Source organism: Spermophilus citellus (genome assembly GCF_964194105.1).
Source record: "Spermophilus citellus genome assembly, chromosome: 2".
Classification (NCBI taxonomy): Eukaryota; Metazoa; Chordata; class Mammalia; order Rodentia; family Sciuridae; genus Spermophilus; species Spermophilus citellus.
In genome coordinates this window covers 6287372-6422355 of record NC_138183.1, presented here as the reverse complement: position 1 = coordinate 6422355, position 134984 = coordinate 6287372, and the positions used below count along the sequence as shown (strand labels likewise).

Below are 134984 nucleotides of genomic sequence, written 5' to 3'. Positions count from 1 at the left end.
AGCCACCGATTTCTGAGCGGCCTGATGGAGTGTGGGCCATGCTGGATTAGGTTCCCCTCTTCCTGGGACACCGAGGCATGGGACAGCTGTCCCCCCACACCCATTCACAGACGATAACTGGAGGTGGCAGAGGACACACGTGCCACCAGTGACGCTGCTTAGGAGGGACCTGCATAATCTGGGTGGCCAGAGCGGACGGAGGCCGCCCCACCTCCTGCCGGCTCTTCGGGGTGCTCACCCTCCAGGGAGGTGCAGACCCCAGCCCAGCCCAGGGGCACTGGAGGATCTGCACCCGGGAGCCTCAGGTTCAGACCCCGGCCCTGGGGTGCGGACACAGCCCGTGATACCTGGACAGGGGGGGAACACGATGAGCAGATTTGCCATATTCTACCCCCGCTGCATGGCATCAGTGTCCCCAAAGTGCTAGCCGTGGGCCCCACCTTCTAGATGGCCTCAAGCAGGCAAAGCCTCGATGCTATTGCAGAACATGTCGGCCGCGTCCCCCTCAGCCGACACCCCACACACCTTTGTTTTGGTGCTAGGGACAGAACCCAGGGCCCCTCGAGTGCTCTGTAAGTGCTCTGCATTGAGCTACGCCTCCGGCCCTGAAGTCCTCGATTTTGTTTGAGAGGTCTGTAGCCACACTGAGGGACCTGGGGACCTCCCGTCCCTGCGGCCCCAACATACCCTTCATTTGCTCCCCATACTCCACCTGCAGTTGGGCCATGGGGACCTGGCTCCGGTGGCTTGAGCGTGGCCCCTTCAGAGGGGCAGGGTCAGTGGGCAGCTGCGGGGCTCCTCAGAGGCAGAAGAGCCTGGGCTCCAGGAGGGGCATTCTGCTGACCCGTGGAGCTGGCTCCGGTGGGCAGAGCCAGGCCAGAGCCAGGGGCTGGGGGTCGTCAGAGTCTCCTTCCTTGCTCCATGTGGTCTCCACCTGGGGTAAGGGCACTCTGGCCCCTGTTGGCCATCCGTTCACTGAATATTGCCACACACTTGACATCCGCTGGCCCAGGAGGAGATGGCTTGTCCTTTTATCCACCCTGGAGTGGAGGGCCACCCCGGCCAGAGCAGGGTCCTCCCTGCCCAGCTCGCTGCTCCCCCCACCTGGGGATTGGGGCCCAGAGCATGTCCCCATGGACAGCCAGGAACCGGGGCCTCTTTCATGCCTGGAAGCACTAAATTGGGAACAAGCAGAGGACAGTCCCTCCGGGCACCTGGCGAGGTCCAGAGCTCCATGGTGGCGCTTCCCGTCCTCCTGCCTTTCCGCCCCTCCTCACACGCTGAAGCTCCGTGAAGGAGTGGGGCTGGGGCTACTGGCCAGAGATGGGCTCCCATGGGTGAGGCCTGAAAGGTGGGTCCCAGGAGCGCCAGCCTTGGAGAGGGTCAGGGCCGGTTCCAGGGCAGCCCAGGGCCACTGGACCAGAGACGTCCACCCCGTGCCCTCCCCGGTGCTGCGGGAAGCAAGCTTGCCTTACCTGGAGGACGCGGAGGACAGAGCCTCACACCCTGCGGAGCTAGGTGGCACTCACTGCAGGTCCTGGGCACCCTTCCCGCGTCCCTTCCCATAAGGCCAGGGGCCCCAGGCCCCGTCCAGGCGGGCGGAACCCACACTCTGTCTGCCTGCCTTTGTCTGTTGGCCAGGTGAGGCTGGGAGGGGACCTTGTGTGTGTCCACTTTTATGTGTTATGTGAATACAGGAGGGAGGGGGAGAGGCACAGAGGGGAGGGTCACAGAGACAAAACTCTTGCAGAAACCCAAACCAGAGAAACCAAGGCCAGAGTTTCTGGCTCTGTGACCTTGAGCCACGCACTGTTCCAGGGCCTGGTTCCCTCCTCTGTGAAGTGGATGATCTCAGAGGCCACCGCCCAGGGTTGTGGGCCCCCACCTGGGCCATCTGTGGGCACAGCAGTTCCTTACAGTGGAGGACAGAGTGAGGGGTGGGGTTGAAGGGGGTCAAAATCTCCTGGAAACGGCACTCTCCGTGTCCAGGAAACCCTGCGCCGGGCCCAGGGCTGCTCCCGGTTCCCTCTGTCCCACCCCACTCCTGGGGAACCCAACAGAGGGACTAAAACCAGACGGGTCCCTCTGGCTCCTGCGCTCCTGGTGTCCACCACTGGAGGGCGCTGCGGGGCCGCGGAGCCGGGCTGGCCGCAGGCTCCTTCAAGGACACGGCCAACCCCAAGCCCGGGCAGGGCCGGCGTAGGAGCCCCACAGCATTTTGGAAACGTTGTAACAGCCGTGAAAATGTTCGCCCAGTCACTCCTCCTCTGAGCCCCCATCGAGCTGTAACCCAAAGCAGGGAAAAGCAACGCGCACAGGGCGTTTTCCACATACTTTACAAGTGCGAGGTAAAAAATCTGGGAAGCCACAAACCAAAACATAAATGGATTAAATTACATGGTGTTCACAGTCCACTCATCTGCACATTATTATAATGACTTCATAGAAAAACAAAACTACCCAAAATAATGCAGGTCACTGAGCTTTTTTTCTTTTTCTCTTCTTTTTCCGTTGACCTTGGTCTCCCGAGTTGCTGGGATCAGACAAACACCCCTGCGTCTGAGGGTGATCCCCCTTTTAAGCAGCAAATGCTGGAAAGAGTGTGTTGGAGAACCTCATAATTCTCAGCTCGCATCTTGGAAGGGGATTGGGTGGAAGTTGGAGTATGAGGAGGTGAGGAATGGGCACCTCAAGGTCAGAAAGGGGCCAGGGAAAGACTGTGTGTGTGGGCAAAGTGCTATGACCGTCCCGTGTTCCGCCCCCCCCCCCCCGTCACCCCATCTTAGGACCCCTGTCCTGGACTGTGAGTGGAGACCAAGGTTTGCTTCCACCTAACAGAGGGTGACAAGGGGAAGGGACCTTTCAGGTGTGATTAGGCTCCATCATCAGTCACCTTTGACTTAATCAAAAGGGAAATTGCCCTGGGTGGGCCTGTACTAATCAGGTGAGCCCTTTAGTAGATGATGTGGGTCCCTCCTGAAAGAGCGTGGGGCAGATATACCCTCCTGCTGACCTTGAAGAAGCAAGCAGCCATGCATGATCTCAGTTAGGATCCCAGGGCCTCACTCTCGCCACCACAAGGAACCCAGTCTGGCTACAACACAAATGCACTGGAGACCTTAGATGGAACCTCAGATGGGTGACGCTCTGAGGGCACCTTGAGAGACCCTGAGCAGAAAGACCCAGCTGAGCCCAGTCTCCTGGCTGCGACACTGAGAGACCCCACGTGTTGTTCACACTGATAAGTCTGTGACTCAGCAGTGGGAAGTGATCCTGAGCAGCCAAGGGCTTGTAAGCCCCATCAAGGTCACAGCCAGAAACTCTGGCCTTGGATTCTCTGGTTTGGGTGTTTGCAGGAGTTTTGTCTCTGGGACCCTCCCCTCCCTCCTTTACTTCACATAACACATAAAAGCGGACACACACAGGGTCCCCTCTCAGCCTCCCTGGCCCATCGTCCACAGCACCCACAGGGAGCCCCACAGCGTCAGCCTCCTGTCCCCCTGCAGAGCAGACAGTCCTAGATCTCAGCTTGACCGTGTCGCCCCCCTGCCTGGAGCCTGCCTTGGCTCCCCAGGTCACAATCCTGCTGCACCCACCCCAGCATCGCTGCCAGTCAGCCCTGGCGACTCAGTGCCCCTGCCCATCCACTGTGCCGGCTCCTCCCGGGCCTGTCCAGCAACGTCCTCCCACCAGCCGTCTCCAGCAAGAAGCCCTCCCTGTGAGCGCTCCAGTGTCATGATAACTTAAAACACCCAGGTCAATTCTAGATGTCAGCAGATCTAACTTAATGAGAGCTAGAATTTAATGTTATTATTTTCTATTTGGAAAATAGAAATACCTCCTGGTTTTCATAATCAAACTTTTCACAAAGGGAAGCGGATCAAAATCTCTTTGGTAGCTGGCGATACCCAGAGGTGCTGCCATCATCACGTGCATGGGTGACCGGGGACATGTCTCTGGGAAGCACCCAGCTACCAAAAAGAGAGCCTGGGAGAAGAAACAGGCTGCCCGCGGTCGCCGCTTCTGTGGGCACAGTGTGTGCACTTTATGTCACCTACATGTTTAATATGTCCAGTGAACAATCTGGGAAGTCATAAACCATAATGTGACCCCAGGTCACCCCATCTCTAGGATGGGCTTCTCGGGGAGGTCGGCCTGTGGGTGGCCTGTTCTTTATATGCACTTGTAAGTTTCTCCACTTGGGTAGAAAAATTGACAAAACTCTTTAAAATCTTATCCAAATTTGAATGATCCTTTTGGAGCACACAACATGTACTACAAGCCATGAAAAGTAAATATGCCATGGGCTGATGGCACGGGCCTGTCATCCCAGTGACTCAGGAGGCAGGGGCAGTAGGATCACAAGTTTGAGACCAGCCTCAGCAACTTAGCAAGGCCCTAAGCAACTTAGCGAGACTTGTGTCAAAATAAAAAGGGCCGGGAATGTGGCTAGTGGTCAAGCACCTCTGGGTTCAGCCCCTGGTACCAAAGAAAGAAAAAGAAACAGCCGGGCAGAGGGACGAGAGGCACAGGTGTCGGTGAGGTCTGGCTCGTGCACACAACCTGGGAAACGCACAGCCAAGGACAGGGGCCAGTTAATAACCGAGGAAGCCAGGGTGTGGCTAAGCTCCGGGTTTAGGACGACTGAGAGCCCCAGGAGGAGACCTCAGGCAGGACCAGGGCAGGCCCACGAGCCCCTGAGCACGGACATCCCCACATCTGAGATGTGCGTGGGGCTCCACGGTGCCCAGAAACCTGCAAAAATGGTGTCTTGTTGTGGAATTCCCTCCTGGACCAAAATGACTCTGAATCTGTCCCCGGGGTGTGTGGACGCAAGTGTTGACCACAGCATTCATTCCCTGAGGCATGCCCTAGAACCAGACCTGGGACATGGGCAGGAAGAGCAAGGACCAGCCAGACCCCATCTCTGTCCCCTGGGGACATGTCCTAGAAGGACACAGGAGGTCATGGAGAAGACAAGTCAGGAAGATGGGCTGGGGTGTGGCTCAGGGGGCCCCCCTCTGTCCCCAGCACCGCACACGCACAAAAGACCACGGGGTTGTGCCCACAGATCTGGGGACCTCACTGTCCTCATGAGGACAGGCCTCCTCTGCATGGGACGGTGCCACCAGAGGCTCTGCACAGTGACGGGCGCCCCTGGCTCTGGGTGGGGAGTAGGGACCAAGGTCAGGTGCAGGGACCCACCAGCCTGGCCCTCACCACGTCCCCGAGCATCCGGATCCCGGCGTGGGTGCCTCAGGGGGTCAGCAGTTTTCCACTTTGAGCTTTTCTGTGGTTCGTGACCCTTCGACTTTGACCCTCACTTGGGAGAACCTATATTTTTAAAATCCCTCCCACCTTTCAGGCTGCAATTCAAACTATGCTCTTGGGGAGCCTGCCTGGGTCCCATCAGTCCCCAGAGATGGGGTCCACCCTCCACGGCCATGGCCTCCGGAGGTACACACCCGGGGAATTGAGGGGTCCCCAGGCTCCGTCCCCACCTCACGAAGCACTGTCGAGGGCTGAAGAGCAGCACCTGTCTACCGGTACCTTTGCTGAACCCCAAGCCCTCATATTCCAGGGGTGCTCGTGGAAGCCTTGAGCCCAGAGAGCCATTATATTAGAGAGCCCCAGGGACCACCCCACATGGAGGAGCTCCTAGTCTGTGCATTGGATGTCCACACTTGAAATTCCCTGCTGGGCAGGCACAGTGGCCATACCTGTGATCCCAGCAGCTCGGGAGGCTGAGGGAAGGAGGATGAGAGTTCAAAGCCAGCCTCAGCCAGAGTGAGGTGCTAAGCAACTCATTGAGCCCCTGTCTCTAAATAAAACACAAAATAGGGCTGGGGGGAAAAGAGGGGGCTGGGGATGTGGCTCAGTGGTCAAGTGCCCTTGAGTCGAAGCCCCAGGACTCCCCCAAAATTAAAGTCCCTGCACCGACCAGACTTAGCCCCCCCACACACATCTAGGGGCAGTTGCCACCAGGAAGCGGACCCTCCCAGCAGGGTGCTCAGCACTTGGCGCTGTCTGTTCTGCCCTCCACCCCCGCCTTAGCACATCCTGGCTCAGGGAGATTGGCCAGGTCACCTCTCCACGTCCTCACCTAAAAGGCAGAAATGTCCTCTTGGAATCGTTAAGGAGGAGGCGAGGCGAGTGTGGGGAGGGCCAAGTCCAGCCCAGACCCGGGGCTTCTCTCCAGATGCGGCCCCGCAGCGCAGGAGCAGAGGCTCCGTCTCACCACCAGGGGTCAGTGCTGCCCACGCCCAGCTCCGCGGCACCAGGACCAGCCTGCCTTCTGTAGAGGCCAGGGTCCCCCAGCCACAGAGCCAGGCAGCGTGTCAGGGCAGGGAGGGGAGGGCTCCTGCATGGAGAGCGCAGCGCCAAAGCCTAGAGGTTCAGAACCTGGGTGGAGCAGACCTGGTCCCTCAAGGTGTCTGCCTCCCGGATCCTCAGTGTCCTGCAGCTAATGACATAGGGCCATGAGGTGGCAGGTGACCTGGTCAGGGCAGAAGTCAAGATTCCTGAACCCCAGACCAAGCGCCACCTCACCTGCCCTGGGCAGGGAGGAAGGACGCTGGCTTGGAGCGGCCCACTTGCTGTGTGACCCAGTCAGGGGGTCTCTGTGCCAAGATCATGTCCTGCCAGATTGGCCCCGGACACCCAGCAAGCTGCAGTCCCAGGCCAGGGGGACAGCAGCAGACGCCAAGAACAGCCAACAGGAAAGGGCAAGAGGCGGTGGCCACAGGGTCGGACAGTACTGTTTAATGATCAAAAACCACACAACCAAGACAGGAACCTGAGACAGACACACACACACACACACACACACACACACACACACACACACGGATCCCCACAGGGTTGGAGGCTCGCAGTGGAAGCACACCCGGCCAGGTCAACGGGGCCCTATCTCTGGAGGGGATGGATCCTTCCAGGCCTGGCCACCACAGGACCCTCTTGGCAGCTGTTGTAACACACAGAGGGCATGCCTTGCTCCAGACCACCTGGGCAGGGGCTCTTGCATGGCTCTGTAAAGTCCACACTGCAGCCCTGGACTGGACGATGGCAGGTGCAGGCACCCTGAAGGGAGGGGGCAGGAGCAGGTCACTGCTATTCCTGAACAGAAGGACTTTCTACCAATCCTGCCATGGGCCACCTCACCCAGGAGCCCACAGACACTCACACACTCACACGCAGGGCTCACAGGCCACCAGCTCAGGGGTCCACGCCCCCAGCAGGGGCCGTGGGAGCCAGGACCCGGAGCCCATCACCATCTGGAAGGGACACCGGGTCCCCAGGGACAGTCACAGCGGCTCTTGCTCATGGTCTGGTGGCCAAGGAGGACTCAGCTGCTGGTCACAGGTGGCGGGCTGCTTCCCAGAGGATCTGCAGGGCCATGGAGACGCAGGGCAGCTGGGCCAGGGTGTAGGACAGGGAGCGGATGGGTGCCCGCAGCTTGCCCAGGTAGGCCCAGGTGTGCACCAGGCGGCCGAGGAGGAAGACGAGGAAGTGTGCCCAGGCCACCACAGGGTGCGGCCCCAGGAAGGAGTAGACCAGGCCCAGGAAGAGGAAGGGGTAGATGGTCTCCATGTCGTTCCGGTGCGCTCTGGGGAGGCAAGCAGGGGTGGTCAGCCGGGCGTCAGCACGGGGGACACTGTCTTCTGAGATGGTCAAGGAGGGTGGGACTGTGCCCCTGAAGGGCCCATCCACTGGGGACTTTGAGGGGTTCCAGACACTCGGGCCACCCCAAGGCCAGGACAAGGCCGCGTGCAGAGTGAGAGGGACAGCGGCTGCTTGCTTCTGTCCGAGACAACCAAGCCCTGTGACAGGCCAGGGGGTGGCACACCGCAGCCTGGGGCTTGTGGGGACCTGGCCCCTGCCACTCGCCCATCATCTCTCTGGCCCTTGGACACCAGGCGGGAAAAGCAGGGTAAGAGCTGGTGAGGGTGGGGCTGGGGCCCTCTGGGTGCAGGCTGCATCCCTGCGCCTAGCTGTCTCCTGCTCTGAAACCTAAGTGCCACCTCCAGGCCCAGCCCAGGCCCCGTACGTGTGGCCGATGAGCTGCTCAGACCCTGCCATAAGTACATGGCCAAGAAAGAAGAGGCCCCCTGCCCGCCAGCCCTGGCTTACAATCTATGAACCCTGGTGACGGTCAGCTTTTCCCTGCGGAGGGTGGGGAGGCCGCTTAGATTCCAACCAAATGCCCAAAGCCATAGTGACCACGCGGGATGTTCAAATAAACAGGACCCCGGTGCCCTAGCTGTGACCCCCAAGACAGGCCGCGTGTACGTTTCATGGGGACTCTGCTGGAACAGAAGCCCCTTCCCAGCCCTGTCAGCTGGATGCACCTCACCAGCAACTCTGGGTCACCGGGCCAGGCCCAGCCCAGCAGCCCCTGCATGGTGATGGTACTTGGAGGCCACCTCTTCCCCACACTGGCAAGAGGAGTCTTAGGCAAAGGCCACAGCATGCTGCCTGACCAGAAGAAAAGCAGGCAGAGCAGGGGAGGGAAGAAGACATTTGCCTTGAGCCTTAAGGGTAGGAAGCTGGCCATGCAAGAGAAGAACATTTTGCCTAGCAAAGGCCCTGGGGTAGGAATAAGCAACATGCATTCACAGCACAGAAAAGTGACCCTGTGCTAGAGTGTGCTGCAGGGGACGGAGGGAGGCAGATGACAGTGGGTGATAGGCTTGCAGAGCAGGACTCTGAATTTTGTTCTGAGTGTATGGAGCCTTCCTGAGCCCAGCAGGGGCTGGGTCTTTCTCAGGATGCAGCGGCTGGCCTCTCTGTCTCCCTGAGACCAACACCAGCCTTCTTTCTCCTTTTATCCTGATCCTTGACCTTGCAACCCAGTCATGGGGAAAGCAAGTCTGCAGCTGGGTGGGTCAGGTATCCCTGACTATGGGGAGCCTGCTGCCCCCCCACAAAGGAGGGAGCTGGGGTGCATCCTGGGGGTGCAGAGGGAGGAGGCAGCCAAAGCCTGCAGCCATGGCTGGTTCCCAAACAAGTCCCTTACTTTGCTTGGGAGTCATGAAGGAAATGATGGGTTTTTCCCAAAAATCACTGCACCTGAATCTGCCACCGATGGGTTGGAGGGACACCGTTGGAAACCCCAGTGAGCTAAGCATGTCTCAAAACAAGGTCTGCTGCCACAGTGACCTCAGTCAGTGCCACCAAGAGACCCTTTGTGGGGCTGGGGATGTGGCTCAAGTGGTAGCGCGCTCGCCTGGGATGCGTGCGGCCCGGGTTCGATCCTCAGCACCACATACCAACAAAGATGTTGTGTCCGCCGAGAACTAAAAAAAATAAATATTAAAAATTCTCTCACTCTTACTCTCTCCTCTCTCTCTCTCTTTAAAAAAAAAAAAAGAGAGAGACCCTTCGTGAATTGCATATTCCTTTAGGAAAAGGATAACTAGGCCAGCGCACAGCTGGGGAGGCTGAGGCAGGAGGATCACAAGTCAGAGGTTAGCAAGGCCCCAGGCAACTCAGAAAGACCCTGTGTATATATATCACTGAGGATGTGGCTCGGTGGTTAAGCACCCCTGGGCTCAATCCCCGCCCTCCCTCCCCACCAGGGGAGACGCTTAATCCACCCAGAGGCCAGTTCTCCGGGCAGAAAAGCCTACAGGGCCAAGTGCAAGGGGCCCGCAGGGCCCTGCAGATCCCTGGGAACCCGAGCTGCCTCCCAGCCCAGCCACTGGGCACCCCCAGGAGGCAGGTCCTGGTGGGAGAGGGGGCGGGAGAGGAGGCTGCTCTGACTCCGGACCTCGGCAGCCTGCCCTCCCTCCCTGGCAGGCCTCAAACCGCAGCAGGGCCCCCGGGAGGCCACCGTGGAGCCAGGATAGGGAGCAAGGGGAGACCACGGCCCTCCACCTCCACCCGCAGGATCGCGGTGGAGACGCGGAGGGAGTCACGTAGGGAGACGCAGGCGGAATGTGTCATCCCAATAACAAGGCTTCTAAGCTAAGTCACCAAAGGCCACGAGACTGGACATGCAGGGCTCCACAGCACGGCCCGTCCCCGCCCTCCGCTGCAGCCGGGACACAGAACCCTTTACTGCGACAGGTGACTGCGGTGGGGAGCGGTCTGGCCAGTGCCACGGGCCACTCAAGAGTCCCCCTTCTGCTCCCCCAGCTCCGCTCCCAGCGCGGGGCCTTTCCTGGGTTCAGCTGCCTGGTAACCAGGGGGTCAGACCCGCTGAGCCCTGCCCAGGGCTTCTTCGTGGGGATACTGCTGGGCTGCATCTACCAGCAAACAAGAGGCGACACCACCTACGTGCACCTTAGGTTTGCTGCCAGGGTTGTCACCACCACCGCCGGCGCCCGGGCTGGACACAGCTGCCAACCCCCGTGCTGCTTTTGCCACACTCCTGATGGCCTGGGCCCCACCTACAAAGTGATCACCCTCAGTAACCTCTAGGGGACTTCCAGGCTGACATTTTGGGGTCCAATGCCCTGACAAACCTGTTCTCTTCAATTAAAACTACACATTCCTGCCGGGTGCAGTGGTGAACTCCTGTAATCCCAGTGGCTAGGGAGGCTGAGGCCCGAGGATCACAGGTTCAAAGCCAGCCTCAGCAATGTGGTGAGGCCCTAAGCAACTCAGTGAGAGGCTCAGTGGAAACTGCTCCCAGTTCCAATTCCCAGAAGACTCCCCGGTCCAAATTGTCCTAATACCCAAAAGCTTGGGTTAAATGCTCACCATTCTTCTCAGGGGCCACCTGGAAAGCCACATTGCACCAGGCACGGTGGCACACGCTGGTCATGCCCACAACTCAGGAGGCCAAGGCAAGAGGACCTCTACTTCATGGCCAGCCTGGGCGAGACCTTATCTCAAAATAATTAAAAGGAGCCGGGGCGGGGGTAGAGCCCAGTGGTTACTCACCTACCCCTCGCCAGAAAGTGTGGACCGTGTCCTGGGAAGACACTGGCCTGGTTCTGCCTTTTAAACCTGGTCCCTGCTGTCTCCCGGGGCCAGGCTGAGCTGTGGCTCCAGGTGAGCTACTCAGCAAAGCTGGTTTGAACCCCAAGAACCAGAAACCAGCGCTTTCCAGAGCGGGCGGTTGGAGGCCTCCTGCACACATCAGAACCCTCGGTCTAATGTGTAACTTCCCGCTGCCTCGGGCTCCTTCTTGGGCTCAGCCAGGAGTGGCAGACACGTGCTCTTAGTTCTGCACCCTCAAGTCCCCAGGCTGCTCCAGAAAGTCAGGTGGCAGAGGAGGAGCCCCGGGGACCCAGGTGCCACCTGTTCAGAGTAGCTCCCCAATACATCAGTGAATGGATATAAAGCATGATCAGAATCGGTCCTCATAAACCAGCTTGAATCTCAGCACTTAACATCAGCACTAGATGACAGGCCCTTTTGTTGAAAACACTCAGCCCACACAGGCCTCTTGTCTCTCCCAGACACGTCTTGCCACCCAGGACCAGCCACAACATGTCCTCATAAGCTGCCTAGACCTCTCATCTCTTCCCTCCCCAGGGCCCACAGAGTCCCCAGGGATGAGGGTGGCACAAGGGTCAGCAATGTGGGGCCAGGTATGGGGAAGGCGTGCAAAGTCTTCAGCATAGTAGGTGCTCACTAAATGGTGGAGGGATGGATGGGAGCTCAGATGGAAGGTTGTATACCATAGTTCTGTTAGAAAGGGTAGGACAGCAATGGACCTCACTTCCTATGACACATCTCTGTAATTTGTTAAAACCACAAGTGTGTATACTGTTGTCAATGGCTAAGAAAAACATAAGGAAAAAACCCACAGACTTTCTTTGCAGAAGAAAAGTTCCTATTATTAAAGTGATGGCATCCTGCCCATTTCCGCCTGTGACGCATGGGGACGTGCTGGGACCTGTGTGATGGTTTGTCTCCTGTCTCACCCCTGTCCAACTACTCCTCAGATACTCCCTCCGTCCCCCAGAGGTGTGACCACCTCTCTCTTGCCTGCTGGTGAGAAGTACCAGGCAGAAACTGCTACAGACTCCCATAGTCACCCTGCTTATGTGGACTTAAGTCACTGCAGGAATTTTACCCAGGTCCCATTTTTTTTTTTTTTTTTGAGCTAGAGATTGAACCCAGGGGCACTTAACCACTGAGCCATGTCCCCAGCCCTTTTTACTTTGAGACAGGGTCTCACTAAGTTGCTGAGGAAGATAGTGGCCTCTAACTTGCAATCCTCCTGCCTCAAAGCCTCCTAAACCACTGGGGCTACAAGCATGTGCCCCATGCCCAGCACACAGCCTCTTTTAAAGAATCATTTTGCAAATACTAGTTACTGACATGGAAAGTGCTCATGGTGTTGACAGAATTTCATGAACAATATTTGCACATAGAAGACAAAACGTCAACAGTGCTAGAATTGAGTGGTTTCCCTGTCTCTTTGTATTCTCAGTAATATCCAAATTTTCCACAATGAGTAGTTCTGAGTTTTATGATAAGAAAAAAACCTGTTTTTGTCTGGGGAATGTTAAGCATCCAAAAAAAAAAATGTTTACCTTCCTTCAGAATAAAAGAAATGCAAACTGAAGTGGCACCCCTTGTGTTGGCAAGGATCCACCATCAAGCAGGACGGCCCGCTGCGTGGGCAGGGGTTGCCAGGACGGGATTTATGCGCATGCACAACGCTTCCTACACCCACAGTTTTGCGCACAGGTGCTCATAGAGGAAGACAAGGTGCCCTCCGCTCTGTTCACCACGGAGGAGGACAGAGCCAGAGGCCCCTCGGAGGGGAGCTGGTCAGCCTTATCAGGGGCACACCTGGAGGTGGGGGCACACCTGGAGGCCAGGGCACACTTGGAGGCCAGGTGGGAGGGAGACTACATTTCTCTGAATATCCTTTGCTAACTTTGGAGTTGAGACATGAGCATGTATTTTTTCCAAGATTAATTAGAAATTAAATCGGCGAATGAATTAAAGCTGTGAGAGGGAGAAAGGAACGCAGAGAACCTCAGCCTCCCGGAATCGCGAGGTGCTGAGGGGACCTGAAGGATATAGGCTCTGTGGGGCCAGGCCAAGGTCAAGGGTACTTGCCTGAGACAGCGCTCCACATCAGGGTCACTTCGGCAGAACTGGAGGCCACCATGTCTCAGGGCATCTTCGGGGTTGGCAAAAGCCTGAAACACACCAGCCAAGAACCATCATCATGAGGGGACAGCCCGGCACCCGTCTGTTTGCTCATGGACAGAGTTCCCAGGGACACAGCAGTGGCAGTCACCCCACTCCCCAACTCAGCCAGCAACCATGAGCTCCTCCTCAGCAGAGAGGAAGGAGAGGAGGGGAAAGGAATGGAAAGGAAGAGAGAAGCAGACTTGGCCTTGGGAATGTTCACAGGGGACAGAGATGGGACAGTGGCGGTATTAAGGCTGAGGCTGGGTGGACACCCTGACACTAACCAGGTGCAGGGAGGGCTGGAGCAACAACATTCAAGGCAGAAGTCACAGTGTGTGCAAAGGGATCAGTACCAACACAGATTCCCTGGGGGCTGGGGACACATGGTAGCAGGTCAAGCCCTTTGCAATTTCTAAGTTGCAAAATAATTAAAAGTTAAATTTAAAAATTCCCCAAGCAGTTCAGGGGCTGGGTGTGGCTGGGGTGGGGGAGAGTCCTTGCCTGCCAGGGAGAGGCTGAGCCCAGTAAACAGCAGCGGGAGGCCTTGGGCAGGCTCCATCCTCCCTGTGCCTCAACTTCCTCCTCAGGAAGCTCAGAAGGAAACAGAGCTCCAGGTGGCGGGCGAGGGCAGAGGCTCGGAGAGGCCCCACAGGAGGAGGGCGCCCAGGGAAGGAGAGCAGAGACCTCCGACCACATACAGGTCATTGAAGGCCCTGTCACACTGTCCCCACTGGCCCCCAGGCAAACCAAGTCAACCCTGCAGATCTGACAGCACAAACAGCAGGCCCTGAATCTCAGCAGCAGGCTTCTAACTGCTCACCTGTACCAGACCCACCCTCTGGCTCAGGCTCCCCCCAGGGTGGGCTTGTCCTTCCCAGTGGGCCTGGCCCTGCCCTGCCCCTGCCCTGCCCTGCCCCAGGCAAATCAGGCTCATCAGGAGGATGACAGCTCCCCTGCTCTCTGCTGGTCCTTAAGTCAGTGTTTCATGGACTCTGAAAGCCCCAGGCAGAGTCCTGGGTCCCCGACACCTTTCTAAGGGTCTCTGCGTTCGGCAGGTGCGGGCCTCTGGAGCCCATGGCCACAGGTTGTTCTTCTGGCCAATGTGATTCAAAGACAAGTAGGCCTGGCCAGGGGCCAGCTGCCCTGCAGACCAGAAGCCCAGGGTGTCGGATGTCCCGGCTCTAGTGGAGCCAGAGGCCCGGCCTCTGGACACTCTCCCAGTGACCCCTGGCTGCTGGGGTTCTCAGAGTCACAGTTACTAGTAAATCACGAGGACCAATGTCTGGGAGGCTCTGCTGTGTTCAGGGAGCTGCCTCCCCAGCTTGCCCCGGGGCCCAGGCTGCCTCTGTCACCTCTGCTCCATGCCCTGCCCCAGGTCCTTCCTGACAAGTGCAGAAATGAGAGGGGCGCTTGGTCTTGAGGAGCTGCCACCCCAGCCCAGGCCGCCCCTTGGGTGGTTCCTCCTGCCTGGCTCTGCTGCTCACGAGAGGCCTGGAAGGGTGGTCACCTCCACCCTTCTCAGTTCACCTGTTTGAAAGGAGACTTCTGGGCCTGTATGGGGGCACAGGCCTGCAATCCCAGCCCAGGGAGGCTGAGGCAAGAGGGTAATGAGTTCAAAGCCAGCCTCAGCCACTCAGCAAGGCTGTGGTGGGGAGTCCCGTTCAGCTCTGCAACCCCGACCCCAGGAAGGACTCAGAGTGAGGCAGCACCCCTGCCCCATGCATGCCTGCACTCCAAGTCCTAGGCAGGTCAAGGTGGAGAACCAGTGGACTCCAGGTGGCCTGTGGCGGGCAGCACCTCTGCCTTTAATCTTGCCTGTGCTGCTCCAGGGGTTCACAGGACCCCCACCCCCAGGGCCCACCCACACACCAGCCAGACGCAGCCTCCCTTGCACTTCATGAAAGGAGTCCTCTATCAAAGTACCTGGGCCCCGAATGCACAGGTACCGGACCCCGGGGTCTAACAGGTTGCTGCAGACCCGCGGGGGCGGCAGGGGCCCTCCTGCCAGCCATTGCCTAGCTCCTCATCATTATTTTGAATCAGGGACTTGGGTTAAGGGGGATTTCCTCCCCAAACACCCCGGTGGCGGGGCGATCTGGCCTCCTGCGGCGGGCCTGGAGAGCTGCGGAGCGGGAATTTCCACTTGGCCTCCTATTTTGCGGGTCTCCACTCCACCCAGACACTGGGTCTCACTGCCGGGAAGCCACCAGATCCGACAGGAGCTTTGGGCTGTCAGAATCCCCAGCTGCGCCTTCCCGGACATGCCAAGTACCAACCAGGCAGCCAGGCAAGTCGGCGGGCTACTCGCCCCGGGATCCTCCAGGGCGGGAGGGCGCAGCTCCAGGGCGGGAGGGCGCAGCTCCAGGCCACTCACGCGCTGGCCCACGGCACACCTTGGCCACGACTCCCGGATGCCGCACTTTCCCCAGCGCAGCGAGAGGGACCGCCAGCGAGCCCAGGGCGGGGACCCGGGCTGCACGTACCTTCTTCCGCAGCCTCACTTGGCCTGTGATGACCGCCACTACGTACATCTTGATGACCAGCAGCGTGCTGCAGAGCAGGAAGGCCGGCAGGGTCGGCCCGCTCACCGTCGTCAGGCTTGGGGTAGGCATCGCGGCCAGCTGGCGGGAGATCCGGCTCGGGACAGTGCGACTGTGGTTCTGAGCGTCGGGACAGCGCAGCCTGCAGAAATAAGAAGGAGGCGGGCGGGTGAGGGGGCGGGCTGCCTCCCGCCCCGCCCGCCCCACCCAGCCCCGCCCCGCCCCTCGGCGGGCCCCCTCCTCCCAGGAGACCAAAGGCAACTTGAGCGCGCCGATGCTTCCAAAGCTGAGCGCAGGGCGCGCCCATCCCCAGTCCTGGCTCTGGACCATGCTCCCTGGTGAGCCCTCGAGCACTTTCCAATCGGCTTCACGTCTCCTCTGGGACATGGGCGTGCTGCACAGCCCACCTCTGGGGCTGCAGCAAGGCGACCCCCTGGCAGCGTCTGCACCTGTGGAGCCTGTTGCCGACCCGTTCCACCTGCCCAAGGGTCACGGCAGGCAGTGCGTGAGAACCAGGCCCCCACACTCGCACCAACGCTGGAACCACAGTCCCCAGACACGGACGTGACTGCGGGAAAAGGCCTTCCATAAACACCCCGTTCACATTCCCATACCCCAAACTGGCAAATATATCACCTGGCGTGGCAGAAGGGACTCTGTAGATGGGATTCCATAAGGATCTCAAGACTCTAGGGCTGTCTGGATGAGGACGGTGCCACCCGAGGCCCTTCTGGGAGGGGCGTTAGAATTGTCAGAAGCAAAGTGGGATGGACAGAGGAGGGGAAAGGGCAGATGGGCGCTGGGGAGGCCTGAGCTGCTGGCTTCCAAGCTGAAGGAGGGCCCCAGAGCCATCTTCCTCTGGAAGATGGAAAGGTTCTATTCATTTGTTTATTTATTTGGTATTGGGGATTTGAACCCAGGGATGCTCTACAACTCAGCCACATCCTCAACCTTTTTTATTTTTTATTTTGAGACAAGGTCTCACTAAGTTGCTGAGGCTGGCCTGCCGTAGTCTGGCTGGGCACAAATAACCGAGCTGCCACACAGCCTTTTAGGTTCAAACAGCAACTCTTTATTCCCAAACTCTCACCGGCACTCTTACACACACCGGGCTCCACCCGCCAATTCTCCCGGAACCCCTTGGAAACCCCTTGAGAACTCAACAGGGAACTCCAAAGTAGCAGGCGCCCAAGGCAGCAAGATCCACCCTAATCCCAGCAGGATCCGCCCTAATCCTGGAGCTGCCCTATTCCAGAGGATCCGCCCTAATCCCAGAGCCGCCCTAATCCCAGAGCAGGGTCACCTTTCAACCATTCCCTCTAGCAAAATGCCAGGCATCATTCCGACTAAACTGTGGCTCTCAACACTGGCCTCCAATTTGTGATCCTCCTGCCTCAGCCTCCTGAGTCGCTGAGACCGCAGGCATACATCACCACACCTGGCTTGGAATCTGCAAAGGTGAGGAGACAGATTGCTCCTCCCTGGAGCCCCTAGAAGGGACATGGCCCTGCCAGTGCCTTGATCTTAGCCCCGTGAGACTTATTTGGTGTGGTTTTCAGCCAGAATTCAGGACATACTTGGTGTGGTTTTCAGCCTGGTGACTTGTTACGGCAGCCATGTGAGCTGCATGTCACACCTGTCTTGTCAGAACCTAGTTTTCTAGGAGACTCTTTCCTGAAAAGCCTTCAGCTCCTCATTAGAAAGCATGGACAGTCGGTGACTAGGATTCTCTGAGTCCCTCACCTGCTGGTCCTGCTCCCTCCCCGGGGCCTAGGCAAGGGCCTTCTCCAGGTTCCCGCTCATGTCACTTTGCCGACACTTTAGGAGGTGCCCAGGGAAGAAGGAAAGAGAAAAATCAGTCCCTCATGCTGCTCCACTCTCCCTCCCAAGCCAGTCCTTGAGGACAGCACTGGCCAGCTGGCCAGCAGGACCAGTCTGCCCTGGGCCCTAAAGCAGCAGAGAGCAAGGGAATGGTGGGCCTGAGCCAAGCTCAGCTGGCACTAGATCCCAGAGCCAGCCCTTTGCCGCAACTGTGTGGTCTCAGGTGAGCAGATTCACTCTCTGATCTGGTTCTCTGGGTTGTAAAACGCAGATGAATGTCAGTTATTTCCGACAAACATTTTGGAAATTCAAAGGAATCGTCTACCCAGCCTCATTAATAAGTACCAGGCACACAGTAGATCCTGCTTCATTCTGAGCCTCTGAGCCTCCATTTCCTTCTCCTCAAACTAGGGACACTAGTCCCTGGCCGGCCAGCTTGTCCGGAGGAGGACTCTTGGAAAGCCCCATCCTGCGGCTGGGGGTGGGGTGCTGGCTGGGGGTGGGGTACTCCTCACCTGCTCACCAGGTGCCAAGGATTTCTTTCTCTGGACAAAAGATGCACTTGATAAACTGAAAGCCCAAAGCATGAATTGCCAGGCCAGGCTGTCCCACCCCACTAGATAAATGGGAGGTCACCTTCAGGGACAGGACAAGGCAAGCAGGGGATGTCCTGACACACAGTTCATTCCTGGCTGCATGTCACAGGGGTCATGTGAGCGTTCCTTGTCCCTGTTTTCTTCTGAGAACAGAGGGTGCCTGCCTTTCTTGGGCCCAGCAGGGGGGGCCCTGCTGAGGGTGGCCATCTCCTCATCTGAAAGCTTATTTGGTGGGGCACAGTGTCGCACACCTGCATTCCCAGCGGCTGTGGAGGCTGAGGCAGGAGGATGGCACATTTGAGGCGAACCTCAGCAAGACCCTGTCTCAAAATAAACAAAAGCTCTGGCATTGAGGCGCGGTGGTGCACACCGTAACCCCACTGGCCCAGGGGGCTGAGGCAGGAGGATCACAAGTTCAAAGCCAGCCTCAGCAACTTAGTGAGGCCCTAAGCAACTCAGTGAGAACCAGAACCTGTCTCCAAATAAAAAATGAAAAGGGCTGGGGATGTGGCTCAGTGGTACAACTGGGTTCAATCCCCAGAACCAAAAAAAAAAAAAAAAAAAAAAATGTCTCCGTTTTAGGGGCAGGGTGCAGCTCAAGGGTAGAGTACACACAGGCCCTGGGTTCCATCCTCAGCATCACACAAAAGGAAAATAAATAAAGAATAAAGAGCTCAATTGTGAGGTTACCTTGAGCCCAAAGCAAGAGGGATTTTTCAGGGAAATTCTCCTGACTGCGGTATGTGACTCTGGGGTAGACATGCTTCCTGTCCTCTGCTGAATGAACTGGCAAGCAGGGGCCTGGCAGGAAGGACAACCCTCCTCTGATCTCTGGCCAGGGATTTCAGTCAATGCAAGCAGCTCCCCATGTTTTGTGTTCTGGGAGGCGGCGGCGGCGGTGACAGAGAGGTTGCTTCTCTCAGTTTCGCTTTCTTTGCTTTTAGGAGGTCGGTGTCCCCTGCCAAGCTGGGAGATGGAGGCAGGGAAGTGAGGGCGAGAGAAGCTTCTGGAACCACTTCAGATGCTGGTGACGCAGGGGGACACGAACATAAAATCCCCCCGCGGTGTTTTCAGCTTGGCGCTGGGCCGCATCTTCTTCTAAACCCACGGGAAGTTCTCCCCCGTTGGGATCCTGCAGCCCTAAGCAAAGAAGGGTCCTTGTGTGGAAGCGACCTGTGGCCCCAGGGTCCATCCCAGCTCCCTGGGGGGCATTTCCTGAGGATCAGATGAGGGCTGAGGCTGAGCCTGGGGACACCAGAGGAGGAAGCGGCCCCGAGTCGGCCGCTGGCTCCTGATTTCTGGGCTGCTGTGCTTTCCGTGCCCAGTGATGAGAAACAGAAACTGACAGTGGCCAAAGTGACCTTTCAAGTGTGACCTGTGCTGGAGTGGACCCTGCCCCAACTCGTGGCCGCAGAGGAGAGCCAACAGCTCAGAGGGCGCTTCCCCAGGCTGCTCAGCCCTCCTGGGGGGAGGCCCGCCAGGAGAGGCCCTGGACTCCCTCAAGATGAAGGATTCAGGGAAAGGCCGGTGCTCCATGGGTCGGCTCCCCTCTCTCTTCCCTTCTTCTGTAAGAAAGTAGCCTCTTCAAGGAACTGTGGGCATTCTGGTGGGTTTCCAAACAGTGACCCCTCAGAAGGGCTTCCATTAACGGGTGGCCGTGGGACCCAGGCCCCTCACTCACTGCCTGGCCACAGTGGCTGGTCCAAGAAGGGCCAGTGGAGGCCCTGCCGGGAGGTCTCTGCTGACATGGGTGGAGAGGCCCTGGGCTCTGGAGCGGGCTGTGAATGCCTGTGGTCTGAAGGGAACCTGTGTCCAGGAGAAGAGGAGGCCCCGGCCTCTGACTCACCCAGGCCCAGAAGTCTAGGACTTTCCTTTTTTGCTTAAAAATAAATAAATAAGTAAAATCAGTCAAATTACATCCGATTTTCCCCCCCACTTTGCCATGGCTCCAGCTCGGGCAGTCCCAGTCCAAGTCTGGCCCTGGCCACGGGCCCATCCCATCTGGTCTCCGTTTTCTCTCTGCAGGCCGCCTCCACTGTCTCCCAGCCACACTGTCCTCTCAAGAAGGCCACAGTCCTGCCTCTGGGCCTTGGCTCCCTCCGATGGATCCCTGTGCCTGGCCTTCTGTTCCCCAGGGACCCTCTGGGCCGACCCCTGATCTCCTTCAAGTCTTTCCTTCAACCTGACCTTGTCCAGGGGCTCTGGTCACCTGATCAGTTCTGCAGGAGGCCCTGGGGCCTTTCCTGCCCTGGATTTGCTGGATTTCCATAGCTCTCAGCTCCAAGGCCAAGGCTTGAATTCTCTGGACCCTCCCTGCCCACCAGCTGCTTAGGGCAGGGTCCAGGTTCACTGATGAACCAGCAAGGACCAGGACCAAGCTGACCGGTGGCCACAGCTGAAGAAGCTGATTTGGTTTGGATTTCTGTCCCTCAGAACCAAAAGAATCTAGACTGAGATAGAGACACTTCCACTTTTCTTCTAGGAGACTGGCCCTGCCTACTTCCTGGAATGCCTGCGGGGCCTGGCTGCACCTCTGCAGGGGAGAGGGCAGGAAGAGGCCCGTGTGTCTCCAGTGGGCAGGGTGACGATCAGGCTGGCACGGAAGCCGGATAACGGGGGCCTGGCCCCAGAACACCTGCCCTTGGGATCCTTCAGTTAGGAATGAAAGCTGAGGTGCCCTGTGACGGCGCAAACACCCAGCCGTGCAGAATCAGAGGCGGACGCCCGTTGACAGGCACAAGTGGTTAGAGCAGGAAGCTGCCCATCAGTGAACCACCCGGTCCCTGGCACCCACTCCCAAGGTGGCACCCCACCTACAGACAGCAGCCACCAGGAGGAAGACTTCCCGATCCTGCCTCTAACAGATGAACCCCGAGAACACGGTGCTAAGGGAAGGAAGACAGACAGGAGGCCACGTAACATAGGATTCCATTGATATGGACTGTCCAGAGCGGGAGATCCACAGTCAGTGGGTGGGTGGGGGCAGGTGGGTGGGGGTGCCTTGCCGGGGTTTCTTCTGGGAAGATGGTAAGTTCTGGAAATGGACCGTGGTGCCGAGTGCACACTGGTGGGGCTGCACTAATAACACTGAGCTGTGCTATTGCTAATGTTGCAGTGCTGGGGATTGAACCCAGGGCCTTTCACATACTAGGCAAGCGCTCTACCATTGAGCTACACTGTCAGTCTCCAAATGGTACACTTTCAAGTGGTTAGTTTTATGTTACGGATAAAAGAGAACCGGTTACAGTGACACACACCTGTAATCCCAGCGACTCAGGAGGCTGAGGCAGGAGGATCACAAGTTTGAGGCCAGCCTCAGCAATTTAGTGAGATTCTCAGCATTTAGTGAGACCCTGTCTCAAAATGAAAACTAAAAGGGACTGGGAATGCGGCTCAGTGAGTGGTAAAGAGCCTCCACGTTCAATCCCCAGTACCTGTCCCCCATCCCCCAAAAAGAGAAGAGCGGGGCCCTGTCCTGTCCGCAGCTGTCCTGGCAGCGCCTGGCGTGGTGTGTGCGCCCAGCCGCACTCAGTCAGTATTTATGGAAGGCCGGCCACTTGAATGCGTGGGTGAAGTGCTGCTCAGTTCCTGGCTGACTGTCCTCCTCTCCTGTTTCAGGAGATACAAACACACTTGTGTCTGCGCCAGGCTCTGACCACAGCGGCCCTTGATGCAGGCCTTCTGCTGCTCCTGGCCTCCAGGCCTCTGCTCCTGCCACTGCTGATGCCTAGAGGGGCGGCCACAGCTCCCCCGCTCCCCGCAGGGCCCCGCTGACTGCAGAGGTGAATGGGAGCAGGGTGGAGACAGGTCCTCGCAGCACAGACTGCGGCCAAGACATTTCCAGGGCTGCTGCTGTCACCCTGAGAGGGGCTTTAGGCCAGCAGCTCAAGCCTCAAGGGGCACACGCAGTGGAGGCTCACACGTGCACTGCCCTCGGATGCCATTTCCCAGGGGCCCTGGCGCAGCTGGGCCATTCCTGTGTGCAGCTCTGGGACACATCAGGGACCCATTTCCTGGGAAGCCCTGCGGGGAGCCGCGCATTCCTCACATTGGGCTGGCCAGGCCGCTGGGACAGCTGGCCAGGGTTCTCAAACACTTGGAAGGCCAGGAGCCTCCTGCTTCCCCGGCAGGCTCCAAAGGCACCACCCCTCCCCCACGGGGACTCTGTCACGAGACTGTATTTTATGACTGTTTCTTACTAATCCCCCAAATATGCCAGATGTTGACATGTTTAGGGGGCGAGATGTGAGCTTCCTCGACTTCTGACTCAAGGGTCTTTTTATTTTTTGTACCAGGGATTAGCCCCAGGGGCACATAACCACTGAGCCACATCCCCAGGCTGTTTTTTATATTTTATTTAGAGACAGGGTCTCGCTGAGTTGCTGAGGCTGGCTTTAGACTCACAATCCTCCTGCCTCCGCCTCCAGAGCCACTGGGATTACAGGTGGGCACCACTGTGCCCAGTAACACAAGGGTCTTGTATGTAACTCACGGAGGGTCCAGCTCGGCCTCAGCCTTGCTGGGCACCGGGAGCTCCCTGTCAGTTATAGCAGGAGCAGCCACAGCCACCACCATCTGTCCTGTGAGCCAGTGCCCTGGACACCCAGCCCTGCAGGGTGTCCTCAGGCCATTTCACAGGTGGAGGAGACCCAGGGCTCCTAAACCACCACCTCCTAAGCCACACCTCATCTCCCAGGGCGGATAACCTCCTGTTAGGTCTCAGAGCCAGGCTGTCCCAAGCAGGAGCCCCCACCCTTACCCCCAGGCCGGCTGAGGTTGGAATTCCGGCCGGCCGTTCCCTTCTTGCACAACAGTTTAGTCGTTCACAATTCCTTCCTAGGCAGAGCTGGATCTACTTTTGAGGGCCAAGAACACACCCTCTCCCCCACCCCCATCGCCCTTCAGAACCGGAGGAGGCCACTGGGCCCACCCTCATCTCATCTGGCAGGACACACAGCCACCACCCCATCAGCTGAGATCTCATTTTCCGGCCTCACGACTGGATCATCTCAGTTCATAAAAGGCCCTTCTAGTGGGGCATACATACCCCATGTGCCACCGACCCATTTAGGACCAGAGGGGGACCAGCATCCCTTGCTGCTACAAGCAGGAAGAGTCGTGACTCCAAGCAGTTCTGGCCACAGGAAAAAATAAAAATGCAAAGCCCTTTGTGCAAAAGTCATTGAGAATTTCAGAACAGGGACAGTCACATGGGATCCCACAAAGTGTGATGATACATTCCCATAATCCCAGCAATTTGAGAGGCAGAGGCAGGAGGATCACAAGTTCAAGGCCTGGGCAATTTATGGAGACCCTTGCTGGGATTATAGATAGCCCACCGTGCCAGGCAATCCTTTTTAAATAGTGCTTACATAATGCCTACTATGTCCTGGAAATTATTGTGTGGACTGAGCTCGGTGTTATTATTTCCATTTTGCAGATGAGAAAACAGCTGTAGAGTCCTTGTGTACCTTACGCAGCTCCATACTTAATAACTGGGGGTTCTCGCTCCATGACAGTCCTCTGGAGGAAGAACTCCCAGCACTATTCATTGAGTCTTCAAAGAGGATTCCAGAGGCTGGGGGCAGAGCGGGGAGCCCACGTCATACAGTGATCGCAAGTGGAGGATTCAAATCCAGATCCGTAGGCCAGGCCCTGTGGTGCACGCCTGTAATCCCAGCCTCTCGGGAGGCAGAGGCAGGAGGATTGAGAGTTCAAAGCCAACCTCAGCAACTTAGTGAGGCCCTAAGCAACTCAATGAACCCGTCTCTAAGTAAAATACAAAACAGGGCTGGGGATGTAGCTCAGTGGTCTAGTGTCCCTAAATTCAATCCCCGGTACAAAAAAAAAAAAATCAAGATCCATTCATTGGCCCACCCCAAGCTGTGAGCCCTTTGCAATCCAGCCTTGCCAGTGAACCCAGATGACCTGCTTCTAGTAAGCTGGAAGTGTCTGCCGCAGTCTTGGCTGGGCACAGAATCACGAGCCACCACACACCTTGTGGATATAAACAGCAATTCTTTATTCCCAAACTCAAACCAGCCCTCTACACACATGTTCTGGGGAAATCCCAGTTCTGCCGCACCATTCACGTCCCAAATACTTTCTCAATTCCAGGAGAACTCAATGGGAACTCAGGCAGCAGGATATGCCCTATTCCCAGCAGCAATAACCTTAAACCTGGAACTGCCTTAAATCCAGATTGTCCTAAACCGGGAACGCCCTAAACCCAAATTATCCTAAACCGGGATACTTCCTAAAACCTGCAGGATACACCCTAAACCTGGATCCACCCTCGTCCTTGAGCAGGGTCACCTTTCTCAAACACACATGCAATGTCACAGCGAATTTCCAAGGCAAGTCCATTTAACATGGGGTACGCTGGCAAGGAAATTTCGATGCGTCATTCCTACTTGGCAATGGCCCTCAGCAAGTGTCTGTTGGGTGCAGAGCAGGCTGAACTGTGTTGTCTGCAGGGCAGGCTGAACAGATGCTGGCTGCAAGATAGCCCACACACTCAAACCCCCCTCTATCTGGTCCTTTATCACCTGTTTGTGTCAAGTCCCGCTCAAGGCTGAGCACTCAACCCCCCTTGGGCCAACAAGGCAGCTTGCAGACCCAGAGGCCCCATTAGATTTGGGCTATAAAAACTCCCTCCTGCCAGGCCCCTCTCTCTCTTGCTCTTTCTCTCTTGCTCTCTCTTGCTCTCTTTATCTTTCTTGCGCGCGCTCTCTGTCTCTCTCTTGCTCTTGCTCTCTCCCTGTTCATCTCTTCTTTCTCTCTCTCTCTCTCTCTCTCTCTCTCTCTCTTTCCTTCCTTCTTTTCAATTTGTTGCACTGCTGCAATAAAGATCTTTTGGTCACTCCAAGTGTTGTGGTCACTTTCCTTTCAGTGTCTCCTAAAGGGGTACATCCAAGCCCTAACCCCCACACCTGTGAATCCACCTCACTCGGAAACAGGGTGAAAAGCCAGCCTCTACCTCAGAGCAAAGCCTGTCCAAGGAAGCGGGTGGTTGTGACCCTTGTCCTTGGAAAGACCCACAGAGCACTCCGAGGCACATACCCACCCTCTGAGTTGTTTATCTATAAATAACAGGAGAGATCTGTGGAGTCAGGTGTCCCTGACTCAGTCAGGCTAGGTGAGGACCCACAGCAACCCCCTAGCAGCCACCAATCAGCATGAGACAGGGAAAATACCTGGGATGCCAGATGACCCTCCCAGTAGTTTATGGTGGTTGATAACATGTTGGGAAACCAGGTCGTTCACCAAAAATCCACCCGGGTCCCCCAGGCACAGGCCTCCTAACCTCCCCTCAGCTCCCAGGAAGGTGAAGGAGCAGCCCCACTAAGTGCCTAACCACCACCGTCCTGCTGGAGGCGGACACCCTGCCCCTCCCGGAAGAGGATGTGAGGCTGGAGTGACCTCCCTTTTCCCTCCACGTTGCTTAGCCTCAACCCTGTGACGTAGGATCAGAACAGGTTGCACCACGGGAGAACAGGAGGGGAGAGAACAAGGCCCCGCAGGGACAGGCACTCAGAGCCCTGGGAAGGGGCACTCACAACATTGGCCGTGTCTGTTTCCAACTGGTCACGGGCTGGAGCTGGTATTGAAGATACATAGCACATAAGTTTAGATACGTTCCATAAGTGTATAGATATATATATAAATTTTGGGGGGTACTGGGATTGAACCTAGGGATATTCTATCATCGAACTATAGGCACAACCCTATTTTTCTTTAAGAGAGGGTCTTGTAAGTTACTGAAGCTGACCTTGAACTTGTGGTCCTCCTGCTAGGTAGGATCATAGCCATGCACTATCATACTCAGTCACGGGTGATCACGGTGGGCCTCTTTTGGGTGGTGGTTCAGCCAACCAGTCCACCAAACAGCAAGAGCCCTTTCTAAGGCCCTGAGTTGAGCTGATGAACGCAGATCCCTGCCCTGAAAGCCCATGGGTGTGGGTGTGGGTGTGTTCCCTGGAATGCACATGTTGAAAAGGTAATCCCCAAAGCCAGATAATAATGACATTTGCAGGTGAGGCCTTTGGAGATGACTGGGTCGCAGGGTTCTTGTCCTGGTGAGTGGTTAATCCACTCATGGGTTAACGGGTTCCGGAGGGAGTGGCTTGCTTACAGAAGGAGCTTTCTCTGGCAGCTGCTTTCCTCTGGCCCTGTGATATCCAGCACCACCTCTGCAGAGTCTCCAACAGCACCAAGTCCCTCACCAGATGTGCCCTTTCCCTTGAACTTCCCCAGCCTCTACAACTCTAAGACATAAACTTCTTTTCTTCATAAATTACTCAGCCTCAGGGATTCTGTTATAGCACCTGAGAACAGATTAAGACCGAATCAATGTCAATATAGAACATCTGATCCTTTATGTTCCTTCAATGTTTTTACACATGTACCCAGAATTCTATCTATTTCTAAGTAGAAAACTCAAGGAATTCTTTTGGAGTATAACACACCTTCTCACCCTAAACCTGCTGAGGGTGTTGTGAGAACCTCTGATTTACAACCCAGAAGACTTTCAATGGACATCTGAAACAGAGGTTGTAGTCTCGTGAGCCTGGATCCTCTGGGGCTGTCCTAACTTCAGGAAGTTAGTGTCAAAATTTCTTGGTGTGGAAAATCCGTGTATTTGGTGTCAGAAGTGTTGAGCAGCAGTGGCAGTGGTGGGTGGTTCTTTTATCAATATATTATTTTCAAGTGCAATCAATGTTTTTAAATTGATGAGATATTTCACATGTCCTTCGTAGTAGGCCTTGAATCCAGCGTGGACTTTACACTCACAGCCTTTCTCAACTGGACTTGGGGGGCCAGTGCCCACATCTGACCTGCAGCGGCTTCATGAACAGCACAGTTGCACACAGAGGCAAGGATACTGTGGTCTGCCTTTCCCTGGCTAGCACAGTGCTCCAGGGCTTGTGCTTCTCTGGTTTCCTACTGTTTTCGGACACCTGACACAGAGTTCCCAGAGGCGACTGGACTCGGATGAAGCACCTGCTATTGGCTCATATCTCAAGACCAGGGAGTAGGACATTACTGTTGTCTGTGTTGTTGAGCTGGTGTTGACGAGCTGGCCTTAAAGACCTACCCCGGCAAATGCAAATTATTGTTGAAAAAACTCTTCTGGCCTGTGATCACAAAGCCAGACTAGAGGTTAAGCTTTACGGTCTGAAAAGTGCTTGTTTTCTGTGACTGCCTCACCGTGACATGTGGGGAGCCATTCTGACACGTGATTGGGTGACTCCCGTTAAGGGCCTGAGGCACTCTGGCTGTGTCGGAGTTATCCCGACCCTTTCCTGATGAGAGAGCCCATCCGTGTGGGGGTGTGCGTAACCACTGACCCTGGAGACCCAATCACTGACCCTGACCTTGGAGTACAGCCCCCCCTCAACCTTCATTGGATGGAGTTCTCCCCTGAGTCTCTTGTTTCCCCCAAATAAAAGGCTGATCCCCGGCGTGTTCGCTCTCTCTCTCTCCTGCTAGCCCAGAGTAATCCTCGCTGCCCTGCTGAGCGGCTGGAGGCAGGGAAACAGGGAGACCGAGCCGTCTCGGACCTAGCATTAAAATAAGGTACTGTCTGTGTGTTTTATTTTGATCTCTTCTAACTAACTGAATGCCAGAACCTCATTAATGAAACCACTGCGCAGGCCGCGTGGTAGAGTGACATCTTCTCACTACGTTTTTGGAGTAGGGGAAACTGAGCCTGGAGAGGCTGAGTAACCTGCCAGTGATGAGCTCATCAGCTGAGAAGCAGGAAGGAACCCAAGCCCCCAGCCACAGCGGGACAGTCAGGTACTATGGCCTCCCGCCTCCACCCAGCTTAGCTGGAAGCCATGGATGCCATGGATGTACTACTGGGATTTTTTATTTGCTTGCTTGCTTTGTTTTAGTGCTGGAGATTGAACCCAGGGATGCTTTCCCACTGAGCTACCTCCCTAGTCCTTTTTACTTTTTATTTTGAGACAGGGTCTCACTAAGTGGCTAAGGTTGGCTTTGAACTTGCCATCCTCCTACTTCAGCCTCCAGAGTAGCTGAGGTTACAGGCAAGTGCCATCACGCACGCGGGTGCTTATTGCTCTTTCAAGTGAGATCCAATCAGGTCAGTCTAATTCCTGAGGCAAAACTTTCATGCACAGGACAAGCTCTTAGCGGTTCCAACCAGCTCACAGGGGCAGGAAGTGAGTGTGCTGACGGCATTTACTCTGGGAGATTCAACAAATGCACAACAGCAGCCCCCTGGACACTCGGAAGTTAACTCATCTGTGAATGACCCTGAATCTGCCATCAGGCCAGCACAGCCTGCAGAGGACGCAGCTTTCCACGGAGTTACGCAACCCAAGCCCTCTGCCTGGGGGAGATTAGCGCCCACACTAATCTTTGCCACCATGCCCTGCAGACCTGACCTGAGGCCCGGCCGAGCACCGCCCAGCAGGGTGCCACTGGTACTAAGCGGTGCAACCAGGCGAGGAACTCGGAGGAGAGAGGGGGGCTTTGGGTGCTCCCCGGACCTGGTAGGTGGATGAAGTCAAGGGGTGTACTGGACACGGCCCTGAATTCGGACCCCTCCTGGGTCCCTGTGAGGGGTCCTCATCCACTATCCCCCAAAGAAGCAACCCCAGGCCCCCGTGGTGGCCCGGGGGCGCCTCATCCCTGTTGTCACCATGGCCACAGCTGATTGGACAGCATAGAGCACCTGACCACAGGCAGCCAATGACGAGGCTAGCCAGCAGCCAATGAAATCACGAGGCCGGTGACCACGCCCCCCAGGTCCCGGGGTGTGAATGGAAGATGCCCAGCGAGGTGCCCAGGCATGGAGAGGGGGCTGAGCTCGCGGTTGGGCACAGCTTCCGGCCGCAGGAGCTGCGCCAAGAACACAGACGCTTAGGGGTGACAAAATGCCTCTTGGGACATCGCTTCAGCTCCTAACCGAGCCTAGTCTCCTCGCCTGCCTGCGCTCCCCCCCCACCCCCCCACCCCCGCAAGGCCTTGGACCCTGAGCAAGCGTCCTCTGCACACCTCCGCCCCAGCCAGGGTGCACAAACCAGAGCTCCACAAACCAGGCCACTTCGCTGGGCTCAGTCACCTGCTCTGTTGGGTGCTTGGGTTCATGGGAAGGTGAGGACTCCCAAAGCCCACCCGGGACCTTACTTGTCCTCTGGGTATTGCAGGGTTTGAGAACATTCTCTGCACATGCAGTCGCCCCCATACCCCACTCCACCACCACGGACACCTCCTCGCTTTCCCCTCGCCCCAGGAGCCTGGTCATCCCTGGCACAGTGTCGCAGTATTGATCCCATGAACCCCTGGCCACCTGCAGCCCTCTCCTCACCACCTGTGTCCTGCCAGCCTGTCCTCCAGACATGACTCCGGCAACATGAATACCTCTGGGGCCACAGGTGGTCACATGTTGGTAGCAATAACTGAGAGAAGCAGCCAACCAGCACCCTGAGGGGGGGTCAGACCTAGAGGTGAGCAGACACAGGTGGCTTCCAGCCAAGCAGAAGGCCAGAGAGGATAAGCCTTACCCCCAGGACAGGGTGGCCAAGAGTCACAACTTCAGCTTGGGCTGGCACTGCAAGTTGGGCAAGAAAACCAAGGGTCCCGAATATCACCCCTCATAGACAGTGTTGTTGAGGGTGATGATAGCTACCTGGCAGACACCGTGCCCTGTGCCCTGTGGACTTTAGCTCATTGTCTCCTGGTAGCAGTTTTGGAGATGAGGAAACTGAGGTTGGGAGTGAGGAGACTAGCCCATGGCTGTGCCAGACTTCAGGGAGATTGAGACGTGTCCTCTGGGGCCAGTGAAAAGACTCTTGGGTCTTTTCCAGCGGAGGACTTGGCTGAGAAGGGGCTGGTGCCCAGTTCGGGGTGTGGGAGACCTGTCCAGCTGACCTCCTATGGGGGTCCCAGCTGGATGCTCTGACCTGGCCCAGCGTGTCTGGTTTCCAGTGGGGTCCCAGGCTGCTATCTCAGAACTGGTGCATTAGAATCGTCTTCTCAGGCCAGAGCACAGGTCGGGGAGGGGATCCCCCGTGAGATCTGAGGTCAGGGTCAGGAAGTGGACCCGATAGACTTGTCACTCGACCCACAGACCCAGGCACAAAGACGGCGGGAGGGGGGGTCCTAGCAGCCTGACCCTCCCATCTCCTCATCAGCAGCCCACCCGGGAATCTGGCATTCTGCCTGTGGATTGCGGCGATCCTAAAGGAAATGGTACTTCTCTGGCTGAGAGCTGGACTCCCAGCCCCACCAGGTTGAGGCGCACACCTGAAGCTCCTGGAAATAGCAGGTGCTGGCCAGGAAGGCAGGGCAAGTCCTTGGGAAGCCAGAGAGCAGGGGCCCGGAGAACAGGCACCAGGTGGGGGCTGGAGCTACCAGCAGAGGGTGCCCAGGGGGCAGTGGGACCCCCCTCTCTTCACCCTAGGCCAGCCTTGGCCCTCCCTCTTCCTCTCACCCTGTCCCCAGCTATCTCTGCCTGAGGTCATCAGGCTGTGACTTCAGCGATGTCACTGGCGCCCCGGCCAGCTTGAAATGAGGGGGCTCCGGGCTCCGGCTTTCTCCTCTCTCGGGCATGACTCAGCGGGGAGGACCCGGCTGCGGCCAGGCTCTCCGTTTTTACGAAATTGCTTTCCTCACTCCAACCACAGACCCTGGGGCAGGAGGTGCTGCTCTGCCTCTGAGCCCAAGGGAGGTCAGGGTTCAGACTAATGCCAAGGGGTGGCCACAGGGGAGGGAAGCGCCTCCAGACACCCCTGCGCAGCACACCGGTCCCCCCAGAGCTCCTGTCCTTCCTTCTCCTCCCCTTCTTGTCTCCTCCTCCTTTTCCTCTTCTCCAGCCACAACAGTGACCTCAGAACCAAATTCAGCTGGTCATGATGGCACACAGGAGCTTTCCAAACGCTAGCTACACTTCTGATACAGAGAGCCTGCAACAGGGCCTCCACTGTGGGGAGCAGGTCAAGTAGGCAAGAGTTGGGGTCCAGTGTCCCCACACCACCACATGTCACCTTTGCAACAAGGGACCAGGGATATCCCCATGGCTCTTCCACTCCTCCATCTGGGCTGTGGCTCAGGGTGCAGGTCAGGACCAGCCGGGGCCGGAGGGGAGCAGGCCCCGAGGGAACCTTCAGGGAGACTCAGGCAGGGCCCAGTCTCTGGGTGCTGGGAGGGTAGGGACAGTGGGACTCAGGAAGGAGGGGACAAGGAGGAGTCTGGCATTGTTATCCAGAGAGATGTGACAGAACCTGAGAAAGATCCAAAATGAAGAGCTGACAGTGACAGCCTCAGTGACAGAGGACGGTCGGGTGCTACGGACGGGAGTGAGAAGACCACACAGGGGACCCCTCTCTAGTACCCACCAGAGAGGCCGAGGAGGAAAGAAAGGCATCAACTGGGACAGGACATGAGGGAACTTCTGGGTGCTAGGAAATTACTGCGTCTCCATCTGGGTGTAGTTATAAGGATATCTACTTAGCTAAAAAGTGAATTTAAGGTTTGCAGAGTTTATTTTATTTTGTTTGTTTAGATTTGGTGCCAGGTACTGAACCCAGGGGCACTTAACCACTGAGCTACATCTCCAGGCCTTTCTACTTTTTATTTTAAGACCAGGCCTCATTAACTTACTGAGGCTAGCTTTGAACTTGGGATCTTCCTGCCTCAGCCTCCCAAGTCACTGGAATTACAGGTGTCCACCACCACACCAGGCAAGATTTCTGCACTTGAAACTGGATGTGAAGGTGCCTGTCAGTAATCTCAGCAACTTGGGAGGCTGAGGGAGGAGGACCACAAAGTTTGAGGTCAGCCTTGGCAACTTAATGAGATCCTGTGTCAAGACAAAAAAAAAAAAAAAGTGGTAGAATGCCCCTGGATTCAATTCCCAATACAGTTAAAAAATACTGCACATTTTACTGTATGTAAATGATGCCTCAAAAAATAACACCTCAGTGCCCAGGTCTCTCACTTAAACAAACCAGGGGCCATTAACTGTGACTGGGTATTTTGTTATTCCAACAACTGGGTAAGTTATAAAGAAGAGAGGTTTATTTAGCTCAGGTTCTGGAGGCAAGAAGTCCAGGAACATGGCGAGGCTGTCATCTGGGGAGGACTTCCTGCTGCCTCAGAGCATGATGGAGGACATTGCATGTGGCCAGACAGACAGCAAGCGTGGCTTTCATAACAAAGCCACTCCCACGCAACCCATCATTCCCTTAATCCCTGACCCTTTAATCCACTCGAGGATTAGTCCACTCAGGAGGGACCTCATGCCCCACAGCTTCCCCAAGTCTCATCTCTCAAATCCACTGGCAGGTGATTCTGGGGAAACACATCACACTTGGGAGACACATTCAGACCACAGAAGGAGGAAAGACGGAGAGTTCAGTTGGTGCTACTCAGCTGTTGGGTATCAAAGCGTCCCCAGGGCACAGCCCAGGACAAACATTGCTGAGATGATCCGCTTTGTGCAACCACAAGTAGACTCTCTGGATCAAATGATAAGCCTGTCTTTAAGACCTTTGATTGACATTGCCAACAAGGACTGGCCCATTTACACTCCTTTTTTTTTTTTTTTTTTTGGTATCCGGGATTGAACTCAGGGGCACTTAACCACTGAGCCCATTCCCCAGCCCTATTTTGTATTTTATTTAGAGACAGAGTCTCGCTGACTTCCTTAGTTGCTGAGGTTGGCTTTGACTTTGCGATCCTCGTGTCTCAGCCTCCCAAGCCCTGGGATTACAGTTGTGTGCCACCACGTCTGGTGTTATGCCAGATTCCTGGGACCCCAACAGACCTCCAGGAGCTGAATCCGATGCAATCACACAAGAGTCTTTATTGCAAGCTTGAGCCTGGACTCACAACCGTTCCCGACGCAGCGGTCCCAGGGAGTGAGTCGAGGTCCTTTGTCCAGTGAGGTTTTATAGGTTTTGGTGGGATACTCTATGGGTCACAACATCACACAGCAAATCATTCCATACCGCGGGAAAGTCAAACAACAACTCTTAACATCGATTAGCACATTCAATGGCGGGAACAATTTGGGTAGGGGTGATTGGTTAATATAAGAAGGGGGTTCGTTTGAACTGATTGGTTTAGGCCACGAGGGGTGTTCGTGCTGAACGACCTGGTTTCCCAACATGTTATCAACCACCATAAACTATTGGGGGGTCATCTGGCATCCCAGGTATTTTCCCTGTCTCATGCTGATTGGTGGTTGCTAGGGGGTTGCTATGGGTCCTCACCTAGCCTGACTGAGTCAGGGACACCTGGTGCTGCAGACCTCTCCTGTTATTTACAGACAAACAACTCAGAGGGTGGGTATGTGCCTAGGAGTGCTCTGTGGGTTTTTCCAAGGACAAGGGTCACGCCCCCTCTCTCTAGACAGGCCTCGAGGTAGAAGCTGCTGTTATTTATTTATTCTTAAAAATGGGGTCTCCTCAGTTTCTCACTGGCTCTATTTACACTTCCAATAGCACTCACCCATGAGTCCATCCACTCACTCTCTGCTGGCCTCGCCCAGGGCACTCAGGACAGGCAAGGAAGACAGGGGGCTGCTGCTGGTGTAAGGGTCCAGCGAAGCGTCGGAGAAGGAGAGACCACACGAGACTAGCTCCATGCAATGGCAAGGGGGTATTATTAGGGATCCGTTCCAGCGCGCTGGGGCTCCGTGCTCACTCAAGAAGGGAGAGCAGCCCAGAGCCCAGAGCAGAGGTCAAGCAGAGCTTAAGTACACATTTTGGAGAGGGTTGGGGGGCTTTGCATACATCAGAACAAATCATCATGAGGGGCGGGAAAATTGAACAACAACTCTGATACATGATTAGTCCATTCATTGGCGGGAACAGGCTGGGCAGGGGTGATTGGTCACTTCTAAACTGGGTACACATTCAAACTGATTGGTTCGGGCCCTGTGACAAACTGCACAGGGCCCTAGGCTGAATGGCCAGTAGGGCGTTGTCTTAACTATCTCAGGAATCTGGGTGTAACAGAGGAACTTAATAATACCTAATCTTTTACATTTCAATTCAAGCTTTCCAGCTTAGAAACTTTACCCTTTCACTGGGTCCTCCCCGGGAGCTTACCCTCTGGGTAGGAGGCAGTGGAGGAAGAGGGGCCTCTTCTTCAGAGGGGTCTTTCCAACCCTGAGAAGAGGCCCAGACTGAAAGCCTTGCCCACAACCACTGCTGGTGACAGAGGACCAGCCGCAGCTGCTCCCTCTTCTGATTTTGGTACTGGGGATTGAACCCAGGGCTTTACCATCAGCTGCACCCTGAGCCCGTTCAGTTTTTATTTTGGGACAGGGCCTTCCTAAATTGCGCAGGCTGGCCTTGAACTTGAGACCCACCTGCCTCCTGAAGCACTGGGCTCATAAGTGTGCACCCCCATGCCTGGCTCAACATATGGGTTTTCAAGATCTCTCTGGGGCTGTGGTAAGACAGGAATCAGGGGGCAAGACATGGGAAGTCCAGCGTGATTCCAGTGCTGTCTTCCCCAGGAATTCGCATTTCTCTCCTAAATCTGCACATGGGTTTTGACAGCTGCCCACAAACAAAAGAAGTGTGGCTTTAGTCTGTAAAAGCCAGTGTGGCCTCGGGTCCCGTGGACAGATTCACTCTCAAGAAGATAGGTGGTGAAGCCAGATTTAAAGTTAGGTAGTCAGTGTAGTTAGGTAAATCGGGTCTAATACTGAATGAAATCTAAAATGGAGGCCATGCTGGGAATGACTCAGGGAAAACACAGGACAACTCATGGAATGTTAATGAAGTCCCATAAAGGCCCTAGGCCAAAGTCCACCTCAAAGAAGTGTTAATGAACAGCCCCCAGCAAACTTAAAGATAGCCCATCACAAAGAAGTGTCCCACCCCTCGGGCCTTTCAACCTACATTTCATCACCAAACCTATAAAAAGGGGAGACAACAGCCCTTCCTCAGATTCCACCTCTTGGGTCCCCTTCTTCCTCCGGGAGAAGTCTTTTCTGCTGTCCTTTAATAAACTTCTACTTTCTACTCTGACCTTGCCTCGGCGTGCTTCTTTGGTGTTATTCTTCAACATCGGGGAAGCAAGGACTCGTCACCGGTCAACAGCGGTATCATATTGGAGGTCCCACCGAGATACCGAGGTAAGCGCCTCTCTACGCACCCCATGTCTGTTTGAGGTGCATCTTTTTCTCTCTTTCTTTCTGGAGGGTAAGGTGGGCACCCGACGGCTACTTAAACGCAATTAGTGCAGCCGCCACTCTACAAGACTCGGGTGAGAGGTTTCCCGGCCTAGGCAGCTCTCAATCACCTGTTCAATACAGAGCAGGCATGTTGGGTACTGCCAAAGCCGCTTCCAACTTTTCTGTCTGGGCCCGGAGAGCAATTGGCGTGAGTACACAGTGTCCCTAATCCCGATCTGCCTCGGATGCGTGGAGGTGGAGGAAGGAGTTTGGAACAACTGCAGAATTCCGGTCTGGGCTACTCTCAGAGGATTCTTAAGGTTCCTTTCTCTTGAGCCCCCTTCCGACAGCCCTCAGGGGTATCTAGGGTGATCGGTAGATGAATGGCACTGAGGGAAAGCCCCAATCACATTTGCCTCCGTATGGGCTACGCGCAACACCCCCAACTCCGCATCCATTCCTCCTGGATGCTTCCCTTCCTTCGCAGGTCAGAAATGTTAGCAATTCAGGTTGCAGGACTGAGAAAGGCATGAGATAATTAGTAAAATCTGCCCAGGTTCCCTAAGATGCATAGGTAACTTTTACTAGTCTGTTTTACCGCCCCAATGTTTAAAATGTTCTGTGTTCCTTAAGCTACTAGAGAGGCATTTTTTGAATCAACTCCTTAATTTTATCAACTCCTCCGGTAATCTGCTACCTTACAACCAGTAGATATCCCTTAACACTTAGGCGGCTCCTTTAGTCTACAGAGCAAAGACAACAACAAAAGAGCACACGATTCTCTTTTGCAATGGGTTTTTAGTGGTCGGGAGGAAAGCAGTAAGGCCCTTAAGTCTGAATCCTCCCAGGGTCTCTGGCACAGGGCAAACTGAGACCCTAGCAATTTGCTAAAGGGGACCAGAAACCCCTTGGCAAAGCAAGGTGAGAGACGGGTTTTCTGGACCGTTTAGGAAGCTCAAGCCTAGGGAGACGTCCCTCATGAGAACAGTTTTCTCTGGCGCAGCGTGGGCGCCTGAATCCTGTTTTCTTCTCACTCAGACGGGAGCTTCTCTCTCTCCAATACGCCAGGTGGACCACTAGCCTGCGTATTGAAAAATTGGGATAGATTTGAACCTCAGATGCTCAAGAAAAAGCGCCTCATTTTCTTGGCCTGGCCTCAATACAAACTCTCTGGAGAAAACTGGCCACCAGAGGAAAATATCAATTTTAATACAATTTTACAGTTTGATAAAATTTACAAAAAAGGAAATGATGTGAGGTGCCGTATGCTCAGATTTTCTTTGCTCTCAGGGAAAATCCTAAATTATGCCAACAGTGTAAAGTAGACTTAGCTATGATATCTGCCATGAAGAAAAAATCTTGGACTCACTGAGGAAAAAGAATCAAGAATCAAGAGAAAAATTTGGGCCGATCAAAGTACATACCCCCTTCCCCCTTCAAGACCTAAGGCAGATAAAAACTGACTCTACTGGAAAGTTAGGAGATATGCCAGATTGCCTAGGATTGGATCTATCCAAAGGAGCTAATCTTGCAAGTGAAAGGAAAACTGAGGAATTCCCAGCAGCTGCCAGAGCCATTTTCGCTTTGGGGAAAATTTCCTCATAATTTCCCTGCACTTAAGGATTGCTCCACCTAAATGCAGTAAAGTCAGTCACACTGAGACCCTTGATTTTACACCTATAGTTGCCCTTATGTGAGAACATCTGGTCCACTCATGGGGAAATCTAAGGTGCCACTGATAAGAGTCATAATTAAATGAAAGTTCAAAACCTGGAGAGATTTTTTTCTTATCTGGTTTGTTTTAAATGTTATTATAGATTGTTTCTTGGGGATAATCTAGGCTAAATGTGTGTCTAAAAGATGTTTCATTGTAACATCTGGTATCTAAGCATTGTGTAATCTTGCAGTTAAAAGTTGGGGTTAGTTAATTGTTTAGTTTGTGATTTCAGATACTTCATGCCAGAGAACTTAAATACTTAGGATAGAAAATTAAAAGAACTCTACTTCCAAGTTGGCAAGTAACTCCCAATCAGTTTTATTTTTTCATCAATTTTTGAACTGGGTAGCCTAAGGAGATTTCACTAGGTATACAGTGCATTAATTTGGGCAAGGATAATAAATTATGATTTGGTATGTTTCTCTCAGTGTGTAAGATTTAGGAAAAAGTGTTGAATTAAAACGTTGGTCTGGCTTATTGAAATGACATTAATTAGCAACAGTCTTGGGAATTTTCAGAGCTTAATTTTAGATATACATGGTAGTGTGTGGATTTTTTCCAGGTGATTTAATGTAACTTAATACCACTTTAGGAACTTCAGAACAAAGAAAGTAGCTTAATGATCCTGAAGGAACTTCTTCTGATGGTGGCTTTTATACTATCAAGAAAGATCCTATTTTCAGTTTTGTGTGAGCAAGTTTTTCTAGTGCAGGAAGATATAAAGATGATCTTAAACTTTTACCATATTTTCAACTTCCAAACCTGAAAATTGTGACTTATGGTTAAAATGCCTTAGACATGAAGTTTCTGCTCAAAATTCCAGTTTTCCCAGTTCCTTCCAGACCTCAGCCAGGACTTAAGTTGATATGCAAATAGAAGAAGCCTGGAGCACCAGTAGGAGACAGATCTGAGGCCCAAAGGAAAAAAAAGTAAAGGTGTCTTACCTGAACTCAAACTAGATTAAACCAAAGAGTAAATTGTATGGCATTTACTAATTACTGGCCGGTCAATTTTTTCTAGGACTTTTGCCTTTTCTTAGATTCTATGTTTTTATTTTTGAGCTCATGATTTTTATTCTACAGACAAGCTAATGTTTTTCTGATAAGTTCTATTTTTGATCAACTGGAGTTTTTTAAACATTGCAATGAGATCTCACCTGAGAAGGCTGCGAGGCCTTTTGTGTTATGCGTTACACTTGTGTTACGTGTTGTATGTCGGTATGTCTGTCTGTGTGTATGTCCATATATCATGCAGTGATATGACAATTGACAGATGAGGAGCGCTCATGAAAAATTAAAAATGGATCCAAATATCTTTGATTCACATGATTCAAATGGCTCAATTTAAGTTGGGTAAACAGATGAAAGTAAAGATGTCTTTAAAATTAAGCTTATAAGTTTTTCTAGGTGTTCAAAAAGGCCCTAATAAAATGTTGATGTCTATGAAATAATCTGCTTAAATTCAAATTTACAAGTATTGTTTCAAAATGTGAACAGAAGGAGGTTAACAGATAAAAAGAGAAACTAAAAGGTTCTAGATTTCTGGATAAGAGTCTATATGATTAAGTAATATAAAGAAGGTCTGTGCAAGTTGGTTATAAGTGTAAGTTTTTGAGCAAGTAATCTTAAAGACATTAAACAGCTGGTTAAACAAGTGCTGTCGTTTTAAAGAATTGTGCTGTTATTTCTTTAAAAGCTAAACTTGGTTAATATAAAAACATCAATGTAATTGGTGCCATTAATGTGTTCATATCTTCCAGGTATACAAGTCTGTAAGGTAGAAGCTTTAGAAAGAACATTATATCAAGCTGGTATTCTAAAAGTGTATGGTAATTTTAGGCTTAAAAGAAAAACATGTTGGAAATTTATTTATATCACTTGTGTTCTATAACTGTACTTATTATCAATAAGTTATGTAAAGTTCCATGTTACTTTTTACACTGAGATACAATTTAAATGTATTTTTAAGTCAATGAGAGCCTAATCTGGGTGAAGGTTTTATTGTGAGACACAGAAATACTTTGCTAATTTCCAACAAGAGGTTAGAAGCTTCCAGCCTTCCTTTAATTCATGTTTTAGATGTGATATTATGTTGTGTTAGCTAATATTCATGTGAACTTAAGCAACAATTTATGTAGGCTTTGTAAAATGATGTTTAAAAAAAAAACAAAGATCAGCTTCAGAACTATAGTATTTAAGATTTATGAAGAGCCCCACCTTACTTGAGATAAGGCTCTATGTCCCATCTCATGTGAAAGTGACTATGAAAAAAGTAGGCTAGATTTCAGTACACTTAAAGTTGTGTCCAAAAGTTGGTTTTTGTCACGATTGCCAGGATCTCAAACAGGGGATATACTCCACCAAAATTCAAGGTAGCTATTATATGAACTAAATGTTTTTTACTCTTGATAATTTTATCTTGTAGTTTTCTTATAAATGATTTAAGATTGCCTGTTAATGTTTTGCAGAGGTACTGATTTAAGAGCTCACTACCTGGGTTAATTTAAGACAAGAAGTTATCACCTACAGGATAGAGAGATAGACATTAAAGTCCAATACTCTTAGTATAAGGCTGTTGAAACTTATTTGCTGGATGTTTAAGATTAAGTTTTAAAATTAAAAATTTGGCTCTTGCCCTCTGAGTCAGTCTGAATCAGGGAATAGGGGACTTCTCCAAAGGGCTCTGCAACTCTAGGCCACATAACCTCCTGATCAGGGAGATTAATGAGACCAGTGGAGGACAGGAAGCCAGTCAGTGCATTTGCTGTGAAGAGGAGGGTCATCAAAAAGGGAGACATCCCTGATGCTTCTGAGGGAAGCCACATGGTCAAGCAAGGCCTGGACCCATCCTAGCGCAAATGGCACTAGCAGAACTGAGAAGCTGCTGTGAAGTTCCCGAGGACTCCCAGGAGACTCAGCTGACTGTTAACAATAGGTAGTACCAAAGTCAGTTTGACTTGCTTCATCTTAAACACTTAGCAAAGACAGTCAAAGCCAAAACACAGCTATTCCTGGACACTTTAATAATAATGATAGTTAAATGAAACTTCCATAAATAAGTAAACTGAAGGCTACAAAAGAGATTCTTAGACAGAAATGCCTGATAACTGTCAAAGGGACTGCTAGAGTAGTTTTAGTCTAAGGCCTTTATTTCTAACCAACGCAGGTAGGCTTGATGTTTGCTAGTATGGTTATCCAGCCCTGTGTAGCAGAATTAAAGATTTTTCTATTAGACACAGAGGTCGTACTAGTAAAAGGATTTTGCAGGATCAGATGGCATTAAATTATTAGACTATATCTTAAAGAAAAAGACATCTGTAAACCTAAATGTTAGTTGTTGTGTTGACATCCCTGACATTTCTGGCAATGTGGCAAATATCCTTAAAGATTTACATGCTCAGATAGAAGCCATGTCCTCAGCAACTTTGTCATGGAAACAGTATCTTAACTCTTAGTTCCTGGTACTGCCTGATAGAAAACATTGTTGATCTTTGTCTTGGCCATTATACTCATTGACATATTTCTGTGCTGTGGCATTTCTTGCTGTATCAATCTGGTTCCAGTACTAATGAACTCTTGTTTCTCTTATAGACCACCTATCACTCAAATGGCCCTCCAGCCTATTACTTCTCAATTGGACTTTTAGCATGGACCACTTGATAGACCCGATATTTTTAAAGGGGGACTCCAAACTGCTTGCCCCAACATCGCCCCTTTTGTCAGCCTGAAGAAGCCAGAAAGATCTTCTTCGCCCCCTTTCCTTACAGCAGTAAGGAGTTCCCAAATTAGAGGGGGGAATGAAGCCAGATTTAAAGTTAGGTAGTCAGTGTAGTTAGGTAAATCGGGTCTAATACCGAATGAAATCTAAAATGGAGGCCATGCTGGGAATGACTCAGGGAAAACACAGGACAACTCATGGAATGTTAATGAAGTCCCATAAAGGCCCTAGGCCAAAGTCCACCTCAAAGAAGTGTTAATGAACAGCCCCCAGCAAACTTAAAGATAGCCCATCACAAAGAAGTGTCCCACCCCTCGGGCCTTTCAACCTACATTTCATCACCAAACCTATAAAAAGGGGAGACAACAGCCCTTCCTCGGATTCCACCTCTTGGGTCCCCTTCTTCCTCCGGGAGAAGTCTTTTCTGCTGTCCTTTAATAAACTTCTACTTTCTACTCTGACCTTGCCTCGGCGTGCTTCTCTGGTGTTATTCTTCAACATCGGGGAAGCAAGGACTCGTCACCGGTCAACAGCGGTATCAGTGGCATTCTGCTCCCCAGAAAGGCAGTGCACCCCGGGCGTATGTGACCCACAGGGTGGCCCAGGGAAGGTGTGTGTGGCAAGAGACCCCCCACACACACACCGAACACACCCTAGGAAGCCCGGCAAGAAAAGAGAGAAGCCAGGCACCTTGGCTCACACCGGTAATCCAGCTACTTCAGGAGGCTGAGGCAGGAGGATCCCAAGTTCAAGGCCAGCCTTAGAAATTTATTTATTTATTTATTTATTTATTTATTTATTTATTTATTTATTTATTTTTTAAAGAGAGAGAGAATTTTTTAATATTTATTTTTCAGTACTTGGCGGACACAACATCTTTGTTTGTATGTGGTGCTGAGGATCCGAACCCGGGCCCCACGCATGCCAGGCGAGCGTGCTACTGCTTGAGCCACATCCCCAGCCCAGCCTTAGAAATTTAGCAAGGCCTTATGTGTTAGGTGCAGGACAGGCTGAGTAAGTTGTCTGCAGGGCATGCCAAACAAAGTTAGCTGCAGGATGACCTGGCCTCTCAAACCCTCTGTCTGGTTCTTTATCAACTATTTGCTTCAAGCCCAAACGCCCAAGCCCCCGCTCAAGGCTAAACACTCAACCCCCTGCTCAAGGCCGAACATGTAACCCCCCTTGTGCCAACAAGGCAGCTTGCAGACCCAGAGACCTCATTAGATTTGGGCTATAAAAACTCCCTCCTGCCGAGCCCCCCTCTCTCTTGCAATCTCTCTTGCTTTCTCTGTCTCTCTCTTGCGCTCTCTCTCTCTCTCTCTCTCTCTCTTCTCCTCTGTTGCACTGTCGAAATAAAGATCTCTTGGTTGCCCCTAGTGTTGTGGTCACTTTTCTTTCATTATGGAAGTTAGAACCTGTCTCAAAAAAATATAAAAAGGACTAGGGATGTGGCTCAAGGGTGGAGCTCTTGTCTGGCATGCACAGGGCCCTGGGCTCAATTCCCAGGGAGGGGAGGAAATGACAGAGGGGGAGGGGGAGAAGAGCAGGAATGTCCCCAGAGGGCTCTGTAAACCCAGAGACAGAGCCGCCCCAGGGGAAGTCAAGGTTGTGCACTCCTACTGAGTTCCAGGACCTGAAGGAGATTTCTAGCAAAATGGAGCCTCTGAGACAAGGGACGCACATCAAGGCCAGCCTCAGCAACTCAGAAAGGCCCCAAGCAACTTAGTGAGACCCTGTCTCAACCAATGAAAAGGCCTGGGATGTCACGGCATCCTGAGTTTAAAAAAAAAAGAGTCTAACCTGGAGTCTTGGAGGACAGAGCCCAGCCCACAGCAGGTGGAGGTGCGTCTGCCCTGCGGGTCCCCAGCCTCTCAGCGAGGGCCAAGCTCCACGTTGGCTTCCAAGCCTCATCTGGGAGTCACCCACTGCCGCATGGGCCAGACATGATGGCAGCTTGGGGCTCAGTGGGAACAGGCAGCTGGGGTCTCTGGCCTGGTAGTGCCGCCGGCTCCTGTCACGCCCTGTCACAGGAAGAGGGGAGGCACAAGGCAGAAGCCAGAGAGGCCCATCCTGCCCAGGACCAGCCCTGACGTCCTGCAGGCCCTGTTCCCAGACGGTCAGATGCCAGAACTCCAGCCCAGGGACTCTTACTTTCCCTATCGTGACACCTCTTAAGACTGGGATCAGTTAATAATTTTTGAGTTCACGACTTCTGCTCCCCCCAAGCCCTCCGCCTAGTGTTGGGGGAGCGAGGGGCCCTCATGACCCTCTGGGTGGGTCTGCCATCCCCATTCTAGCTGAGGCTGGCCTGTGGTCAAGGGGCTCATCTCCACGTGGTGACAAGGACCCACAACCCAAATCCACAGTTTCCTTCCTTCTTCCTTTCTTTCTTTTGAGGCACTGGAAATTGAACCCCTACCGCGGAGCCACACCCCAGCCCATTTTATTTTTTATTTTGAGACAGGGTTTCACTAACTTGCTGAGGCTGGCCTTGAATTTGAGATCCCCCTGCCTCAGCCTCCCGAGTTACTGAGATCACAGGTGTGCACTGCCACACCCAGGTCACTGTGTCACTTCCAAAAAACTACAGCTTCTCTCTCCCCCTCTCCCCCTCCCCTCCCTGCATCAGCTGAAGACTAAAGGAACCACCTCACCTGATGGCAGCTGCCCACTGTCAGAGGAAGAGCTGGGAGGAGGGACACCTGGCCAGTCAGAGCACCCTCTCAGGGGACAGGGCTGGGCAGAGCGGGACCCTTCTCTCCTTGATGGACGCAGGTCTGTACTGTTGCAATGTGAATCCTAGGCGTATCTCACATCCGCGGTGGCGCTTGTGTGAGGGTCTGCTAGAGAAAGGGAGCCAGTACACGCACACTCACACGCTCAAATTCAGACACACTCAAATCTGCTCACACTCACTCTCACACACACACTCACACCCACCCACTCACACACACACTCACCTCTGGGTTGGGATCTGACACTTGCCTGTCCGCTCAGGTGTGGATGGCTGGTCCCTAACGCAGCAGTGTTGGGAGGGAGGCCTTCCAGAGGTGACTGGGTCCCCGTGGATTCGTCACCTGGTGGCCTCTGGGAGCCGTACCGACTGTAGGGAGGGCCTGGGGTGGGGAGGCAGGCTGCTGGCAGGGCTTGGAAGCCCAGGACTCGTCAGGCTGACGTCCTCAGGCCCCTGTCACGGCTGGGCCACTGGGCCACCTGATTCTGGGCATTCTCCACGGGCAGGCCAGAGGCCCAGGAGGGCAGCACCCAGGGAGCTGACCAGAAGCTTCGGGCTGAGAACAGAGGCTGGTGACACAGCCCAGCCTTTGGCGAGCGTCCCTCCAGCTAGGCCCCGTCACTGGGAGGCCGCTGCTTTACGTGGCCCACTGACCCGGCCTGCCTCACAGACACACCCAGGATGGTGTCTCCCCGGCGTCCAGGCACCCGATGGCCAGTCCACTGCACAGGGAATCATCACCGAAAGCTCAGTCCTTGTCCCCGTGCCAATCCAATGGGAGGGCATGCTTTTGAGGAAAAGGAAAAAGAAGATTCATTGCTTTGCCAACAAAGGGGAAGCACAGGGGACCCCTGTCCCAGGGGCTGTGATTCTGCCCATCAGCAGGAACAGGGGGCTTTCAAAGAGGGGACTCAGAGGCCACATTCCCCATGTCCTCTGGGGTCCAGTTACAATTCACCTGTTAATTTGGGAGATGGTCATTTCTGAGATCTGGTGCCGTCCCCAAAATCTGGATGACTAGGTTCCTGTGGTGGGTGTGTGCCCCAGGCCCCGTCACCCTGCCTAGGATGGTCACGAAGGTGACCCTGTGTCCCCTGAGATCAGGGAGGGGGGGAGTTTGGGGAGGAGCAAGGGGAGAGGAGAGAAAGAAATGTGTCCTTATTAAAAATACGTCACAGTGGCAGAGCAGCAAGGGCTGTGTTCAAAGTCACAAAGTCACCCGCCACCGAGTCTCCAGTTCAGAGATGGCAGGGAACAAGCCGAACACCCCAGGCGACCAGAGACGGATTCAGGGGCCACCTTCCCTGGACATCTGGCCAGCCTCTTCAGCGGCTGGCTGTCACTCACAACACCTCAAGGGCCCGGCCACCAGACAGACACACGGCTGGCCTGGGGACCAGCATCCACAGCCCAGCTGGGGGGGACGGCACTGGCTTCCTGGGAGTCTTCACGAAGCCCCGTTTTATGCTTGTTGCCGGTCACCAGCTCCCGCTGCGTCCAGCTTTGCTTTAGATCCAGTGGACATCTTCGCAACGGAAAATGTGAAGCCACTGACTAAGTAGTTTATAAAACAGCACGTCCTGTCACCAAAATGATGTCCCCTTCGTTGGTGTAATCAGCATCTCCTGAGATAGCGCCCCTGAGGCCGCTGCACCCCACCCTCCAGCGACCCCCTGAGCAGGGAAAACTGAGCCACAGCAAACCTGACGAGCGCGGGCTCCGGTGCCCAGCTGGAAATGATGGCCATGGAGGACTCGATGTTTTTGTTCATTTTTGCTTGCTGGTTTCTATTTCCTAATTCTCTTCACTACATGTCCTATTTCTGCAATTAAATTAATTTTATTTATTTATTTATTTTTGGTACTGGGGATTGAACCCAGGGGCGCTCTACCACGGAGCCACACCCCCAGCCCTTTTTATTTTTTTTATTTTGAGACAAGGTCTTGCTAAATTGCTGAGGCTGGCCTCCAACTTGTGATCCTCCTGCCTCAGCCTCCCGAGTTGCTGGGATTACAGGCCTTGTGCCACCACACCTGGTCTGTTTCTGTAATTTTAAATATGTATTTTAAGGGCTGGGAGGTGACTCAGAGGGAGAACCTTGTGTAGCACAGGGGAAGCTCTGGGTTCAATGCCCACTAAGGCACAACTAATAGTCATCCTGATAACAAGGTAAGTGCCCAGAGGGTGCTTCCTCCCACCCCTAGCTCTGAGTCAGGCGTGGTCCGTGGTGGCCCCAGGCGCTCGCCCCTCTCACCCTCCTTCCCTCAGCGCCTTCCCAGACACCCGTGAGGTTGGAAGTGGGGCCAGGAAGGTGGCTGGGAGCGCTAGATGGCATAAGGTGCCAGGGCAGGTGGCCCAGGTGGGCACTGGGGGGCGGGGGGCGTTTGCTGGGCCCCGGAGACCGCCCTTGTCCCCCTCCTGGCCTCTGGCTCAGCTCCCCGCCCTGCCTGAGTCGGCCCACGGCAGGATCTGGGGTTGATGACCACCCGGGCCCCAGCCTGTGGGTGTGCAGGTGGCTCAGGGGAAGGTGGCGTTTAACAAGGGACAAGGGGACGACTTGGAGAATGTCGGGCCACAGCATAGGCCTGGAAAGAAAGCTGGGGACGTGGGGTCGCAAGACAGGGGCCTCGGCACCCCACGCTCACCCCAGAGGACTGGGGTTCAGGTCCCACTCTGCCACCCTCACGGGGCTTGTGGCCAGTGGCCAGTGGCGGGTGGCGGGCAGGGCAGGGCCTCTCGGGCTGCCACTCCTCGCTCTGCTCAGCCACAAAACAGTGCACTGGTGGCTGAGCTCCCTGACGAGGACCCTCTGTCCTGGATGACGTGGGGACAGGAGCCGGGGGACAGTTCTGAGGACCGAGGGAGAGTCTAGGCTTCCCCCAGGCACGGGCCTCTGCAGTTCCCAAGTGGGCAAGAAGTTTCCAGCCATTTGTTTCAATTCTGTCTGACCCACAAGGCACCAGAATTCAAGGCTCAATTCTTGATCAGATCTTTGATTTAATTAGCAATAATCGGATAAACCTCATTGGCTAGGATACGCAAAGCTGAGATCTTTGATTAAAAAAAAATTAAGGACATTATTGGGGTAACTGGAGAAATTTGAATATGGACTGCAGAGTCGATAATATTACTGCATTCGGGCTGGGGATGTGGCTCAAGCGGTAGCGCGCTCGCCTGGCATGCGTGCAGCCCGGGTTCGATCCTCAGCACCACATACCAACAAAGATGTTGTGTCCGCCGAGAACTAAAAAATAAATATTAAAAAAAAAATATTACTGCATTCAAATTAAAGAGGGCTCATACCTGTAATCCCAGCAACTGGGGAGGCTGAGGCCAGAGGATCACAAGTTGGAGGCCAGCTTCAGCAATTTAGCAAGACCTTGTCTTAAAATAAAAGATAAAAATGGCTGGGGGTGTGGCTCAGTGGTTAAGCACCCCTGGGTTCAATCCCAGGTACCAAAACAAAACAAAAGAACTTCATGTTTGAAGAACTAGCCCCACAGCTGGCAGGCACCTGGGACCCCAGGATTCCACTGGCAGAATCTGACCCCTGCGCTCATCTTGGTCTCTTGGTCCCGGGGTCCTTGCAGCACTTGTCCAGGGAGTGGAGAAAACAAAGTCCTGTGCCCCCTCCCTCTAGCAGTTCATTTTACAGGGTCTCAAACACCTAAGCACTTTTTTTTTTAAGTATAAATATTTTTAGTTGTCAATGGACCTTTATTTATTATTCACCTGTACTCGGTGCTGAGGACTGACTCTGCCACTGAGCCACAACCCCAGCCCTTCAGCACTTTTCTTGCTGCTGGATACCTGGGTGAAGGTCAACCCCTTGTGGCTGGAAGCTTTGTTCACTGTGCTGCTAGTTTGGAATCTTATTCTTGCTCCCTGGAGTTCCTTACATTGGGCATTAGGGAGCTGTTTCCATAATTTAACAAAGGCATACCATGTGCTGGGGGCTTCCCGTAGGGAATCTCGTCTAGTCCTTGCAATAAGCACTGGAATGGGGACTGCAATTATCCCTAGTTTGCAGATCAAAAAACAGGTCCAGGGAGGTTAAGACAGTTGCCCAGGGTCAAACAGCTGGCCAGGAACAGAGCCAGGGTGTGAACGTGGGGTTTTCATGCCGCAGGCCAGGTGTTTCAGACAAACCGTGGGTCACTCCAGCCTCCTGAAGTTGCACACACCCTGGGTTATCCAGTAGACAGGGGTGGAATAGCATCAGGAGTCAGGATAGGAACTGGAGTTCCCCGATCTGATCTCCTCATTGACATCAATCTTTCTTTTCTTTTCTTTTTTCCGGTCCCGGGGATAGGACCCAGCACCTGTGCACACAAGGCAAGCACCCTCCCACTGAGCTGCCAGTGGTGAGCCCCAGCATTATTTATTGGTTTTTATTTATTTATGACAGGGTCTTGCTAAATTGCCCAGATTGTCCTCGAACTTGTACTTGGGATCCTCCTACCTCAGCCTCTGGAGTAGCGGGGGTTACAGGGGCGCACCACTGACATCAATTTGAATGTCTAACAATTGCATCTTGGGGAAACAGATTAATGGTAGTTTATCAACACCTGTGCATGGCATTTCCACTTCAACCGGGGTCCTTCTGTTACCTGACTGCTTTTTTCTACCTCCATCTTCCAAGCACGTGCTGAAATTCTCTGCCTGAGCTTCTCTCTTGCAAAAATTGATTCTTCCCTGTGTCAGGTTGCTGGAGAGACCCGCAGACTCCCTGGAGCCGCCCCACTTGCAATCCTGCCTGCTGGCTCCATCTGGTGGTCAGAGTTGGGAAGCACACCTGCCTCCTTCTGACAAGCTCCAGAGACCCAGGGTTGGAGGGAGATGGATGGATACTTTCTAGTCCTTCTCTCATCAACAAAAATAGCAACACAAGGTACCAGAGGCCAGATTTTCCAGATTCTCCAAATGTCTTTAAGTTACTCTTCTGGATGCTGTCTTGACCTTTTCATTTAATTATACACTCTTAAAAGTTTAATCATAAACAATTTCATCAAAGATAGGAAACGCTGGGCATGGTGCTCAATACCTGTCATTCCAATCTACTTGGGAGGCTGAGCCAGGAGGATTGCAAAATTAAGGCCAGCCTCAGGAACTTAGACTCTGTTTCAAAATAAAAACAGCTGGCAATGGGTGTAGCTCAATGGTAAAGGACCCCAGGGTTCACCCCAAAATCTCCCCTCCAAAAAGAAAGGAATGAAATAACGCCCATTTATTCACCACTCAGATTTAGCATTTATGTAAAATGTTACATTTTGTTCTTTGCTTCAGATCTCTATATCTTTAATTAAACTTTTGTTTTGTTTTGTTCTGGTACCAGGATTGAACCCAGGGGTGCTTAACCACTGAGCCACATCCCAGCCCTTTCATTTTATTTTTATTTTGAAACAGGGTCTTGCTAAGTTGTTGAGGCTGGCTTTGAAATTGCTATCCTCCTGCCTCAGCCTCCTGAACCACTGGGATTACAGGCGTGTGTTATCAGGCCTGGCTTTTAATGAAACTATATAAAGCCTCAAGACTCATTTGGTCTTGCTCCCTAAAAGCCAACCCCCTGCCTAAGGGATCGACACACCAATTCCTTCTCATGTTGTACTTTACAAATGTTATGTATCCGTGGAAATGGGTAGCATAATGTGGTTTTGGTTTGTGAACTCAGAGGCGCTCTACCACTAAGCTATGCCCCCAGACCTTTGTATTTTTGGCACAGGGTCTTGCCAAGTTGAAGAGGCTGGCCTCAAATTTGGGATCCTCCTCAGCCTCCCCAGTAGTATAGATCACAGGCCTGCGTCCCTGGCCCGCGTGTTTTCAGTATGTGAGTGGAGGGTGCGCTCCTCCGTAGCCCCTCTGGCTTTTGCCTTATTCTCATTCCTGAGGTTCACAGACGTGATTCACACAGCTCAAGTGCACCCGATTTTCATTGCTATGTAATATTCTATCACAGGACTGAACACTGGTGTGTTATCCCTAGTGACGGACAGTAACGTTTGATTCCAGTTTTTCATATTATGGACAGTGCTGCGGTGAAGATGTTTGAATGTGTTTCCTGGTGTGCGTGAGTGGGTTCTATGGGAGAGGACCCGCACCCTCTTTGCCGTATGTGGGTGAGGAAGGGGCTGGGTGGCCAGACTTGTGGGCCCTGCCTCCTCCACAGCCTGCTCCACCACCCCATGGGCTCTACTAAGCTCCACCGTCTACCTGAGCCCTACTGTGTCAAGGCTCCGAGGGGACCTTCGGGGTTTTGCAGGACACGTGCACCCCACGCTTCACCAGAGGCCCCACAGTCTCCTGTCTCCCCCAGCTCTTCAGACTGCCCCAGGGCCTTTGCTTCTGCGGAAACCTGGGTGACTGCCGTTTCCTGGTCTGTAGTCAGGACGGGAGAGCCCCTAGCCATTGACCCATTTCACAGATATTTTTGACACTGCTTTTCTGGGGGTTGTAAAGTCCTGTGTCTTTGACCCGTTCCCAGCTGTCCTTCAAGACTGGAGGGTGCAAAAGAAAAGCCACCTGGGGGCCGGGCTGCGAGGCCCTGGGCTCCATCCTCAGCACCGCATAGAAATGAAGAAGTAAGATAAAGGCGTGTGTCCCTCTGCAACCGGAAACACGCGAAAGGAACGGAGCCTCTCCCTTGGCTCTGGGGAGGCCGGGCCGGGAGGCGATGGCCGCCCGCTGGCCTCTTCACTGCCGGCACCGCCATCTGCAGGGTCCACGGGCGGTTTGCTCTTGGGTTCCATGTGTATCTGCCACTGCCCTTGAGAGGGGGCCCCCGTGTGCCCTCGATCCTTCACGGTGCTGGCCCACGGAGGTGCTGGGAGGACCCGGTCGGGTGAGCGGTGGTGAACAGCTGGGTGCAGAGGCGGGCTGGGGTGTCCAGTGGGTGGGCGTCACCTGCAGGCCTGGGGACCAGGCCAGGAGAGCGGGAGGAAAGATGGTGACTGCACACTGAGCCTTGGCAGGAGGGTCCTCGCACAGGAGGGCACCTGGCTGCAGAAGCCAGTGGTCGAGGTGGGTACCCACGAGGGTGCCCAGTGGGAACTGCCTTCTGGGCCTTCACAGAGTGACATTCCCTGTGATGCTGCCCCAGCCCAGGCACAGATGACTGGGTCACTGGAGCACCTGACCCAAGCTGGCCAATCAGATCCCTTCCCTGGGACTGTGGCAGGGGGAGGGGGAGGGGAGGAGGGCAGGCCAGTGGTCTTCCCTAGTGTCTGGCTTTGGCTCAAATTTCCAGGCAGAAGCCAATGCCGCTAAGATGGAGAGAAAAATAAGAAAGGGGAGGGAGAAAGGTGAGCACCCTGGTCCTGGTTCAAGGTTTCCTTCTCCACACTCCAGCACGACCGGTGAGACTCCCCTGGGCGCAGGGCACACACTTGTAATCCAGAGACGCAGGAGGCTGAGACAGGAGGATCACAAGTTTGAGGCCAGCCTCAGCAATGTAGACCCTGTCTCAAATTTAAAAATAAAAAGGTCCAGGCGCAGTGGCACAGCCCTGTAATCCCAGCAGTTCAGGAGGCTGAGGCAGGAGGATGGAGGGTTCAAAGCCAGCCTCAGCAACTCAGCAAGACCCTATCTCTAAATAAAATTTTAAAAAGGTCTAAGAAAGGGTGGGGGTGCGGCTCAGTAGTTAAGGCCCCTGGGATCAAAACCCAGTACCCAAAACAAAAGAAAGAAAAAGGACTGGGGATATAGCTCAATGGTAAAGCACCCCCGGGTTCAATCCCCAGTTCCCCAGCACACCCGCAAAAAAAAAAAAAAAAAAAAAAAAAATCCCCTGGATGCAATCCATTAACTGCCTTCTCCAGGCCCAGACTTGGACCTTGGCAGTGAGGGTGGCATCAGTTTGAGCAGCAAATTTCCCTTCCCTGGTTCATGCCACTTAATAAGGGGGTGGCAGCCCTGAGTCACACTCCCCAGGAGGCCAGAGAAAGTGGGTGAGCGCCAGGAGAAGAAACCTGCCTTGGGTGAACCTGTTCTTCAGGGAATTCACAAGTGACAGCTGAGCCTCGACCAAAATATATGCTGCCAAGGTCACACAGCTGGAGTGTGTGGCTGAGCTTCTGCTCTTGGCCATCCAGCTGTGACCAGCTGGGGCTGGAGGAAGATCGCAGTCAGAGAGCAGAGTGGCATGGGTTAGCCGCAGGGCAGGACGCTCTGCGGGGCCTTCTACAGCAGCAGTGATGCCATCCTTGAGCTGCGCCGGAGCGCCCCGGGTTACCATGGCGGCGTCCAATGAACCCATGGTAAGCCAAAACCTGGGTAAGTCAAAACCCAGTTACCACCCCTGACCCACCCGACAGCCAGACAGCACCCACCCAGCAGCGGTGGGTTCCTCATGTGACCGAGAGGCTGCCTGGGAGCTGCCATGACGAAGAGTAGTGTGCCTTCTTGCTCATGTAGAATCCGGTGCCTGGCACAGGCGCTGTCCCAGATCAAGACTCAAATTTTGAAGTATGTTTTCTAATGAATGCGTGTTGCTTTTGCATGATTATAAAGTAAAAAAAAAAAAAATGTAAGGTGAACTACCATATGTCAGGAACCAAATGTATTTCAACAAAAGGGGCTTCATTAAGAATTCTCCACAGGGTGGGATAGTGTGAATTACTTGGGAGGCTGAGATAGTGTGAATTACTTGGGAGGCTGAGAAAGGAGGATCACAAGTTTGAGGTCAGCCTGGGCAACTAAGAGAGATCCTGTGTCAAAACAAAAAATAAAAAATAAAAAGAGCTGGTGTAGCTCAGTGGTAGAGCACCCCCAGGTTCAATCCCCAGTCCAAAAAAAAAAAAAATTCTCCAGGGTGGCAGTTCAGTCTCAGGTGGCATGGAGGTCAGTGGAACATGGAGGAAAGGAATTTGGAGGAACTGTGAACGTGACATGGAAGCAGAGGTACTATGATCTCCCCACCACAACGCCGACCACACTGGGACCTGCACCTCCACCCAGACAGGACCCCGCTGGGGGCACTGCTGAGGGCCATTGCCAAGTAGGAATGATGCATCGAAATTTCCTTGCCAGCGTACCCCATGTTAAATGGACTTGCCTTGGAAATTCGCTGTGACATTGCATGTGTGTTTGAGAAAGGTGACCCTGCTCAAGGACGAGGGTGGATCCAGGTTTAGGGTGTATCCTGCAGGTTTGAGGAAGTATCCCGGTTTAGGATAATTTGGGTTTAAGGTGTTCCCGGTTTAAGACTTGGGTTTAGGGAAGTTCCAGGTTTAAGGTGTACCCTGCGGGGGAATAGGGCGTATCCTGCTGCCTCAGGCACACCCGATCCTTGAGTTCCCATTGAGTTCTCGTGAGATTCAGAAAGGATTGGAAAAAAGCCTCGTGGAGTAGGTGAATTGGGCGGCAGCAGAACTGGGATTTCCCCAGAACGTGTGTGTAGAGGCCGGTGTGAGTTTGGGAATAAAGATTGCTGTTTGAATCTACAAAGCTGTGTGGTGGCTCGTGATTCTGTGCCAAGCCAAGACATTGGCAGGGCACCACGTCCTTCTTGCTCATGTAGAATCCGGTGCCTGGCACAGGCGGTGGTGGACCACAGGTGGAGAGGTGGATGCTTTTCCAACACCATTAGAACAGATTGCACTGGCTCAAGGAGGAATGTTCTGGAAAACTTGCCTCTGGCCCCAGCTCCTATGACCTCCCAAGACCCCCTGCCTGCACGTGCACACTGCTGCACTCATTCCCCACAGGTCACCTGCTTACTGCCTGTCCTGTGCTCAAGGGACCCTGAGGGCTGCGGGGCAGAGCGGGGAGGCTGAGCGGCCTAGGCAGGCAGAAGTCCTGCTGGAGGCACCACAGAGCCAGGGCGGGCCTGGCTCAGGCCCAGGGGTCCCTCGGCCCCACCCCTTTCTCCTCTGGAGTCATTTCCTGGGGCGACTCCCCTAGCCTGGCTACACTCACCCTCTCCACCTAGACAGAGGGGGTTGGCCCTGCCCCTGGAAGTGCTGCTTGGACCTCAGAGAGACACGGACTGTCCCCCGAACCCGGCGCTTGGCTCACTTGTCCAACAAAACGATGTGCAACATTTAAGAACAGTATTTCTTATTTATGGGTGCAATTATCTTTTGGTACCAGGGGTTGAACCCAGGAATGCTTCACCACTGAGCCTCATCCCCAGCCCTTTTCATTTTTCATTTTGAGACAGAGTCTCACTGACTTGTGTAGAGCCTCCCTAAATTGCTGAGGCTGGCCTCTAACTCACAATCCTCTTGCCTCAGCCTTCTGAGCCACTGGGATTACAGACATGTGCATAGCACCTGGCAAAATCTGGGCTTTTGAGCTTTTCCTAAATCATTGTTTTTTGCGGTCTTTGAAGGTTATATGTGGTAAGTGCAGGTGGGATTTGGACTCAGTGAGTCCTCAGACCTGCAGCTTACCTAAGTCCTTTGGTGTGAACCCTTGAAGTCTCCCAGTCTGGGCCATTTCCAAGTGAAGTGGCTAATTTTTTAAAATATTTATTTTTTAGGTGTAGATGGACACAACACAATGCCTTTATTTTAATGTGGTGCTGAGGATTGAACCCGGGCCCCACCGTGGTAGGCAAGAGCTCTACTGCTGAGCCACAATCCCAGCCCCTGAAGTGGCTAATATGAATTGTCAACTTGATTGAATTAAGAGATGCCCATGATTAAGAGGCTTATGGGTGGTCAATGAGGGTGTGTCTAGGAATGATTGGCATGTGGGATGGCCAACTGAAATTGAGACCCTCCCTAAATGTGGGCAGCACTGTCCAATAGGATGATGGCTTGGATGGAATAAAATTTGGAAGGACAAGGGGGCAGCAGATGCAAGCTCCATTCTTATTGAGTGGGTTCTTGATTGCTGCTGCCATCCTCTGAGGATATGGGACTCTTGCTTCTTCACTCTTCCAAAGTGGACTCTTGAAGGGAGCTGCCAGGAGTGAGCACAGGGTGTGTGGGACTGGCTTCTGCTCTCAGCAGAGAGCAGGTGGACCCCACCTCTGCTGGGCAGGGGAACGATGCTCTGGGATTGGGGGTCACCCAATGAGTCTGGGCTACACCCTGAAACCCCATCCCTTGCCTCATTTGGGTTACACTTTCTTGAATGTCTTTCTCCCCAATAAATAGAGGATTTTCAGGTGGCTCGCTCTCTCTTTCCAACAGACCCTTAAGGTCTAGAGCCGTCCCTGATTCCTGAAGGCAAAGGCATTTCTGGGTGTTGCGTGCTTCTTTTGCTGTTTTCTTAGTTATCGAGGTAGCCAGATTTGCTGAGCCCAGCACAGGGGGCCAGCTCGGCTAGTTGGCCATAGACTCTGCCAGTGATCCTCCAGAAGCCTGTGGTCTCCACTAGGGTAGCACCGTTGATCCTCTTGTTCTGGGGCTTCAGCCTCTTGGACGGCGCAGCTCCTGGTTCTCCCAGCTCTCAGCCTGCCGACGGCCACTGGGGACTCTCCAGCTTCTGGTTTCGAGAGCCAACCTGATAAATCCCTTTTCATAATTATGCTTTCTGCTGATTCAGTTCCTCTAGAGAACCCTGACTGGTATACCGTCTATCAGCCAGGGACACCTTTCCCTAAAGTCCCCAAGTCCAAAGCTCTGAGATACAGGTGAGGACCAGGGGGCGCTGTCTGTGGTTCTGAAAACTTCAGCCAAACTCAAAACCAAAGTGCAGAGCCCTCCCCATCTGCGGGGGTCCCGCTTCCGAGGGGCGCTGGACTGGCAGCCCAGTGGGACACTTTTGGATTAACAGTGTGAACGCGGGGGCAGTGCTGCCGTGACAGGACGAGTAGAGGAAGGATGTGCAGGGGCGAAGCGGGAGAAGCCACCACCCCTCCAGGGAGCCGCCACCAGCCCAGACAGTCTACGGAAACCAAACATACAGCCTCAAAATAGCCGGTGGGGGGCTGGGCTGCGGTCAGTGGTGGAGCACTTGCCGAGCAAGTGCACAGCCCTGGGTTCCATCTTCAGCTCCACATAAAAAAATTAATTAATTAATTAATTAAAGGTTTGAAATTAGACAGGGGACCTGGGTTGCTAGGCAAGGGCTCAGCCCTGGGCCTGGCTCTCTGATCTGCCATTTGTCACCTTGCAGAGTTTTGTAAAAATCCCTTGGGGGGAGACAGTAACTCTGGAAGTTGAACCCTCAGATACAATAGAAAATGTCAAGGCCAAGGTCCAGGGTCAGCAAAGGAGTCCTCCTGGTCAGCAAAGATGATCTGTGGGCTGGGGTTGTGGCTCAGTGGCAGAGTGCTTGCCTAGCATGCAGGAGGCCCTGGGTTCGATCCTCAGCACCACATAAAAATAAATAAAATAAAGGTATTGTGTCCAACTATAACTAAAAAATAAATATTAAAAAAATTTAAAAAGATGGATCTGTGCTGGACAGAACGATGACACTCCTCAGCTCCCGGGACTTCACGGTGGTGTCAAGATAAGGAAGAAGTCGTATGCCATGCTCCCAAGGAAGCCCAGGACAATAGAGGTCAGGTTGGCTGTCCCTGAATACTACAAGGCGGATGAGGACAGCGAGGTCAGCCACCGGTCAGCCACCGTCATCAGCAGTGCCCTCATGGACGTGGGCTGGAGTTGAGCGGCAGTCCCTTTGGCAGACGTCCCTGTGGCCACCATTGCTGACTTATTGCTCCAACAGCCAGATGACAGGAAATGGTGTTGACAAAAGACAGGAGATAAAAACAGGGTGACGACGAAAAATAGAACCTGGACCTGAACACCGTACTGTAAGTTGTCCTGTAAGAGCTTTGGCACCAACGATTTAAGGAAAAGGTAAGATCCCTCAGCCACCTGAGGAACGGCGTCACAGCATTCGATGAAGAAGACAGACTGCAGGCCTGTCTTCAATGTAGGCCCTGCACTGTCCACAGCGGAGAATGTTCTGGGTAAGTCCTGCAGACCTCAAAGTGCTGGACGGCAAGTTCTCATTTGAAGGCAACTTATCTTGTGATACTATAGACAATGCTGATCTTTGTTTGTTTCAACTATGTGTTGTTTTATCGTAAAATGTTTTAAAACTACTTTTTTTTTTAAAGAGAGAGTGAGGAGAGAGAGAGAGAGAGAGAGAGAGAGAGAGAGAGAGAGAGAGAGAGAGAGAGAGAGAGGGAATTTTAATATTTATTTATTTTTTTTAGTTCTCCGTGGACACAACATCTTTGTTGGTATGTGGTGCTGAGGATCGAACCCGGGCCGCACGCATGCCAGGCGAGCGCGCTACCGCTTGAGCCACATCCCCAGCCCCTAAAACTTCTTTTAAAAATGTTTTTAGTTGTAGACGAACAGAGCCCCTTCGTCTTATGTGTGCCTCACACGTGCTGGGCAAGTGCTCTACTGCTGAGCTACAGCCACAGCCCCACAACTCTAAAAAGAAGAAATGGGGCACAAAATGTGTGAGAGGATTCTGTAGTGGGAGGAGGGGCGGTTGCTGGGGCTCAGGTGTGTCCCGGCCCCTCCCCCTTGTGGCTCCCCCCCCCCACTGCAGTGGCAGCCTCAGGTGGGGGAGCAAATGGCAAACCAGGAAACGCCCTGGAGGGAGCCAAAGGTCCTGTGTTGTCAGTCGAACAGCACAAACCAGGGGGTGAGTGGGCCTCCCAGTCACATCAGCCCCTGCCCAGGGCCCCCGCTGTCCAGGGTCACCTGACTCAGGTCGGCCATCCAGATCCTCCTCCCCGTGAGTGGATCCCAACACATGGTACAGGAAGCTGCCTAACCTGATCCAGCCCGGGCAGAGCTCTTGCCAAGGCCCCTGAGCTCCTGCCATGGAATCCTGCACACCCCAACCCAGGCCCTGCCCCTCTCTGTGTGGTCATCCAGCACATCCACGTGTTTGTGAGTCACCCTGTGTTCTCTGACAAGCCCTGCAGAAGCCCAAGCCAGTCAGGGTCAGCTTCTGTTGCTCGGAAGCAAAAGACTTGAGCAGATGGGGCAACCGGAGCCTGGAGAGTGGAGATGGTGCCCTCCTGCCGCCTTCTCAGACTCAGGGATTTGGAATGAATGACTTTCCCCAGCCTCCATCTTCCAGGAGAGCAGGGTGTCAGGTCCCCCTGTGACCAAACCCATTAGCAAATACCACCTGGACTCCCCTGCGTACCCTGTGGCTACCAAAGATGAGCTCCAGGGCCCTGGGGGCGGCGGCCTCTGGCCAGTGCACTGCGGGGAGACAGGCCCAGACCCTGCTCCACTCTCACCCCATCAGGTCCGGCAGAGGCTCCTGAGGAAATGGGAAAGTTGAAAGCTCTGGAGAGATGCCTGTAGGTCTCGTATCCCCCCCAGAGACTCCTCACACCTTCTGTGAGAAACTGCCTGGAAAAACCTAGCGCATCCCAAAGGTTCAGGTGACTGGAAGACCAGGCCAGAGGCCGGCTCCACTTGTGCTGGCTCCATCTTGGTTTATCCACCTCCCAGACACTTGGCAGAGAAAGAGCAGGGTGCAGACAACTGGATGGGGGCATCTGGGGACCTCGAGGACTTGGCACATTCAGAAACCCAGACCTCATGGCTAGACTGGGATTCTGGGCTTCAAGGGGAAGGCCCACAGAGGCCGAGGGTGTCTTTGCATCAGATCCTGTAAGGTGCGTGCTGTCCATGCCGTAGATGTGGACCTTGACCCTGGGCTGCAGCATGCGCCCAGGTTTCTCCCCGTAAAGTTACTCCCTTCTTGCTGCTTTCCACACTGTCCTTCCCTGAGGAAGGTGGGCGCTAGGAGCAGCTCATATTTTGCGGGTAGGATGTTCTGGTCAACATCCTGGAGGGCACAGTGTCTGTGTAAATGATTTGGAATTCTTCTGAGAGACAAGGACAGTTCCTCCTAACCATAAAATCTGTAGGAATATATGGCTAAGAACACACTTAGAACCAGTCAGCAAGGGCCATGGTGACCTGGAGTTGCCATGGCAGTGGGGATTTGAAAGCTGATGTCACCCTGCTGTCAGCCAAAGAGGTAGACCTAGGAGGGACTCTGGAAATTTCTCTGGGATCACCAATAACACTGGAGTGCAGGAGAGGCACACTGTCACTCTCCTAAGAGGACCCACTTTCTCCCTTGAGAGATCCCTGTCGTGAGGTGGCCAACGCTTCCCCAGGGTAATCTTTCCTGTGCAGGAGGGGATAAGCTACCTGAGAAATCAGAGCCTGAAATAATTGAGAGGAAATAAGACAAAGTCAGAATCATAGTTTTAAAAGTATGGAGCGCCCGATAGATTCTTCCAGTCCTGGCAGGAGCTGGAGCAGAACAAATAGAAAACGGCTTTGGTGGCTTAATTTAAGGGGGTACATCAAGGGCAGGAATACGGGTTCAGGGGTGGAGTCTTGCTTCATGATGTCTTGCAGTCAACAGGTTGATTGGCATCTTGGCAATCACACCCATCTCTGAGAGGTGGTATAGCTACAGCAGTCACCCCATCTCCTGAGCCTGTGGGAACTTTTTGAGCAGAGCTGAGCAGGAGTTCACTTGCAGTAGGTGATCTTAATAGTAGGATGGCCACTGTAAGTTCCCAAATACCAGCTCTACTCTCCAATGGCTCCAATGCTGAAAAGGTCCTCACACATAGTCCACGGATGGCTCTCGACATACCTCCTTCCCATTTCCTATCTCTTCAATAAACTCATTCCTATTACTCTGAGCCACAGGTCTGAAATCTTTCAACAGCCTTTGCACTGGCCTCTGCCATCTGTCTCTGGTGAACCCAGCAGCCAGAAGGATGTATGAGCTAATCATGTTGTTCCCTCTGTAAAATCTTCTCTGGCTCCCTGTTACCCCCAAGAACAGAAGCTAAGTTCTTATAGCACTTCCAGAATCTGTCTGGTTTATTTTTCTCTCTCTCCCCGTCCTCGTCCTCCCTCTCTCCTCCCCACCCCCTCAGTGGTTCTTTTTAGTCATATTTGACAGTAGGATCCATTTTCTGCCCAGTTCTCTATCTGTATCTCTCACTTGACCACAAGAATCAAGGGGGTCTTCGAGTTGCCTCCATTTCTGGGAGGACCCAGCTCAATAACACCACCACATGAAATACTATCAGATCCCCTAACTAACCCTCTGCACAGTCTGTCTCTGTGTACAACTCCTCACTTTTTGCTTGGCTAACTCTAGTTTGAGCTTGACTACCTTCTTCAATGCCCCCCCCCCCACAGTTGGACAACAAAAGTCTCCCCTGCCACAGGGTCCTCTTATTTTGACTTCACTATGGGTCCTTGCCTCTGGCCTGGAAGACCCCAGTCCACAGGTTGGAAGGGCACCACCCCCACTCTGTCTCCTCCCCTTCTAGTAGATATGGAAAAATGACAAACCCCAAAATAATGAGGCCCAGGAAAAGGGAATGAAAAAGCCATACACTGATAGCACTAATCCTTTTCCAATGACAAGACAGGCCCCAGGGAGGAGGCATCCATCAAGTCTGGAATGACAGTCTCTGCTAAGAGGCCACAGCAGAGATCCTTTCCTAAACAAACCCTTCCAGATACCAACCACTGGCCCCAGGCCCTCCATCCAGTCCAGTGAGATAAATCCCAGATATTTACTGATGACCCCGACCCCCTCCCATTTCACCCAGTAAAACAGACCCCAAATTCCTGAGTGCCCGAACTGACACATTAATTCACCTTCTGACACATTCATTAAGTCAGTCATCTCGTCATAAGCTGTTCGTGAGATGCATGTAGGTCATGTGCATGGAAGCTTTATGGATAGAGACATCTGGAGTCTGGGAATGGCAGTGGACATTTCCTCTGGTTGATTGCCCAGGGACAATGTGAATCTCTTTCCTGCTCTGCCATGGCCCACACATCACCTGAGAGGGGTGACTTGCTGGGATGTCAATCAACCTGTTGATTGCAACACATCAGGAAGCAAGACTCCGCCCCTCAAACCTTATCCCATCTTTGATGTACCCCCTTAACTAAAGGACTGGAGCCATTTTCTCTTTGTCTAGTTCAAAAACCCATGTCGACTAGATCTATCAGGGACTTCGCTGTCTGTAAATATATTTGTTTGTGTTTTTTTTTAATATTTATTTTTTTTAGTTGTAGTTGGACACAATACCTTTGTTTTATTTATTTTTTAAAATATTTTTTAGTTGTCAATGGAACTTTATTTTATTTATAAATAAAAAAAGTATATGCTGAGAAACGAACCCCGTGCCTCACATATACTAGGCAAGTGCTCTACCACTGAGGCACCACCCCAGCCCAAGTGTTTGTTTTATTACTTGTTAATTATTTGAGATATTAAGATTTAGGGTGGCTTGGACTCTTCTGGGCAGAAGAACCTCTCTATGACACACTGGCCTTCTTCCCTCTGGAAAATCTTTCATGACTTAATTAAGCCCAGTCCTCTCCTTTGTTCAGTGGCTCATTTTCTACCAGGAAAGTGGGTCCAGCAGCATCACCCCATTCCTGCCCACCCTGTTCCTGCATGAAACTTCTTTCCTGGATAAAAGTGAAGTTTGAGTCTGGCCAGGTCCTTTTGTGCTAACAACTTCTGTAATGGGAAGCTGGAGTCCTGGGCCTCCATGCCAATCCAATAACCAAGACAAGATCTTGAGAAAAAGGAAAAAGGTTTATTGCTTTGCTATCAAAGGTGAAACACAGGGGACTCCAGTCCCAAAGGCTGTGATTCTGCTCATCCCCAGGGGCTTTTATAGAGGTGGCTCAGAGAAAATAAGGGGGAGTGGAGATCAGCAAGGAGAAGGCCAAGGAAAAGAAAATCAGGCAGCAGGCTCGGTGGCACTCGCCTGTAATCTCAGATGCTCTGAAGTTCAAAGCCAGCCTCAGCAAAGGGAGGTGCTCAGCAACTCAGAGAGACCCTGTCTCTAAATAAAACACAAAATAGGGCTGGGGATGGGCCTCAGTGGTCCTGTGACCCTGATACTCAAGCCCTGGTACCCCCCGCCAAAAAAAAAAAAAAAAAAAAAAAAAAACAAAACTGATCAGGGAGGAGATGGGGAAGAAGTTGTTTAGGGAAAGGATGATCAGGGAGAAGTTTAGGAAAAAGATGATCAGGGAGGAGAATTTAGGGAAAAGATGATCAGGGAGGAGAAGTTTAGGGAAGGGGAAAAAGAAAAAAAAAAAAAAACATGTAAGTTTCAAAGCCACAAGGGACACAGTCAAACCATCAAGGGAACCTGCTGGCATCCCACTGAAGCCAGATTTAAAGATACGTAGGTAAATCGGGTCCAATATCGAGTAAAATCGAAAATGAAGGCCACGATGAAAATGGAGCCCGGGAAAAGCAAAGAAGCACTTGGGAAATTGAAATGTTAATATTCCCAAGGCCCAGAGCCCATTCTAAAGAAATGTTAATGAAACAGCTCCCAGCAAACAGGGAGATGCTAATCAAAAGCAGCCCCAGGCCCATCTGCCCCTCACCTTTTGGGTCTCCCACCTATATTCTATAACTGCAAGATAATAGGACAAAGGACAGAACTCCGTCAGAAAGCTAAATGAAGACCTTAGTATAAAAGAGAGAAGAACTCCCCCTTCCATGGATCCCACCTCTTGGGTCCCCTTCCTGCTGTCCTTAATAAAGCTTCTACTTTCCACTCTAAACCTGCCTCGGGTGCTTCTCTGCTGTTATACTGCAGCACTGGGGAAGCAAGGCCTCGTCACCGGTAAAGAGCGGTAACAGCATAAGGAGGTGCCAGGTGGCACGGCCTGAGTGGGTGCTGCAGGACGAAGGCCTGCGATCTGGCCCATCAGGGAAGCGCTCATCCGCGCTCTGGGTAGAGGGGCGACAAGGGGTCGGCGAGGTGGCAAGTGGTAAGACACTGGCCTAGCATGCGCAAGGCCCGGGGCTCCATCCCCAGCACCGGAAAAGGGAAGGGAAAAGAAGAGAAAATGAAAAAGAAAGGAAAACGCCGAAAGGTCGGTCGTAAGTAGGGCTCTCCAGGAAGTCACGCGCCCCGGAACGCACTCTCGCGGCGGACACGGCCGGCGTCGCACCCACCTCCCCGCCCCTCATCAACTTGGCGCCAGAGCGCGGGGCTGCGGGCGGAAGTGGCGCGCACGCCGGAAGTGCGCCTGCGGTGGGCCGGCCGAGCCCAGCACGGCGGCCGAGCCCAGCACGGCGGCTGAGGCTCGAGGCTGGTGATGCGACTGGCGGGGCGGCTTGCGGGCGCCGCGGCGCTGTGGCTGCTGCTGTCCGCCCACGCGGTGTCGGCGTTCGAGCCCCTCAGCGTGGGCCTGGCCATCGGGGCCGTGTCGGCCCTCACGGGCTACCTCTCCTACCAGGACCTGTATTGCCGCTTCGCCGAGTGCTGCCGCGACGAGCAGCCGCTCAACGCCTCGGGTACGTGCTTCGGCGGGGCGGGCGATGGCCCTGCTGGAAGCGGCCTGCGACGGCGCGCCGCGGCCCCCGGACCTGCCGCGGCCCCTCACCTGCCGCGGCCCACTGGCCCGGCTCCGAGCGGCGCGCGAGGCGCGGCCGCGCCGTCTGGAAGCCCGCGGGGATGGCGGAAGAGTAGCCTGCAGCTCGGCCGGGAGGTGGTCCGACCTTGGATGAAAGAGGCCATCTAGCTTCCTGGTCAGACGCGTAGGGTTAAGCAGAACCGCCACCTAATGCACTTCCTCGGCGGTGGCATCACTTGGCTCCAGCCCCTGCGGGTCAGCCTCAGCCTTGGCTCCCGGTGGGCAGAGTCGCTGCCGGATCGCTCGCTGAGCCTGCCTCTCGCTTTGGTCAGCTGGGAAAGTGCCGCTTCTCTGATGCATTTTTAACGTGTGTTTTTCTCTTCTGTCCGGGGCCTGGCTCCCGCAGCCCTCAAGTTGGATTTGGAGCAGAAGCTGTTTGGACAGCATCTGGCCACGGAAGTGATTCTCAAGGCGCTGACTGGCTTCAAGAACAACAAAAACCCCAAGAAACCACTGACCCTGTCCTTGCACGGCTGGGCTGGCACAGGCAAGAATTTTGTCAGTCAAATTGTGGCTGAAAATCTTCACCCAAAAGGCCTGAAGAGCAACTTTGTCCACCTGTTTGTATCAACTCTGCACTTCCCTCATGAGCAGAAGATTAAACTGTACCAAGTAAGAGAGCCCACCCTTACCTCCTCGCAGGGTGCTCAGAGTGGCCTGGGTGACCTGCCTGCTAACTCTGGCCTGCGCTTGTCTTTGCATCGCAACAGCCCCAGAGTTAAGGCTCCATGTAGTCCAGGGGGTTAGGAAGATCTCCTGTAAATCTCTCCTTAGAAGTCCAGCAGAGTAGGTGATGTAAATCCCATTAAAAGATGGAGCCAAGAGAGGCAAGGTGACTTGCTCCTCAAAATATTTGTGGCCTTTGGGCCCCAAAAAGCTTAAACTCAAACCTCCCAGCTCCCACTTTACCTGCTAGCTACCCTCTACAGTGAGTGCACAGTCTCAATGGCTAGCATGGTGCCGGCCTCCTTTAATGCTCCCTGTCCCCCCAGGGGCCTCAGCTGTACACCTGCATTTTGCAAGGTAGACTAGAGGATTTTTTTTTTCCCTCTTAAATGGTTTTTATACCTTGTTTCCCCCGACCTTCAAGTCCTTGTCTTGGCTCAAAGAAAGCCTCATGAGTGTTTCTCTGAGATATTCTTTCCATATTTCAGGTGTTAAATGTTTTCTAAATGAATGTGTCATTATTAAGGTTAATATTCCTGCTGTTAGGTGCCAACTAAAATGGGAAATAGAAACTTAACTGAACTAGGAAGTGAAAATATTTTCCACTCAAGCTCTAAGACAGGGAAGATTGCCAAAAGGAAAAAATAATTGTCTTGTTTTCAAATTGTATTCTAAATCTCTTGAAACGTGGCAAAATAGATGAAGGGGTATCTGGGGGGCGTTCATGGTCAAGTTCTTTCACGTTTTGGGTTTGAGAACTTGTTGCTGGGGTGTTTTTGTTTCAAGAAAAGCCTCGAGGCTGGGGGTGAGGAGCAGTGGTAGGGCACTTGCCTAGTGTGCCAGGAGCCTTGGGCTTTATCCTTAGCACCACAAGAAAAAAAAAAAAAAGCCAGTAGCATAGGGACAGACTTTTCATGAAATGTCATCTAGGTCAGTTCTTTGCTTTTGTGTGGGGTCTTGGTCTTAATCTAAGACTAAACAGCCTTAATCTAGTACCTTATTCCTCAGTGTATGTGGCAATATTGACTGGAGGTTTTGTTCAAATGTGAGGTGAAAACTATGGGGTGGTCAGCAGGAAGTATAAATATTCCTATGTCTTCTACCTCTTAGACCCTTAAGAAGTCAAAGCATGACATTTGAGGTAGGAAAAATGTCTTTGCAATTCAGCATTTATTTTTGTGCCCGTTTACACTTTTTTTTAACATAAATAATTTATTTTTTATTTAAATATTTTTTTAGTTGTAAATGAACATAGTATCTTTTATTTATTTTTTGTATGTGGTGCCGAGGATTGAACTCAGTGCCTCACACATGGGAGGCAAGTGCTCAACCACTGAGCCACAGCCCTGGCCCAATAGTTTATTTATTTTTTTTTAATATTTATTTTTTAGTTGTAGTTGGACACGATACCTTTATTTTATTTATTTCTTGTAGTGCTGAGATCGATCCCAAGGCCTTGCATGTGCTAGGCGAGCGCTCAACTGAGCCACAACCCCAGGCGCCCCCTACCCTTTACACTTCTGATGGTTTGAAAAAGGTGACAGAGCCCCCAGGAACCCCTTCCTTGGTCCTTTAGAGCACAGGAACAGGGTAGTGCTTGGACTCCCTGGGTATGGCCTTTGAGCCTCTGCCACCTCTTTCATGGTCTGTCTAGGAGCAGCTACAGAAGTGGATCCGTGGAAACGTGAGTGCCTGTGCCAGCTCGGTTTTCATATTTGACGAGATGGATAAGTTGCACCCCGGGATCATCGATGCCATCAAGCCTTTCCTAGACTACTATGAGCAGGTGGACGGGGTGTCCTACTGCAAAGCCATCTTCATCTTTCTCAGGTCAGCCAGCAGTGGTTTCTCAGGGACACAGAGTCCTCCATTCTCCCAGTGCTAGAATGAGGTCCTTGTGACCACCTGCATTTTCTTTATCAGGGACAGAAGTGCCAGCCTGGTAAAAGTTACTTTTACTTTTTGGTTACCAGTAATCAGCATGGCATAGAATGGGCAGGGGTAAATGAGCTGAGGAAATAATTGCTGATAACAGACAATTTGGAACTGTGTGTGGTCTCGGAGGGTTATAAAACCACAGCATGATCCCAGAAAGCTATGAAGACATAGATGGTGTTGGGCAGTGGTGCACGCCTTTGGTCCTGGCAACTCGGGTGGCTGAGGCAGGTGGGTCACAAGTTAAAGGCCAGCAGCAGTAAATCAGCAAGGCTCTAAGCAACTTAGCAAAACTGTCTCAAAATAAAAAAGAAGACTGCATATGATCCCAGGGCTTCCGCTGCTCCCGTCCCTGTCCTTGCTGCCCTCCTGGGAGGCAGAGTCGCTATCCTCCCCATGGTGCCCAGGATATACTTGGCCCTGCCATAGTGGCCACTGGGCTTCCACAGCTCTTCTGGTGGCCTTCATGGACTGTTTTCCCCTGGTGCCCCAGCCTGGAGCAGTGAGGTGGGGAAGCCAGTGTGCAGGGGTGGTCTGTAGGTGGGTGCCCTGGCTGGAGAGGCGATAGGGGACCACTGGGTGGGGCAGTGCATGGGGGAGGGGGAGGAGGAGGTGTAGGTGTGCCCATGGATGTGGGTGGAGAGTCTTGTGGGGCCCTTGGCCCGAATAGGGGAGGGGTGTACTGAGAAGAGCAAGGCATCAGGATCCTAGAGGAGCTTCCTAAATGTGTGGAGGTATTTATTATTAAAATTATATTCTGAAAATAATTAACCATAAAAATAGAAAGATAAGAAAAAGGGCTGGGGATGGCCTGGCTCGGGAGGATAAGCAGGAGGATTATGGATTCAAAGCCAGTGTCAGCAACTTAGTGAGGCTCTGAGCAACTCAGTGAGACCCTGTCTTTAAGTAAAATATTTAAAAAACAGAGCTGGGGATGTGGCTAGGTGCTTAAGTGCCCCTGGGTTAAATCCCCAGTACCAAGAAAAGTGGGGAGTGGGGGGGATGCTAGGGATGTAGATCAGTGACAAAATGCTTCTAGGTTCAATCCCCATACCAAAATAAATAAATTAATTACTAATAATAGTAATAAAAAGGAAACAAATGGTGCATGCCTATAATCCCAGTGACTGCAGGCTGAAGCAGGAGGATTGAAAGTTTGAGGTGAGCCTCAGCAACTTTGCAAGACCCCATCTCAAAATAAAATTTAAAAAGGGCTGGGAGTGTAGCTCAGAACATCCCTGGGTTTAATCTTCAATATGCAAAACAAAATAGAAACAAATTTTAAGTTCCTTGAGGGCAGTTTCTTTTGTGTATAGTAGCATTTAGTAAATTTGGTCTAAGAAGAAAGCTTCAGGGACTAGATGTGTAGGTTGGTGGTAGAGTACTTCCCAAGCATGCATGAGACCCTGAGTTCAACTGCCAGCACCCCAAGAAAGGCTGAAGCTTAGGACTGGGGCGGAGTTCAGTGGCATAGCATGCTTAGCATGCTTGAGGCCTATATTCCATTCCTAGCACCAGAAAAAAATAAACCCTGGAGCAGGTTCATTTCCTGATGAAACATAGAAGTCTTGATATGTGATTTCATCTATTCCCTGGCCAACCCAGCAATGCAGGTGGGGACCTCATAACTAAGACAGCTCTGGACTTCTGGAGGGCAGGAAGAAAGAGGGAAGATATCCAGCTGAAGGACCTGGAACCTGTGCTGTCCGTCGGAGTCTTCAACAATAAACACAGTGAGTCCCCAGGGCGAGGAGCCGGCAGGTGCTGTCTGTTCTGCTGAGTCTTTACAGAGCCCCAGAGCCTACCTGCTAGGGGCTCTGCTGCCGTGGGGTTCCCTAGGGCCTTAGCAGGGGTTGCACACCTGACAGACTCTTGCCAGGAGTCAAGATGTGAAGAACATGCTGCAGGCTGAGATCAGGTGTGGAGTTCGACCAGGTGGCAATGACAGGCAGGAGACAGCTCTGTGTTGTTCTGCAGGTGGCCTGTGGCGCAGTGGGCTGATAGACAGAAACCTCATCGACTACTTCGTCCCCTTCCTGCCCTTGGAGTACAGACACGTGAAGATGTGTGTGAGGGCAGAGATGCGGGCCCGTGGTGCTGCTGTAGATGAAGACATCGTCACCAGGGTGGCAGAGGAAATGACGTTTTTCCCCAAAGATGAGAAAATCTATTCAGACAAGGGCTGCAAGACCGTTCAATCCCGACTAGATTTCCACTGAGTGCTTACCCACACCCGGACCTTGCCCTTCAGAAGCACTTTGAAGACCTCTTCAGGGTTCTGCATATTTGCACCTGTGAACTTGGGATCTAGAAGTTTCTAAGAGTTAACTATTGAAAAGACACTAATCTGTCCTATGTGCGACATGATGGCAATTCAGCTGTTCCTTGCAATTGAATGTGAGCTTTTAGAATCCTTCATATGCACAGTTATTAACCTTCACAGAAGTGCCTGCAAACAGCTGTGCGTGAGGTGGAGGGTCATTGGTGACCCACAGCCCGGCCTCTCAAGCCAGAGCTTTGACCAAGGGCACAGGGACCTTGCTACAGTTGGAAGCATCAGGTTTTCACATGCCAAAGTCATCTTGCTCTGCTTTTTCTTTGCACAGAGCGCATTCACTGGCTGGTAGCATTTTTAGTTAAAGTCAGTTGGCCCTGCAGGTGCAGATGGTGTTGGCGAGGAGGATGTGGCCCTGCACACCGGCTACTCTTGTCCTGGGCTGGACTGTCATCCTAAGGGTGAAGGTGCACCCAGGCCCTGTAAGCAGACCAGGATCCAGACAGAGTCCCTCGGGTCTGGCCCTGGCCTTGGAATTCCCACTGTCTGCTTGGTGAGCCTGCCAGCTCCTTATACCATGTCCTCCAGACACGCCACTACCAGGTTTCCCCAGCCCCATCATGCTACATTTGCCTGTTACACTTCACATGTGAGTCATGTGCAGCTCAGCAGGACCCGTGGGTGCTCTGGGCTGAGCAGGCCTGCAGAGCCTGATTGCGGAGGGAGCAAAATGCTTAAGTGCCTCCTTAAACATAAGTGTATTTTGCCGGGCTCCCTGGTGCACGTCTATAATCCCAGCGGTTTGGGAGGCTGAGGCTGGAGGATCACAAGTTCAAAACCAGCCTTGGCAATGCTGAGGCGCTAAGCAATTCAGTGAGATCCTGTCTCTAAATAAAACACAAAATAGGGCTGGGTATGTGGCTCAGTGGTCGAGTGCCCCTGAGTTCAATCCCTGTACCCACCCCAGAAAAAGATAGGTGTATTTTTAAAACCTGGGAACGACATAAAATGGAATAATTGCTTATTCTCAGGTACTTTTAAGTAGTATGGGGTTTTTTATTTTTATATTTTGTGCTAGGGAAGTAGTATGAGTTTTTATTGTTAAGTACAAGGTACGATATGGTCACAATTGAAGATCAAAGAAGGTCATCTGAGTGGTGGCTGGTCTGGATGTCATCTGATGCTGACCCCTGCATGGCAGTGCCAGGCTGGATGGCCCTGATCACTGGGAAATAAGAGTCAGATTCCAGCCAGCAGGATCCTTCTGCCTGACCCACAGCTGTGATATAACTAGACACATGATTGAAACACTGGGTAACATTTTTATATGTATGAAATGTGCAAGAATGAAGAGTCTGCAATGTGGAAATGCCTTCTGGGGTATCACATTTAGTCTTTAAAAAACACCACAGTGGGAGCTGGGGTCGTGGCTCAGCAGTAGAGTGCCCTCGCCTAGCACGAGGGAGGTGCTGGTTTCAATCCTCAGCACCACATAAGAGATAAAATGACAACTAAAAAAATATGTAAAAACACCCCCAAACACCTCTGTGGGCTGGGGACGTGGCTTGGGTAGAGTGCTGACCTCGCATGCATGAGGCCCTGAGTCCCCTCCCCAGCACCACCCAATAAATGAAGATGCCAAGGTGAGGCTCCTGAGTTTCAGGACGTGTTCTTACATTGGAGCTAAGTTACCTTTCTTTTATAACCTTTTGGGCCTGTGGTCTGGAGGAGACAAGGTTTCCTGTTTACAGTGACGCAATAAATTCCACACATGTGGGCCACCTTTGGACTGAGATATGGACAAGAACTTGAATTGACTACTGAATAGAAAATAATAAAACCTAAATACTATGTTGTGAGATGTCACTTTTTCTTCTTACCCGTAGTTTATGTGGAGGCAAAGTCATCGCAGAATAAAGGCTTTTCAACATCTCGGGTTAGACACACCTTACCCCAGGTGTGGGGGTTGGCAGCCTGCATCTCACAGCCAAGATTTGTCTCAAAGGTGGCTATCCCCAGAGTTAGCTCCCTGGGACCCAGGTGGGCTTCACTCTAGAAAATACATCCTCCCGAGGCTGATGCAGGAAGGAAAAGTTGAAGCCCCAGGACCCCAACTCAGGTGAGGAAACTCCTCTGCTGGCTCTTCCCACCCAGAACCAGGACACTATGAGAGCCTGGTTGTCACTCAGACCTTAACCACGTTTAACCTGGCAGTGATCTTGTCACTGAGGTCATAACATGGACTCTTTTTTTTTTTTTTTTTTTTTAGAGAGAGGAGAGAGAATTTTTAATATTTATTTTTTAGTTCTCGGCGGACACAACATCTTTGTTGGTATGTGGTGCTGAGGATCGAACCCGGGCCGCACACATTCGAGGCGAGCGTGCTACCGCTTGAGCCACATCCCCAGCCCATAACATGGACTCTTCACAGGACTGGAAAGTTTCTAGAAAGTTCACACCCCTCTTTTTTTTTTAAAGAGGTGAGAGGCTGGGGATGTGGCTCAAGTGGTAGTGCGCTCGCCTGGCATGCGTGCGGCCCGGGTTCGATCCTCAGCACCACATACCAACAAAGATGTTGTGTCTGCAGAGAACTAAAATATAAATGTTAAAAAAAATAAAAGGTGAGAGAATTTTTAATTTTTTTTTTTTGGCGAACACATCTTTGTATGTGGTCTGAGGATCGAACCCAGGCCGCACACATGCCAGGCGAGCACGCTACAGCTTGAGCCACATCCCCAGCCCTCACACCCCTCTTCATCACCCTGCCCCCTCCCCTCCATTTCTCAGTTGAAGGTGCTCAACTGGCAGGAGACTTATTTCCTTGGTCTGGCCTAAGGCAGTCTCTGTTCTACCCCAAACTGCTTCCTCTACCGAGACTGAACTTTGCAAAATGATGTCAGAGGACCTCTTTTTCCTATTTGCAGCCTTACAGGTGCCAGGGCTGCCATCTTCAGAGAGATGATCAGAGCTCATCTGTGACTGCTAGGGACACTTGAACCATGTTAGGGAGACTGGGCCACCCTAGAAACAGGCGAGGTAACTGTAAGGCAGGGGCTCCCACAGTAGCCCAGCAGCCAGGCCAGCATCGTTTTTATGCCGGGAACTCAACACAGGGCTTGAACATGAGCACGGCTTTGCTGTTGAGCACCTCGGCCCCTCCAGCCATCTTCTAAGCCTGCTGGACCCTTCCTGGGGAGCCCTGCCCCTCTGTAGGCATGTGAGCTGCGTGGCACAATATGGCTCGTCTCCTGGAGCCCTGCGCTCCTGCCTGACACCTCAGCTGGACCGGAGCACCACGGCTGGGTGCCAGGAGCTCTGAGTCCTGCCCTTGAAGTGCACTGCCCTGGCAGCTTGGTGAGGGTCAGACTGCACTTCCTTCCCACCAGAACTGCCTTGCTACGTCTTTACTCAGCCTACACGCACAGGCCTCTGGTGAAGGGTTTTCCTTTATAAACCATACTCAAAAGGCTGCGGGTGTGGCTCAGTGGTGAGCACATGTGAGCTCCAGTCTCCAGCACACTCGCATGTATCCGCAAACTATGTGAGGCTGGGACATGGCACAGTCAGAGAACCCTCGCCTCGGACATGTGAGGCACTGCGCTCCGTCCCCAGCACCCCCCCCCGGAGAAAAAGAAACCAAAAGTTCAAAATTCTGTTGTAAAATGGTAGCATTTATAGATAACACTATTCTTGGCCTTCTCAGAGGGGCAGCTAAGCTCTCCTAGATGTGGGGAGTTCTTAAAAAGAACATGGCAAAATCCATCACAACTGAAGAACCAGCAGAGGAAGCGCGGCTCGTTTGGAGACGTCGCGGGGCTGGCAAGTGGGGAGCTGGAGGGTCCTTTTCTTCCCTTTTTTGAGGTGGGATGGTACTGGGGATCACACCAGCACGATTGCCATGGGTGCTTTGCCGCACTGAGCTGCATCCCAGCTCTCTTCCCGCGGCGGGTCTCACTACTGTCCTCACTAAGTCTCCTCTGGCCTCACTCTCCTGCTGAGGCTGGCCTCAGACTTTTGATCCTCCCTCTTCAACCTGGGATGGAGGGCGGGTGTGCCAGGCTCTGGATGTTTCTTTCAAAAGATTCAAGTTCTGACGAGTGCACACAGTATGACCAAGCTCGTCCCCATAGCGCCCACTGTCCCACTGCTCCCAGCTGAAAGCCCCAGGAGGACTTTGGGCTTACGGCGGGCCGGCCTGGGTCCTCTGCCGTACTCCTCCTTCTGTCTGCACACTTCCTGGCCCTGGCGGGGCTGGTTCTGGTCATCCCGGGATAGCGCTGGTGTCCCCTGTACTGCCATCCCACAGAACAGATGCCAAGGACCGTGCTCAGCCTGTTTTCTTAATGCGGTAGACATGACAGTATGTAATGATGAGGATTTGAAAAAAATCACACAAAGCCAAAAACTTAGAATCTGAAAAAAGTTTCTCATAATGTTAAAAACCATCTTAAATATAAGTTAATCACATTTTCAGTAAAACTTATTTATCGTTCCTTGAAACAGAAATAAGTGAAATTAAAACATAATTTTAAAAAAATCACAAGCCCCAGAATGGGTGGGCTGGGAGCTGCAGTTTTCTCCTCTGAAGGCTCCAGACACCTCCTGTCCATATCTGGGTCCTTAAGGTAGGGCACTGTGGCCTTCCAGGGAGGGAACAGGCCCAGATTTCCTGATGCACCCTGGAAATATCCATTTGATTCCTCTTCCCTGGAAAGGAGCAGGGGCAGACTGAGTGTTGAGTTCCTCTCAAAGCCTGGCGTGGGCTGTCAGTCATCGAGGTAATAGTCCAGCTTGGTGTGCACCGTCTTGCAGCCCTTGTCAGAGAAAACGCGCTCCTCCTTGGGGAAAAAGGTCATCTCTTCAGCCACTCTGCTGATGACGTCCTCGTCAACCTCATAGCCACGGGCCTGCATCTCGACCCTGATGCACATCTTCAGGTGTTTGTATTCCAGGGGCAGGAAGGGGACAAAATAATCAATGAGGTTTCGGTCAATCAGACTGCTGTGCCAGAAACCACCTGGGAAACAGGAAAAGATGCTGTTTGCCACCAGCCACCTGCTAGTCCGTCCACCCAGCACACACCCACTGGGGGGTCGCCCGAACACCCACAAGCTGTGACTCTTCTACGACAGCAGGGGCAGGGTGACAATGCAGAGCACCTCAGCCTGGCAACACAAGGTCAGTGTCCCAGGGACCCTGGGACCAGCAGAGGTGGTGCAGGAGCAGGTAAGTCCTGGAAACCTGGACTCTGCTGGAGCTTTGGCATCTGGACTAGCAGAGGGCAGAAACTCACTGCCGCTGCAGTGCAGCCCAAGTGTGCAGAGCATCCCGGAGCCAAAAGCCGGACCCCTTCAAGCACCCAAATGCGAATGTGACATGGCACACCCAGGGGCATGGCTCTGCCAGGCATTCTCCCAGAGGGTCTCCCTACCCCTGCCTAGCCCTCCCGGGTCCTGGGACCTTTTATTTATTTATTTATTTATTTTTTGGTAGCAGGGATTGAACCCAGGGGTGCTTAACCACTGATCCACATCCCAGTCCTTTTTAAGACAGGGTCTTTCTAAGTTGCTTAGGATCTAAATTGTTGAGGCTGGCCTCTGACTTGCAATCCTCCTGCCTCAACCTCCTGAGTCCCTGGGATTACAGGTGCACACCACCACACCTGGCTTCGTGGGACTCTTGATCCAGGGGATACTCCCTCCCACACGACACAGCACCCACTGCTCACCACTCCCACGATCCTCCACACCCCGCTGCTTGGCTGGTTATTCCTTGTGACTCTGCCCCTAATGCCAGCTCCGCCAAGACTGGAGTGTAAGCTTTCCATTCCCAACAGTGCCTCGCACACCACTGGTTCTCAGTAGATCTGCCTGGCTGGCTGGGGAGGAGAACGTGGCCACAGAAAGTAACCACACTAACAAGTGGAATGGCTCACCCAGCAGGTGTGTGCTGGGTCCTGAGGACAGCAGAGCCAGCCAGCCAGCCAGCCAGAGACGCTGCTGGCACAGGGCTTTCCACCAGGGGTGAGGAGACACTCGACCAACCAGGAGAGACACACTTTCCCACAGGGCCAATCCCTAGGCACCATGAAGTGACCCAGGCAGCTGGGGTGGTTGGGCAGGGCCCAGAGAAAAAGGGGACCTCTGAGCACAGCAATGATGACAAGGACCTGGCCACACAGGCCCAGAAGGTGTCCAGCAGAACCAGTGATTTAAAAACCACCTACTGGGCCAGGTGCAGTGGTGCACACCTGTAACCCTAGCTCTTCAGGAGGCTGAGGCAGGAGGATTGCAAGTTTGGGGTCAGTTTGGGCAATTTAGAGAGACCTGTCACAAAAAATAAAAAGGGCTGGGGTTGCAGCAAGTGGTGGAGCCCTTGCCTAGCATGAGCGAGGCCCTGGGTTCCAGCCCCAGCAGCAGCACCCGACAATAATAAAATGTCTACGGGCCGGGGCTGTTCAACCCCCAGCTCCAGAGGAACAAAGGACACGTACTGTTGACTCCCAAAGCTATCTTCCCAACCAGATAGCTCCCTGGAGTGTCCCTAGGACGGGCCACATCTGTTCCACATCCCTGCTGGGACACCAACAAGTCAGGACGCACTGATCATGTGGTCCCCACAAGCCTGCTCCTCCTGCTCCACCCAGTGGCAGGACCCACCCTCCTTCTGCTCAAGCCTCATACTTCTCTCACGCCCACAAGCAATCCTGTGGGAAATCTGGCTTTTACCTTCAAACTGCACCCAGAATCTGACCGGGCCTTAGCACCTCCATGGCTACCACATCAGAGAATCTGTTGTCCACAGCAGCCAGGATCCCTTGAGAACAGGGGGCATGTCATCACCTGCCAAAACCCTCCGGGTCCTCTCCTCATTTGGGGTAAGTGGCCAGGCCTCACTACTGTCCTTCCTGCCATGACCCCAACCCCTGCCTACCTCAGAGACCTGTACCTGCAGACCCAAGGGAATATTGTCCCTTAGCTGTCCACATGGCTCAGTCCCACGGGTCAGCTCAAATGCTGCCTGAAACCTCTGGGCTCTCTAAGTATGGCTTGAACTTATCCCAGCAGCACAAACCAGTTCTTATTTTTTTTTTCCCCAAGCGGCGGAGGATGTGGGTGTCTGTGTGTGCGTGTTTACTGAGTGAGCACACACACATGCACACATCCCGCCATCTTTATCATCATCACAGCACAAGGTCTGAGGGCAAGAATGCCTGTCCACTTGCTGTGCAGTGAGCGTTCAGCTCCCGCCAAGGCCCGTCCACAGCGGCCGAGCCAGGTCTGCCCAGTGGCCACGCTTGTCCTGCAGCCACTGTGCAGCCTACCAGTGTGGTCTCAGCACTGCCTTGTCATGACCACCGGAGGCCACAGTTCCCGTGGTGCCCGCTCGCGTCTTCTGGCATGAAAGAGACTTCTTAACGTTCTACACAATATTTGTCTTTCCTCAGTAATATTACACTTCCATAAGTTCACATAAAATGCCCCATGCTATTCCTGAAATTCCAGTTTGAATTTCTTAGCAACCATGTTTCAAACAAGGCTTTCTGGGCCAGGCGTGGTGGCGCATGCCTGTAATCCCAGCAACTTGGGAGGCCAAGGCAGCAGGATGGCGAGTTCAAAAGCCAGCGAGGCCCTAAGAAACTCAGTAAGACCCTGTCTCTCATAAAAGACCCAAAAGGGTTTGGAGATGTGGCTCAGTGGTTAGGTGCCCCTAGGTTCAATTCCTGGTACCAAAAAAACCCCAAAAAACTCAAGGCCAAGGCCCTCTGTTTTGTCTCTTCAAGAACCCTAGTAAAGATGTGACCAGGCAAAGGGCACTGCAAAAGTCTGCAGCCAGTGAGTCAGCCCCGACATGGCCTGACCCCCCCAGGGTTCAAGGTCAAAGGTCTGTGTGACACTGGCAGGACAGGTAGCTGAGCCAGAAGTCAAAAGCTCAGGTTCTGGAAGCAAAGATACATAATGGGCTGTGCTTCACGGTCCTCATCTGCAAATAGGGAAAACAGCCACCTCCTCACCAAGGGGATTGTGAGACTGCAGGCTATGTGCAGGTGGGAACAGGGCCTATGGCTGGACAGGGCGAGGGCCTGCCCTGGCACCGTGTTCTCAGACATAGGACCTGAGTTCTATGCGAGGTTGACAAAGGAAGGGGCCTCCTGGGGCCCCGTCCCCACCAGTCCCCACCAGCCACCCACAGTGGTCTCCTCTTCTTTTCCACTATAGAGAAAATACTTAGCTGAAGAAAACTAATTTTCAAAATTTCAACAATTTTCCTCTTTGTTGAAAATGGTACTGCTCAAACTTTAGTGTTCATAAAAGTCACCTGGAGTTTGTCACCAGATTCCCCTTAGGAATTCTGACTTGGAAGGGAATGAAAAGTGGATTTCTACCCAGCTCCTGGGGATGGAGGCGCTCATGCTTCCTAACTTAAGGGTGCAGGATTCTGAAGGTTGGCGCAGACAGCCCACTTACTGTTCCTGTTGTTGAAGACAGACACAGACAAGGCGTGCTCCATGTCCTTAAGCTTGATTTCCTCCCTCTGCTTCCCTCTTCTCCAGAAATCCAAAGCCACATCTGTGATCCTCTCTGCTCCAGCATTGCTGTAAGACAGCTGCAGTGAGGGGGGACTGGGCTTCCCGGTGCCCACGGGTGCACGCCCAGCCCTTCAGCCATGTCCCAGCCGGGACCTCACCTGAGGAATATGAAGATGGCCTTCTGGTAGGAGACCTCATCCACCACATCGTAATAGTCCAGGAAAGGCTTGATGGCATCTATGAGGCCAGCGTGCATCTTGTCCATCTCATCAAAGATGAAGATGGACCTCGCACAGGCACTCACGTTGCCTCGGATCCACAGCTGTAACTGGTCCTGGATTGCAAGGGGAAAGCCAATTCAGAGCCCTCAGCAAGCGCAACGGAAACAACCATTTCTTTGCAGTGCTACGAAAGGAACATGTTAGGCCTGTGATCAACCACTGAGCCACACCCTAGCCCTGTGGGACAACTTCCACCACTGAGAACACTGGATGCATTCTGGGAGGTCTGCACCAAGAACCTGACATGCACTTTCTTCCTCACGATCACCCCAGGGAGGGGGCACCATCATACCTGGCTTACAGATGAGGACGTGGAAGCAGAGGGAGCTTAACCTACATGCCCAAGATTATACAGTATGTAGCAGAGCAGGATCTGAACCCAGCCCTGCCTGACTCCAAGCCCCTCACCCCAGTGATGACTCCTGCTGGGAGACCAGGCCAACACAGTGAGGTACTGGTTCTTGGTCCCCAAACAGCAGTGAGTTACACACGCCGTGTAGTGTACTCCAATCTTTCTGGAAGAGAGATCTCTACCCTTACTAAGTGACCTCTACCCTTACTCGGCAGCATGGCCAGCGCCAGTGCTCCAACTTATAGATGGAAATGTAGTGATCTGGCTCCCTCAGGAGAGGCAGCTGAACCCCAGGGCCGCACTTAGAGGACAGCCTGGTGAGGCAGCACATCGGAGTTTCTGGAACAGTTCCTGAAATAAATCTGCCTCACCATATACCCTGTGAACACATTTGGGCACTTATTTTTGTGTGTGCTGGGAATGGAACCCAGGCTCTAGAGCACGCTAGGCAAGGGTTCTACCACAGAGCCACACCCCAGTCCAGGGTATTCCAGGTAAGGAACAAGACACCTTGAAGCTTTTTTATCAGAAAATTAGGCTATGATTCTATAAAATCCACAGATATTTTTCCCCCTCCAGGTGAGGTAGGAAAATAAGCTATTTGTTTTCTAAGGAAGACTCTGGAAGTTACACTGTAGGTCTTATTATTATTCCGGGGTTATCCTTGGCTACTGTGACTGTGGTTACAATGTTCCCTGTGTGTATCTAATCTAAGCAGCAATCCTGCCCTGTAGGTCTGAACTAGCTTTCACTTACACAGGAACCTCTGGAGACCTGAAGTGGCTTGAGCTCACTGTGTCACTATTTACACAGGACTCCCTGCTCTGTTGGCCCCTATCAGCCAAGGTGTTCTCACTAGGCTACGCCAATATAGTCAGTTGATCACAGGCCTAACATGCTCGGGGCCCTGGGTTCCTTTTGTAGCACTGCAAAAAAACATTGCAAGACACTATTCAAAGCACCATTTGCACAACATGTTACCGTTCCACCCAAAGCCATCAGGACAACACTACCCCATTCTCTTTCAGACAGATAAGAAAATGCAGGCATGGAGAGGTCAACCTGCCCAAAGTCATTTGTTAAAATGGAGGTGCCTCAATCCTAACTATGACAACCAACTCATCCCAATTGGCCTAGAACTTGTCCAGTTTCAATGCTGGAAGTCCAGAATCTCAGGAGCCCTAGGCAGTTGTGTTCAGGTGGTGAGGGCTAAGTACCTGACTGTTCTGCCTACTTTGCAGGTCTGTCACATGGATCCTAAAAGGTAACAGCACTTATTTAAAGCTCAAGTGCCAGGCACCATGCTACATAACTGACAGCTCACTGAATTCTCCCAAGCACCATTATGTAATGAAGACCCTGTTTCTCAGAGAGGTCAGGTGACTTTCCCAAGGCTACACAGCTGGTAGGAGAGAGTGTCAACATTTGAGTCTAGGGCTGGGGATGTGGCTCAAGCGATAGCACGCTCGCCTGGCATGCGTGCTGCCCGGGGTTCGATCCTCAGCACCACATACAAACAAAAGATGTTGTGTCCACCGATAACTAAAAAATAATAAATATTAAAATTCTCTCTTTAAAAAAAAAAAAAAGATTTGAGTCTAGGTGTCACTGCCAGAGCCTGGGTGGTTGGTTATTCAGTGAATTAAACTGTAAAAGCACTTAGCAGCAGGGAAGTTCAAGCAAACTTAGGCCTCTCTAGACATGCTTCCCTTTGCACAAAATGAATGACATGTGACAACCTTCAAACTGGATTTAATCATTTCCATTTCTAAAAACCTATGTCTATGCTTACTATCACTGGGCCTAGTTTCAGAAACCACCACAAAGCTTTGATGTGTAATGACCAAGAATTTCAACTCTCTAACTTCCATACCTTTCAAAGGGGAACTGACACGTGGTGCCGTGTTCAGGCTCACTTATTACAACAGGGAACCCCCAAAGCTCACAGTAGAGACCCCACACCCAGCTTCATCCAGGAAGGATTCCAAATTTCTGCCCTTGCCTTATACAGGGTGATGTTTGAAGCGTGGGGGAAATGCAGCGTGGCCACAAACAGGTGGACATAGTCACTGTTCAGACCGCCCTCGTAAATATTCTCGGCGATGATCTTGCTGACAAAATTTTTCCCCGTGCCGGTCCACCCGTGCAAGGAGAGCGTGAGAGGTTTCTTGGGCCTCGGGTTGCTCAGGAAACCAGACACAGCGTTTAAAATCACTTTCTTTGCAAGATGCTGTCCAAAGAGTTTCTTATCCAGATCCTTCTGCAGTGCTGGGAAAAAGAAAGCCAGTCAGGGGAGGGCAGGAGAGGTGGCTCAGTCCGCCAGGGCGGGCCGGCGGGCTCCGCCGAGCACCGACCCGCCGGCTCCTCCCACCTGAGGCCGCGGCCGGGGACGCCCGGGCCGCGCTCCAGCCTCCCGGCGGGCTCCTCCGGACCCGGTCCCTGGCCCGCGAGCAGAGTGCGGCCGGCCGCCGCGGCGGTGCCACCTGCAGCCCCCCGCAGCCCCGGCCCCCGCCCGGCGCGCCTACCCTCCCGGCTCAGGCTCCGCTTCTGGCCGCAGCACTCGGCGAAGAGGCAGTAGAGGCGCGGGTAGGAGATGTAGCCGGTGAGCACGCCGGCCAGGGCCAGCCCCAGGCTGATGGGCTCCACCGCCCGCACCACCCACGGCGCCAGGAGCAGCAGGGCCAGCACGGCCCGGCCCAGCTTCATGCCCGGACCCGCGCCGCCCTGCGCGAGCCTGCGCCGACCCTGCACCCGCGCGACCCGCCAGCCGCACGCTTCCGCTTCCGCCCCGCGGTGGCCGCCCTCTTTGTTTGGGGCAGTCCCGCCCCTGGCGCGTGAGGCCGCCATATTTGTTAGGGGCAGCCCCCGACATCGCACCTCCTCTTCTGAAATGTTTTTTGTAGACATCCGCTGATAGTTACGTGTTTTTTTTTTTTTTTTTAAGAACAGTTTTAGGTTTACAGAAAAATTGAGAAGGTCAGAGGGTTCCCACATACCATCACCCCTAGTTTCCATTATTAATTTTTTTAAAAGTTGTGGTGTTAAGAATCGAACCCAGGGCCTCACACATGCTAGGCAAGCGCTCTTCCATTAAGCTACGACCCCAGCCCATCCATTATTAAAATCTTTTTTTTTTTTTTTCAGAGAGGTTTTTTTAATATTTATTTTTTAGTTCTCGGCGGACACAACATCTTTGTTGGTATGTGGTGCTGAGGATCGAACCCGGGCCGCACGCATGCCAGGCGAGCGCGCTACCGCTTGAGCCACATCCCCAGCCCAAAATCTTATATTATTAAAATCTTATATGCTACATTTGTTACAATTAATGAACTAAAGTCTGTAGTTTATTCACATTCCCTTACTTTTACTTAATTCTTTCTTGCACACCACATTTAGTTGTAATGTCTCAGACTTTTTTTTTGAAAGATACATATTATTATTTTTTTTTAAAGAGAGAGAGATGAGAGAGAGAATTTTTTAATATTTATTTTTTAGTTTTCGGCGGACACAACATCTTTGTATGCGGTGCTGAGGATCCAACCGGGCTGCGCTTGAGCCACATCCCCAGCCCCTCAGACTCTTCTTAATTGTGACTTCTGCAGAATTAACTTTTTTTTTTTTTTTTTTTTTTTTAAGATCTTGCCTTGATAGTTTTGAGAAGTACTGGTCTGGCCTGAATTTTTTTTGTTTGTTTTGTTGTGGTGGTGATAAGGATGAAACCCAGGTCCTCATGTATTCAAACAAAAAAAATGAGGCACATGTGGTTCCTGCCTCTGTGACCTTGCATGCTACTAGAGCTGGGTATTCTCCACTTTATAGATGAGAAAAGATTTAGAGGGAAAGGGATTTGTCCAAGGACACAATTAACCAGGAGCAGGGCTCAGATCTGACCTAGATCTGACCTCGGAGCCAAATTCCTGTAGCCACAGCACCCACCCTACATCAGCTCTGGAGTCAACAGACTGCTCCTTCCCTGTTGTGGTGCCTGTGTCAATGCCTCAGGGAAAATAGCAGCAAGTTTGGGAAGGTACTTGACAGGCTGGGGCATGTCCATGTCTTTTGAATTAAAGGAGAAAAATCTATTTTAGTAATTCAGTTTTACATTTGAGTTACTCCACCCCAGGCTTTGAAAACATTATCTGATGTTAAGGTAAAGAAATATAATACAAACAATAAGGTGGGTTTCATTTTCAATTCCATCACTGTTTTAAGAGTGATAAGAAATGCAGTTTTTCTTTTTTAGTGGTATTAGTGATACAACCTAGGAGCACACCACTGAACTATATCTCTACCCCATTTTATTTTTTTGAAACAGGGTCTACGTGGGAGACCAACCTTACACATGACTGAGTCACACTCCCCGGCTGGGTGCTGAGGTGCTCAGTCACAGAAATGTGACGGTTTTCCCCACCCTTCTTGGGTTCAGGGTCAGTGTCTCCTGCATGGGTGTGTCTTGTTACAGCCCCATGGGTGAAGCTATGCTCACTGTTCCTTTGTAATATAACCCCTTGCCCTGTTTAGGATAGAATCTTCCATGGAAGTGCCTTGTGTGTCCCCTTGTCTTACTGTGCCCTTGGGTGTGGCCTACCCAGGTGTCAGTCAACCTGCTGACAGTGGACATCATGAAGATACTCAGCCCCCTGAAGGTCTAAGTTGCCCAGGCTGGTCTCCAACCTGCAATCCTCCTGCCTCAGCCTCCATAGTAGCTGGAATTATAGATGTGTACCACTGTCTCAGCTTAATTTTTCTTTTTCTTTTTCATTTAGAGAGAGGGTCTCACTAAGTTGGTTAGTCCCGTGCTAAGTTGCTGAGACTGGCTTTGAACTTGTGATGGATCCTCCTGCCTCAGTCTCCCAAGTCACTGGAATTACAGGTGTGTGCAACTGCACCCAAATCAATTTTTCTTTTTTTTTAAATATTTTTTAGTTTTAGGTGGACACAATATCTTTATTTTTACGTGGTGCTGAGAATCGAACCCAGTGTCTCATGCATATTAGGCGAGTGCGCTACCACTTGAGCCACATCCCCAGCCCCTCAGTTTTTCTTTTTTAATGAAGAGAAACAGGTAACTTTGTATAAGTCAGAAATACTAATATCTCTGATCCCATCCCATGTTTTCTGCTGTCTGCTGGACCTACTCTAAGCAAAAAAGGATGCAGACTCAAACCCTATTCCAAATGCACAAAAGCAGAAGACCTGATCATGTGTGCTCTTGGAAGCACAGTATGAAGGATGTCAACCCACCACCAGCAACACACAGCTATGCCCTCCGACTCAGAACAGCACTAAGAGAAGTCAGGGGGCTGGGCCGGGGGCTCAGCAGTAGCACACTTGCCTAGATGTGTGAGGCACTGGGGTCGATTCTCAGCACTGCATATAAATAAATGAAATAAAGGTCTGTCAACAACTAAAAAATATATTTTTTTTAAAAAAAGAGAAAGTCAACATATTTACAAACAAGATTTAATGATGCTCATAGGAACAGTTTGCCCCCAAATAGGAAAACTACCCAGTTTTGTTTCAAAAAGTCACAAATTCAGTGCTTGAAAGCCAGCAGGAAGCAGTGGCACCAAGCCTGCCCAGCAGGGACAGCCTAGGCCTTCTGCAGCAGGGCGGGTGAGGCCCCGTGTGCTAGCCACCCCCTCCACGACGTCTCAGTACCGCCTGTTCATCTTCTTGAACTTCTCATAGTGGTAGTCATCAGTGGCCTTCTCATTAGCAGGACGTTTGCGGTTAGGAGGGGACCCTGAGGAGAAGAGGAGACAGTCTGCCACACTGGAACCCACCACGAGACCCTGCTGCTCACAGGCCAGGGCCACACCGTCTGGTTCCCTGTGGCTAGGCCAGTGCATACAGCATGGGAGGGCCTGGGGTGAGTATGTTTTATTTTTGCTGTCTGAACTTTCCCAGCTTGTCTCTCCTGTGCTTGGTCATAGAGTGAATCCTTAGAACAGCCCCAAGAGGTGAGTTCTGTTACCATCCCCATCATATAAATGAAGATGCTGAGGCTTGGAAAGGGATGGGCCAGAGCATGGATGAGAACCAGGATGCCCTGGCCCAAAGCCAGAGCTCCGCCCTCCCCCATCTGCCCTGACCTGCACAGGCCTCCTGGGAACCGGGGCCTCAGCTGTACTCACGCTCAGGCTCTGGCTTCTCCGTGTCACCCACTCGCAATGGCCGGGCTTTGGGCTCCTCTTTGTTTCTCCGGATGGGAGCATTGAGCTCCTCATGATAAACTGGACCACAAGAGAGCAGAGTACACGTCAGACAGACTGCGGGGCTCCTGGGCACCTAGCCCAATGTGGGGGACGGCAGGGCTGCTTGCCAGAGCGCTTACATCGGTTGTGTTGCACGTAATTCACAGCCATGTTCGTGGGCACGAAGGATGTCTCACTATCTTTCTTCTTGTTCTGCTGCTCTGCCAGCAGGCGAGCCTTGGCATCCTCCGTGGAAATGATATTTTTGATTTTTGCACTATGGGGAGAGAGGAATCAGAGCCCACGTTAGATCACAGCCCCTCTGGTATGCAGGTGGAATTCACTGGCGAGGCTGGCAGCCCACCCCTGTGTGGGGAAATGGTCTGTCCTAGGCAGGGCTCTCTACAGTTCACCAAGCGCCTTTACAGTCATGTTCTTGTGGACCATTTGTAGTCATGGGAGATCAGGAGCTGTTCCTCTCTTCTGATCAACAGGAAATCAAGCCTATAGTTCAAAGCCAGCAAGGCCAGGAAAGAGGTGAGAACCCAAGGTCTCCTGTCCACTCTCCCCAGTGAGGGTGTGGGTCATTGTATTTCTTTTGTGATACTCCCCCTCTAAGCAGGTATTTTGTAGTTAAAGTGAAAGGAGGATCATCGGGGAGCCTGGGGGAGCCTTTAACAGCTCCTGCTGGAGAACCCAGCGTAAAAGCCCAAGCTGGGAGCAGGAGGCGAGGAAGCACTTGTGCTCTCAGCGGTCAGGCCCTCAGGTCTCTGACCACTCTGACCAAGCCTCCAGAAAACTCCTGCAACAGCCTTCCAGAGAGAATGGAATTTATGCTTGTGGGTTTCCAAGGTCACAAGGAAAAAATGGTCCCCACGACTTTTGACTGGCAAACAGCTCTCCCGAGTGCCCAGGGCAGGGAGAGACAAGAAGGGTCTAACACGCACTCGATGCCCAGGTCCACCTCGGGGATGCCACTCAGCATCTGGTTGGAAAGCATCTCCTCAGTCTTCTTTGCAGAGGAGACACGGATGTTTTCAGGAAGTTCATACAGACAGTCCTCTGCGTTCTTTGGCTTGATTTTCTGTTCCTCATGTTCCACAATCCCTTTCCTCTTCTTTAGCTCTGTCTCAATGTACTTCATCCTGAAAAGAGAAACCCACAGGCATCAGAGAGGGCAAGAGCTCATGTTGGACATCTTCTGAATTAGGAGTCCCCAACACTGGCCCACAGATCCATGATGGTCCACGAGGAAATACTCTTCAGTTCCTGGAGAACTGAGAAAAAAAATAACTTGTGATTTTTCAAGTTAGAAAATTTCAATTTAAACTGGGCACAGTGGTGCACACCTGTAATCCCAGTGGCTTGGGAGGCTAAAGCAGGAGGATCGAAAGTTCAAAGCCAGCCTCAGCAACAGTGAGGTGCTTAACAACTCAGTGAGAGCCTGTCTCTAATAAAACACAAAATAGGACTGGGATGGGGCTCAGTGGCCAAGTGCCCCTGAGTTCAATTCCTGGTACCCCCCCCAAAAAAAAAAAAAGAAAATTTCAACTAAAGTACCAACCTATATCATGTCTTACCAATCTACTGATGTTAAGCTTCTTTGAAGACAAAAAGCACAATATTCTGTGTATGGTTAGGCAAAAAACATGACATGGTATGTATGATATACAAACTAAAATTAATGCCAACTGTTGATCCTGAAAGAAAGAGCAGTGAGGCAGAGACTCCAAGTCACCATTCAGTGTGGCCAGCTTGTATGATATAAGAATGAAACAAGGACACAACAGAAAGCACAATATGTAGTTATTTTTGTTTTTTACTACACTGGGGAGTGAATCCAGGGGAATTCTACCATTGAGCTACAGCCTCAGTCCCACCTTAAATTTTTTTTAAATTTTGAGACAGAATCCCACTAAGTTGCCCAGTCTGGTCTTTTTTTTTTTTTTAACATTTTTTTTTTGAGAGAGAGAGAGAGAGAGAGAAGTTTTTTAATATTTATTTTTTAGTATCGGCAGACACAACATCTTTGTTTGTAATGTGGTGCTGAGGATCGAACCCAGGCCGCACGCATGCCAGGCGAGCGCGCTACCGCTTGAGCCACATCCCCAGCCCAGTCCAGTCTGGTCTTGAACTGGACATCCTCCAGCCTCAGCCTATTGCTGGGATTAGAAGTAGTATTTGTTTTTAAAAGGATTTAGCAAAAAAATATGGGTAAGTTCATGCTTATTCCTGTAATATTTTGGGGAAATATCACTAGTCAAGGAATCTAAAATCCCAAGAACCACCCTTTAAAGAACTTTTAAAACGTTTTCTTCCTTCCTTTTTATTTCTTTTTTTAAAAAATATATTTAGTTGTAGATGGACATAATACCTTTATTTTATTTTTATGCGGTGCTGAGGATGGAACCCAGTACCTTCCACATGTAAGGCAAGTGCTCTACCATTGAGCTACAACCCCAGTCCCCTCCCTCCCTCCCTCCCTCCCTCCCTTCCTTCCTTCCTTCCTTCCTTTCTTTCTACCAGGATTGAACCCAGAGGCACTTAACCACTGAGCCACATTCCCAGCCCTTTTTGCTTTTTTTTTTTTTTTTTTTTTGAGATAAGGTGAGGCTGGCCACAAACTTAGGATCCTCCCTCCTCAGTCTCCCAAGTCTCTAGGATTACAGGTGCATGCCACCATGCCCAGCTTTTTAAGAGGTTTTCAAAGTTCTCAAGCCTGAGAGGCAGGGAGAGAGAGAGGTCAACTTTGGTGTCTTCTAGAGAACTCTAGAAATGTCAAATGTGACTAAGTATCATCTTAGACTTGTCTGACTTCAGCCCAGCTCCAGGTGCTCACAGCCAAACAGACTGGCACCTACATGTCTGCATCTTCATCCCTCCGGTTGGTTTCTGCAGAAAATGATGTCCCCAGATGAAGGTCCTCCTCTTCACTGATCCTGAAAGAGCAGTGAGGCAAAGACTCCAAGTCACCATTCAGTGTGGCCAGCTTGTATGATATAAGAATGAAACAAGGACACAACAGAAAGCACAATATTCTGTTTATGGCTGGGCAAAAAACATGACATGGTATGTATGATATACAAACTAAAATTAATGCCAACTATCTGTTGGCTTCTGGTGATACCTCTGGGAAATTTATTTTTTAAGCTTTGTAATATTTGAATGTATTATTTTTAGAATGGTTTCGTGTTTGAAAGGTAATGAACAAAGCACTTTTACAAAGGGAGTCTACCTACTTGGCTCTGAGCTAAGTTCTAAAGTTTTGTTTCTTTTGAGTTGGGGGCAGGGGTTGGTGGGGACCAAACCTAGGGCCTGAGCATGCTAGGCAAGTGCCCTTCTTTTGTTTTTAAATAACATGCCCTTTGCAAAGCACAAAGGATACTTCTAGATGTTTCATGAAAAGTACCACTGCAGACCACCCTCCAACCCGTCTCTGAAGGTGCTTGGCCTGAGGCAGAGGCTGGCATTAATCTGCATCTGTCTACCCTCCACTTACTTATCTTTCCCCCTTTCCTTCAGTTTCTTCATGTCCACCATACCACCTGTCTTCATCTGAAAGGGATCATCCTGCAGAGAGCAAGCACAGTTAGAGGGAGCACCACAGCAACAGCATGGCGATCACCATCATCATCATTATTTTTTTTTTCTCTAAAACACCAGGGATTGAACCCAGGGGTGCTTAATCACAGAGCTACATCCCTAAGCCTTTTTATTTTTTGAATAAAGGTCTTGCTAAGTTGCTGAGGCTGACCCCAAACTTGTGATCCTCCTGCCTCATCCTCCAAGTGGCTGGGATTACAGGTGTGCATCACCATGACCAGCAGTCATCACTGATTTTAAAAACAGTCCCCTACAAAAGAGAAGCCACTGAGAGGACCCCATAACTTACTACTAGTGTGGTCTCTTCTTGTACCTTCTCTCCCACCAGCAGGGCAGCAGCACTGTGCAAAACAAAAGAAGAAATCACAATTCAGCAATAAGGAGGAACAGTCAGAAGTTTGTAGGATGCAACATAAGTATAAAGGGCAAGATCCGAGGGACAGACAAGAAAGCCAGGTGCAAAGTCCCACAATTAAATTAAAATGAAATGGCTTTCTGTGGATGCTGAGGGCGAGGGGAAAGTAGTACACTTTCCTATAAAACCATTCATCATTGGACTGGGGATGTGGCTCAAGCGGTAGCGCGCTCGCCTGGTATGTGTGCAGCCCGGGTTCGATCCTCAGCACCACATACAAAGATGTTGTGTCCGCCGAAAACTAAAAAATAAATATTAAAAAAAATTCTCTTTCTCTTAAAAAAAAAAAAAAACAAAAACCATTCATCATGTCTTGGCCTGAAAATCTCATTTCGAAGATTTTGTCATCAAGGAAAGTGCAGTAAAAAAAGACAAATGCAAGAGAATATCTGCTTCAGCCATCTTCAATGGTGAAAATTTATAAATGACCTACATAGATTTGTTAATAAATTACAGCGCATAGTTCTGTTGGAATATTATACAGCCATTTTCTGAAAAGTATTCCACAATATGAGTGTATGCCCACAATGTTGTAATGAGTTGAAAAAAGCAAGAGAAAAAGTATGTATATCACACTGCTGAAAATCTTCACAAAAGAGAAAGAGGAAACAGACTGGAAAGAACCTTAAATGTTAACCTTAGTTACTTCTGGATCAGCAAATTATGAGTGCAGAGAGCAAGCATAAACATTATTTATCTATCTTTTGGTGCTGGGGATTGAAGCCAAGGGTTTTTAATCTATAAGCAACATCCCCAATTCTTTATTTTTTTTTATGTAAGTAAGTGTTTATTAGATAAAATTGTTAGCAGCAGAAAAGCAGGTCATAATCATTAATCACACTCAGTAGTCTCCTTGTTTGTTCCTCCTGATGCTTCAACCACACCTTCCACAGAATGCTCTCTTCGTGCAGAGCAACAATACCCTGAAGGCATAACTAAGAGTCACCAGGCCAACTGATCCTCCAAGGGCAACTCCAGGCCTGACCCTGACCCTGAGCACCCTTCTGAAAGGCAGAGGGTGCAGAGCTCCCTGGATCTTCTGCCTTGGTCACAGGGAGGGGGCTACTTCACACAGTTCACATCTGCCAAATCCGTGATCTTTCTGATGAAATACGCGCTGAGCACCCCAGACCAATAAAATAATTGGATTTAAATAACAATGAGATTTGAGTTTAATACCAATTAGATTTTTTAAAAGACGGAACAATCTCTACAAAGGAAAGAATTTTTGTCTGGCCTACAACTATGTTTAAAATGCTGCAGCCAAAGATGAGGGCTCTGTAGGATGAGTAAATACCACACTGCCAGCGGAGGTATTCAAATAAGTTACAGGCATGAGGAAAGCAAATGTTTGGACACAAGCATACCTAATACAATGATTAAAAAAAACAGGCTTGAAACATTCCCGTTTCAGGGTGCTCGGTTTCAGGGTGCTCGGTGCTCAGACCCAACCGGCATTTCAAAGGTCATGAAAAGACCATTTAAAAACTAAGTACATGTAGAGCCAATAGATTGTGGACTCTATTGTGTTAGTGACAGGCTCTACACAATCTCAGAACACCAGTCCTTTTCTCTCTCCTGAATAACTTTGGAATTTACAACTCCCTCACCTCACCTAGTTACACACCCCATTATGTGACTGAATTAAACCCAGACCAACCCATACAACAGTAAAGACATGACTGTCTTCTAGGTGAATATGCTAAGCTTTGAAGTACAAATTTTACTTCTACACCAGCCCCTATAAAGACATTAGGTGTTTGAAAAGAGTTTAAATGTGAAACACTGCATTTAGTTTTAGGAACTTGGCTATGAATGAGATCACTATTCATTTAGTAATTCCCCAAATGAGTTAGAATATGTAAAAAGAAAGGACGGTCCCTTAGAGACTTGAAATTCTGCAGTAGCACAATCCCATCTTCTTTGTTCAAGAAAACTGTAGTTCATTTTCAGAATTCACTCCAGAATCCAGTGATCTTGGGATATCAGCAAACCCATCAGGGCAGGAGGTACACGAAGAGGAAGAGCACCACGTCCAGGAGCACGAGGAGCCACAGGTCCAGCCAGTACGAGTGCTTCGGCAGCCCGTTGGTCCGGGCCTGCGGGGCCCCGGCCCCGCGCCGTCCCCGGCCGCCGTTCGCCGCGCGCGCCTCCATCCTGCCGCGAGCCCCGGGACCGTCACTGCCTCGCGCCACCGCTCAGGAAGCCCGACGCGGGCGGAACGCGGCACCGCGCCTCCGCCCAGGGAGGCGAACCCCGGCGCCCTGCCCCGCGCCGGCGCCCAGTCGGCTGCCTCCGTGACGGCCGGCAGGCGCCGCGGCCACGCTCTTTATATTTTTTGAGATAGAGCCTCCCTAAGCTGCTGAGGGTTTAACCAAGTTGCTGAGACTGACTTTGAGCTTGTGATCCTCCTGCCTCAACCTCCCCAGTCACTGGAAGGTACTCTTTATTTGGACTATATTTTTCCAAATTTCCTAAACTCTTAATAATCAATGTGTATTTCACAAAATTAATCGGGTGAATTAAAGTGCAAGTTCATGACCTGTTTCTGTACCTCTGGAGCGTTCCCAGAGACCACTGTTCTCTGGACATGTGGTTAAGCGTCTACAAGCAACATTGGTCCCCTCTCCAAGCAGCAGAAGGTGTACGATGTGTTAATAAGAGCCATTTCTGAAATGTCTGGATGACAACCCAGGCAGGGGCGTGTCTGTCTTTACCGCCGGCCAAGCACCCGGCTGTCCCCGTGGTACCCACCTCACCCCATTAGGCCTTTTTCTCAAGTTCTGCACTTCTCGGGTCTCTTCCAGTTTTAGCCTGGAAAAAAAAAAAAGCAATGCCCAAGCTGAGAGATCCTCCGTGGAACCCAGAGCCAACAGGCTGCTTGGAGGGCACCCTGACCCCAAGCAGAGCCGCCAGCACAGTGGTCAAGAGGGTGACCCTGCTGCGCCTCGGACCCCTGGGAGTCAGATCCAGGCATATCCCGGGGCACCACCCCCATCTGTGCGGCCTGGGGCGACGGCCTCATACCCAGGAGCCTCAATTTCTTTGTCCAGAAGGAACAACAGCCCCAGCTCACAGTTAACTCAGTCTAGGAAGCGCCCGGTCAGCGGTCAGTCTCCCGTGCCAGTTTCTCTTTTCTAGGTCGGTGGAAGCCCCGCCCCAAACGCACCGAACCTCCTCCGAATCCTGCTCATCTTCCTCCGACTCAGAGTCGGCCCGGCGCCGGCGAAACATCTTCCCGGTGACCGGCATGGTGGTACCGGCCCCGGGTCCGGCAGCCGCGCCGCCGCACCAAGTTCCGGGCCGCTTCCGGCGCGCGGCGTTGCTGTCAGAGCGCCGATCACGCCCCCTGGACGCCCCGCCCCGGGGCCCGCTCTCAACGTGGCGTCGTCCTCTTCCGATTGGGCGGCCGAGGTGGGGGAGGCGGGGCGAGTTCTGCCTGGCCCCACGGCCCGGAGCGGCGCTGCCGAGGGCGCGCTTGACTGACAGGCGGCGGCGGCGCGGTGGCGACGGCAGGTGAGTTCCGGGCCGCCGCCGGCTGCTTCGGGGGCTGGGTCTCTCCCAGCAGGGAAGACCCCCAGTCCCTCTCTGGGCCGTGGGGCCTGGCGCTGCTAGATGCGCGGAACGCCCAGCCAGGTGAGCGGAGCCCGGGATGCCCTGGTCGCCGCCGCCCCTCTCCCCGCCTCCGGCCGGCGCCTGGGGGGCCTCCCGGGCGCCCCGCATCGAGCCCCCGAGGGCCCGTGGCTTCCTCCAGACGGGAGCCGCCCTTGTCTCTGGCTTCTGCAGAGGCCTGACCCAGCGCTGAAAGCGTGCGCGTGGCGTCCTGAGGCGCTGACTTTTATTTCCTCCGGCTTTGGGCCCTGACGTGCATTTTTTCCCCTTTAGGGACAAAAGATGACCACTCTCCCACGGTGGTGAATTTCAGTCGCAGCGCCCACTGCCTGAGTAGTAATGGCCTGAGGCCGCCTCTCCCGAGAGATGCCTCACCTCGGCTGACAGCCACTCGGAGGGTTGGAGACCAGGGCGCTCCTCCTCGGGCGCTTGCTGGCCTCCTTCCTACCTGACACAGGCCTTGTCTTCCTCCTGCCAGGAGGACAGTCGCTCTGCCCTCCACACCTTCCACCCCGCAGATGCTGTGAGGATAAACTTTATATGAAAACGGGTGTCAGCAAATACTTAGGAAATAGAAAAATGCACAAAATGCAAAAAAAAAAAAATGCTCATGGGACTTTAGGAACCCCTTAGTAATAGTTTTTCTCCTCTCTATTCTCCTTTGAAAGAAGACTCGATTGTTAGTGCTTACTGGGGCAGGCACTGGTGAAGCCTTACCTCCTTGATTTCTCCCAGCAGTCCTGGGAAGCAGGTTCAGTTGTTTTCCACTTCATGAAGGAGGGTGCACAGCCTGATGGTGGAGCAGGGGTCAGTGCAGGTGTCGATCTGCTCGAGGGGTTGTGCAGTACCTGGCACAGTTGGCTTCTGTGGGTGTCTACGGCTGCAGCTGCTGCGGCTCCCATTGGCTGTGGGAGCGGCTGATGGAGCCTCTTTTTTTCTGGAAGATCATTCTAAAGCAGGGCAACATTTCTGGAATTCCTTACTTTTCTCTGGATCAGTCTTCTCTGAGATTGTTGTTCTCTTTCTTGGACTGGGACAAATAAGATTCAGGGCTTCTTGAAACAGCCTTTTGGCTTCAGTCGAAAGCCATACATCAAAAGTCTTAAGTCTTGCCCTCTGCATTCTGGTTCAGCCAAACCCAGATGTACATGGCACTCACTGGACACCGTGTCCTTGTCAACAGAAGGAGAGGCTTCTTGGGAATTGCTGCAGGAAGCCAGGAACTCAGGGTCTTCAGCTCTCACACTTTTAGAGGTGGCTCTGTTTGCCTGCTTAGCCCCCCTCCCATCTGGGGGTACTGGATACCATTTAGAAGCTGGGGTGTGGCTCAGTAGAAGAGCACTTGCCTAGTATGCATGAGGCCCTGGGTTCCAACCCCAGCACCACAAAAGAGTAATGCCCAAAAGTGGCAGTTGTCAGTCTGACAGTGGGTGGCAGGTCTGAGGGACTGCAGTCCCTCTGTCTTGTCAGGCCGGTTTGAAGAATGAGACTGCTTCTCAGAAGGGGCCTCCAGGAAATTTAGGTTCTCTTATGTTTTAATTTTATTTGGGAGTTTGGTTGTTCAAAAAGCCTGGGTTTTGATTGGTTCACTAGCTTTTTGTAGCAATAGATGAAATCGTGACATGGTTCAGGGAACATGATGTCTGGATGGATTGGGATTCAGTAGAGTGATACAGTTCATAGCTCAGCCATAGTAGGTATTTAATAAATGCTTGTTGGACCAATTTATTTATTCAGGAGATATTTACTGTGGAGCATGCCTGTGAACTCCAGCTACTTGGGAGGCTGAGGCAAAAGAATTACAAATTCAAGGCCAGTTCAGCAACTTAGCTCCTGTCTTAAAAAAAAAAAAAAAAGATTAAAAAGAACAGGGCCATAGCTCAGTGGTAGAGCACCCATGGGTTCAATTCCAAGTTTGAAGGAAAAAAAAATAAAGAAAAAGGGATATTTACTGAGCATTTACTACGTGAGTCAGACACTGCTTAAAATACATCAGTGAGCAAAAGAGACATAAGATCCCAATTGTAGTGGAATTTTTTATTCTGATAACTTAGTAAACAAAGTATGTAAGTGTGTTAGGTAATAAATACTTTGGAAAAGAGAAAAAAAATGGAAAACTGCAAAGAAATCAGCCGTGGAGGGGACCAAGTGGAAGATTTAAATTATTGTAATCTGGTTCATGCTCTAGTTGGCAATGTGCCAGGATGCAGTGAACTGAGCTACAGGCCCCAGGTTCAAGTCCCACTTCAGCCGGCTTGTGAGTCTGGAGGAGCCTTCCCTGCTGGGAGTCTGCTTCCTCCTTGGAGAACCTGCTTTGCCATATACTAACTCTGTGACCTCTGGCATGAGTCTCTGACCTTCAGCTGTTTTGTGGCTTTAGGGTTTTTTTTAATTTAATTTTTTAGTTGTAGATGGACACAATACCTTTGTTTTTTATTTCTTTATTTTTATGTGGTGCTGAGAATTGAACCCAGTGCCTCACACATGCTAGGCAAGCTCTCTACCACTGAGCCACATCCCCAGCACCGGCTTAAGGCTTACGTTCTAAGCTCAGGTTGTATAATGGCGGTGGAAGAATCAAGCCTTTCTTAGTTTTTCAAGTTGGCAGGATAATACACTAAACCAAACACAGCTGGTTCACATTAGCATGAAAAGAGGGCACTTGGAGAAAATTTGAAAGTTGACAACAGATGCTTAAAGACAGAATTGTGACAGTTCTCTTTGCTGTGAACAGAAATGAATTTGTATGTAGAAATTTCAGGGAAGCCAATTTTCATTTATTGTTAGGACTGAAACAACCAGAGTCACCTTCTGGGAAAAGGGTGATTTTATTGTCAATGACTGGGCTCCAAGCGAGTTTGGACAGCCAGCCAACAGGGATTTTGTGGAGTACAGTCCCATCCTAAGAGGAGGATGCAGGCCAAGCTTGGTGGCCCATGCCTGTCATTCAAGCTACTCTGGAGGCTGAGGCAGGAGGATCACAAATTCAAGGCCAATCTGGGCAATTTAGTGAGACCCTGTCTCAATTTTTTAAAAAAATATAAATAAAATAAAAAAAAAGAGTTGAGGATGTAGCTTAGAGGTGGAGTGCCCCTTGGCCAATCTCCAGTGGGGGGTGGGGGCGGGAGAGATGTAGCGGGGCAGCACACCCGGCGGTAGAACGCCTGCCTTGCCTATGTTAGGCCCAAAGGATGATGAATGCTTCCTCAATCCCTTTAAATCTCGATATGGCTTGGCAGAAGCAGGGTGCAGATCTCACCACCTGAATAAAGAGAATCTCATTTCAAATCCCAGAAGTCAAGATCTTCCTGGCTCTTCGTTTCCATTGCCCATAATTGGGAGTGTAGCTTAGTTACCTCTAGGGTTTGTAGGTCTGAATTTCTGAGTTTCTGCTTACACTAGTGCACCTACCCCAGTGCTGGAGGTTTCCTGTGAGCTGGGCCTGTAGTTTCCCCTAGCCAGACAACCCCCAGGGACTACCAGCCTGGGATAGCCCCAAACCTGTGTCAATTAGTGACTCTCCTGGAACCCATGTTGGGCTTTGAGCTGTGCAAAGATACAGTCCTAGACTTGTGGACACTGAGCTGAGCGAAGATGCACTTTGTGACCATGACTCTGGAGAGGCCCCGGGAGACTGTGCTTGGAGCGTAAGTGTGTGGACCTGGGAGGTGGAGACCCCCCTTGCCAGGCTGGCCAGGCCTTCAGGACACGGTGGAGTAGTGGTTCAGAGCATGGGCTTCAGGTCACTTTGCCCTGAGTTTGGACCCTGGCTCTGCGGCTCAGTGGCTGAGTGACCTCAGAGGGTTTCCTCGGCCTCTCTCAGCCTGGTGCCTCACCTTGAGTGATGGAGATGGATTCAGCTTGCCTCGTTGCTGCCCCCAGCACGGTGGTGAGGGTCCGCTGAGGTCACTGTGGGAGAACTCTGGGCCTGGAGCTGTTGGAGTCAGACCTGGTACTGGGGCCCTGCAGGGCAGGGGCAAGGAGGGTCAGGCTGGGCAGAGTAGGAGGCCTGAAGATGTGGGGAGTGGGGTTGGTCGGTGTAGGAGGAGCCAGGGATTCTGCCTCAGAGTCAGGGTGGAAGACTCTTCAGAAGGAAAGACAGTGTTTGGGGCTGGGAAGGAGAGGCAGGCAGGAGGGAGGGAAAGGGTGCAGGTCCTGAGGGGCCAAGGCTGTCATGGAGAGTTGCGCGGAGGGGACAGGTGCTGGGACAGGGCTGTGACTGGCCAATGTGGGGACCAGGCTAGGAGGACTGCAGGGGTATCTCCACAGGGCCATCTTCCCCACTCTGAGGGACTAGCTCCTCCCTGGTTGGCCTCTGGGAAAATGATGGGCCTTCCCTAGGTGGCCGCTGAGGCCCCGCCCAGCCCTGCCCTGGTGGAGGGGGAAGCGCCTCCCTTTCATCTTGACAGTCTCAACCAGAGCCCAGAGTGGTGGGCTCTTGCCAGAGGAACCAGCCCTGCTCATCCCCCTTACTCTCCTGCCCCAAGAGATGGGGGATAGTGGGTACCAGGGCAAGGTGCAGCCCTACCAGCTGCCCAGGGCCCAGCGGCTCTGAAGGGGGCCTGTACACAAACCCGGTTCTTTCAGCAGCGTGGCTGGCCTCCCCTTTAGCCTTTCTTAAGTGCCTGCTGTGTGCACCCATTTATTGGCACCGAGGCACAGGAGGGAGGGCAGTGAAGGCGGCAGCTGCTGGCTCCCAGCCATCAATCACTTCCTTGCTGTGTGATCTGGGCAAGTGAATTGTTCTTCCTCTCTGAGCTGTGCCTCAGCCCCCTCCTGAGAGGGCGGTGTTGGGGGAGGTATGATCCTCAGTGAGTTGCTGCCCCCCTCCCATGAGACTCGGCCCTGCTCCCACCTCAGTGAGAGGAAGGGAATCTTTTAGACTTTCTTTCTTCCTCTCATTACAGTACTGGGAATTGAACCCAGGATGCTCTGCCACATCCCCAGCCCTTTCCATTTTTTATTCTGAGGCAGGGCCTCACTAGGTTGCTGAGTCTGGCCTGAAACTTCCGATCCTCCTGCCTCAGCCTCCTGAATTCCTGCGATTGCAGGGCTCTACCACGCGGCCTGCGCAGTGGTTTCATTAATGAGGTTCTGGCATTCAGTTAGTTAGAAGAGATCAAAATAAAACACACAGACAGTACCTTATTTTAATGCTAGGTCCAAGACGGCTCGCCTCTCTGTTTCCCTCCTCAAGCCGCTCAGCAGGGCAGCGAGGATTACTCTGGGCTAGCAGGAGAGAGAGAGCGCACACGCCGGGGAGTAGCCTTTTATTTGGGGGGACAAGAGATTCAGGGGAGAATTCCATCCAATGAAGGTTGAGGGGGGTGCTGCACTCCAAGGTCAGGGTCAGTGATTGGGTCTCCGGGGTCAGTGGTTACGCACACCCCCACACGGATGGGCTCTCTCATCAGGAAAGGGTCGGGATAACTCCGACACAGCCAGAGTGCCTCAGGCCCTTAACGGGAGTCACCCAATCACGTGTCAGAATGGCTCCCCACACAGGGCAGTGCTGGCATGCTGGGCTTTTACAAATCTTTACATTTTGAAAAAACAGCAAGCTTACAGAAAGGTTGCAGAAATAATATGTTGAACCCCCATCTCCCGTTTACCTAGATTCACTATTAAATGTTTTAGCCTTATTTAGTATAACCATGTATTTACAGACTTATTGTCATAATTATTATTGCTGATTCACATAAGAGTAAGCTGCAGACATCAGGATGCTTCACCCTTCAGTTCTTCAGGGAATCATCTGAGCATAAAGGTATTCTCTATAACCAGAGAATGATTTTCATCCTCAGCCACTTTTATTATTTTAATTTAATTTTATTTTTGGTACCAGGGATTGAACCCAGAGTCACTTAACCACTGAGCCACATCCCTTAGCCCTTATTTTTTGAGGGGGCCGGGTATTGGGGCTTGAACTCAGGGGCATTTGACCACTGAGACACATCCCCAGCCCTATTTTATTTAGCGACACGGTCTCACTATGTTGCCTAGCACCTTGCTGATGCTGAGGCTGGCTTTGACCTCAGGATCCTCCTGCCTCAGTCTCCTGAGCTGCTGGGATTTCAGGTGTGTGACAACACTCCTGGCCCTTTTTTTTTTTTTTTTTTTTTTCAATCAGAGACCCTTGGTTTATTTATGCACGGTGCTGGGGATGGAACCCAGGGCCTTGTGCATGCGAGGCAAGCACTCTCAGCCCCATCCTCAGAAACTTAATGTTGATCAGGACTGTAAGCACTTCCCAGAGCTGCCATGACCAAGTACCAGAGCCTGGGTGGCCTAAACAGAGGTTTATTTTCTCACAGTTCTGGAGGCTGGAAGCCCAAGATTAAAAGATTAAAGTGTTGATGGGTTTGGTTTCCTCTAAGGCCTCTCTTTGTGGCCTGAAGATGGCCACCATCACACTGTGCTTACCTGGTCTTCCTCGGTGTGCATGCACCCCGGTGCCTCTTTGTAGAGGTTTTTCCTCCCTCCATAAAGATACCAGTCTGATTAGATTAGGGCCTACAGTAAAGATCTCATGAGCTGTACCCCCAGCCCTTATTTATTTATTTATTTATTTATTTATTTATTTATTTATTTTTTGTTTTAATTAGTTATACATGATAGTACAATGATCTTGACATATCATACATTTGAATCAGATAGGATATAATTTCTCATTTTTCTGAATGTACAGGTTGCAGAATCACATTGGTCATGCAGTCAAGTATATACATTCAGCAATAATAAAGTCTGTTTTATTCTGCTGTCTTTCCTTTCCCCCCTTTCCCCTCCTCTCCCCTCCCCTCCCATCACTTCTCTCTACCCAATCCTTTTTTAATTTTAGGCCCTAGGAATTGAACCCAAGAGGTACTTTATCACTGAGCTCCATCCTCAGTTATTTTTATTTTAATTTTGGACAGGGTCTTATTAAGTTGCTGAGGGTGGCCTCAAACTTGTGATCCTCCTGCCTCAGCCTCCCAGGTCACTGGGATTAGAAGCAAGTGCCACCATGTGCACATAAAGATCTTATTTTAACCTAATGACCTCTTTAAAGACCTGATCTCCAAATGCTATTGCATTCTGGGGTACTGGTGGTTAGAACTTCGGCATATGAGTTTGGATTGGGGGGGTACCTTTCAGTCTGTAATAAATGCTGTCATCTAATAATGTAGTCCATATTCACATTTTCCAATTGTCCCAATACTGTTCTGTTGTTTTTGTTTTTTTTCCGGTTATGCGTGACAGTAGAACTTATTTTGGCAGAGTATACATACATAAGGTAAAACTTATTCTAGTGGGTCCCACTCCTGTGGTCGTGTATGATGTGGAGCTATCCTGTCGTGTATACAGACACAAAGTGAGGAGAGTTATGACCAATTACCTCTAACCCACGCAGTTCTTAACGGCATTTGCCCCTTGACCCAGGTCCAGTTTGTCCTGTCTCGGTAGTGTCTTCTGTCTGGAACTCTTTCTCAGCCTTTGTTGAGAAAGTGAACTATCCAGGCGCAGGGAAGCTGAGGTGCACAGAGGAGTTGGGGTATTTTTGTCAGTTTTGTTTTGCTGTGACCAAAAAACTGACAAGAGCAATTAGAAGAAGAGAAGTTTATTTGGGGCTCCTGGGTTCAGAGATTCCATCTATGGTCAGCTGACTCCATAGCTGTGGGCCCGAGATAAAGCTGAGCATCATGTGGAAAGTTCTGGCAAAGGAAAGCAGCTTAGGATATGACAGTCAGGAAGCAGAAAGAGAGCTCTGTTCACCAAGGACAAAATATGCACCCCAAAGGCAGTGTGCCCCAGTGACCTGCCTCCTCCAGTGACTCTACTGCCTACGGTTACTGCTCAGTTGATCCAGAGCCGAGGATTAATCCACTGATCAGGTCACATCTCATAATCTAAGCACTTCACCTCTGAAATTTCCTGCCTTGTTTCACATGAGCTTGGGGCCAGGAACACTCACATCTACCCATAACATAGGGATGGAGGTGATGGCCCCTCAGGGCAAGAAAGCTGTCCAAAGGTTGATTCCAGTCCCTGGGGTCACCTTTCCTGGCTTTTTCTTTGATGTCAAAATGCTGTGGTGAGATTGCAGTAGATCACTTTGTTGATTTTGAAGCAGGAGATGGCAGCCCAGGGCAGACTGCAGGTCTGCACTCCTGGACCCCCTCCAGGGTTAGAGCACACCTTGTGCAGTTCAAAACCACAAGTAAAATATGTCAGTACATTCACCATAAGTGGCTGTTGCTAGGTTCCAAAACCACAAACAAAAACCGGGAGATCTAAAATCATGAGATGTAAAATCATCAGCAGAGGGGAAGTGGGTCAAAACGACCCTAGTTGAGTACAATTTAAAGAGTGGTTACTAACATCTAAACAAACATTCTCTGACATTCTGTGCATTCAGGGTACATTGTACAAGTACAGTGCAGGAAAATTGCCATTTTGTGTTGCCCAAGATATACTAAGGCAGGCAGCTGTTGGTGGGTCCAGAGGCAGGGCTTTCCCATGGGAGAAGCATTTCTTACTCGACATGGAGAGTCAGGGTAAAATGGAGTGTGTTTGGTCATTGCCCGAATAGCTTGGCCCATAACACAAACATCAGGAGGTGAGCTTGGATCTTAAAAAGTAGCTCCAAGAATCAGAGCTACCACATTGTCAGTCACTGCTCATATCCAACTTGATCAACGTGCAAGTTTTCTTTGCTGGGCTGGCTGGTAGGCTTGCGGAGCCCCGAGTGAAGTCTGCTGGAGAGGGCCCGTGATTCCATTCCTGCAGTCTCAAGAGTCCTGATCTCACACAACCAGCAACACAATCTATAATGGTAAACATCTTCTGAGCATTCCTGCCATGCCAATCAATAGGAAATCTGAGCCACTCTGAGAGTCTGTGTGGTCAGAAGTCATTATGCTAAATGCTTCCTGTGCATTAGCTTACTTCATCTTCTCAGCGATCTAGTTGCTGTCATTGTCCCCATTTTATGGATGAAGAAACAGGACTGAGTGATTTCTCTAAAGTCATAAACTTGCAAGGCACTAGGTAGAGACACAAGAGAGCCACTCATGAGGAATTCTCGCCTTTTCCTGCCAGCTTCTGCCAGTTCCCAGGGTCCTATCCACAGGCTCCAGAACAAGTGGGTCGTGCCAGAAATCCTGGCTGGCTTGGCAAACACTTGTCAGGGAGGAAATATAAGTTCCTTTTTTCGTTTTCTTTGCCGTCCTGGAAATTGAACCCAGGGTGCTCCACCACTGAGCTATACCCCCGTCCCGTCCCTATTTTATTCTTACACAGGGTCTTGCTAAGTTAAGCTGCCCAGGTGGGCCTGGGACTTGCAATCCTCCTGCCTCAGCCTCCCGAGATGTGGGATTACAGGTGTGCACTACCACACCTGGCAGGATTTATAATTTTTTTCTCAACACTCCCGAATTCATAATAAACAGTGTAACGAAAGATTGACAAGAGAAAAGCAAGCTCATTTATCAACACGGGCGGCGCTCATCATGTGGGAGAAAAGCCCTGTGAAAGGCCACTCAGAGCAGGGGCTGAACTCGGCTTATGTAACAGCCTCAACAAGGAACATTCACTTTGAGAGAAGTGACAGGAGAAAGGACAGCAGCCCTGTGCTTTCAGAGGTGGGGACCTGGGCCAGGACCGGCATGGAAGGGACTCAGGCCTGAGGTTGGTTTGCAGACTCCCCCTGTTGCTTGTTGGTCTGAAGAGCTGTGCCCAGTGGTTAGCTTCTGTCCTTCCTGGGCCACGTGGGAGGGGACTGCTTTCCAAACTTATGTCCTGGTTTTAGGTAAGTGGGGAGGGCAGGGAGGCACATGCTGGGGGGCACATCCTGGTTTCCTTCAGCCCTGTGTGAGGAGCTGGCAGGAACCCGTACAGGCCTTCACGGAGACAAGTGTTTCATTTCTCCTAAGAGTGGGATTGCAAGGTCATGACAGGTGTGTGCTTGACTTTGTAGGAAACTGCCAAACCTTTCCAAAGCTCTTTGTACCGTTTTACTTTTCCATCAGAATATATGTGACTTCCATCCCATCTTTAGCAACACTGGGTATCGTGTTTCAGAAGTCTTATTTTCATATCTTCTAGGGGGTGAGATGTTAACCTCTGGTTTTAACTTGAATTTCTCTGAAACTGGGCTTTTTTTTTTTTTTTTAATCTTTTTTAAACAGGGTCTTGCTCATGGCCTAGGCTGACCTCAAACTTCTGGACTCAAGGGATCTTCCTGCCTCAGCCTCCCAAGTAGCTGGGATGACGGGCATGTCCTGTTGCACCTGGCTTACTGGCCATTCTTAACCAAGAACTGTTAATCATTTTCCCATTTTAAAATTGGGCTGTTTAGCTGGGTGTGGTGGCACACACTAGTAATCCCAGCGGCTCAGGAGGATCAAAAGTTCAAAGCCAGCCTCAGCAAGTTAGGGAGGCCCTAAGGAACTCAGTGAGACCCTGTCTCTAAATAAAATATAAACTGGGGATATGGCTTGGAGGTTAAGCGCCCCTGGGTTCAATCCTTTCTCATTTTTTTGGGTTATGAACCTTTGGAATCCTCTCTGGTGGCCAGTGTCAGGTAGCATACTGTAGAAGAGCAGAAACGATTCCTCTTGTCCACCTGCACCTCGCACCTTGCCACCCTCCTGCCTCCAGCCCATCCTTCCCAGCATCTGGTAACCCTGTTCTACTTTCTACTTTTATAGCCTCCACATATGAGGACACTTAGTGCTTATATTGGTTTTGTTGTTGTTGTTTGGTTTTGGTTTGTGTGGGGGCAGGGGTGGGACCCAGGGCCCGCGCATGCCACATCCTCAGCCCCAGCGCTTGTGTTTTTATGCTGACTCATTTCACTTAACATAACTGTCTTCTGCTTCCATCCGCATTGCCATAAATGACAGGATCTCATTTTCTTTCTGTGGCTGAGTTATTCCAGTGTGTGTAGTGCCATACTTTCTTATCCGTTCATGTGCAGTGGGCACCCAGGCCGGTCCGTGTCTTCGCTACTGTGAACAGCGCTGCAGTAGACACGGGTGCAGGTGTCTCTTTGACATGCTGATTTCTTTGGATATATACCCTGTGGTGGAGTTACTGGATCTTTTTGGAGGTTTATAGCCAGGCATGGTTCTAGACTCTGCTCTGCTCATAACACTCATGTCTGTGTTTGAGCCAGTGCCATATGGTCCTGATACACAGTCTTGTCAGGCAGTGTGAGTCCCCAACTTTGTTCTTTTGCAGAAGTGTTTTGGCTGTTCTAGGACTCTTGTTTCCACGTCCATCTTAACAGTATTGAGCCTGCTAGTCCATGAACATGGTGTCTCTCCATTTATTCAGATCTGATTTCTCGGTTTGGAGGATTCGATACCACGTGTCTGTAAGGGCTGTGTAGCACAGCAGTGTGTCGTTGTGTTGTGCATACTCAGCTGCCTCTTGCTGCTCATGTAGGTCACATCTGTTGCCCTGTCAATCATTAGCAGTGCCAGAGAGTGTGTGTGTGTTGTCTTCCTGTGCACCTGAGTTTTACCTTGGAATAACCCTGGAGCTAAGTTACCTTCGTGTCGTCTTTGCTGTTTGCCTTGTTTAGCTGTTGAGTTGGGTGCAGTTGGATGTGGAGGGCCTGTGCTTCCTGCTTGTTCTCAGGAGGCCCAGCAGCATGGATCCTGGGAAGGGTGTCGCAGACAGTAGCAGTGGGCCAGGCTTGTGCTGTATGGTTTTAAACAAGAGAATTTTTTCAAAAGGATTAGGAAGAAAAAAAAAGGAGATTAATGTGAGAGAGGTTGATGTGGCCTGTCAAACCTCAGCTATTCACCGTCTGGTCCTTTGAAAGTTTGCTGAGCCCTGCTTTAGAGCACGCTCTGGCTGGACAGATCTGATCACCAAGTGCTTATTACCTGGGCAATTGACCTGGGCTGAGCTGGTTAGTACTTAATTAAGCTCCAGCTCTGTTTTCTCATCTGTGAAAGTATACTGGGGGTTGTTAGAGGGCTTATTTTTTCCCCTCTGAACTTGCAGGAACCTAAATCTGATTGCTCCTGTAGGTCCTATCCCCCTCTTCCTGGTTCGGGCATCAGGGTAGTCACCTGGCTCCTGCCCTCCCTGGCCATCCAGCTGAAGAGATGGGACATGTACCAAAGACACTTAAAAAAAAAATCACACCCCGCTTGAAATAGCTGAGGACCAGTGCCAACCCAGGGCTCCAGGCCTCAATAGAGACAATTAAAAACAAAACAAAACAAAAACTTGGCTTCCAGTGAGGTTTGGAATTTAGAACCTTGAACCCTGTATTGTCATGTGACTGTTTGAAATGTTACCTTCTAACTGCCTCTCCTTCTTTGAACTGCCCACACCCAGAAAACTGTGATCAGAGAGAAGAGGGCCGCGGTGACATGCGGGCGAACCCTGCTGTGCCGTAGCCTGGCTTGCTGAAAACTTGGGGATTGGTTTAGAGCAGCACAAGATCCCCCAAAGGCTCAAAGGATGACCTGAGGGACCCAGTGGCCCGTGTGGAAGTCGCCAGGCCTTCCCGTCCAGAGGGCGGACAGGCTGTGGCAGCCTGGTGGCAGTGAAGGATCAGCCCTGCGAGGGTCTCCTCTCTGGGGGATCACAGAGGTAATGCGGTGACTAGTGACGAGCCGGCACCCACTCCAGCACTGCCCAGCTTAGTAGCTGTCCTGTGGCTGGGCTGGGGGTGTTGTAGCCTGTGGATGTCCCGGGCATGCCAGGTGCACTTGCCCCTTCCTAGGATGGAGTCCACACAATCATTATTCTCTGGTTTGTGCTAAGAGTGATTTTAAAATAAGAGAAGTGTGAAATGCCTGGTTTACCCCCCAGGCTCCCTGCAGGAGGTCCCCCTTACTGGCTGTGAGCTGTGGGCAGAGAAGGTGGATACCCATGGCCTCCCCAGCACACCCCTCAGACAGGCACCCAGTGGGCGCTGGGTCTCTGTTTTGGTGAAGGAACGGAACTGCGTTTATGAGTCATTTTTTCCAAGTCCTCATCTCTTAGAAAAGGTGCTAATAAAATGTGACTGTGTGTGCCTGGGGGGGGTGCAGAGGGGTCGGTGAGCTGTTGCCCCCAACCCAGGCACCTGAGAGTGGTGTGTAGCCCCCTGTCTCTATGATCTGAACTTCCTGGGAGTGAAGGGGAAGTGGAGAGTGGCGATGCCTCCCGGGCGCCTGTCTGCGCGTTTCCTAGGAGGAGCATCGGGGGCCACCGCAGGGCCCGGGGCTGCAGGGGCTGGTGGCCTGTAGGTGCCCATGGCGCTCAGCCTAGGGCTGGCTCTCACCATCTAGCTGGGAGTCTGGGCCGGTGGCACCGGCTGGCCACTGGGAGTGGGCAGCGGCCCCAGGAGGGACCTGGTGTCCACCCTCTCGTCTCCACTCACATGATGGGTTACTTGGGCCCCTGTCAGCAGCTGCGCAGAGCTGGGGTCAGCCTAGCTTGCTGATGACTGCGGACCCCCTGGGTGGCTGGAGCACTTACTTATTTTGAAATGTTTTCTTTTGAAATAGACATAGGTTCCTATCAGTTGTGGAAATGCACCTAGAGGTCCCCCGTGGCACCCTGCCTTTGTCATGGCTGCAGGATGACTCTAGGTGACACCCACGCAGTCCCGAGCTCACTCAGGTTTCTCCAGCTCTGCAGCCCCGTGGTGTGTGAGTGTGTGTGTGAGGTGTGTGTTCTGCGTGGTGTGGTTTTTTTTTTTCATCTTAGTATTTATTCTTAAGTTTTTTTTAGATGGACACAACATCTTTATTTTTCATTTATGTGGTGCTGAGGATCAAACCCAGTGCCTCGTGTATGGTAGGTGAGCACTCTGCCACTGAGCCACAACCCCAGGCCCCCGTGGTGTGGTTTTAACACGCTGCAGGTCTGCCTGTCCACCACAGCCCTCTCCGCACACAGCTGCTTCTTCACCGCCAGATGCTCCTCAAGCGAAGCATTGTTTTTTTTTTTTCTTTTTTAAATTTGTTCTAATTAGTTATACGTGTCAGTAGAATGTATTTTAACATATTGTACATATACGGAGTGTAACAATGTAACTTCTCACTCTCTGGTGGTACTTGGTATAGAGTCACGTTGGTCGTGTAGTCATTCATGCTCCAGGTTAGTAATGTCCTAGTCACTCTACTGTCTCTCCTATTCCCACCCCCCTCCCTTCCCTTCATTCCCCTTTGTCCAATCCAAAGTACTTCTATTCTTCTTTAAACACCCCTTCCCCACCCCCTTATTATGAATTAGCATCTGCGTATCAGAAAACATTCTCCTTTGGTTTTTTGAGATTGGCTTATTTTATTTAGCATGATATTCTCCAGCTCCCTCCATTTACCAGAAAATGCCATAACTTCATTCTTCTTTAAGGCTGAGTAATATTCCATTGTATGTATATACTATATTTTCTTTATCCATTCATCTGTTGAAGGGCACTTGGTTGGTTCCACAATTTAGCTATTGTGAATTGAGTTGCTATAAACATTGATGTGGCCGCATCACTGTAGTATGAAACATTAATTTTCCAAACCAAAAATTTTTTCTTTTTCTGATTTTAGAGAGAAAGAAATGGTATGCAAAAGAATTGACCAGGCACAGTGGTACACACTCGCAATCCCAGCTACTTGGGAGGCTGAAGCAGGGGGAGCACAAAGGCCAGCCTCAGAAACTTAGTGAGACTTTGTCACAAAATAAAGTAAAAAGGAGTATAGCTCAGTGGTAGAGCACCTCTAGGTTCAATCCCCAGACTACAAAAAAAAAAAAAAACCCACAAAAAAACGGGGATTAAAAAAGAAGTTGATCTAAGAAGGAAAGCAGATGGCTGGGAGCTGTGGCACCCACTTGTAATCCCAGCAACCCAGGAGGCTGAGGCATGAGGATCTCAAGTTCAAGGCCAGCCTGGGCAAATTAGCAAAACCCTGTCTCAAAATAAAATAAAAGGACTGGGGTATAGCTCAGTGGGAGAGCACTTCCTGGTGTGTGTGAGGCCCTGGGTCGGTCCCCAGTACCACTAAGTAAATAGATAGATCCATAAATTCATAAGCACATAAATGACAAGAGTGTTGGGAGGTACTGACCCCTGCCTTAGTGACTGATTTCACCTTGTCCTTGAGACTTTCTTACATCACTTAAACAAAGCAGCACAGCTGTCCCCCACTGCTCGAACCTGCCCTGGCACCATCCCCAGCGGTTTGTAAGCACTCTTTATCTGGTTTCCTAGGTGGTGGCTGCCCTGCGCTCTGCTTGTCCTCCTGTTCTCAGGACATTGTCCTCCTGTTCTCTGGACGTTCTCCAGAGGTGGTGCCAGTCACCTGTCTCCCCGGAGTCCTGCTAATAATGCGGCTGTAGGTGAGCTTCTCCCTGGAAGTGAGGCAGGTGGCCTGCAGGCCCTAGGCCTCCCATGGGCTCTTGAGACCACCCAGGCCCAGGCCAGCGTCTGCTCCTTGCCCTTTGGAGATGCAGCCTTTCCCCTGCCGGCCCTCTTGGTGCAGTGGCCTCCTAGACTTGGGTTTGGCTTCCTACCGAGGAAAGCCGCCACAGCTTCCGTCTTCCATGTGCAGCTCCTGAGCACAGGCAGGATGGTCGTGCCTCCTGCCAGGGATTCTGGGCCTCCCGCATGGCTCTGGGCAGGCACTCTGTGGGGGGCCTGCATTAGACTCTGTGGTCTCCCTGAGTCCTCCTGGTAGCCGTCCGGGGCAGCTCCATCTTCTCAGACAAGAAGTAAGGCTCAGGCTAAGTGCTTCCCTGGGTCACCACGGGGTGTGTGGCAGAGCCAGACTCAAAGCCAAAGTCTAGTGCTTCACCTCTAGGCTGCCATTGACCCAGGACTGCCTGTGTCTTCTTGCAGGTGAGCCCAGGAGAGAATGGGGGACCCCAGGGACTTCTGCCCTCACCTGGACTCCATAGGGGAGGTGACCAAAGAGGACTTGCTGCTCAAATCTAAGGTAAAGGGGCAGACCTTATGACCAGGGCCCATGCCCAGGGCTGCTGTGCCTGGTGCACCGTGTCTGAAACAGGCAGCACTGGCTGCCCTGGGCGCTTAGCCTCTGTGCAGATGGGGAGGCTGGTGTCTGTAGGGAGTCCCCTTCCAGTGCTGGATCCCAAGGCCATTAATTACAGTCTAGATGGGCCATTAGCTGTTGGGGCCCAGCAAGTGCTGCTGAGTCTGCCAGGGACCAGTTTTATTTTGCTCCTGCTGTGTGGGAGGAGCCCAGGGCCTGGGAGAGCCACACCCAGCCCTCAAGTGGAAGGCGGTCTCTGAATGGGAGGATGCATTGTAATTGTCTTTTTGTTGGTGAATTAATATATTTTGAAAAATCACGCTGTCACATGGCCAAGAATGAAACAGCAGGAGAAGGTAAATGTCAGAAGCCCCTTCCTCCGACCCCCTAGGTAACCACCTGCCTTTGTGTTTATTGTACCTTTTCAGTTTTTCGTGCAAATACAAGCAGATGCTCTCCCTCTCCTTTCTGCCCTTTCTTGCATAAGAGAGGGCAGACTGCTCCCTGTTTTGTGTGTAAAGTGCTTCAGTCACAGAACAGCCTGCCCCGGAGCTCGTCAACCTCAGGTTGTAGAGAGGCCCTGTCCTTCTCTGTCTGGAAGCTTGGCCATGCTTCATTGTGGACACGGTGACTGACCCTCTGAGTGCCACTGTGCGTGGCAAAGCTGTGCAGGGTGGATTTCTGGGCACGTGCTGGGCTTTTTCCAGCCCTACCTCACCGCACCAGTGGCCTTTGGCTTGAGCAGGGTCGTGGGCCCTGGTGAGGGAAGTTCTCCAGCATCTGGAGATGCTTTCGAAGTGAGTCTGCCGCCCTCATGGCGTGGACAAGGGCAGAGTGAGGCTCCAGTGCACATTTTTGCGCCCTCTGATACCCGGTTTCTTCCCAAATCGCACCAAGGAAGGAGCAGGCCAACCAAGAAGGGGTTTCCCAGGAGGCAGGTGTCAGGGCAGAAGGCGAGGTGGGTGGGGCCTGGGACGGTCTGGGCTGGGCCTTCCAGAAGTGTGCTAGTGTCCTGGAGCCCCGAGCGGAAGACTGGGCGGAAGACTGGGCTCGTCTTCGGCACCTCTCTGACCATCCGGAAAGTTATGGAGTAAACCCAGCACTGTTTTAAAATACTCAGGGACGAGGCTCTGAGCAGGCACGGTGCAGGAGGTGCTGCCAAGAAGTGCTCAGGAGAAGACCTCAGCTGCCAGTGGCTGGGGGTGGAGAGGAGAGCAGCATGACGCGGATTTCAGATGAGCACAGACAGATGGGCCGCTGGGAGTGGACAGAGTCAAGCACACCGTTCGCTGCGGGGAGGCCGAGCAGTTCCGGTTCTTGGGGCTCATCCAGTGGATGTGTATCTAAGGACACTGCAGCATTTATCGGACACTTTCATGGAGGAGGACACTGGCAGCCACCTGATGTTCATCAGCAAGAGAATGGGCAAGGAGGGCCTGATGTGTCCAGAGTCAAAACTGCAAAGAATGAGGTGTGGTCTCCACGTACAGACCACAGCAGGGGACAGGGTCATCTCCTGAGAGAGATGTTTTGTGTGATCTTAACTTTCACTAAAAATCACCCCCGAGGGCTGTGCTTACATGTTTGTATAAGAAGAATGAACAGAGGATGGACTTCTAAAGGTGACAGCATGTGCGTATCATCTGCTATACTTCAGATCTTGTGCAGCACATGTGTACGAAAGCAATTGTTACAGCAAGCAGACAAATGACCGAGATGAAAAAACAGACCTGGAGTTTAGGGGTGAATTGTGAAATCAGAACCTCAGGAGAGGTCACAGATTCACAAAGGTGGGCCGATGCTCTGGGTCTGCTGGGCAGACTGATCACGTGTTGCCACTGCAGCATCTTCAGTGAGAGGGAGCAGGCCTTGCAGGTCTAGCTCGTTTTCTTCACCTGAACCCACTGAGGGTCCTGAATGCAGCCTCCTGTGGAGGCCTGGAGCCTACCTGGCCTTGTCAGGGGACCAGGCTTTCTTGGTAGTAGCTTGGATGACCTACCTCCTGCTCTGGGGCTCAAGCTCCTTGGCTTCACCGTCTAACCTTGCTCTTGCAGGGGCATGAGCCTCTCAGCCCCTATTTTTCATCCATGAAGAGGGAGCTTGGTGGCATCTGTAGCACAGGCTCATGGCGATGGTAGGGCAAGCCTGGCTCCGCTCCCAGTGTGGCTCTCACTTCCTCTTCTCTCACCTCCACTCCCACAGGGAAGCTGCCAGTCCTGTGGTGTTGCTGGACCCAACCTGTGGGCCTGTCTCCAGGTAAGGGGTCCTTACGGCACTTGGGGTGTGGGTTCCGTCTAGATTTTGGGCAGACAGTGCTTGTCCCTGCTGGGCACTGCCAGAAGCTTGGGCTCCAGGGTCAGAAAGTCCCTGGGCAGGCTGCTCTAGCAGCCGTTAAGAGTGACAAGAGAAAAGAGCAGATTGGGAAGACGCGGGGCCAAAGGTCCCACCTCCACCCTGGCAGAACTCTCCTGAAGAGTGCGCAGAGGTAGGTGCCTGGGCCGAGCCTGCACTGCCTACCCTTCCCCAGCTGGCAAGTAGGGACTTCTCACCCACAGCTGTGCCCAGAATGGGCTTAGGGTGGACTTGACAAGACAGCTGCCCATGACAGGCTTGGCATGGGCACAGCCCAGACAGCATGCAGGAAAGTCTGGTGGAATTGTATTGTAATCATCGCTTGCCACACAAAGTGGGTCCACCAAACAGAGCAGTTTGTGACGGGGTGGCCAGAACCCTGACAGAGCAGGCTCCTGCTCAGGAGGTGTGAGCCTTCTGGGAAAATAAAAAGTCTGGAATAATCAGTAAGAAATAAGACAAAGCCAAAGATAGATTTGAAAAGTGAATGCTGAGCACAGTGGTGCATGCCTGTAATCCCACTGTTAGGCTGAGACAGGAGGGCGGTGTGTTGCAAGCCAGCCTCATCAACAGCAAGGCGCTAAGCAACTCAGTGAGACCCTGTCTCTAAATACAAAATACAAAACAGGGCTGGGGATATGGCTCAGTGATGGAGTGCCCCTGGTTCCAAAAAAAAAAAAAAAAAACAGAGCGCCTGGTGGGTCAGTTTGGAACTGAACAACTGAAAAAGGCCCCTTCTTTATTGAAGGAAAGTCCCTCAAAGGCCTGCATGAGGTTTCAGCCAGAGGAGTCTTGTTTCTGTGCTTGTTTCTCCCTGTGGCAGGGGTCTTGCCTAAACAGGTAGATGGCGTTTGGAAGCCACACCCATCTCTGGGAGGCCCTTTGGCTCTATCTCCCATCTCCCACATCCAGGGCTGAGCTTGAACTTGAGCAGTGAGCTGGGAGAGGGTGCCCATGAATCCTTGTTCTCAAACCAGGTGGATTCTACCTGGGAGTTCCCAGGACCAGCCTTCCCTGCCGAATGGCCCGAATGTCGCTCAGGTCACACATGGCTCATGGCTGGGCCCCAGCAGCAGTTCCTCTGGGTGGTGGGATTGCAAGTGATTTTCATTTTTTTTCTTCATAGCTTTGTAGCATTTTGCAAACTTTCTCTAAGTATAGATTATATTTTATAATCATAGATTTTATAATCATAGTAAAAAAATTACCTACAACTTCTTAAAATCCATGAGTAGAAGCAAAGAGGACAGTGAGCTCTGGGGGTGAGGACACAGGCTTTGCCGACACTCAGGGTTCCAGGGCCGCTCTGACCTCTTCTGTTGAGGCCTTTCACTTAGTATGACTAGGACTGCAGGACACCATCTGGACACCCAGGGGACAGCAAGAAGGGTGAGACGTGGTCCTGCCTTAAGGGAGTCCAAGGTCCTCCAGACAGACAGATGAGGGAACCTTATGCGGGAAATGGGGCCTTTTGGGCATGACTTTTTGTGTGTGTGGTGCTGGGTGTTGAACCAGGGCCTTGTGCATGCGAGGCAAGCGCTCTACCAACTGAGCTCTATCCCCAGCCCTTGGCCATGACTTTATGGTCTCAGCTGAAAGGTCATTTCCTGGAACATTTCTCTAGCCTGTACATTGCTGACCCCAGATGCCAGTGACACCAGGCCCTCCCAGGAAGGGGCAGGTACCTCGGCCATTGATTGCCAGCTCCGCAGTGGAGATGTCCAAGCTGGGCCTGGGAAGTGGGCAGATCTTGGAGAGGCAAGTGCAGGGCTGAAGGCAGGCTCCTCAAGGACACGAGGCCCCGCCTTGGGACATGGGATCATCATCAGCCCCCAGCCACCTCCTTGCCATATTTTGGGTTTTGCTACTGGGGATTAAGCCCAGGGGTGCTCCATCACTGAGCTACACCCCCAGCCCTGTTTATTTTTGAGACAGGGTCTCACTAAATTGCCCAGGTCAATCTTGAACTAGTGATGCTCCTGCCTCAGCCTCCCAAGTAGTTAAGATTACAGTTCTGTGCCACCGTGCCTGGCAGGAAGTGGGGTTCTGGTGGAAGGACAGGGTCTGGGCCCCAAGCAGCCCAGCTCCAGTTATGACCCTGCCTGAGCTTCTGCCCTTCACTAAGAGCGGCCCCGCCCAGGTGAGCTGCAGCTGGACAGACTGGGCTCCTTCGGGCTGCAGCACTGCAGTTGCTCGTGGGGCCTGTTGGGTAGAGGTGGGCCACCCTGCCTCTTAGGGTGCAGTGAGGGGCTAACTGCCTTGACACCCTCCTCTTGGCTGGTCCCAATCCACACTTGCCTCTTCCTCCCAGGTTGCCTGCCCCTATGTTGGCTGCGGAGAGTCCTTTGCTGACCACAGCACCATTCACGCGCAGGTAGGTGTGGTGGCCAGAACGTAGGCTGCGAAGTCAGGCAGCCTGGGTGGAGCCAAGCCAGCCACCTGCCACTCTGCCTGCTCCTGGCCTCGGTGGCTGAGGCTCTGAAGTGGGGACAGTCATAGAGACCCACAAAGAAGCAGGAGAGAGGGAGTACGGGTGAAAGCGCTGGCACACACCTGACTGAAGGCTGCAAAACCAGAGGGGCCTCTTCTTTTTAATTTTTTTTTTTTTTAGTTCTAGATGGACACAATACCTTTATTTGTTTATTTATTTATTTATTTTTACATGGGGCTGAGGATTGAACCCAGGGTCTCACACCTGTGATGCAAGTGCTGCACCACTGAGTCCCAGCCCCAGCCCCAGGGGCCTCTTCTGAGGCCAGAGAGCGAGGCAGTCCTGACTCGGCTTGATACCTGTTAGGCCAGGTCTCCTGGGCTTTATTTTGGATCTCCTTCCAGGCTAAGAAGCACAACCTGACAGTGAACCTGACCACATTCCGGGTCTGGTGCTATGCCTGTGAGCGGGAGGTGTTTCTGGAGCAGCGGCTGGCGGCCCACCCACCTGGCTCCCCGCCCAAGTTCTCAGAGCAGGTGAGACACTGCTGGGGATGGGGGCCCTGTGGCCCGAGCATCCAGGGAGCGTGCTTTGTGGGTTCCAGTCGTTGAGTGCTCCTGGCCAGTGAGCTCTCAGGTGTCCAAGGAACTTGTGTCGACAAATGCTCTTTGAGGCCACTTGTGTGCCCAGGCCGCAAGGAGCTTTGAGAATGCAGAGTGACCCTCAGGCGCTTAAAGGCCCTGGGGCAGCTGTGTGTGAGTGCAGGGTGTGGGGTGGGTCCAGGGACCCTCCCAGGCCTTATGGGGGTCACCCATGGCCCCTGGTGTCCCATATGTAAGCATGTCCTGAGGGATTACAAGTAATCGCTGCAGCATGCTCATCCGTGGGAAACTAGGAGGCTGCCTGGATGACGAGGCAGCCAGAGAATAGTCCCTCCAAGCAGCAAGGCAGTGTGCGGCCTCCAGAGTGGCCGGTCGAGCCACTGTCAGAACAGCCAGTGAGCTGCAGTTGAGGCCCAGGGGAGGCCAGGCCACGCCTCCCTGTATCTCCTCCTTGTGTAGATGGTTACATGATGGTGCTTGATGAGCATTTATTGAATACACTTTTGAACACAGGAGATGTTTATGGATCTAAAATAAAGGCTGTAAAACCACATACATACACAGCCAGGCATGATGGTCCATACCTGGGATCCTAGCTACTTGGGAGGCTGAGGCAGGAGGATGGCAAGTTCAAGGCCAGCCTCAGCAACTTAATTAGACCCTGTCTCAAAATAAAAAATTAAAAGAGCCAGGGGTGCAGCTCAGTGATAGAGCACCCCCATGCTTAATCCCCAGTACTGCAAAACAAAGACAAAAACAAAAACTACCAATATATGCAGCATCCAGCTTGCAGTGAGTGTTTTGAAGTGAGCAGTTTGAAGTCTGTGTATTATAGTTAATAAGATCCTCTCCTAGAAATGGAATCTCATAGTTTTTCTTTATGTTCCTGTTTTTTCCCATATATATTGGAAATAAAATTATTCATCATTGCAAATAAAAAATACAAGTCAGTGACCCTGTGCTCACATTAGCTGCTGATGCCATCTCTTCCTAGGCTGTTCCTGCTCTGATGGACCAACATGGTCCGTGCTCTGTGTGTGGGGCCGGGGCTGTGGGCTGGTCCTGCCCTCTGGAGGCAGGTAGCCCCCTCCCCAGCCCTTCTCCCTCCCCAGCCCCCTTTTCCTTCTCTCTGGGTCTTGAACACAGGACTCTCCGCCACCCTCTCATCCTCTGAAAGCCGTTCCCATTGCTGTGGCTGATGAAGGAGAGTCTGAATCAGAGGACGATGACCTGAAACCTCGAGGTAATGGCCCCAGGACAAGGGGAGGTGTGGGGCAGGCTGAGCCCTCGGCTGGGGGCTGGGAGCTCTAGGGTCAGGAGGAGGGACAGCCATACGGGGTGGTAAGTGGCTTCCTTTAGAAGGCCAGTGGGCCCAGCTGAGGTCCTAGAGGCCTGGCATCCTCCCTCAGCTGTGTGGCCTTGGGCAGGTGGCCCCTCTGCAGTTGGCCTCCTGGTCAGTGTGGGCAGGGCAGCTGGCTGGGCAGGGCAGCATGGCTTAGGACCCTGTTTACCTCCCGAGTTCAGGACCTTGGAGCCCCAGGAGCAGGAGCTCACTGGCTCACTGAAGGCTTTCTGGGGAGCGCACCTTCCACCATCCTGGGGGGCTCTGGGTGGCGGCTCCACTGGGGGAGACCTGGGAGGCCATTCTGGACTGGGCACTAACCCACCCCTGGTGTCTGTCCCCAGGCCTCACAGGCATGAAGAACCTCGGGAACTCCTGCTACATGAACGCAGCCCTGCAGGCCTTGTCCAACTGGTAGGTGGTCCTCGTCCCCGTGATGTCCCAGCCCACCTGGCAAAGCTGCCACGCTACACGCGTGTGCCCCAGGACCCAGAGGTCCTTCCTGCGTGCGCACCCTGCAGAGCTGAGGGGTACACATTTGAGCAAGGGTGCTCATCAGGGTTTTCTGTCAGAGACCATCTGCAGGCCCACCTGGGGCTGGGTCGCGGCTGAGGGGAGAGCACTGGCTTGGTGTGCGCCAGGGCCAGGGTTCTGCCCCGGCGCTCTATGAAAAAAAAAAAGCCTCCTGGCACGGGGTATAAATTAGCGCAGCGTAGCCCAGTCTTACAGGAAATGCAGGAAGACAGCGTTCCTGAAGTAGGAGGGGTGCAGACCTGCAAGTGGGAAAGGGGGTTACCAGGCTTTGTGGTAACAGGTGCGGGCCTGTCTGGGGGAAATATTTCCTTTGAGGATAGGCTTTCCATTCCACTAGGCTGGGGGTGTCCCTGTGCCTGACACAGGGTTTCCCACTGAGAAGGGACTGGGTATCTATAGGCAAAGGAGGGAAGAGCGAACAGGTAAGTGTGTGTAGAAAAATCTGGAAAGAAAAACCCCCAAATATTCAGAGTAGTTGTCCTCGGGTGGCCAGATGTCAATTTCTATAGTTTGCTTACTGCATTTTCTAATATTTTAAATAATAAGTGTATCCTTTTATGCAATAAGGTTACTTTTGAAAGCATGAACCAAAGGACTGTGGGAGGCACCTTCAGGCCTGAGAGGTTCTGCAGGTGGGCGAGCTGGAGGGCTGGCCCACACATTCCATGCAGCTCTTGCTCCTGGCCTCAGGCTCTCCAGCAGGAGCTGCCTCTGACCCAGGAGACAGGGCTGCGTCTGTTTCCCAGGGTAACAAACACCACGCCTGGTGGCTTCACCATCACCCATTTGCTGCCCTCCATTTCAGAGGCCAAAAGTCCAGGACCAAGGGGCCTACGGGTCTGGTTTCTTCCAGGTCTCTCCTTGGTAGCAGCTGCAGCTGCTCCAGGTCCTCAAGTGGTCTCCTTGTGTGCACACAGGCCTGGCACCTGGCTTTTAAAGTAATCTCAGAGACTTGGGAGGCTGAGGCAGGAGGATCGCAAGGTCAAGGCCAGCCAGGGAAACTTAGCAAGACCCCTGGGTTCAATCTTCAATGCTGGGGGAGGGGAAAGGACCCTGTGTCTATTTGCAGTCATGTCTGAGGTTCTAGGAGTTAGGGGGGCTACAGTCTAGCCCTAATGAGATCCTTCTAATCATCAGCAGGCATTTCTGGGTATGGGGGCCTCTGTTCCCACACGAGCACTTGGTCCTTCTGCTCTCTGCCAGCTCCTCGTAAGTGATCCCTGTTCCCTCTTCCCCTCTGACCTGGCTCACGCTCCCTTCCCTAGCCCTCCACTGACCCAGTTCTTCCTGGAGTGTGGCGGCCTGGTACGCACCGACAAGAAGCCAGCCCTGTGCAAGAGTTACCAGAAGCTGGTCTCTGAGGTCTGGCACAAAAAACGGTGAGAGACTGAGCCCCTGACCTTGGGCAGGTACACAGGGACTGGGTTTCTGTCAGTTGTCTTGATTGGACACATCCTGTGGATTTGGTCCTGAGCCAAGCACTTGCTTTTCATGACCCCGTGGGATGCTCACAGCAGGTTGCATGCAGCCCTGTTTTACCAGTGGGGACTGAGACTTCTTGCTCTCAGTCACAGGGCTTGGGAAGGACAGAGCTGGGACTGGGGCTGGCGGTGAACCCAGATGGCAGCCACTTCATAGATGGCTGTGCCAGCCCCAGGTCTCGGGTGGTGGGTGCTGGCCAGGCACAGGCTTGTGGCTCAGCATGAAATGAATTTAAAGACCAGACACCTGAGTTGGATCTTTCACCAGGAAAAGTCAAAATTGGGAACAATTTATAATGAGCACTTAGAAATGTGTCAAGTGCAGAAGTGGATTAAGAGCCATCGATACTCCAGTTGTACTCAGGTGTGTGCCCCATGGGCTCTAGTATGTGTATTTTTGCAGAAAACTCAGGAAATCTGACTGTGCTTCTCTCCAGATGGTGCCAGTAGTGGTGCTTCTTTGTTGTACTTTTCTGAAATTCTAGATTTTTCAAGAAGGAATGGGTATTGCTCTTAAAATAATAATAAAAAAAAACATAATAGATGTTTCACAGTAATAAAGCAGGCTGGGCCCATTCTAGGCGCTTGGGAAATGACGCTCCCCAGTTGAGAGCTCCTTGCTCAGTCGAGGCAGCAGCCAGGCCTCTCAGGTTCCTTCCTGACCACCCTGATCATGAGCTGCAGGAGCCCTTGGGTGTCCCTGCACCAGGCCAGGTGCCCCTGCCCTGAATCAACATAGATTCACTGGTCACCCGCATCTCAGTGCCAGTAGTGCAAGGCTGGCAACTTGGACTGATGGGTTTGGTCTCCCCACAGACCAAGCTATGTGGTCCCTACCAGCCTGTCCCATGGGATCAAGTTGGTCAACCCGATGTTCCGAGGCTATGCCCAGCAGGTAAGCCACTGAGCTGCCAGGGCACACCCAGTGCCTTGCTGTCAGCCGGAGGGGATCCAGCACAGTGCTGCAGGAGGTCTGAGTAGGTGGGCCCCCCACCAGGCACGTACTTCGTAAGCCCTTCTTGTGGGGATGTGGGGCCCCCAGCCCCATTCTGGTGTTTAACCCCACTCTACAGTGGGGAAGCTGAGGCTCAGGGGCCTTGTCACTAGTCCTGGTGCATAGCCAATGCACGGTGGAGGGACTCTGAGCCTAGGCAGCTTGGCTGCAGTGTAGCTGTCCCCAGCCCTGCAGTCACAGTGGCACAAACCACAGTGCAGTGTCACTTTTATTAAAGTAAAGATTTTAATTATATATATTTTTTTAATATAGAGAACTCTTTTGAAACTAGCTGTCTTTATCTGTTTTATAAAATCATGAAGCCAGGCTGGGGATGTAGCTCAGTTAGTAGAGTGCTTGCCTTGCATGCACAAGGCCCTGGGTTCAATCCCCAGCATCATAAAAAAAAAAAAAGAAAGAAAGAAAGAAAGAAAGGTCCCAAGCTAAGCCAAAGAATACCAAGGTCCAGGTCCCCAGGGGGTTCCCAGCCAGGCCTGTCTGTGTCACTTCTTGTGCCACCTGAGCGTGGGGCCCTGGGGTCCACAGCAGGCGTTGGGGTTGCACCCGCTGTCCACCTCTCAGCCAGCCTGCCAGCCCCTCCCAGGTCTGCTGCTGCTCTTTCTCTGCTTACCCCTGGGTAGGCACGTGCCTGACAGCCCCCTTTCTGGGGAGGGATGCATCCACTGTTGTCACCTTGTGTCACAGATCACACAGGTGTGGTGGCAGGGGTGGGATTCAAGCCCAGCTGAGTGCTGGCCCTCAGCCCTGGGTGAGGACACTGTTAGGGGAAGCTTGATGCTGCGTAACCTCCACCTGGCCTCCGGAGAACCTCCCTCTCTGGGTCTTGGACATGTGCAGGGACACTCCTGAGTCTGAAGTGCAGTGTAGCTGTGGGCCTCTCTCTGTGGCTGAGGGACACTGTCATGCCTCTGCATGAGAATTTGTCAACATTTGTCTAACACAATGTTGTGTTAGAAGGAAGGACCAGAAGGAGACGCAGATGGTGATTAAGGGCCTGTTTTTTCTAAGGACCTTTCAATGAGCCTGACTTAGGGCCCCTGCATGCCCCATGATGTGCACAGGCTGGTGGTGGACCCACAAACCTGCCAGGGGAAAGCATACCCCGGCTTCCGTTCCCCGTCAGTAGGGCCAAGAGAACAGGCTGTGTTCTCCAGGCTTGGGGCCGGGGTGTGGCTGGCAGCGTGGCTGGCAGCGTGGCTGGCAGCGTGGCTGACTTGGTTGGCTCTGCTGTATGACCCTCCCTGCCTTGTGGGGCCAGCACTGGTCAGGGACTTTCAGAGTTGGACTCGGGACCCAGGGCCTCCTCCAGTACCCTCAGCTCTCCAGGTGGGCTGTGCCAGCCCCTAGTGCCCTTCAGAGCATCCTTGGGAGTGCAGCTCCCTGTTGTCCCAGTGGGCTGCCTGCCAGAGTCCACCTCCCCGGCTCCCGCTGCCTGGCGGCCGGGGCACCACTTCTGGGGAGAAGCCATCTGAGCACTGAGCCCATGTCATGCCCGGGTCTGCAAGGCCAAGGGACCCTGACCCCAGGGCCTGCCTTCCAGTGCTGCACCGGCAAGGGAAGGTGCAGGCCTGTGGCCGGACGGTACATCAGGGAGGACCAAAGGAAGGGTGATCGCGTGGCTGGCTGGCCTGCTGGGTGGCGCTGCACCTCCAGGACTCTGCCAAGTCCTCCCCTTCTGTATCCTGTCCTACACGCCCCTGCTCCCCACCTGCCCACACTGGCCTCTCCTTTAGGGAACAGGTGACTTCAGTGGCGGACACCGTGCTGCAGATGTGGCATGTACCTGGCTGCACACCTGGCTCTGCCTGGCACTGAGTTGTGAGGCCAGGGAGGGTCCCCAGCCTCTGCCCTTCAGTGTCCTTCTCAGGAGAATGGGGATTAGGACAGACCTGCCCTGGAGGCCACCATGAGGGGCTGAGCAGCCTGTCTGTCCAGGGCCCCCACCAGGACCTCTCAGCTGCGGCTGGCATCCTGTGGGCAGGGCAGTGGGCACATGCAGTGCCCTCCCACGTGGATGGCCCGTTGATGTGGCCCTGGTTATAGGACACCCAGGAGTTCCTGCGCTGCCTGATGGACCAGCTGCACGAGGAGCTCAAGGAGCCGGCTGTGGCCGCCACAGCGGGGCTCACAGAGGCCCGGGACTCGGACTCCAGTGACACAGATGAGAAACGAGAGGGCGACCGGAGCCCGTCGGAAGACGAGTTCCTGTCCTGCGACTCCAGCAGTGATCGGGGTGAAGGCGACGGGCAGGGGCGTGGCGGGGGCAGCTCGCAGGCCGAGGCGGAGCTGCTGATCCCCGATGAGGCGGGCCGCGCCATCTCCGAGAAGGAGCGCATGAAGGACCGCAAGTTCTCCTGGGGCCAGCAGCGCGCCAACTCGGAGCAGCTGGACGAGGACGCAGACGTGGACACGGCCATGGCTGCCCTTGATGACCAGCCTGCCGAGGCCCAGCCACCATCACCGCCGTCCATCAGCCCCTGCCGGACCCCAGGTATCAGTGAACTGGGGGCACCCTGGCCACGGGGCCACAGCACCTTTGCCTACAAGCTCGTGTGTGCCAAGCCCAGCATGTAGCAGCCCACCCAGATCCTACCCTGGCTGGACTCAGGTGCGACGCAGCTTCAGCGTCCAATCACCCGGCCAACAGCCAGAGCCCGTGCGGTCCCTGGTGGGAGACAGAAGGGCAGCTCCGTCCCTGTGGCCCGGGGGTGGGGCAGGGTAGGCAGACAGTGGGTTGAGGCTTTCATCCCGTCAGGAGCTGCTAGAAGGTCCTCCTGGCCTGAGGAGGGACCCTGTGTGGCTGCCCCGGCCTGGTACCGTCCCTCCTCTGCCCCCAGAGCCGGACAATGATGCCCACCTACGCAGCTCCTCTCGCCCCTGCAGCCCTGTCCACCACCGCGAGGGCCACGCCAAGCTGTCCAGTAGCCCTCCTCGTGCGAGCCCTGTGAGGATGGGGCCGTCTTACGTGCTCAAGAAAGGTTCGGGGAAGTAGGGTGGTGAGCTTGGGCAGGGCATGCACAGGGTACAGTGGCTGCCAGTTGGCACACTAGCTGCTGGAGGCTGGGCCGCGTGCCCCTCACTAGGCACACCCCTGGGATGTGAGCAGGGCAGCCCTGCTTCACAGATGACAACCTGGGTGCCAGAGGTGGGTCACACTCCCCGTCACACGATCCCGCATCCTGGCAAAGGAGGGCCCAGTGTCTGTGCCTTGCCCCATCCTGGCGGCTGGAGGCTGGGCCTAGTCCTGTGCTGTGCCCCCAGCCCAGGCCCTGAGCACGGGCAGCCGGAGGCGGAAGGAGCAGCACTACCGCAGTGTAATCTCCGACATCTTTGATGGCTCCATTCTCAGCCTCGTGCAGTGTCTCACCTGTGACCGGGTGGGTATCCTGAGTGGGGAGGGCTGGGCTGCCTGCAGTTTCCACTTGGGGGGTGGCGTGGGGTGGGGTAGCTGGGGTGGAGTGGGTGTGGTGGGGCAGGGTGGGGTATGGCGGGGTGTGGTGTGGTGGGGTGTGGGTGGGTGTGGTGCGGTGGGTGGGGTGTTGTGGGGTGTGACAGGGTGGGGTGTACTCCCTCCTGCCTTTCTCCTGGGGAAAGCCCTGGTTGTGGACTTTTTGGGTCCAGGGCCTGGGGGGGCAGACTTCGGGTACAGGTGCTGCCAGAAGGTGGGTACCAGGCTGACCTTGGACCCCATAGGTGTCTACCACAGTGGAGACTTTCCAGGACCTGTCGCTGCCCATTCCTGGCAAGGAGGACCTGGCCAAGCTCCACTCGGCCATCTACCAGAACGCACCCGCTAAACCAGGCGCCTGTGGGGACAGCTACGCCACCCAGGGCTGGCTGGCCTTCATCGTGGAGTACATCCGGCGGTACGCCCCTACCTGCCACAGGGCCACCTTCCTGACTGTCCTGGGTGGGACTCAGATATGCAGCAAAGTAGGAGCCCGCAGCCCCAGGGAGAACCGGGGGTGCTGGGAGGGTGCAGGAGCTTGCCAGAGAGGGGCAGGCAGGTGGGTTCCCTGGACACCCGGAGGCAGCTGAGTCAGATGGTTCAATGAAGAAGGGTGGCAGGTGTGACCAAATGGCAACTGAAGGGGAGCCAGCAGCCGGGAGCCAGCCTGCCCCAAGGGAAGAGCGGCAGGTGGCCTCCCTGCACCCTGCCACACACCAAGTGACTTGCTGTGCAGCAGTGAGGTCCTCTGTGGTCGCCCAGGGGAGGGGCACCAAGACCCTGGCCCCTTCACAGGGAGAGGCGCCATGGTGGGGTCGCTCCAGATTTGTGCACCTCCTTGCCAAGCTGGCCCACTGGGCCTGTGGGGCCTCGGGCTTGAGCAGGCCATGCCAAAGCCCCCTGTCCTGTCTGGCCCTGCTCTGGTAGCCCTCACCCGCTTTCTGTCTCTGTAGGTTTGTGGTGTCCTGTACGCCAAGCTGGTTTTGGGGGCCTGTGGTCACTCTGGAAGACTGTCTTGCGGCCTTTTTTGCAGCTGATGAGCTGAAGGGTGAGTGGCCTGGCCGGTGGGGGTGGGGGTGGAGGTTGCTGGAGAGGGACACGGTGGACCCCACACACACTGTGGGCCAGGGTGCAGCCCGGCTCATGGGACATGTGCCTGGCTCTGTTCCCAACACCGAGCACCTGAGAGTCCCTGTGGCCACCTCTCGGCTGGGCCTGGCCACGCACCCTAGCCCACTGCTTCGTGGCTCATGATGTTCATCTGTTTATATTTTTTTACCAGTGTGGAGGCAGTAGTGATATTCTGTTTTAATTTTTCATTTCCTTGATTATTGATGAGTTTAGATCCTTTTTCATTATTGTATTGACTACTACTTTGAAATTTCCCATTCCTATTCCTCACCTATTTTTCTGTTGGCTGCTTGGGAATCTTATTAATCTTTGGTAAAACTCTTTTTCAATTTTCAATTGTGGAAAAATATAAAAACGCAGAATTTACCACCATAACCTTTTTTTGAGGGGTGGGTACTGGGGATTGAACTCTGGGGCACTCAACCACTGAGCCACATCCCCAGCTCTATTTTATATTTTATGTAGTGACAGGGTTTCACTGAGCTGCTTAGCACCTTGCTTTTGCTGAGGCTGGCTTTGAACTTGCGATCCTCCTGCCTCAGCCTCCTGAACTGCTAGGATTACAGGCGTGCACCACTGCGCTTGGCTCACCATAACCAATTTTAATGTTATTTTACAGAATGTCCACCTCCATAGTATTAAGTGCAGTCACATTACAGAGCAGCCATCCATTTCCATCTGTGTGTGTGTGTGTGTGTGTGTGTGTGTGTGTGTGTGGTGCTGGGCTGGAACCCAGGCCTCCTGCTTTGCCATGGGCCCCGACTCAGAACATTTTCATCTTGCAAAACTGAAACTCTGTGTCCATTGAGCAGCTTGCTGTCCCCACCCTGCTCCTTCTGGCTACCATTCTGCCTTCTGATCGGTGAACCTGACTTCTCTAGGTACTTTGTGTAAGTGCAGTTATAGTGCTAGCTCTTCTGTGATTGGTTTGCTGAGCATAGTGTCCCCAGGTTTCCTCCATGGAGCATGCATCAGAATCTCCTTCCTTTTTGTTTTGTTTTTTGTGTGTATGTGTGTTTTTGGAAGTTTTGGGGTTGAATTCAGGCCTTGTGTGCCAGGCAAGTGCTCTACCCCTGAGCCACATTTCCAGCCCTTCCTTTTCAGGGCCAAGTGATATTCCTCTCAGTGGCACTTCCACACTTTATCTATCCATTGGCCCCTCAGTGGACGCTAGGGTTGCTTCTGGGTATAGCTATTGTGAATACTGCTCTGTGAGCAAGGGTGAACAAGTATCTCTTTGAACTCCTCTGCAGTGTACCCAGAGGGGGACTGCCAGACCACGTGGCAGTCTTCGTTGCTGTCTTTTGAGGGGCCACCATTCAGGTTCCTGCAGGGCTGGTGCTGTGCCCAGGGCCCCGCTTTTCTGTGCACCTCGCCAGTGCTGTCCTGGCATTTCCCGTTACAGCTAACCTGTGGGCGTGGTGGTGTGCCGCTGAGGCTTGGATCTGCCTTTGCTGACGGCAGTGAGCTGGGGTGTCCCTTCCTGGGCTCGTCCTCACTGGCGTGTCCTCTGCTCCGGGCCTGTGTCCATTTCCTAACTAGGCTGCTCTATTGTTGGCTTTAGGGTCCCTCACGTGTTCTAGATGGTGACTGTGCTGCCAGGTGTCTCCCGTCCAGGGCTTGCTTCTCATTTCTGTCTTTGGTTCTCGGGGGTCTTTGATCCCGATGTGGCCCCGTTGTCTGCCACTGCTCTCGGTGTGGTGCCTGCGCCTGGAGGCGGATCCCGGCACCGCTGTCAGACTCCAGGTCTGAAGCTTTCCCCGGCTGTGTCCTGATGATAAGTCAGTACAGGAGCTGAAACCTAGCTCTGCGACCCACTCTGAGTCTGTGAGCCCAGGTGTGAGTGCGGGAGGCCCTGGGAGCATGGAAGATTTGGACACTTTCTGGCTTTCATGTTGCAGTTCCTTCTCATTTTGCCCTTTGGCTTCTAATTTTGGTTTTACAGATGTCTGTCCGGAGTTTCAGTGTTTCCAGGGCAGATTCACTTTCCCCCTGAGCCTCCCTGGGGTGCAGCGTCTCCACACTCTGGGTTAGGGCTTTCCTCCTCTCCGTTGCCCGCTGCCACCCTGCCCTCTGCTCTTGTGTTGCAGGTGACAACATGTACAGCTGCGAGCGGTGTAAGAAGTAAGCCTGGGCCTGGGGCTTCCCCAGCTCCCGTTCCCAGTCCTCCCGCCTCTACGCTTCCCTACCCACCCCAAGGGAGCCCCGTCCTGGCTTCCAGAGTGACTGGGTGGGGGACTGCCCAACAGGCTCCTCTGTGCCCCATGAGATGCTGACCGTCACTCCCTCGTGCCTCCTCCCCAGGCTGCGGAACGGCGTGAAGTACTGTAAAGTCCTCCGGTTGCCCGAGGTGAGCGAGTGGCTGGGGCTTGGCCAGCCCCTCCTCCACACTATGGCGGCACCTGGCTGCTAGCAGCGTCCCACGAGGGCCAGCTCCCTTCTTGCTCAGGAGCTTCTGTGTCCACGCCTGCCCTCTGCCCTCAGATCCTGTGCATCCACCTGAAGCGCTTCCGGCACGAGGTGATGTACTCCTTCAAGATTAGCAGCCACGTCTCCTTCCCCCTGGAGGGCCTTGACCTGCGTCCCTTCCTGGCGAAGGAATGCACGTCCCAGATCACCACCTACGACCTCCTCTCGGTCATCTGCCACCACGGCACGGCAGGCAGTGAGTGGCAGCCCTGCAGCCGGCCCCTCCCCATCCTGTGCCCACCTCTTGCGGGTCCTGTGACCTGCTGCTCTCCCTCCAGGTGGGCACTACATCGCCTACTGCCAGAACGTGATCAACGGGCAGTGGTATGAGTTTGATGACCAGTACGTCACCGAGGTGCATGAGACGGTGGTGCAGCATGCCGAGGCCTACGTGCTCTTCTACAGGTGGGCGGGACCTACGCTGGGCCTCTGAGCTGGACCTGTGGTCAGGCGCCTTGGGCCACGGAGGGGACTTGAGTGCCTGCACAGCCCCACCAGGCCCAGGCCTGGCCCAGGCTGCTGCTTACCCTGCCCCCCACCCCCGCCCCAGGAAGAGCAGCGAGGAGGCCGTGCGGGAGCGGCAGCAGGTGGTGTCCCTGGCGGCCATGCGGGAGCCCAGCCTGCTCCAGTTCTATGTGTCCCGAGAATGGCTCAACAAGTTCAACACCTTCGCCGAGCCAGGGCCCATCACCAACCAGACCTTCCTCTGCTCCCATGGAGGTGAGTTGCCCACCCAGGGGACGCCGGCATGGTGGGTGGGCCGAGCCCCAGCCCTACTTCCCTGTGCCTCCCTCCACAGGCATCCCACCCAACAAGTACCACTACATCGACGACCTGGTGGTCATCCTGCCCCAGAATGTCTGGGAGCACCTCTACAACAGGTGAGGGGCAGGGGAGGGCGCTGGGGCAGGTGGCCGGAGCCCAGCTGGCCTGCAGGGGCAGCGTGGAGCAGCCCTGTTCTGTGTTTCTTAGTGCAAAGGACGCCTGGTCTGGGGTGCAGTCCCTCCCTGCCCTCAGAGGGGACGGGAGACTGGCCCACACAGAGGCAGGTGTGTTCTTCCACCCCACAGAAGCCTGCCTCTGTCTCAGGGGTGTAGGGACTGACAGCAGGGCCAGCTGCCCCGGCCAAGGAGCTCCCAGGGCCACCGCCATCAGGACCAAGAGCAGCAGCTATCCCACTGTAGCCCAGCCCTGCCCAGGCCCCTCTGCAGCCGGTGGTGGTGTGGTCAGCTATCCCTGCCCTGCCCCCTATTGGGTCAGCTTGGCCACATCCGTCCCAGGGTCAAAGCCACCTTCCCCCTGCCCAGCTGCCAGTAAGGGGGTCAGAAACTCACAGGGAGATGTGTCCCTTGATCATGTGGGATCCCTTGGGCCAGGGACACATCTCCTGTGTCCTGCAGCCTCCCTACGATGGTGCCGCAGGGTCCAGTGGGGCAGCTCTAGGCCCACAGCACCGGCCCAGAGGAAGCAGGGCCAGGCCACCCAGTCTGCGGGCTGCCCTCTGCCGGGCCAGGCCGTTGTCGCCATGCTGCACACAGCTGGCGAGGGGTGTGGCGCCCAGCGGGTGTGAGGGGAGCCAGGGAGGGCACGCCCTCTGCCTGTGCTGCCACCGCCCCCTCCTCAGGGCCGCATCTCTCCTTCTGGAGTGCAGGTTCGGGGGCGGCCCTGCCGTGAGCCACCTGTACGTGTGCTCCATCTGTCAGGTGGAGATCGAGGCCCTGGCCAAGCGCAGGCGGATGGAGATTGACACCTTCATCAAGGTGCCACGGGCGCGGGTGGCCTGGGGAGCACTGGGGACGTGGCTCACTGTGTTCAGTCCCCAGCACCAAAAAGAGAAAAGTGATACCGTTAGGGGACTGGGCTGTGGCTCAGTGACAGAGCACCTGCTTGGCACACGTGAAGCCTAGATTCCGTCTCCAGCACCGCAAAACACAAGTGCTGTCATATGACAGAACGGATATGAGCAAAGAGAAGCACCTGCTGGGCAGAGAGAGCTGCCTGGACCGGTGCCTCGACCCTGCTGGGCTAGCACTCAGCCTCCAAGCTGCGTCCCAGCCCCAGGAAGCAGTTCTTGAAAAGCCAGGCGCTAAGCAACTCAGTGGGACCTGTCTCTAGATAAAATACAAAATAGGGCTGGGGCGTGGCTCGGCGGCCGATGCCCCTGAGGTCAGTCCTCAGTGCCCCAAAGGGAAAAAAAGCAGGTCTTGAGATTCACCAGTGTAACCAGCATCAGTGGCCTGGTGGGGACATTCTAGGACATGCTCATTGAGCTTGTCCAGGAGTCCTGGATTCCCACCTCCCGTGTCTGGTGGTGTCACGGACTGGGGTGGAGGTGGGGCGGGGCGTTGGGACACCATCCAGGGAGGGGCAGCTGACCAGCCTTGCCCTCCGCCCTGCAGCTGAACAAGGCCTTCCAGGCTGAGGAGTCTCCGGGCGTCATCTTGTGCATCAGCATGCAGTGGTTCCGGGAGTGGGAGGCCTTCGTCAAGGGGAAGGACAGCGGTGAGTAGAGCCACCTCCACACCTGGCACTGCCCACCTGCAGAAGCTGTGGGAGGCGAGGTGGCTGCCAGTCAGGGAAGGTGCCCAGGGTCTCTGTTGCCCCCTCCTCCACCAACACCCAGGACTGTGGCCCTTCCTCCTGCAAGGCCAGTCCTGGAAGTCCCTTGGCCCTTGCCAATGCGTTGTCTCAGACTCTCAGGAAAGGCTCTGCTGTTGTCTGACCCTTCAGATCTACAGAGGTAGAAACAGACCCTTGACCAGGGGGTTCCCCACTGTCCCTAGCAAAGAGCAGGAGGGCCAGACCTTGGCCTGGATGTGGATGCCCTTGCCTCCGTCAACCCACCCTTGGACCCCAGACCAGCAGAGTCAGTGGATCCTTGTACTGGGCGTTTGCCCCCTGGGAGCACCAGCACCCACCAGGGCTCAGGAGGGCGGTGTCTTGCTGCCTCACAGCCCGACCCCCCCGCTGGTGGGGAGAGGGTGCCAGGGACACCAGCAGCTTCTAAATAGCAGCTGATTGCTATTTGGCCCAAAGAGTCAGGCGTGGCTGTAGTTAGAACAAGGACGAGGAGGCCCAGCCCTGGCCTGGACACAGACCCTGCCGCCTGCCAGCTTCCACCCTGCACGGTGCTGACCAGGCCTCAGCTTCTGTCTGAGTGAAGTCTTGCCTCATGATTGCTGAAGGTTAAATGCCGTGATGGGACACAGGGAAGGGGACTCGGTGCCAGCTGCCACCAGAGATTAGGTCATTGCCCACCCGCCGCTGACTGTTGCCAATGTGCTGGGGTCTGAAACGATTGTGTGTATCCTTGAAGTGCCCTCTGCCAGGTCCCAGGATGTGGGGGCCCTTGGCTCACACTGCACTCGAGGACCCTTTTCTACCCCAGCACCTCCCCTGTTAAGTGCTCTAAGGTGGCTGGCGTGGTGGCGCATGCCTGTGATCCCAGCGTTTAGGCGGCTGAGGATCACAAGATCGAGAGCAGCCAACTTAGTGGGCAACTTAGTGAGACTCCTGGTGTACTCGGCGGTAGAACCCCAATTCCCAGTACTGGGGGGGAAATACAGATTCCGAGCTGTCTGGAGGCTCAGGCTCGGGGCGGCCTCTGTAGGACACAGGTGTCAGAGCCTCACTGGAGAAAGCTGTGTCATCCGCAGGGCCACCCCCACTCCCAGCGCTGAGTCCACACCCTCTCTCCTCCAGAGCCTCCTGGGCCCATTGACAACAGCAGGATCGTACAGGTCAAGGGCAGTGGCCACGTCCAGTTAAAGCAGGGTGAGTCTCCTGGCTCCAGGCCCAGCTGGGCCCCTGTCCCTCCTGACGGCCAGGTGGTTTCCTAGTCGGGGTCCCCCCAGGAGCTCCCTTGCCACCTGTCTCAGAGTTGGGCTGTTCTCCCACCCAAGTGGAGACATGGGGAGGGTGTGGGTCCCCCAGGCCCCTCCCCCACCCTGCCTCTTCTGCCTCCTGCTGGCTTGTCCCACCCTGGGACACAAGGGGCTGCAGGCAGAGGTGTGTCCTCTGGGGCCCTTGGTAAAACAGTGTCCTGTGGACGATCCTGTGATTTCCGCTTGATGGCTTTGGGAAACACTGAGGTTGTATGTCACCAGCAACGATGGTTTCCCTCAGGCCTTGGGCTTGAGCCCCGGCCCCTGCCCAGGTGTGCCCCTTTGTCCTGCAGGGGCTGACTATGGGCAGATTTCTGAGGAGACCTGGACGTACCTGCACCACCTGTATGGGGGTGGCCCTGAGATTGCCATCCGGCAGAGCGTGGTCCAGCTGCAGGACCCCGAGACCTTGCATGGGGAACAAAAGATCGAAGCCGAGACTCGGGCCGTGTGACTTGGTGGCCAGGCCGTAAGTCCTGGCGGCCGGCCCCTCCCCTCTAAAACCCTCCCTGAGTCTCTTGGAGGGGTCCCGCCCTGCTGAGCTGGCTGTTCCCACAGGCCACAGGCCCTCCCCGCGGGGACATGTGCCCACAGAGGCCACGTGGTGGCCACCAGGTGTGTGTGGCAGTGTCGGTGGCTCACAGCTCTAGTGCTGCCCCTAGGAATACACCCACTCTGCTGTCTCAGTGGCCGAGACTCTGGGTCTTTGTCCTGGCAGTGCCCACGCCAGTCACTGTCATCGTCGTCCCCAAACCTGCCCTCTTGCTAGCTCAGGTCCAGCTTTTCCTTGGAGCCCAGTGCTGCCCCTCAGCCAGAGGCTGGCGCCTGGACAGGGGCGGAGTGGCTGCCGCCTCCCAGTGCCCAAAAACACAGAGGGAGGAGGCCACAGCGGAGAGTGGAGGAGCCAAGGCTCCGGACCAAGGGGCTTCTGCGTGCCTCCCTGCCGGCCCCCTCACCCTGCACCCGGTTGTCATCAGCGGCCCCTGGAGTCTGGGCCGCTCTGGTGCATCCTGCAGACTGCTTGCTGGCACTTGGGACAGAGCTGGGAGCTCTCCGCTGGCAGTTTCTGGAGAGGCCCGTCCCTCACTGATGTCCTGCCCGCCATCAATGTGGCTCGCCTCTGGTTCAGCCCTCAGCCTCACGAATGCCAATCTGCCACCAGGGCCTGGACGGTGTCACCGGAATGCCTCACGCGGTGTGTCTGCTGCTGGCACAGCTCCAGGAGGCCTAGAGCGAGCGCCAGCCCTTCCCCAGCCCCGGCCCCGGCCCCAGGCCCCACCAGGGAGGGCGCGGGGCTGCTCACACAGGAAGGTCCCTCTGCGGGCCTGGCAAGGCTGTTCCCCCTCTGGGGGCATGAAGTCCCCTGGCTGCAATAGCTGGACCAGGTGTACACCCTGTTGGGGTCGGAGCACAGGGAGGGCACAAAGCAGGGGTCCTGGGACCAAGTCCCTCAACTGTGGCCTGCACGTGCCCAGGGAGCCCTGGCAGCGTCCTGGTGGAGCCCAGACTTTACTGCTGGGGCCTGGATTCACCCGCTCTGTTCCTTCACACCCAGACAGAGCAGCTGCTGCTGGGCCTGTGAAGTCACCAGCTTGTGAAAGCTGCTGCCGCCTGTCGCCACAGGCCCTGTGCCCGCGCTGCACCCTCGAGATGTGGAGGCCACTGTGCAGGCCGTCACCTGGCCCATGTCTGCATGGCCAGTGTGTGTTCAGAATGTCATAATAAACAGATGTGCCCCACAGTCACCTCTGACTTTGCCACAGTCATTTCTGTCCTTTGAGGGAAAGTGAAACTGGCTGCCATATGGAGGGTTGTGGGTCCTCGCAGGCCCCTGGAGCCCAGGTGACTAAAGTGGTGAGTGACCAGGCACAATAGGAGCAGTGCCCATGGCTGCCTGAGGCCCGAGGCTGCAGGAGGTAGCAAGGGGGCACACCACGGGTGAGTGGGTCCAGTGGTGGCCCGAGGCCAGCAGGCGACTGTGGAGTAGCAGCCAGCGGAAGCCGCCTCTTCACCACCGGCCCCAGCTGCAGGCCCTTCCCGAAGCCTGAGTTGGAGGCTCCATCTCCACGACCTCTGGAGTCTGCCCTGGAGTTTGGGTGGGTTGTTTTCACTGTGGAGACTTCCCTGGGGAGAGAAGGGCTTGAGATTTCTATAAATTACTCAAAACATATGCCCATGGGCTGGGGCGAAGCTCGGGCTAAAACATGTGTGCGGCAAGCACAGGGCCCTAGGTTCAGTCCCCAGCACCCAACAAACAGAGCTCCCGTGCTCTGCCAGGGGCCTTCCCTGTTGAAGGTGGAGGGCGGGAGTGGAAAGGCTGCGGAGGGCTGGTTTATTTCAGAGGGTGGAGACGCTCCTTCTCGTGTGGCAGCGAGGTGAGCCAGACGTAGATAGGTACCAATTTGCCTTAAAACGTTTCCAAGCTGCTCCCATAAGAGAATCCATCGAAGAAATGTCAGAGAAGGAGTTCAGGATGTATTTAGTAAAACTGTTCTACAACTTAAAGAATTGTATAAGAGAGCAGGCACAGGAGTTAAGCAGTAAAATAACAGATTCGCTTCAGGAGATGAAAGATCACTTCTGTAAAGATATATTAGAGGTCCTGAAAAGAAATAAAGAAGAAATCATTGAAGTGAAGGAATCACTAAACCAACTTAAAAGTTCAATGGAAAGTATCACCCACAGACAAGACCATTTGGAAGATAGAACCTCAGGCAATGAAGACAAAATATATAATCTTGAAAATAAAGTTGACCCCATAGAGAAGATGATAAATTGCATGACATTCCCTCACCAGACACCATGCCCGAACAGCAACTGCTAAAGCCAACCGAGTGGAGCTACTGTGACTACTTCTGGGCTGATAAGAAGGATCCCCAAGGCAATGGCACGGTGGCTGGGTTCGAACTGCTGCTCCAAAAGCAACTGAAGGGCAAACAAATGCAGAAAGAAATGTCTGAATTCGTCCAAGAGAGGATAAAGATTGAAGAAGAATATGCAAAGAACTTGGCTAAGCTCTCTCAGAACTCCTTGGCTACACAGGAGGAAGGCTCCTTGGGAGAAGCCTGGGCCCAGGTGAAGAAGAGTCTGGCAGATGAAGCAGAGGTTCATCTCAAGTTCTCTGCCAAGCTTCACAGCGAGGTAGAGAAGCCCCTGATGAACTTTTGTGAGAATTCAAGAAAGACATGAAAAAGTGTGACCACCATATCGCTGACCTCTGCAAGCAGCTCGCCAGCCGCTATGCGTCGGTGGAGAAGGCCCGGAAAGCCCTCACAGAGCGGCAGAGAGACCTGGAGATGAAGACCCAGCAGCTGGAGATCAAGCTGAGCAACAAGACAGAGGAGGACATCAAGAAGGCATGGAGAAAGTCCACACAGGCTGGCGATGACCTCATGCGCTGTGTGGACCTCTACAACCAGGCGCAGTCCAAGTGGTTTGAAGAGATGGTGACCACCACTTTGGAGCTGGAGCGGCTGGAGGTGGAGAGGGTGGAGATGATCCGGCAACATCTGTGTCAGTACACACAGCTGCGGCATGAGACAGACATGTTCAACCAAAGCACAGTCGAGCCTGTGGACCAACTGCTTCGAAAAGTGGACCCAGCCAAAGACAGAGAGCTGTGGGTCAGAGAGCACAAAACGGGCAACATTCGCCCCGTGGACATGGAGATCTAGACACGCCTGTGCGGCCCCGGGGTCCTGCTCAGGAGAGGGGCTGAGGGTCCCGTGGAGAGGGGGTGGTGGCTCCCACTGGGTGAAGCTGCCCTCCCACCCACTCTCCTGTCCACTGAGGAGAGAGGAGAGAGCTGGCAATTCCAGAAGGGTGATCTGGATGGCTCAGCTGGGGAATCCCAAATATTCCCAGGCCAAGAAGACAGACCTGCAACCCCGCCCTTGTCTCCAAGACTGAAGTGTTTGTTGCTCTGAGAACAAACTGAGGCTGGAACTTTGTGGTCCCTGCTGAGTTCCATAGGGGTGGCCGTCACACACTTGTGCCCTTGGATGCCCCAAAGCCCATCCTCCAGCTGGTCCCTTTATCTCTGGGGCTTTGGAAGATCAGGGAAGGGCTGTCTCTGCCTGCAGGCCAATGTCAGGATCAGAATCATGGATAGAAGGCGCCGTCAGCTCAGCCTGCACCTAGAATCCTTTACGGCCCTCTCTATTTTTCTCATTGCGTTCTGGGAGCCCAAATATGGCTTTTCTTGGCCACTTTTCATTCCTGTGGGTCTTGGGAAGGCTTGTTTTCTGTCTTCCCTGACCAACCCTGCCCAGAGAGGTCAGGATGGAACTACCTCATTTGGCAAATTAGCCCCAAGTCGGAGCATTGAATCACGGTTCCTATCAGACCAGGCATCATCTCTGAAGTCTCTGGAAATCCCGATCCCTCCATTCCTCAGCTGCTTTCTCAAGGGAGTCCCCACCCTCACCCTGCCACCCCTGCCCAGTCTCAAATAGAGGGAGCTTTCCAAAGCTCTCCGCCAGTGAGACCTCCTCCAGCTGTGTACATGTCCAAAAGCTTTGAGAGATGGAGATGAGCCAGAAACCACATGGGTCTGTCTCCCATGGTGTCCTGTCCAACACAGGGCTACCCTGACCCCTGCTCTCCCAGGCTGCCCACCAAGGGCTTAATAGGGCTAGGTCAGTCCCACATGGGAGACAGGTTAGGGCAAGTCTTTGTTAGACTCCATCTGCTTATGCAAGATAGGGATTGGACTGCTGTCCCTTGTATGGGCATTGCAGACTCTCTCTTTGCTATCCAGGCGTGTCCTGCCACCTGGGCCTCCAGCTCCTCTGAACTTTCCAGAGTCTTGCACCAAGCCCTTGCTTGGTGCCAGCACCTCCTTTCCCTGCGTCCATCTTCCCTGGAGAAGCCTGAGCCAAGTGTGACTCGGAAGCTTTTCAGCACTACCCCTGGGTTCAGCCTGCCACTTTCTTTCTCGACTACAGCAAACACCATCTCCACCATCTTAGCCTAGAGAACCAGCCTGAAAGGGCTGGGAGAAAAAATTGACAAAGTGAGCAAGGAACAGCTTCTAGCCAGAAACCCCTGCTCTGAGAGCCCATCTTCATCTTTCCCCTTGATGGCTTTCTGCTTGACCCTTCCGTCTCCCATGGGGGCAGAATTCTACGAGCCCAATTCACGGATCTTTCCCTCCGTTTTCATTGCTAATAATGGATGTTAATCTTGAATCCTTCAGCATCTCTTCCATTGAATTAGAATGGCTTTCTCATAGTTTATTTTAGAAAGATGTTCAATATACTAAAGCAAACCAAAAAATAAAAAATTAAAAACAATTAAAAGGGCTGGGGATGTGGCTCAAGCAGTAGCGCACTCGCCTGGCATGCGTGCGGCCCGGGTTCGATCCTCAGCACCACATACAAAGGAAGATGTTGTGTCTGCCGAAAATGAATATTAAAAAAAATTATCCTTAAAAATAAATAAATAAATAAAAAGACAAATATAAGGGGTCCTTCCTGATTAAAATCAGCAGAGCTCCTGGGTCTTATATGGTAGGAATTAAAAAAAATTAAAAATTAAAAAAAAAATTACCCTGAAGGGAGGACTTTTGTGGCCCTGTCACAGACCAGATCCTGGATTTCTGGGAGATAAGGATAATTTCCCCTAACTGTAAAATTGGTAACAGATTCCAGTTAGAACAGGTCCACATGGGCCAAAGTGACCTAGAGTGGTCATGGCAGTGGGGACTTGAAATCTGATGTCATCCTGCTGTCAGTCAAAAGTCAAGAGGTGGACTGGGTGGGACACTCTGGAAGGGGGCATGCCGTCCCTCTCCTCTCTGAGAGGACCCACCCTCTCCTTGAGAGTGTCCCTTTCCCGTGCCTCCCTCACACCTGTCGTTCTACGTGCCGCGTCCAGACTTTCTAACTTGATGCCAAGAATCGGAGCCGCCTCAGTTTCCCAGAAGTTTCCAGCCCCGTAACAGCCTCAGAAGAAAGGACAGCAGAGGCCAGGGAGGACATGTTCCACCTGGACATTGGCCCCTCCAAGCCAAGCCCCTGCAGTTGTCGACATTAGCTGGTTCTGCCCTGAGACCCATATGGTCCACCCTTGGCAGCCGACCTCCTTGTCCCTTGGTGGTCACCATTTCAGAACCAGTCTGTCCGTCTGCCTTCTGCCTCCTCCCTCTCTCCCTCCTCGGCCTGCCTCCCTGCCCACTGGTTCCATCCTGTCTCCTGGTCAGGGATACTCCGGCACTCTGCCTTCTGCTTCCACTAGAGGTCGTCACCGGCCCTGCTAACCTAGAGCTGGGTGTGGCCCAGGCAGGTGGGGGTGACTGAGGTGGCCCTGCGGCTGGTATTTCCAGACCTACCAGAGGAACCTGGTGCACAGGTTCCGGCCCCCCGCCCCAAGCCTCTGAGTCAGGAGTTTCTGGCTGTTGGGAACCACGGCTTCAAGAGGCCCCGGATACTGCAGAATACAAATGACCCTGCTGTTTCCAACCCATGTGAGGCAGAGCTCCCCACAGGGGCCAGAGGTGCGGCCACCGCCCAGGCCACTGAAGCAGCTGCTGGAGGCAGAGAGAACAGAGCCGCCCCCGCGTCCGACCGCAGCCAGGCCCGAGAGCTGCCCGAAATGTCCTTCCTCAAGTCATCTTTCACTGACAACCTAGATGGCAGGGTAGGACAGCTCGGGTAGCTGCAGACTCCCTGGACCCCTCATCTGCTCGGTCTCACTGGGAAACCTGCATTCCCAATTGCTCGGAGGTTTGGGACCAGCCTTGGAGGCAGGTCCCACTCTGGAAGCTAGTTATGTGCACTGAGGGGAGGAGGCTGAGTGTGGCTCTTATGACCTCCCTCTTGCCCATCAGGGATCAAGTCACTTGGCATTGGCAGGTATGCTCTGGTCACACTTAGTGTAGCTCAGCAGGTGGACACTCTCCCCTGGTGGATAACTGTCTTTTTAAATCAGCCCTAAAAAGTCTCAGGAAACGGGGTGCAGTGGCAAATGCCTGTAATCCCAGTGATTCAGGAAGTGGGGGCAGGAAGATCAAAAGTTGGAGGCCAGCCTCACCAACTTAGTGAGGCCCTCAGCAATCTAGTGATACTCTATCTCACAATAAAAAATAAAATAAGGGCTGGGGTTGTAGCTCGGTTGGTAGAACGCTTGCCTAACACATGTGAGGCACTGGATTTTATCCTCAGACCCACATAAATATAAAATAAATAAAAATATTATGTCATCTACCAGAAAAAAAAAATATTAAAAAAATAAAAATGAGGGTTCCTGGTTTCAATCCCCAGTACCAAAAATAAAGATAAAAAGGAAACAGCCTGTCGTGCTGGCGAACCCCTGTGATTCCAGCAACTAAGGTAGGAGGACTGCAGGTTTGAGGCCAGCCTCTACAACTTAGTGAGACTCTGTCTCAAAATAAAAATGGCTGGGAATGTAGCTCTTTGGGATTGCACCTGTGGGTTCAACTCCCAGATTCCCCCCCAAAAAAACCCAAACCCTCGGGAAACAAGCCTGGGATACAGCCCAGTGGTATAGTAATTGCCCAGCATGCAAGAAGCCTTAGGTTCATCCAGTATGGGGATGGGGTGGGGTGGGGGACTTTAGGACAGGTGTGGGCACGAACCAGTCATCTCACCACCCCAACCCAAAGGCAGGGGTGAAACTCTCAAAGCTGGCTGTGCTCCAGGGCCTCACACCGCAGCCTGCCCA

At 52.9% G+C, this 134984-nt stretch overlaps 5 protein-coding genes and 1 pseudogene across 9 annotated transcripts; 3 read left to right on the top strand and 3 right to left on the bottom strand.

Moving 5' to 3' along the window:
- Window positions 1–6960: 6960 nt before the first annotated feature.
- PTGES (prostaglandin E synthase) lies at window positions 6961–15811 on the bottom strand. Its single transcript, XM_081282183.1, has 3 exons — window positions 15588–15811; window positions 13027–13109; window positions 6961–7606 (listed from the first exon to the last, which is right to left on the bottom strand). Exons 1-3 carry the CDS (start codon window positions 15714–15716, stop codon window positions 7357–7359), a joined length of 462 nt encoding a protein of 153 aa, XP_081138309.1. The 5' UTR covers window positions 15717–15811; the 3' UTR covers window positions 6961–7356.
- Window positions 15812–62396: 46585 nt separating this feature from the next.
- TOR1B (torsin family 1 member B) lies at window positions 62397–69434 on the top strand. The gene is made up of 5 exons (XM_081282098.1): window positions 62397–62653; window positions 63119–63384; window positions 65093–65268; window positions 66979–67106; window positions 67351–69434. Exons 1-5 carry the CDS (start codon window positions 62455–62457, stop codon window positions 67590–67592), a joined length of 1011 nt encoding a protein of 336 aa, XP_081138224.1. The 5' UTR covers window positions 62397–62454; the 3' UTR covers window positions 67593–69434.
- Window positions 69435–72054: 2620 nt separating this feature from the next.
- On the bottom strand, window positions 72055–79591 carry TOR1A (torsin family 1 member A). Its single transcript, XM_081261883.1, has 5 exons — window positions 79337–79591; window positions 78814–79079; window positions 76337–76512; window positions 76117–76244; window positions 72055–72665 (listed from the first exon to the last, which is right to left on the bottom strand). The coding sequence occupies exons 1-5, from the start codon at window positions 79515–79517 to the stop codon at window positions 72415–72417; spliced, it is 1002 nt and encodes a 333-aa protein (XP_081118009.1). The 5' UTR covers window positions 79518–79591; the 3' UTR covers window positions 72055–72414.
- Window positions 79592–82258: 2667 nt separating this feature from the next.
- Window positions 82259–90353, bottom strand: LOC308641030 (splicing factor C9orf78). Its single transcript, XM_081279152.1, has 9 exons — window positions 90196–90353; window positions 89781–89840; window positions 86901–86952; window positions 86508–86578; window positions 85870–85947; window positions 83956–84153; window positions 83149–83285; window positions 82949–83047; window positions 82259–82557 (listed from the first exon to the last, which is right to left on the bottom strand). The coding sequence occupies exons 1-9, from the start codon at window positions 90276–90278 to the stop codon at window positions 82466–82468; spliced, it is 870 nt and encodes a 289-aa protein (XP_081135278.1). The 5' UTR covers window positions 90279–90353; the 3' UTR covers window positions 82259–82465.
- Window positions 90354–90450: 97 nt separating this feature from the next.
- On the top strand, window positions 90451–129050 carry USP20 (ubiquitin specific peptidase 20). 4 transcript variants are annotated; one of them, XM_081279127.1, is made up of 25 exons: window positions 90451–90542; window positions 105832–105959; window positions 106459–106555; window positions 108815–108868; window positions 111276–111338; window positions 111800–111931; window positions 113144–113240; window positions 113684–113753; window positions 115139–115252; window positions 116171–116249; window positions 118413–118860; window positions 119207–119347; window positions 119631–119746; window positions 120063–120235; window positions 120771–120865; window positions 123039–123072; window positions 123253–123298; window positions 123433–123613; window positions 123696–123822; window positions 123968–124137; window positions 124217–124298; window positions 125069–125177; window positions 125817–125919; window positions 127120–127191; window positions 127595–129050. In XM_081279127.1, the coding sequence occupies exons 3-25, from the start codon at window positions 106475–106477 to the stop codon at window positions 127753–127755; spliced, it is 2748 nt and encodes a 915-aa protein (XP_081135253.1). In that variant the 5' UTR covers window positions 90451–90542; window positions 105832–105959; window positions 106459–106474; the 3' UTR covers window positions 127756–129050. The 4 variants fall into 4 exon arrangements, with proteins under 4 accessions (XP_081135253.1, XP_081135252.1, XP_081135255.1 ...); XM_081279126.1 differs by having other exon boundaries at window positions 90510–90662; XM_081279128.1 differs by lacking the exon at window positions 90451–90542 and adding an exon at window positions 103210–103229.
- A 1018-nt stretch (window positions 129051–130068) lies between these two features.
- LOC308635252 (growth arrest-specific protein 7-like) lies at window positions 130069–130991 on the top strand (annotated as a pseudogene). The gene has a single exon. The product of its transcript is annotated as a growth arrest-specific protein 7-like (transcript).
- The last annotated feature ends 3993 nt before the right edge of the window (window positions 130992–134984 follow it).

Coding starts and splice junctions, on each gene's coding strand:
- PTGES (XM_081282183.1), bottom strand. CDS start 15,716: ATGCCTACCCCAAGCCTGACGACGGTGAGCGGGCCGACCCTGCCGGCC. Junction 13,110..15,587: donor AAGTGAGGCTGCGGAAGAAG/GTACGTGCAGCC, acceptor GGTGTGTTTCAG/GCTTTTGCCAACCCCGAAGA. Junction 7,607..13,026: donor GATGTGGAGCGCTGTCTCAG/GCAAGTACCCTT, acceptor TTGCCTCCCCAG/AGCGCACCGGAACGACATGG.
- TOR1B (XM_081282098.1), top strand. CDS start 62,455: ATGCGACTGGCGGGGCGGCTTGCGGGCGCCGCGGCGCTGTGGCTGCTG. Junction 62,654..63,118: donor GCAGCCGCTCAACGCCTCGG/GTACGTGCTTCG, acceptor TGGCTCCCGCAG/CCCTCAAGTTGGATTTGGAG. Junction 67,107..67,350: donor AGTCTTCAACAATAAACACA/GTGAGTCCCCAG, acceptor GTTGTTCTGCAG/GTGGCCTGTGGCGCAGTGGG.
- TOR1A (XM_081261883.1), bottom strand. CDS start 79,517: ATGAAGCTGGGCCGGGCCGTGCTGGCCCTGCTGCTCCTGGCGCCGTGG. Junction 79,080..79,336: donor GCGGAGCCTGAGCCGGGAGG/GTAGGCGCGCCG, acceptor TCTTTTTCCCAG/CACTGCAGAAGGATCTGGAT. Junction 76,245..76,336: donor GCCATCTTCATATTCCTCAG/GTGAGGTCCCGG, acceptor GCTGTCTTACAG/CAATGCTGGAGCAGAGAGGA.
- LOC308641030 (XM_081279152.1), bottom strand. CDS start 90,278: ATGCCGGTCACCGGGAAGATGTTTCGCCGGCGCCGGGCCGACTCTGAG. Junction 86,579..86,900: donor AAGAAGAGACCACACTAGTA/GTAAGTTATGGG, acceptor TGCTCTCTGCAG/GATGATCCCTTTCAGATGAA. Junction 83,286..83,955: donor GAGGTGGACCTGGGCATCGA/GTGCGTGTTAGA, acceptor CTCTCCCCATAG/TGCAAAAATCAAAAATATCA.
- USP20 (XM_081279127.1), top strand. CDS start 106,475: ATGGGGGACCCCAGGGACTTCTGCCCTCACCTGGACTCCATAGGGGAG. Junction 111,339..111,799: donor ACAGCACCATTCACGCGCAG/GTAGGTGTGGTG, acceptor ATCTCCTTCCAG/GCTAAGAAGCACAACCTGAC. Junction 120,866..123,038: donor TGCAGCTGATGAGCTGAAGG/GTGAGTGGCCTG, acceptor CTTGTGTTGCAG/GTGACAACATGTACAGCTGC.